Source organism: Lissotriton helveticus, chromosome 9 (assembly GCF_964261635.1).
Source record: "Lissotriton helveticus chromosome 9, aLisHel1.1, whole genome shotgun sequence".
In the NCBI taxonomy this organism is placed as follows: domain Eukaryota; kingdom Metazoa; phylum Chordata; class Amphibia; order Caudata; family Salamandridae; genus Lissotriton; species Lissotriton helveticus.
Genome location: NC_136070.1, coordinates 1066493615 through 1066637793, shown reverse-complemented (window position 1 = coordinate 1066637793; position 144179 = coordinate 1066493615). Strand labels below are relative to the sequence as shown.

General features: G+C 45.3%; 1 protein-coding gene across 1 annotated transcript; it reads right to left on the bottom strand.

The window, feature by feature from the left end:
• Positions 1-32009: 32009 nt before the first annotated feature.
• On the bottom strand, positions 32010-134634 carry LOC144782208 (haloacid dehalogenase-like hydrolase domain-containing 5). The gene is made up of 8 exons (XM_078661432.1): positions 134357-134634; positions 107441-107650; positions 92169-92281; positions 86251-86344; positions 58096-58129; positions 49390-49564; positions 43509-43697; positions 32010-32966 (listed from the first exon to the last, which is right to left on the bottom strand). The coding sequence occupies exons 1-8, from the start codon at positions 134444-134446 to the stop codon at positions 32558-32560; spliced, it is 1314 nt and encodes a 437-aa protein (XP_078517558.1). The 5' UTR covers positions 134447-134634; the 3' UTR covers positions 32010-32557.
• Between the last annotated feature and the right edge of the window lie 9545 nt (positions 134635-144179).

Genomic DNA, 144179 nt, shown 5'->3' with positions numbered 1-144179 from the left:
GGTTCTGGCTGAAAGAGGTGGTGAGCTGCTCGGCGGTGATCTTGCTCCAGCTCCTGTGAGGAACCTGTTGCGGGTGGTGGTGGGTCGTGGTTCTTCTGAAGCTGAAGTGGACGCAGCTGTGGTCGGTCCAGTGGAGTCCGGTGGAGTGGCTGAAGGTGATGTGCTTGCTGGATGAGAAGACGGGGTCAAGCGTGTGGCCGGCGTAGTGGGTGGGGGTGTTGACCAGTTGCTTGAGTCCGAGGTTGGCGAGGTTGTCCAGCAGGGCGGCGGTGTTGCGCTCCTTGTTGTTCTCCAGGTGAAAGTTGAGGTCCCCTAGGAGGATGTAGTCAGCGGAGGGGAGGGCGTGCGGGCTGATGAAGTCCATGATGTCTTCGCTGAATTGTGTGCGTGGTCCCGGGGGTCTGTAGACGAGGGTGCCTCTGAGGGTCGTCTTTGGGTCGGTGTGTATCTGGAAGTGGAGGTGCTTGGCGGCGGAGAAGGTGTCGTCGGAGTCGGTCGTGATGCGGAAGGTGTTCTTGTGTACGATGGCGATGCCTCCTCCAGTTTGGTTGACGCGGTCTCTCCAGGTGATCTTGTATCCGTCTGGGATGGCGATGGCGATGTCGGGTGCAGAGGAGGCCTTCATCCAGGTTTCTGTGAGGAAGGCGACGTCTGGTGAAGTTGAGTCGAGCAGGTTCCAAAGTTTGATGGCGTGTCTGTGGATGGAGCGGGAGTTGAGCATGATGCAATTGAGGTGGCTGTTGTTGGTGCTCGGCTTGGTGGCTGCGGTGCAGGTCCGGAGGCAGGTGAACTTGCAGGCTTGACAGGTGAAGGGTCCGTGGGTGCGTCTCGGGGTGGCTCGGTAGCAGGCTCTGGTTCAGTCGGGTGTGAGCGCGATGAGGGTGGCGGCGTCGTAGGTCCGTCGGGTGGTCTTGCATCGTCGCATTTTTAACTGATGTACTAGTTTTAAATTGTTACACTTCACCGTGCTCTGCTAGATCTTACCCCCCACTTCACAACGCTTCCTGGTATATGCACTTCCGGTCGGTTACCGGTCTAGTGCTGGGAAGTGACAGCCGCTGCTCAGCAGGGCTGATTGGCGGGTGGGTGGTGACTCTGCCTACTTTAGACCCGTGGGAACTAGCGCTCAGATGAGAGAGCCCTGCTCAGGTGTGGTGGGCTGACTGAAACGCTGTCTCACTCGCTGCTTTTTAAAAATTGGAATTGCTGCTATTCTTTGCTTATTTGCACAGTGTATGAACGATTTTTAACTGATGTACTAGTTTTAAACTGTTACACTTCACCGTGCTCTGCTAGATCTTACCCCCACTTCACGACGCTTCCTGGTAGATGCACTTCCGGTCGGTTACCGGTCTAGTGCTGGGAAGTGACAGCCGCTGCTCAGCAGGGCTGATTGGCGGGTGGGTGGTGACTCTGCCTACTTTAGCCACGTGGGAACTAGCGCTCAGATGAGAGAGCCCTGCTCAGGTGTGGTGGGCTGACTGAAACGCTGTCTCACTCGCTGCTTTTTAAAAATTGGAATTGCTGCTATTCTTTGCATATTTGCACAGTGTATGAACGATTTTTAACTGATGTACTAGTTTTAAACTGTTACACTTCACCGTGCTCTGCTAGATCTTACCCCACACTTCACGACGCTTCCTGGTAGATGCACTTCCGGTCGGTTACCGGTCTAGTGCTGGGAAGTGACAGCCGCTGCTCAGCAGGGCTGATTGGCGGGTGGGTGGTGACTCTGCCTATTTCTCTCAAGATGGAACAAGCGCGCAGCGGGCGAGCCGGCGGCACGCCCGTCTGCGCCCGTCCGCGCCCTCCCGGGCCCAGGGGCCAGAACCCCTGCCCGAGGCTTAACATACTCCCGGGCTGATCTTCACCTCCTGAAAAGCCCATCAATCACACTGGATAACAGGGTAGCGTCCTGTCTTAAATCTGAAGGGTTATTGAGGCCTCTGATTCGGAGGGCGCCTGTCAACCCACGGAGAGCCGCTGGCCCCCGAAAACCCCTGACCCTTACCTTTGCGTCACTAAACACCCACTCACTACAAAAACACCATCTGGAGGTATTTACATTATTGCAAGACGAAATAATCGATATGATAGGCATCACGGAGACCTGGCTCGAGGACTCATCTACCCTTGACCTTGTAGCATCTATTCCCCCTAATTAGGCGTCCCTCTATCATAACAGGTCAGGCAGCACACGAGGAGGAGGGGTGGCCATCCTGCACAAAAACTCCCTGAAGGCTGAGACCTTATTTACTGAAAGCTTTGAAGGGGCGGATGTACTAGGGGCTAAACTCCACTCTTCCTCAGCGTGTGTCATCGTCTTGGTTGTGTACCGTCCCCCAAAAACTCCACCCAAATTCATCAAGTGGTTGACGGAACTGGCACACCATCTTTGCACACGTTATCAATGCCTCCTTATACTGGGAGACTTTAACTTCCATTGGGAAGAATCCCCCAGGGAGAGCCAAGCCAACCAGTTAGAGGAGGCTTTGTCCGCCTTGGGACTGTGTCAACAAGTTACTGGCCCAACTCATGCCAAAGGTCATACACTGGACCTAGTGTGGTCCTCACTGCCCCTCACCGGCCCCCCAACTATCAGACCATGCTCCTGGTCCGATCACCTAATCATTTATGGTACCATCCAACCCCCCAAGCCGGGACCCCCACTACCCCCCAGCTGGAGAACAATCAGAAGCTGGAACAAAATTAGGGCAGACGACCTCGTGTCTACCCTCAGAAAATCCCGTCCGCCTGACTACCCAACTGGGGACACTGATGCACACTATAGCGCCCTAACGATTAGATTAAACAGTGCTATCGACATGCTCGCACCCGCTCGCAGGGAAAAGATCAGAGACAAGGGGAAGGGGGCCCCGTGGTTTACTGAAAACCTGCGGTATCTAAAACAACAGCTTCGCCAAGGTGAAAGAGCCTGGCGAAAAACATACGATCCAACTGCCCTCTCAAATTACTTGGAAGTCTTTGCCATCTATAAAAATGCCATTCAAACTGAGAAAGCAGTCTTCTACGAAAATAAAATCTCATCCGCTCATAATACGCAAAAAGAGACATTCAAAGTTCTGAAAGAACTCAGACAGGTCAAAGAGCAGAAGCCCCCTTCTGGCATAAATGACTGCGACAAGTTCCAAACTTTCTTCACCACTAAAGTGGAGGACCTCCTGTCCACGATTGAGAACACCCCTAGGCTTCCATGTCCATTAAATCCACCACCAATCTATCCTTCCGTGGCGCAAGCCCTAACTTCATTCCCCCCCGCTCTCGCACGAAGCCCTGACTCCACTCCTAGGGCGCGTGAAGTCTGGCTCTCCAGCAGACCCCTGTCCACCTGGAACCTATAGGATGGCCCTCCCTGGGATTGAAGACGAGATTTTATCACTCTTGAATTCTTCCCTCAAAGCGGGAGTGGTCCCGAGAGACTTCAAGGAGGCGCGGGTGATCCCCCTCTTGAAAAAACCTGGGGCCGATATTAAAAACCTGAAGAACTTTAGGCCAATATCCCAGCTCCCCTTCCTTTCTAAGGTACTTGAACAGCATGTACTAGCCTCACTTGCACACCATCTAGAGGCCAACCACCTCCTACAATTTAATCAGGCAGGCTTTCGGGCGCACCACAGTACAGAACTAGTGATGCTGGCAGTACTAGATGGACTGAGATTACGGGCCGATGCTAAGGACCCCTGCGCCCTGATCCTTTTAGACTTGTCCGCGGCGTTTGACACCGTAAACCATAAACTGTTTCTGTCGCGGCTGTCTAATTTCGGGGTGCAGGGTACAGCCTTGACATGGCTTACATCATTTCTGAAAGATCGCTCTCAGAGAGTGCAGCTGGGTGATGCGGTGTCTAGGCCGGGCACTCTTCCATGTGGAGTCCCACAGGGATCGGCATTGTCCCCCCTCATGTTTAATGCTTACCTTCAACCCCTGATAGCCGCACTCAACCAGCTTGAGTGCCAAATATTCAACTATGTAGATGACACCCAGATCATCATACAAATCGACAACTCCACATCCGCCCACTATAGAGCGCAGAACATCCTTAAATTCATAATTAACTGGATGTCGGCCAACAGCCTCAAAACAATCCAGACAAGACCGAGATACTGGCCATCTCCACCGTTGCCAGCCCTTGGAATAGCCTTTTTTGGCCACCAGAGTTGGGAAAATACCCCAAGCCTGCCCCGGCAGTTAAAAGCCTGGGCATCAAGATCGATAACAAACTAACTATGGCCCTACAGGTTTCTACAACAGTAGGGGTTTGCTCAAGCATTCTAAGGCAGCTGCGGAAACTGGCCCCTCTACTCTCTTTCGAGACCCTTAAACGAGTGGTAGTTGCACTGATCTTATCCAGATTGGACTACGGAAACTCGCTCTACCTCGGACTCCCAGACTACCAATTGTCTAGACTCCAGATTATCATGAACGACGCGGCCCGCCTAGTGTTCAAGGTCCCGCGCCGCACTCATGTCTCCCCCCTCCTGCGCCAACTTCACTGGCTTCCCATCAGGCAAAGGATCAAATTCAAGGGCCTCTGCATTGCTCATAAAGCCGTGTATGGCAAGGCTCCGGAATACATCAAAAAGGGCTTAACCAACTATGCCCCCATGAGAGCACTCCGCTCTTCGGAAGCCAGGATGTTGGTCTGCCCCCGCTCTCGTCTGGTATCCCTTGGAGGCAGAGCTTTCTCTACCATCATCCCACAGATCTGGAACAAACTCCCTGACAACCTCCGAAAGGAACAGTCCCTGCTTCCCTTTAAGAAAACACTCAAAACCATTCTCTTCAAGGAAGCCTGGGTCACACAGTAACGTAATGTCTCCCTACCAGTAATCTAGAGCAGGTTCTTTTCTCTCAGCGCTTAGAGACCGTTGGTGATAATGCGCTATACAAATGCAAATTACAAATGACAAATCGTCGGGGGCCAGGGGTCCTGGCGCTGGGCACGGTCCAGGCGCGGACGGGCGCAAACGGGCTTGCCTTCGGCGCACAAACGGCGCGCCCGCTGCGTGCCAACGCTGCGCGTATGCATGGGCGTCATAAGAAGGAGCCGGGAGGGATGAGCAGCTGGGTGGCGGGAGCGGGGCGGCGAATGGGCAGGAGGGGGGCGGGCCGCAGGGAGGCAGCGGCGGGAAAGGAGGACAGAGGGCGGCTCATCGGCGGCTGGGTCGCCCGGGAAAAAAGAACGATGAAAAACGAAGGAAAAAAACTGAAGGCAAGATCAGGCTAGCGAGGCAGTAGCAGGGGTGTGTGGGGGCAACCTCGCCTGGTTACAGGCTGGGATGTTGCTGTCCATTCTACCTATTTTGATGTCGAAGTTAGGAGTCTCTTAAAGCATAGAAATATCTTCAACGGAATCCTGCAATAATTGATTGCTTCCCACTTCCTTTTATTGTATATTAAACCATTCACATTCCATGATATTAAACTCATACCTCTAATACTTATATCTAGAAACTTTTACGAAGTCCCGTTATAGTTTGTTTTGAGAAATGTGACTTTTTCACCAATGTGTCAGCACACCCCACAGAAAATGCAAAAAAAAAAAAGAAAACAAAACGTCAACCACTGTCTGGCATCATCTTTATTAAATGGAGGGGACCTCTATGGTATGGTATTCCTGGAGCTCTGTTTTGGGCCTGCCTCAGCTGTTTCCAGGATAGCCATGCCCATTCAGAGGCTATATTGCACAGTCTGTATCTTTGCTATCATGTGAAGTTAATTCAGCCCTTCAGCACAGATATGAGAGTGGAAGTTTATAGGGGGCAGGAGAAATGGTGCAAGTACAGATAAGATAAGGGCAAATAATAGGGCAGTTTACGTGCACCTAACTTCTACTTGTAAGTGACTAACTTGCCTTTATGAGTATTCAGGGAAGAGTAGGAGAGTATGACCTTTGATTATGATGTATGCAAAGGGCTTGGTTCTTTTAGATCCGATCAGTGCTTAATTGGAGCTGGTGCTCGCCACTGGCACTTAATAGTCAACATGGCAGTTATGATAGCATGCTACATGGTGGCGCTGTTTGTGTAAATTTGCGATGAACACATGTTTGTTTATTAATTCAATATTAATTAACAATGAGTAATACCTGCTGCCCATTCCATTCTTATAGTTTTGAGGGGCTGGAATAGTCTGAACTGGCACACTTTTAGGTGGTTCTGTGATTGGTGGTGCTGGCAAGGACAATGGATGGTGCAAGCTACAGTGACCTCCTGACGAGGGATCCGACACTTATATTTATACAAATTAACCACTGGATCAGATGCCGGTTATGATGCAGTGGCTTATTGGTAAGTTGGAGGGGGGGGGGGGGGCTACAACTACAGTCGGTTTCTTTAACCCCTTCGACGCTGATGACGAGCTCAGCTCGTCATGAGGTACGCCTGTCGTACGCTGATGACGAGCTGAGCTCGTCATGTAACACCGGTTTCCGCAAACTGCCGCGCACAGCCGGAAAACCGCTAGCGCGCATGCGGTTAAAGGTTCAGATGTTATTCTAGGTTTGAACTGTTCAAATGGGGTTACTTGGTACAAGGTTGCTAGCGTTGACGCTAGGCAGCACACAGTGCACCGGCGCTTGAAGACAGCAGAAATGCATCATATGTTAATTAATATGGCAAATTTCTGCTCTCAGTCATTCATACATGCAGTGTAGCGACTTTGCTTGTTGCCATGCGCGAAATGTGAATAAATGTACTCCCAAGTCCCTTTGCTTGACTCTTCAGTTGACGCAGCAGTAGAACAATGAGAGTTTTTCCCACAAACAAACTGGCATTGTTCTCGTTTTCCTTATCATTAGCTTTTAGAGAGAACTCTGTTATTTCTATTCTCACACTAAATACCCCTAGAACTACAATGGTGGCCACCTCATGTCTCCTTTAAAATAAAAAAGACCCACTAGTTGTGAAAGTGCCGATTGTTCCTTTGACTGTGATCGTCATATGAAATGATTGATACAGTAAATCTAAAGTCAGATAGTTCACATGGCCTAAAACAAAGCAATAACAAAAACACCTAGGTAAACATAAGTTAATGTTGCTGTTCTACCGCCAAAAGAGCATGCTTTGCCCAGCCTCCTCTAGCCATCGACAGGACGAATGGCCAGCCCTCGGAATGGTAAGGGTGGTGCCTGGCAGGCCTGATTTTTGCTTTGTTGTATAAGCCCAGCCATTTACCTGTAAACCGAGATGGGAGCTAGATCGCTCTCCCCACATCACTGAGGAACGGAGGGACCACAGTCAGGGAGGCAGCAAGGAGACTGAGACCCGCACGGCAGCAGGCACAATCGAAGTTGATCAGATCCCACTCTTTGCATGGTTGTAGAAGGCCCACCACCAGTTAGAAAACAGGGGCTGGAGCTTGTGACCTGGAAACCTGCCGTCTCCTCGGACTTGTGGTCCTCCATCAGCCTTCCAGACAAGGACAGCAATCCCCCGCCGCAGCAGGAGCACTGAGGGACAGAGGAAACCGGCCTTACAGGATGGCCGAAACACGAAGCTACGCGTGGTTAAGATGATCCCCAGTAGTGACCAGGTGCAACAGAGAAGAGCAAGGAAAATGTCATTAATGAGACAAGGAGGGGAGCCGTTTGGCCTCCCCTTGCAAGCAGTAAAGCCACAGTGAAGAGGAGATCCTCCGAAATAAGGCAAAACCAAAGGGGAGGCTGGACGGAGTGTTGAACATTGCAAGCACTCACCCCCAGTCAACTGATCTGGGTTTAATCCATCATCATTCTTTAGCTCACTCCGCCACCCCAGTTCAGGCATGGCCATATGCAAATCAGTCTGACCCTGTGCCTCATGTGAACAGTCCTGCCCGAACTGCCAAGCCATGTCTTCCCTGGATCGGAAACAAGCATCCTGGGAACAGTTTCTGGCTAATCAGCCGTCATCAGCCAGGCTAGCTTGAATCAAGGGGCAAATAAGCCGGTCGGGTCACGTGATGGGGCAGAGGGAGGGTCTAGGTGCAGCCCAACAAGAAGTTAACTACAATCAGTGTGGCCCACAATGGCGATAGAATCAGGCAGTGAAGAGCAAGGGCAAAGGGATGAGAACAGCTGATCCCTTGGCCTCCCACCACAAGCAGCAGAGCTTGTTAAGACAAAAGTAACAGCAGAAAAAATATAATTGGGTTTCTGCTGCACACGTCTATGTTCAAGGTTCTTCTGTGGCTTTTTTTAAAAAAAAAAAAAAAAGAGCGACATTTTAAAACCATGATGCCTCACATTCCGCTTACTGACCACTGTGAGTTAACTTGTAAAACACTTTCTGTAGCAGCAGAAGTAAAATCGGTCACCAATCTCCCCAACTGAGGAAAATAGAAGCATCGTTTCTAGCAGTCAGCAGGCAGAAACAAAATCATTCTTTTACCCTCGCATTGAAATTTGCTTCCAATTGCCTCTCGGCATGGTGTGGTAGAATTTAACATGCACATCCCTACGCTACCTGTTTTTTTGTGTTAGTATGTTGTGTTGTTAGCATGTCATGTGTTTGTGTTAGCAAGGCGGCACACTTTTTCGTTTTTGCTCATTCATGTTTGTTTGATCCAGGCATTTCTTTGACAGTTTTTGAGCATGTTTGTGACTACAATTTTTATGTCAGGTACTTTATTCCCTGCACTTGCCCGGATGCATTGGCCTCTGTATGTGTGTCTGTGATTGTGTGTTTTTTGTATGCGCATCTGCCCATGTGCGTGCACTGATTTGTGTATTTTTACTCTCTCTGTGCGTGTACCTCTGTTCTGTGTAGGGGTATTTGGTCGTGTTTCTTTTTGTGTTCTTGTTTCTTATCGGAGTTTGTCTGCGTGTGTGTGCACCGGTTTGTACTGTGTGCTCCTGGGACCATGTCTGTTTACATTCATGTTTAGGCTTTCCAGCCTGCATTTATTTGCCTTCCTGTTTTTTTTGTTTCTGAACCTTTTTCTTTGTGTAGGAGTTGAGTGTGTTTGTCTGCCTGCGATGGTTTCTGCATTTGCTTTGCGTATTTTTTTCACAGCTGTGTGCAAGTTTAAAGCCAGTTGTATTTGAAACATCTAGCAGGGCAGATATGATTTCAGTTACTTGAGGGTGTACTGTCAAAAGTGCAGGTGCTTCCGTTTTTGTTTTGGGGTGCTCCCGGAGAGTTTGTCTAGTTTCAGCATTGTGTGTTTGTTAGTCAATTGCCCTTTGTGTCTAGGAGAGTGCAAGCTTTTGTGTATGCGAGTGTCTGAGAATTTGCGTTCATCATGCCGGCGCTTCTTTGAGTCCTCTCTGTGTGTGTGAGTGTGTGTATATGTGTGGGAGAGCGTGTGCTCGAGTCTGGAAATGTCACATATTTCTATGCATGGGATTGTTTTTTAACATGTCGGTCATCCTTTGTATATTTATGCATGTTTGTGGCAGAGTATGAGGGGGAGGTATGGGAGACATTTTACATACTCCAGCACTATAAGCAGAGTATGAGGGGGAGGTATGAGAGACACGTTTACATAACCCAGATACACGCTTCTGTAGTACGGTGTGCATTAAAATAATTCATATGCGCTACAGGTGAAACGTTTTCTAAGATTGACTTTTTCATCTTTAATGTTTATTTTATTATAGCGATACTAAGGGCGCAGGTGGCAATCGGCCACCCGTTCCGCAATAGATCAGCAGCACGGACGTTATTATGCATGAACAATGGTTGTGGGCATGTGTCAATGTGTGCATGATTATATTCTTGTTTCAGGCACAAACTTAACCGTTTTGCGAGTCACTGTCTTTGTTAGAAGAGATTCACAATTGCTTTATTAGCCATCCTGCTTTCTCAAATTTGCTTGAAAATGCACCATTTGCCCACTATTTTTTCAAAATTTTCTCAGGGGGAGAACCCCCCCCCCCCGAACCTTCCGAAGGTGGTACGGGCTTGCGCACTGTGCACGCGTTAGCGTGTCACACGATCAAGATTGTCTAAAAGGTGTGTCCCTCACATGAAAAGTTTGGAAAGCTATGCACTAGTGAGATGGAAAAATTGGCACAAGGCCCAGGGGGGGCAATATACAAATGCCCCTTTCCAGCTTCCTTTGGGTGCGACGTTAATTTTAAAAATCAGTAGTTCTAGTTCTGGGGTACAGAGTTCGTCTAAGATAGAGATATCTATTTCCTATTTGTAAACAATCGCTATCCCACCCCCTGTCTTGGTGGGGCGATCTAGCCTGACTATTTTAGACCCAGTCGGAATTCCTAAAGTTATAGCAGGGACCGAGTGGGCTTTCAGCCATGTTTCTGTTAGAAAGCATAGATCAGGTTCAGCAGATGAAATGAGTTCCCATACCTCGGTAGAGTGTTTTGATAGCGATCTAATGTTACAAAGCAGGTTCTTGCTCCCCAGTGATACATTAGCGCCCTCCCCTATTGTTGGTATTTGATGACATCCAGCAAGATCAATGTCATCAAATTGTGTCCGAAACTGAGTCTGGCAATGGCGGCAGGAAAAAGGGCCCTCCAGACTAGTATCCGTCACCCCTTTGCATCCCAACTGAGGGGTATTTCGTAGTCTTAAAAGTACCTGTGAGGTATAAATCACCCGGTTGATGAAACGATATCCTAGGTCCGCAGATGTAAGTGCCATGGCCCCTGGTCCCGTCCGGGCGCAGACGGGCTTCTCTTTGGCTTGTCTTAGGCGCGTCCTCAGGCGCTCCCCTGCGCGCGACCGCTGCACGCTCAAAGCGACGAGAAAGCTAAATAGCCCTTTCCCCTGTAGAGCTAGAGCGCTAACCGCTCGAGTTGTTGGAAGTGTCTGGCTCTTCCTGTCCCGCCCTCCGCTCAACGGTATTGGCTACCGAGTCGGACCGGGGCAGGCAGGATGGAATATCGAGCACAGACTTCCCGGAGTTCAAGTGAGCCCCAAATGCCCCTATTGTCACCGGGAATAAGCGTGAGCAAACAATAGAGTGCGTGCCTTTTAAAATTTGTAATCAATTTGAAAATAACATCAGTTCTTAAAATTTCACGTTGCAGCAATTAAAACAATGCAGTGCAGAGTCTTACGCTCTGAAAGTGCTTACTGGCGCCAAGCGTGTCTGGGGAGACTCTGCCACCGTCCTCCCTTACCGCAATCAGCCGTCCGCTCCTCGCTGCCTAAATAGCCCTTTCCCCTGTAGAGCTAGAGCGCTAACCGCTCGAGTTGTTGGAAGTGTCTGGCTCTTCCTGTCCCGCCCTCCGCTCAACGGTATTGGCTACCGAGTCGGACCGGGGCGGGCAGGCTGGAATATCGAGCACAGACTTCCCGGAGTTCAAGTGAGCCCCAAATGCCCCTAATGTCACCGGGAATAAGCGTGAGCAAACAATAGAGTGCGTGCCTTTTAAAATTTGTAATCAATTTGAAAATAACATCAGTTCCTAAAATTTCACGTTGCAGCAATTAAAACAATGCGGTGCAGAGTCTTACGCTCTGAAAATGCTTACTGGCGCCAAGCGGGTCTAGGGAGACTCTGCCACCGTCCTCCCTTACCGCAATCAGCCGTCCGCTCCACGCTGCCTAAATAGCCCTTTCCCCTGTAGAGCTAGAGCGCTAACCGCTCGAGTTGTTGGAAGTGCCTGGCTCTTCCTGTACCGCCCTCCGCTCAACGGTATTGGCTACCGAGTCGGACCGGGGCGGGCAGGCTGGAATATCGAGCACAGACTTCCCGGAGTTCAAGTGAGCCCCAAATGCCCCTAATGTCACCGGGAATAAGCGTGAGCAAACAATAGAGTGCGTGCCTTTTAAAATTTGTAATCAATTTTAAAATAACATCAGTTCTTAAAATTTCACGTTGCAGCAATTAAAACAATGCAGTGCAGAGTCTTACGCTCTGAAAGTGCTTACTGGCGCCAAGCGGGTCTGGGGAGACTCTGCCACCGTCCTCCCTTACCGCAATCAGCCGTCCGCTCCTCGCTGCCTAAATAGCTCTTTCCCCTGTAGAGCTAGAGCGCTAACCGCCCGAGTTGTTGGAAGTATCTGGCTCTTCCTGTCCCGCCCTCCGCTCAACGGTATTGGCTACCGGGTCGGACCGGGGCGGGCAGGCTGGAATATCGAGCACAGACTTCCCGGAGTTCCAGTGAGCCCCAAATGCCCCTAATGTCACCGGGAATAAGCGTGAGCAAACAATAGAGTGCGTGTCTTAACAATGCAGTGCAGAGTCTTACGCTCTGAAAGTGCTTACTGGCGCCAAGCGGGTCTGGGGAGACTCTGCCACCGTCCTCCCCTCCCTTACTAGTCAATATATTTTTTGGGAGGTTCCAACATTTTTGTTATAGTGAGCAAACAGGCCATTGCTTCTGGACTAAGGAAAAAAACGACCAGCCATTACATCCTCATATTTCCCAATCTCGTCATGCAACTTTCTATTGGATTTCACAAATATCTTATGGCGTTGTGCCAGACTGGTAAAAGTAGTTCCCTGTTATTTGAAACATTTGTTCCAGTTTGTATCTTTTTTCCCCCCATATCTTTCCAAGCCACTGCTTCGCCTAGCCTGATCATTAAATTCTGAGATTTGCTCCTTTTGTGAATTTATTTTTGGCATTGCTCTCTCATATCACCATACTGTGTAGGTTGCTTTTGCAGTTCTCGTTGTTTTTCAAATTCCGTAATGCAGGGTCTTTTTCTTACCGGAGTATGCCAAGTCATAATTTGATTTAACAGTTTTTTTTTGTTTTGCTATTTCCTCGTTCTATTTCCTAGCAGAAACTCCCATAATTCCTCCTAAATATGTTTTGAATGCACCTAGACTGTAAAAATATTAGCTGAATATACATTATTTCAAAAGATTTTATGCGCCATTGTTTAAATATGAGAAAGAAACCCTGGATCTTGCAAGAAAGAGCAAGGACACTATTAGTTGTTTTTTCTTTCCATATGGCTCATTCAGTGATTGTGAGTGTTGGCACTGAATGAACGGACCACCAGGTGCTATCTTTTTTTTCATCGCCCTGATTAAGTCTTAATGTCTTTCCAGAATGCAACTGATTTTAAGGCAGCACCAACATTGAATTCTGAAGGATAGAACCTTGGCTTTCTATACAAGTTAAAGATTCCCCTTTTCCTGCTATCTGTATAATAAGTAGGATTACTTTATGACAACATTAAATGGGTATTGTTTGTTGTTGCTTTTCACAGAAAACAACTCCTGCCACAATCAAGTCGCAACCAGATTACTTCTACATCTGAATCATTTTTTGTTTTGTATAAAATTGATGAGCCTGAATTAAACTATAGAATCCAGTCTCCAGCCCTGAAGAGAAGCCCTTTTAACCGAAAGGGTTTTGAAACGCGTTGGCATCATTTTCATCAACAGGTGAGCAGTTAGCTCGCTAAATCTTATAGCATTGAGGAAAATTGTATGAAGTTTGTTGTTTCTCTCATGCTTAAACAAAAATTACCCCCGTTGGCTGGTACCCTGATTTCTTTTCATACGGTTACCTTACCAAACGTTTGTACTTGACTGGGAGCAGGTTTTATACGTTTGTATGCAAATAGTTTTCCTTGTAAAATCACTGTGAATAGTACTCAATGTTCTTTGCTTTTCACTTCTCTGTGTTTTAATTGTTATATTTTTTGTAAAATGTGAAGTGTTGTTCTTCTCACTCTTGTAAAAAATGGGAACCGAAAGAAATGTTTGTTGAACAAAAATAATGATTAAATTATTTGATCAATTTACTAATGATTTTGGTGATAGGCTGCCAAATTGATGACAGTATATTAAACAGTCAGCTAGGACTTTCTCTTTTCTACATATTTGCCCACCTAGCTGTATGAAATAGGGCGCATTCCCTTTAGTTTATATATCTTTTTTTTCAAGGCACTATCCAGTAAGAAATTGTATACAAAAACAAATCAATTCTAGATTAATATTTATACTGAGCATTATAACTCGTATTTGTGGTACTGGTGGAAGTCCTTTTCCGACTTTTAGTGTTGTTACTGCCCACTTTACCCTAGGATCTCATTTAGTTTGCATTATCTCACTATTGCTACTTTTTGGTATCATAAGAAATACCTTTTATAGTAGTATCTATCAATCAATCAATCAATCATAACATTTGTATAGCGCACTACTCACCCTGAAGGGTCTCAAGGCGCTTGATGGGAGGGGTCCGCTATTGCTCGAACAGCCAGGTCTTGAGTTGTTTCCTTAAGGCGAGATGGTCCTGGGTCAGTCGGAGGTGGATGGGGAGGGAATTCCATGTCTTGGCCACCAGGTAGGAGAAGGATCTACCTCCGGCGGTGGCTCTTCGGATGCGTGGTACGGCGGCGAGGGCGAGGCTTGTAGAACGTAGCTGGCCGGTGGGCGTGTAGAAGGTCAGGCGGTCGTTGAGGTACTTGGGACCCAGGTCGTGGAGAGATTTGTGTGCGTGGGTGAGGAGCCTGAACGTGATCCTCTTGCTGACGGGTAGCCAGTGCAGGTCCCTCAGGTGGCCGGAGATGTGGCTGCGTCGGGGGATGTCCAGGATGAGTCGGGCGGAGGCGTTCTGGATGCGTTGTAATCTTTTCTGTAGCTTGGCTGTGGTTCCGGCGTAGAGGGTGTTCCCGTAGTCCAGCCGGCTGGTGACGAGTGCCTGGGTGACCGTCTTCCTGGTTTCGGTCGGGATCCATCGGAAAATCTTGCGGAGCATGCGTAGGGTGTTGAAGCATGATGAGGAGACGGCGTTGACTTGTCTGGTCATCGAGAGGGAGGAGTCCAGCATGAAGCCCAGGTTGCGTGCATGGTCTGTTGGCTTGGGAGTGGTGCCCAGGGTGGGGGGCCACCAGGAGTCGTCCCAGGCGGAGGGCGATGGTCCCAGGATGAGGACTTCCGTCTTTTCTGAGTTCAGTTTCAGGCGGCTGTTCTTCATCCACTCGGCGACGTCTTTCATCCCTTCGTGTAGGTTTGTTCTGGCGGTGGCGGGGTCTCTGGTGAGGGAGAGGATCAGTTGGGTGTCGTCGGCTTAGGAGATGATGTTGAGGTTGTGTTGGCGTGCGATGGCTACAAGAGGTCTCATGTAGACGTTGAAGAGGGTGGGGCTGAGTGATGATCCTTGCGGTACGCCGCAGATGACTTCGGTGGCCTCGGAACGAAACGGGGGGAGGCGGACTCTCTGTGTTCTTCCGGCGAGGAACGAGATGATCCACTCCAGTGCCTTCTCTTGGATACCGATGTTGCTGAGGCGTTGAACTAGGGTGCGGTGGCAGACAGTGTCGAACGCTGCAGAGAGGTCCAGGAGGATGAGGGTCGCTGTTTCCCCGTTGTCGAGCAGGATTCTGATGTCGTCGGTGGCTGCGATGAGGGCGGTCTCGGTGCTGTGGTTGGCTCGGAAGCCGGACTGCGAGGGGTCGAGGGATCCGTTCGTCTCGAGGAAGGCGGCAAGCTGTCTGTTGACGGTCTTCTCGATGACTTTGGCCGGAAAAGGGAGGAGCGAGATGGGGCGGAAGTTCTTGAGGTCGGTGGGGTCCGCTGTTTGTTTCTTCAGGAGGGCGCTGAGCTCGACATGCTTCCAGCTCTCCGGGAAGGTGGCGGTGTTAAAGGAGGTGTTGATGACGTCCCGGAGTTGGGGTGCGATGATGGAGTCGGCCTTGTTGAAGACGTGGTGGGGGCAGGGGTCTGTTGGAGATCCGGAGTGGATGGTGTTCATCGTGCGGGCTGTGTCTTCGGTGGTCACCGTGGTCCAGGTGCGGAGGGTGGCGATGGGGGGCGTTGGTTCGACGGTTGGGTGCGTGGGTGGTGCGCCGAAGCTGTTGTGGATGTCGGCGATCTTGCGGTGGAAGAACGAGGCGAGAGAGTCGCAGAGATCTTGTGGAGGAGTGATGTCGTTGTTGCCGGTGCTGGGGTTGGAGAACTCCTTGACGATGCTGAAGAGTTCCTTGCTGTCGTGGGCGTTGTTGTCCAGTCGTTCCTTCAGTGATTTCTTCTTGGTGGTGCGGATAAGCTGGTGGTGCTTGCAGGTGGCGTGTTTGAGGGCGGTCATGTTATCTGTGGTCTGGTCAAGGAGCCAGGCTTTCTCGAGGGTGCGGCAGTTCTTCTTGGAGTCCTTGAGTTCGTCGGTGAACCAGGAGGCTTTCTTGCTTCCGGGTCTGCTGGGAGGCTTCTTCAGTGGTGCGAGGTCGTCGGCGCAGGCGGTCAGCCACTGCGTGAAGTTGCGGGCTGCTTCGTTGGGGTTCGTTGTGCTGGTGGGTGGGTTCTGGCTGAAAGAGGTGGTGAGCTGCTCGGCGGTGATCTTGCTCCAGCTCCTGTGAGGAACCTGTTGCGGGTGGTGGTGGGTCGTGGTTCTTCTGAAGCTGAAGTGGACGCAGCTGTGGTCGGTCCAGTGGAGTCCGGTGGAGTGGCTGAAGGTGATGTGCTTGCTGGATGAGAAGACGGGGTCAAGCGTGTGGCCGGCGTAGTGGGTGGGGGTGTTGACCAGTTGCTTGAGTCCGAGGTTGGCGAGGTTGTCCAGCAGGGCAGCGGTGTTGCGCTCCTTGTTGTTCTCCAAGTTGAGGTCCCCTAGGAGGATGTAGTCAGCGGAGGGGAGGGCGTGCGGGCTGATGAAGTCCATGATGTCTTCGCTGAATTGTGTGCGTGGTCCCGGGGGTCTGTAGACGAGGGTGCCTCTGAGGGTCGTCTTTGGGTCGGTGTGTATCTGGAAGTGGAGGTGCTCGGCGGCGGAGAAGGTGTCGTCGGAGTCGGTCGTGATGCGGAAGGTGTTCTTGTGTACGATGGCGATGCCTCCTCCAGTTTGGTTGACGCGGTCTCTCCAGGTGATCTTGTATCCGTCTGGGATGGCGATGGCGATGTCGGGTGCAGAGGAGGCGTTCATCCAGGTTTCTGTGAGGAAGGCGACGTCTGGTGAAGTTGAGTCGAGCAGGTTCCAAAGTTTGATGGCGTGTCTGTGGATGGAGCGGGAGTTGAGCAGGATGCAATTGAGGTGGCTGTTGTTGGTGCTCGGCTTGGTGGCTGCGGTGCAGGTCCGGAGGCAGGTGAACTTGCAGGCTTGACAGGTGAAGGGTCCGTGGGTGCGTCTCGGGGTGGCTCGGTAGCAGGCTCTGGTTCAGTCGGGTTTGAGCGCGATGAGGGTGGCGGCGTCGTAGGTCCGTCGGGTGGTCTTGCATCGTCGCATTTTTAACTGATGTACTAGTTTTAAACTGTTACACTTCACCGTGCTCTGCTAGATCTTACCCCCCACTTCACAACGCTTCCTGGTATATGCACTTCCGGTCGGTTACCGGTCTAGTGCTGGGAAGTGACAGCCGCTGCTCAGCAGGGCTGATTGGCGGGTGGGTGGTGACTCTGCCTACTTTAGACCCGTGGGAACTAGCGCTCAGATGAGAGAGCCCTGCTCAGGTGTGGTGGGCTGACTGAAACGCTGTCTCACTCGCTGCTTTTTAAAAATTGGAATTGCTGCTATTCTTTGCTTATTTGCACAGTGTATGAACGATTTTTAACTGATGTACTAGTTTTAAACTGTTACACTTCACCGTGCTCTGCTAGATCTTACCCCCACTTCACGACGCTTCCTGGTAGATGCACTTCCGGTCGGTTACCGGTCTAGTGCTGGGAAGTGACAGTCGCTGCTCAGCAGGGCTGATTGGCGGGTGGGTGGTGACTCTGCCTATTTTTCTCAAGATGGAACAAGCGCGCAGCGGGCGAGCCGGCGGCACGCCCGTCTGCGCCCTCCCGGGCCCAGGGGCCAGAACCCCTGCCCGAGGCTTAACATACTCCTGGGCTGATCTTCACCTCCTGAAAAGCCCATCAATCACACTGGATAACAGGGTAGCGTCCTGTCTTAAATCTGAAGGGTTATTGAGGCCTCTGATTCGGAGGGCGCCTGTCAACCCACGGAGAGCCGCTGGCCCCCCGAAAACCCCCGACCCTTACCTTTGCGTCACTAAACACCCACTCACTACAAAAACACCATCTGGAGGTATTTACATTATTGCAAGACGAAATAATCGATATGATAGGCATCACGGAGACCTGGCTCGAGGACTCATCTACCCCTGACCTTGTAGCATCTATTCCCCCTAATTAGGCATCCCTCTATCATAACAGGTCAGGCAGCACACGAGGAGGAGGGGCGGCCATCCTGCACAAAAACTCCCTGAAGGCTGAGACCTTATTTACTGAAAGCTTTGAAGGGGCGGATGTACTAGGGGCTAAACTCCACTCTTCCTCAGCGTGTGTCATCGTCTTGGTTGTGTACCGTCCCCCAAAAACTCCACCCAAATTCATCAAGTGGTTGACGGAACTGGCACACCATCTTTGCACACGTTATCAATGCCTCCTTATACTGGGAGACTTTAACTTCCATTGGGAAGAATCCCCCAGGGAGAGCCAAGCCAACCAGTTAGAGGAGGCTTTGTCCGCCTTGGGACTGTGTCAACAAGTTACTGGCCCAACTCATGCCAAAGGTCATACACTGGACCTAGTGTGGTCCTCACTGCCCCTCACCGGCCCCCCAACTATCAGACCATGCTCCTGGTCCGATCACCTAATCATTTATGGTACCATCCAACCCCCCCAAGCCGGGACCCCCACTACCCCCCAGCTTGAGAACAATCAGAAGCTGGAACAAAATTAGGGCAGACGACCTCGTGTCTACCCTCAGAAAATCCCGTCCGCCTGACTACCCAACTGGGGACACTGATGCACACTATAGCGCCCTAACGATTAGATTAAACAGTGCTATCGACATGCTCGCACCCGCTCGCAGGGAAAAGATCAGAGACAAGGGGAAGGGGGCCCCGCGGTTTACTGAAAACCTGCGGTATCTAAAACAACAGCTTCGCCAAGGTGAAAGAGCCTGGCGAAAAACATACGATCCAACTGCCCTCTCAAATTACTTGGAAGTCTTTGCCATCTATAAAAATGCCATTCAAACTGAGAAAGCAGTCTTCTACGAAAATAAAATCTCATCCGCTCATAATACGCAAAAAGAGACATTCAAAGTTCTGAAAGAACTCAGACAGGTCAAAGAGCAGAAGCCCCCTTCTGGCATAAATGACTGCGACAAGTTCCAAACTTTCTTCACCACTAAAGTGGAGGACCTCCTGTCCACGATTGAGAACACCCCTAGGCTTCCATGTCCATTAAATCCACCACCAATCTATCCTTCCGTGGCGCAAGCCCTAACTTCATTCCCCCCCGCTCTCGCACGAAGCCCTGACTCCACTCCTAGGGCGCGTGAAGTCTGGCTCTCCAGCAGACCCCTGTCCACCTGGAACCTATAGGATGGCCCTCCCTGGGATTGAAGACGAGATTTTATCACTCTTGAATTCTTCCCTCAAAGCGGGAGTGGTCCCGAGAGACTTCAAGGAGGCGCGGGTGATCCCCCTCTTGAAAAAACCCGGGGCCGATATTAAAAACCTGAAGAACTTTAGGCCAATATCCCAGCTCCCCTTCCTTTCTAAGGTACTTGAACAGCATGTACTAGCCTCACTTGCACACCATCTAGAGGCCAACCACCTCCTACAATTTAATCAGGCAGGCTTTCGGGCGCACCACAGTACAGAACTAGTGATGCTGGCAGTACTAGATGGACTGAGATTACGGGCCGATGCTAAGGACCCCTGCGCCCTGATCCTTTTAGACTTGTCCGCGGCGTTTGACACCGTAAACCATAAACTGTTTCTGTCGCGGCTGTCTAATTTCGGGGTGCAGGGTACAGCCTTGACATGGCTTACATCATTTCTGAAAGATCGCTCTCAGAGAGTGCAGCTGGGTGATGCGGTGTCTAGGCCGGGCACTCTTCCATGTGGAGTCCCACAGGGATCGGCATTGTCCCCCCTCATGTTTAATGCTTACCTTCAACCCCTGATAGCCGCACTCAACCAGCTTGAGTGCCAAATATTCAACTATGGAGATGACACCCAGATCATCATACAAATGGACAACTCCACATCCGCCCACTATAGAGCGCAGAACATCCTTAAATTCATAATTAACTGGATGTTGGCCAACAGCCTCAAAACAATCCAGACAAGACCGAGATACTGGCCATCTCCACCGTTGCCAGCCCTTGGAATAGCCTTTTTTGGCCACCAGAGTTGGGAAAATACCCCAAGCCTGCCCCGGCAGTTAAAAGCCTGGGCATCAAGATCGATAACAAACTAACTATGGCCCTACAGGTTTCTACAACAGTAGGGGTTTGCTCAAGCATTCTAAGGCAGCTGCGGAAACTGGCCCCTCTACTCTCTTTCGAGACCCTTAAACGAGTGGTAGTTGCCCTGATCTTATCCAGATTGGACTACGGAAACTCGCTCTACCTCGGACTCCCAGACTACCAATTGTCTAGACTCCAGATTATCATGAACGACGCGGCCCGCATAGTGTTCAAGGTCCCGCGCCGCATTCATGTCTCCCCCCTCCTGCGCCAACTTCACTGGCTTCCCATCAGGCAAAGGATCAAATTCAAGGGCCTCTGCATTGCTCATAAAGCCGTGTATGGCAAGGCTCCGGAATACATCAAAAAGGGCTTAACCGACTATGCCCCCATGAGAGCACTCCGCTCTTCGGAAGCCAGGATGTTGGTCTGCCCCCGCTCTCGTCTGGTATCCCTTGGAGGCAGAGCTTTCTCTACCATCATCCCACAGATCTGGAACAAACTCCCTGACAACCTCCGAAAGGAACAGTCCCTGCTTCCCTTTAGGAAAACACTCAAAACCATTCTCTTCAAGGAAGCCTGGGTCACACAGTAACGTAATGTCTCCCTACCAGTAATCTAGAGCAGGTTCTTTTCTCTCAGCGCTTAGAGACCGTTGGTGATAATGCGCTATACAAATGCAAATGACAAATTACAAATCGTCAGGGGCCAGGGGTCCTGGCGCTGGGCACGGTCCAGGCGCGGACGGGCGCAAACGGGCTTGCCTTCGGCGCACAATCGGCGCGCCCGCTGCGTGCCAACGCTGCGCGTATGCATGGGCGTCATAAGAAGGAGCCGGGAGGGATGAGCAGCTGGGTGGCGGGAGCGGGGCGGCGAATGGGCAGGAGGGGGGCGGGGCCGCAGGGAGGCAGCGGCGGGAAAGGAGGACAGAGGGCGGCTCATCGGCGGCTGGGTCGCCCGGGAAAAAAGAACGATGAAAAACGAAGGAAAAAAACTGAAGGCAAGATCAGGCTAGCGAGGCAGTAGCAGGGGTGTGTGGGGGCAACCTCGCCTGGTTACAGGCTGGGATGTTGCTGTCCATTCTACCTATTTTGATGTCGAAGTTAGGAGTCTCTTAAAGCATAGAAATATCTTCAACGGAATCCTGCAATAATTGATTGCTTCCCACTTCCTTTTATTGTATATTAAACCATTCACAGTCCATGATATTAAACTCATACCTCTAATACTTATATCTAGAAACTTTTACGAAGTCCCGTTATAGTTTGTTTTGAGAAATGTGACTTTTTCACCAATGTGTCAGCACACCCCACAGAAAATGCAAAAAAAAAAGAAAACAAAACGTCAACCACTGTCTGGCATCATCTTTATTAAATGGAGGGGACCTCTATGGTATGGTATTCCTGGAGCTCTGTTTTGGGCCTGCCTCAGCTGTTTCCAGGATAGCCATGCCCATTCAGAGGCTATATTGCACAGTCTGTATCTTTGCTATCATGTGAAGTTAATTCAGCCCTTCAGCACAGATATGAGAGTGGAAGTTTATAGGGGGCAGGAGAAATGGTGCAAGTACAGATAAGATAAGGGCAAATAATAGGGCAGTTTACATGCACCTAACTTCTACTTGTAAGGGACTACCTTGCCTTTATGAGTATTCAGGGAAGATTAGGAGAGTATGACCTTTGATTATGATGTATGCAAAGGGCTTGGTTCTTTTAGATCCGATCAGTGCTTAATTGGAGCTGGTGCTCGCCACTGGCACTTAATAGTCAACATGGCAGTTATGATAGCATGCTACATGGTGGCGCTGTTTGTGTAAATTTGCGATGAACACAATGTTTGTTTATTAATTCAATATTAATTAACAATGAGTAATACCTGCTGCCCATTCCATTCTTATAGTTTTGAGGGGCTGGAATAGTCTGAACTGGCACACTTTTAGGTGGTTCTGTGATTGGTGGTGCTGGCAAGGACAATGGATGGTGCAAGCTACAGTGACCTCCTGACGAGGGATCCGACACTTATATTTATACAAATTAACCACTGGATCAGATGCCGGTTATGATGCAGTGGCTTATTGGTAAGTTGGAGGGGGGGAGGCTACAACTACAGTCGGTTTCTTTAACCCCTTCGACGCTGATGACGAGCTCAGCTCGTCATGAGGTACGCCTGTCGTACGCTGATGACGAGCTGAGCTCGTCATGTAACGCGGGTTTCCGCAAACTGCCGCGCACAGCAGGAAAACCGCTAGCGCGCATGCGGTTAAAGGTTCAGATGTTATTCTAGGTTTGAACTGTTCAAATGGGGTTACTTGGTACAAGGGTGCTAGCGTTGACGCTAGGCAGCACACAGTGCACCGGCGCTTGAAGACAGCAGAAATGCATCATATGTTAATTAATATGGCAAATTTCTGCTCTCAGTCATTCATACATGCAGTGTAGCGACTTTGCTTGTTGCCATGCGCGAAATGTGAATAAATGTACTCCCAAGTACCTTTGCTTGACTCTTCAGTTGACGCAGCAGTAGAACAATGAGTTTTTCCCACAAACAAACTGGCATTGTTCTCGTTTTCCTTATCATTAGCTTTTAGAGAGAACTCTGTTATTTCTATTCTCACACTAAATACCCCTAGAACTACAATGGTGGCCACCTCATGTCTCCTTTAAAATAAAAAAGACCCACTAGTGGTGAAAGTGCCGATTGTTCCTTTGACTGTGATCGTCATATGAAATGATTGATACAGTAAATCTAAAGTCAGATAGTTCACATGGCCTAAAACAAAGCAATAACAAAAACACCTAGGTAAACATAAGTTAATGTTGCTGTTCTACCGCCAAAAGAGCATGCTTTGCCCAGCCTCCTCTAGCCATCGACAGGACGAATGGCCAGCCCTCGGAATGGTAAGGGTGGTGCCTGGCAGGCCTGATTTTTGCTTTGTTGTATAAGCCCAGCCATTTACCTGTAAACCGAGATGGGAGCTAGATCGCTCTCCCCACATCACTGAGGAACGGAGGGACCACGGTCAGGGAGGCAGCAAGGAGACTGAGACCCGCACGGCAGCAGGCACAATCGAAGTTGATCAGATCCCACTCTTTGCATGGTTGTAGAAGGCCCACCACCAGTTAGAAAACAGGGGCTGGAGCTTGTGACCTGGAAACCTGCCGTCTCCTCGGACTTGTGGTCCTCCATCAGCCTTCCAGACAAGGACAGCAATCCCCCGCCGCAGCAGGAGCACTGAGGGACAGAGGAAACCGGCCTTACAGGATGGCCGAAACACGAAGCTGCGCGTGGTTAAGATGATCCCCAGTAGTGACCAGGTGCAACAGAGAAGAGCAAGGAAAATGTCATTAATGAGACAAGGAGGGGAGCCGTTTGGCCTCCCCTTGCAAGCAGTAAAGCCACAGTGAAGAGGAGATCCTCCGAAATAAGGCAAAACCAAAGGGGAGGCTTGACGGAGTGTTGAACATTGCAAGCACTCACCCCCAGTCAACTGATCTGGGTTTAATCCATCATCATTCTTTAGCTCACTCCGCCACCCCAGTTCAGGCATGGCCATATGCAAATCAGTCTGACCCTGTGCCTCCTGTGAACAGTCCTGCCCGAACTGCCAAGCCATGTCTTCCCTGGATCGGAAACAAGCATCCTGGGAACAGTTTCTGGCTAATCAGCCGTCATCAGCCAGGCTAGCTTGAATCAAGGGGCAAATAAGCCGGTCGGGTCACGTGATGGGGCAGAGGGAGGGTCTAGGTGCAGCCCAACAAGAAGTTAACTACAATCAGTGTGGCCCACAATGGCGATAGAATCAGGCAGTGAAGAGCAAGGGCAAAGGGATGAGAACAGCTGGTCCCTTGGCCTCCCACCACAAGCAGCAGAGCTTGTTAAGACAAAAGTAACAGCAGAAACAAGCATTGGAAATGCAATAGGTCTCGCAGCATTAGAGTTAGTGCTTTTAGAATTGTTTATGGGTTTTTTTTGTAAATCTTTAGCATTTTTGTTTCCTGTAGCCAATGCTAAAGAATTACAAAAAAACACTCAAACCTAAATCTGATGGTATTTAGTAAGGTTTTGCTTCTATGACCGCTCAAATCTACAACAGAGAATGGTGCGGGAACTAACCCAAAATTCATGAAATATAGGCAACTATACCAGGATATTTTCCTCCTGGGAAAAAATAAAATTAACTAATGCACATTTCAGTAAACGTGCCCTTGTTTATTACTATCAAACCCCAGCTAGAGGGACAAGACTTACAGCTAACCGTCCATCATTATGGAGAACGCTTCTGAATTTAATAAACATGGAGGGCATGGACTGATACAGTGAACTACCAAAAGTACAGACTTTTCAAACCTCTGTGACAACAACGGCCCGATGCTCTACCATCATTCGGACTATTCCTCCGATGCTTCTGGGCCACTGAAGAACACAACACTAACAAGGTGAAAGGAAAATAACAAACACGCATCGAGGCTTTCAAGAGTACTTCCATTCGAGATACCCTCACAACACAATTGCCCAGTAAAATAACTGGATGCCAATTCAGATAAAGTGCAATTCAAAAGACCACTGAGTCATCTATCTACCGATAGATGGAGACGGGGCTGTCAAACGTATTCCACTGGGAATAGGCACAGAACCCAATACACTCTTGATATCCTGCTAAAGGGAAAACATGCGAAACAGATGGCAAGTCGCACTACAAGACCACACTAGTTTATTTCGACCGACAAAGCCTTTGTTATGCAACCTGTTGCCTTTGTAAACAAGGCAGGACGTGTCTATGAGCAGCTTAGAGGAACATTTTCCTGTAACTAGTAACCCTAAAATGATGCTCAAACTGTATGCATATCACATGGATGGATGTGAAACACTTCTGATATTTAAATAGTTATTGTGCAGTAGATTACTTAGCATAAAATATATGGCAGTGTTCATCAACAACCTTCTGAAAATAGATGCAAAATTGCTAGTTTTTGGTGAAACGGGGTACTTAGATCAAACGGGGCTCCCCAGATATGAATATACTTCTCCCAGGACACAAAGGCATAATTCAGGTCTGATTGGTCACATTCAAACTAGGTTATAGCTAAAATCAGTCACCTTTAACAGCCAAGAACGATTATCAATGGACATCCAACTGACATATCAATATAATAAAAGGGACAGGTGCAGTAGGTGTCAAAGCATAACAAATCAAATGATTTTTCCTATTCAATGTAGCCTTTGGTATACATTAATCCAGTGCGTCACTAGTTTAGGAGTCATGTCACAATCACGGTACAAAACTATAATTTTTGTTTTACAAGGTTCATTGGCCAGTACCAATGTAAATGGCCGCGAGTAAATATCGACGCTGCATTGTTTTAGTACAACTAAAAATAAAAGCTAGTAAGCTGATTGTGTCGCCGGTCGCATGAACAAATGCAGTATGGGGGCGGGGGGCATGAAGCTGGATGTGCAGCGCAAGTTGAGTAACGTACGTCAACACCGATCTATCCCTGAACGTGCTTAGATGTCAGAACGGCTATGGCTCCCACTGCCACGTTACCAGAGCACGAGGGGCTGTTACCAATGAAAACACACGAAAATCCGTCAATCATACAGAGAGCGGACGGCCTGAAAGTTTCTTTCCACTGCGGAGCCGAGCAGCGTGCCCCAGGCCCTCTGTTATTACCGTCAATGAATGGGCCGCAGTCAAATTAGAGCTGCCATTTTAGGTTACGGGTTAGAGAGCTTCTGTGTGCAAGGAAACAAACACATACCCTTCTCAGACACAGCAACACAACCGGAATGCGTATTTTACATGTGGCGATTATCTTCCGTTTCACACACATGAACAGAGAGAGAAGCAGATCTGGGAGAACGGGGACGTGGGACTATGCTGACCGGAGCCCCTTGTCTCGAGGCACCCATACTGCGGCCAGGCAGGCATTTCAGCTTTACGAACACACATTTACGGGTTTACCTAACAGAAAAGTAAATAAAGCGCCCTATTTCTAAACTGGAAGTGCTCGTATTAGGCAGGCACTTTAAATAACAACCATCAACTCGTACAGGAATGAGCCCTTAAGGAAAATATGTTGGTTTATTTTTGGAAGAGTCCGGCTGGGAAAAGGTAGAAGCCAAATGCTCCTTCTTTCTGCCTTTGTCCGTGGTTATAAATACTTGCTTTGGGAGAGAGTCTAGAGAAGCAGCTCAAGAAGCAGGGCACCCCACGTGAGATGATTAGCATTTGGGAACCCCTTGGCAAGGTGTTATCCTTCTCATATGGTGGCTGCTGCCCGTAGCTCCTTCTGTCCCTCGACTAGTGCCTGCCCTGAAGGAGCTGCGGATGGACAGGGCAGATCAATCAACGCACGTATGATAGCAACCCCATCCCCCAATCAAAGTCAGGAAGGGTGACTAATGGCCTCAAATCACCTGAATGGTGAACGTGCGCTGACCTCCCACTGTGGATGACGGCCCCCCCACCACCTCAAGACTCGTTAGACAAGACGGAGGGAAGAGAGGGGAGGGGGGAGGAGAAATGCGTCTCGGCCGGAGCAGGGGGCGGAGCAGGGAGAGCGGGCTTTGGAATGTAATTGACACGGCCGGCCGGTCGTGAAACTGAAAGCATGGCCGGCCGGCCGTGAAAGCCTTTGATGCGGCAGGGGAAATGCGAGACGGCGGGAAGGGGAGGGGGCGGAGCGGGTAAACAAAGACGGACGTGCACGCGCTTTTAAGCTCAATGCGCATGCGCATTGAGCTTAAAAGTCACGGGCACTGCAAGGAATCGCCACGATTCCTTGCAGTGTGGATAAAGAGTGGATAAGTCCCAATACTCTCGCTTGCTCGATGCGCATGCGCATCGACAGGCGAGACCTAAAAATATAATTGGGTTTCTGCTGCACACGTCTATGTTCAAGGTTCTTCTGTGGCTTTTTAAAAAAAAAAATAAAGAGCGACATTTTAAAACCATGATGCCTCACATTCCGCTTACTGACCACTGTGAGTTAACTTGTAAAACACTTTCTGTAGCAGCAGAAGTAAAATCGGTCACCAATCTCCCCAACTGAGGAAAATAGAAGCATCGTTTCTAGCAGTCAGCAGGCAGAAACAAAATCATTCTTTTACCCTCAGCATGAAATAAAAACAAGTACCTTACGGACAAACTAGAAGATCCTTAGAAGGATCGCCAAAACAAATATGAAATATACACACACAAAACAAAATAGGTTAAACAACAAACGGATAATGCATCAATCTTTCCATGACTTGACTTGGACGCCCCTGATTTAATTGGCAAAACATATTTTAAAAATAAAAATACAAACGAATATCTAAGCAAGCCTATTTGCTCCAGGCAAGGTTCAGACCTCTCTATAAAAAGCATGTAAGCCGCGTAAGGTTTGCATATTAAAGAAGACAACCACCTTTTGTGACAACAGCTGCCATGGTTTGGTTTATTTGTATGAACGTGAGTTTGTTCTACAAGTGAAAATACAAAAAACAATTCCAATGAAAAAAGGAGGTTTAGGAAGGGTCCAGATTAAAAAATGTTTTAAGAATGCTTGCTTATATACGTCCACACACACACAAACATTTTATGTGTAACAGACAAATAACTTCAAACACTGCTACAATGAAAAACATGCACCATTCAAATCTTAAGTCATACAATTAAAGGCAACAAAAAAAATACACTCTTCAGCACAAAAAAATATAATCGGTTATAGATGAAAATGGTGAGAAGACAAACGAAGCTTCAAGTCAAATCCTGGACAATATTTGCACATATAGCAGTCAACTGCATTCAGATGTCAACAAGTAATATAATTGATCTCAAGATATACGAATAAAATGCTTGTTCACTCGTTCATAACAGTCAATAAGTCATCAAATGCTCATTATGGGATACTGGCGTAAAATTACGAGACTGAAGCTATGTTACACATAAGTCAATATTGAAATACTTACTCACACAAAACACGTTCATAATGCTAGTTTGTCCCATCACACTTCGAAAGCAGGTGGCAACCACAATATCAGATTTCTGGAGTCGATATTGTAATATAAGGGTGGGTGAGATTTGGAGGTTGTGTTATTCTACAGTAGAACTCACTTAAACAGATTGATAACCTGAAAGGGAGGAGTGTTTCAGTGAGCCCGGTGGATTTTGACTCACCTACAATGTTTGTGGTTTTAAAAGAGACCAGAGATATGCCCAAGTGCTACTTACCTGAAGCATTATCAGACGAGCGATATGGTCCAGAGTTTTTTATTAATATTGTTCGACTTGACTAGAGAGATGCCATGCCGTCAATTAATTAATCAGTGAGATGCCCCCTTTTGTGGTATTGCTGTTTCACAGTGTATCTGATCAGTACAAGACACCTTCTAAGTTTCATACCAAAACAACATTGAACAAGTAAACAAGAAAAAGGAAGAACTCAACTGATATCATAGCACAGTGCCACTTGACCTCATCTGATTAACAATCATCTCAAACAAAGCAACGACAATCAAAGTTTCAGCATATGAACCATCCTGGTAGTTCTGGTCATCTACTATGCCAAATCCAAATTATGTGTAGGGAAGATACAAGAGCAGTGTCTTTCCTTTTCAGGACAATAAAGGAACTTTACCAACATTTTTGTGTTGGGCAGGAGGGCCCAAGACAAAAGTTTGGCAAGTCAAGCATATTATCGGAGTTAAGAGAATTACATTTTTTCCCCGCTACCTTTAGATTGAAGTTCCATTTATAATCCCAATGAAAAACAATGGAAATACAATAAATAAAAAATATGTGTCTTGCATTCTTCATTACACTGGCATTCAGAACAAAGTGTTCAACAACCTTTCTTCCTAGTCAACAGGGCCCGAGTTTACGTAATTTTCATGCAATGCAGTGCAGCACAAGAACTTGTTGCACTGCGTTACTTGAAAAGGAGAGAGCAGAAATGCACCATATTTATAAAGGGCATGCACATTTCTGCTGTCTCCTTGTGCTGGCGCACTTGTGGCAGCCTAGTGCCAAAACAGGCACCTTTGTGCCATGACACATGGGTGCCTGCGTTCCTGCACAAAAATTACTGTTGGAGACTTATTTTTCTTTGTATGTGTCTCATGTTACGCTAGCCTTGGATAGGCGTACCATTTTGCTTCACACCGAGGTTTACAGACTTTAGCAAATCTAGGTTTATGTCAAAATCTATGGGCGGATGCATGGGAATGTCCATGTTCCACCCATGGAACGCCACCTCGACATAACTTAGCAAAAGGCAGTGATTTTAACTTATTTGTGGTTGGAAGAAGTTTCTGACTTAAGCTTGATTACCATTTGTTGCACTTCCGTTTCAGTGGCATGGAATTTTATTGGTGACTAACGTTACTTTTTACGTGCATACCGAGGGGCCCAAAAGAGACTCCCCTATGTCCAATGATGCGTCCACAATTATTAAGCAAGAGACCATGTGTTCTCACAAGGTCGATCCCAAAATCCATTGTGAAAAAAAGCCTAGGAAGACTGTGTGACCAAGGACACTAGAGTTGACAGAAAGGAGTCCACTTCAGTGCCATAAACTCAGACAGAAAATTGACGATTTATAGTAATGGATCCTTATCTGGAAGCCCACTGGACATTTTGTGACCTCCAATAGGGATTTATGAAAACAGAATAAGTAAAATCCCAGTCTGTATCTGAACTGTACTTTCAGTACATATGTATAGTAGATCCTATTACACACACACCACAATCGAGTTGCCATAAAAATTGATCCTATAACAAGCTTCACCAACACAGTACACTAGTTTAGCTGCTCATGATCAGATGGCTGGTCTGATTCCTCTGTCGATCCCAAGTACAAGTCCCAGCTACATCGCCTATGCATTCCCATCCCCGCGCCCCCCCTTTAGCGGTAACGTTTCTAAAGAACCATTCACTTTAGGCAGTGAAAAATTTCTACAAGAGTATAAATATTGTATTATCAACGGTACTAGGAGGCTTAAATCCCAAGCCATAGACCTTCCTCCTACAAGGCAGTGTTTCACCTTAGTTGACAACAACTTTTTGGGCATGACATGTACAAGCTTTTAACTTTCATAATAGTATGAGTTACTTTCGGTTTAATGCAAAGGAACACAGTTTAGGCAAGTTACAATACACAAGGTTCAGCACCAATTTCAACCAATATGTGTTTCATTTTAGTTCAAAATGATTCAGCACAAAAACCTTTTTACTTTTTAGCAGTGATGACACACATATTGTGCTAGTCTGCCCATATAACTTAGGCAAATCTTTCCTTTCACGATTAGATCGCAAGTATTTCAGCAACACTAGGAAATACTTACATCTAATCATGAAAGGAAAGATGTGCCTAAAGCCCTGAAGAAGTCTGAGGATGAAACGCACTGGCTACTGTTTTCTAAGAAGAAATGAATAAAGAACATGCTTCGTGCTAAATCTCATCATAGTCTTTGAATTTTTATGTTATACGGGCAGACTGGCACAATATTTGAGTAATCACTGTTAACAAGTAAAAAGGTATCTATGCTGAATCATTTTGAACTAAAAAGAGAAATATTGGTTGAAATTGGTGCTGAACCTAGTGTATTGTAAGTTATTTAAGGAGTTTTTCTCCATCTGAAAGTTGAAAGGGACATTTTTCTGTTTCGGCGCAACAAGCATATATAAAAAATGTTTTTGCCACAGTAAAGTGGTGGGTGCGGTAATTTGTTGCCTCAAGCTCTGATTTTATATAAGTTAGTTACACAGTTTAGGCAAGTGTTTGAAATAACAATTGATCTAATCAGAAATTAACCGGTTCAGTTGATTAACCCATTCAGTCTATGTGAAGCATGTGGCTTACTTAAACAAGATAAGCCTTGTAAGCTAAATACTTTTAAAAAATCAAACACTGTGAAACAAAAATTACAGATAGCTTCATGGCAGCTGAACATTCTAAAAAAGGTAAACATTCGACCTAAGAAGAAAATGTCAAGGGTTTAGACACTACAAAGAAAGCAGCTGAAACGAATACACAGATAAGTGACTGCAACACTTAAAGACCATTCTTTGCATGATGACAGGTATCATTTTGAACTAAAAAGAGAAATATTGGTTGAAATTGGTGCTGAACCTTGTGTATTGTAAGTTATTTAAGGAGTTTTTCTCCATCTGAAAGTTGAAAGGGACATTTTTCTGGTTCGGCGCAACAAGCATATATAAAAAATGTTTTTGCCACAGTAAAGTGGTGGGTGCGGTAATTTGTTGCCTCAAGCTCTGATTTTATATAAGTTAGTTACACAGTTTAGGCAAGTGTTTGAAATAACAATTGATCTAATCAGAAATTAACCGGTTCAGTTGATTAACCCATTCAGTCTATGTGAAGCATGTGGCTTACTTAAACAAGATAAGCCTTGTAAGCTAAATACTTTAAAAAAAATCAAACACTGTGAAACAAAAATTACAGATAGCTTCATGGCAGCTGAACATTCTAAAAAAGGTAAACATTCGACCTAAGAAGAAAATGTCAAGGGTTTAGACACTACAAAGAAAGCAGCTGAAACGAATACACAGATAAGTGACTGCAACACTTAAAGACCATTCTTTGCATGATGACAGGTATCTTTGTGCAGCGTGTTTCAAAACTCTATTGGAAATCTCTTCACACATAGGTTCAATAAAATGTTAGCCAATTTCCCATTTTCTTCTGTAATCCCATGCACTTGCATTGAAATAAATTCTGAAGGTGCGGTCAGACACGGATTCTGGTGCGTTTGATAGGTTGATTTTTCAGATAAAAGGGAAGACATTGGTTTTAGAGTTAGAAAGATGGAATTTCCTGCCTTAACAAATTGTACCACATACTCCAGACTTCCAGGACTTTAGTTCACATAGGAAAGGCCTTAAATATGCAAGCATACCTAATTGTTTGACAACAACTGTCTGAAGTGAGTGTAATGGGCAGGTTTATTTTTATTGGAAAATACCAATACCCCCTGCAGTTTCGTTTAGCATTTAACACAAAACTGTGGTTCTGTTTGAATTCTGCTTTTGAAATGTATATGTTTCCTAATGTGTACTTTATCGTCAACCAAAAACCACCAAACACACACACACACACACACGGCATATCAAGAGGTCATGTAGGTTAGTAAAAAATAAAACAGATCGAACGTAAACATAAAAAAGAAAGCACTGGACTACCAACAAAAAAAGCTTCCACTTACCAGCCACAAAATCATAATGAGTAGACATTAAGACAGTGGTAACTTAAGGACAGCCTAATAATACAGTTAAAAGGGACCACCAGCTATAAAAGAATAATAAAATTGAATATATTCTAGGGATTGTTCAAATAATTTTCCTTAATAAAAAAAGGGAGTTATCTGGCAGTAAAGTGCTGTTAAAAATAAAGGGATTAATAGGGTAGAACCTGTTTGGGGGAGGTTCAAATTCAATTAAATAGATCTAAAATAAGCTATATGTGTGCGGCTTTCCAATTCCTAAGAAGTCCTGTTGTTTTTCTGTGCAAAGTTCTCCAGCTGGAATATCAACTCCACAGCAGCATCAACATCTTGCACAATATGATCAGGTTCCACCAATCCAGGATCGAACCTGAAATCTCTATGTCCATGAAACACGGTCTCGGTGATGCATTCCCTAGTATCGCATGGCACCTCTGTGTGGGGATTGTAGATTCCAGTACACACTAGAACCGAACGACAGCTGGTGGCAGTAGAAGAGGAGAGTTCACCTTCCCAGCCATTGCTGGATTCCACATCTTGAGACACGGTGGAGGCTCTTGTGCCAGCTGCAGCCTGGATGCGCGCCTGGGTTCCTTTTCTGGAGTTCTTCTCTTCAAGGTATCGGTTATACAGGTTTGCACCATAGATGTCAGTCATTAGATTGTCCCTGTGAAGAAAAAAAAAACACCTTCTTTATAAAGAAAATACAGTTCACTGTGTGATGAACAGCAAAGCACAACTTTTAGCAAATAAATAACAAAAGTGGTAAAAAGCATTGACCAGATCTTTAGAAATGGAAGACAGAACTATAGAATAATCTATTGGAGCAATTTTAAGGTTAGATTTATTACAAATCGTTTCAGATTTTGTCCTAATCTAGACAGTTGATGTCTGTTTTGAGGTCATGATGGAGGTGCAGTTTTTTTTTTGTTTTTTTTAAACAAACTCACATGACGGCAGGCTGGTATTATGGTAAAGAACACAGTAGATGGAATGCTGTAGACGATGTGTGTGTATTTAAATATTTGATCGGTTTCTCTTCTTAAGTCCCTCTAAAACCTCTAGCTCTTCTATCAAACACATTTAGAAATGTTTGCCTCATGAATGGTTTGCCACATTTTAAATAAACTACTGTAATAAAAAACAAAACTATTGTTTTCTGTATGCAATACATCGAAGATAATTTCATGTGTGATGTTTCGCTATACTTTTGAGCTATAAAGTACTTGATAGGAGGTGGAAGAATGCATTAACCAGCCAACAGTAGGAGGTGTAAGAAAATATTCCTCTGCAAGGGGCCAAAGCCCAACTAGACATTATTGCTCATTCACAGCTTTATCTAGTAATTTTCCAGGGCTGATTTTACCTTCCAATACAACGCTGCCAAGTGGACAACCCTGGAACGTTTGTAAAAAGTAAAAAACATGCATGTGCTTTTCTCCCTAGTGACCTGACCCGATCCCTGTCTTTGATACAACTCCTGCCAAACTCTTGGAAAATACTAGGACAAACAGAACAGTAGCTGTGAAGACGAGAGAGAAGTTTGCAATTAAAGTGGCAAAGGATTAAGAACACAGAATGTACACGTCCAATATTTCCAAAGGGATTGTTTCAAAGCAGGAAGCAGACAGGAGAAGGCCTACGGTCAGCATAGACCATACAAGCCTTCTGGAGCTCTACATAACCTATGCACCGGCCCTGGATAGTTTGTACGGAAATGTAACACTTGCAGGGTAGCGCATCCCCGATATCTTCCTGGCAGATTCTATGGATGGGTGCATGCTCTGATCATAAAAGCCTTCAAATGGTCTTGCATTAGAAAGCCCCCCTGGGAGAGGGAGAGAGGGAGGGAGAGGGGGAGAGAGGGGGAGAGAGAGAGAGGGAGAGAGAGAGGGAGAGAGGGAGAGAGAGAGAGAGAGAGAGAGGGGGAGAGAAGGGGAGAGGGGGAGAGAGAGGGGGAGAGAGGGGGGGAGAGGGGGAGAGAGGGGGAGAGAGGGGGAGAGAGGGGGAGAAAGGGGGGAGAGGGGGGAGAGGGGGGAGAGTGGGGGGGGAGAGGGGGGGGAGAGGGGGGAGGGGGAGGGAGAGGGAGAGAGAGATATATATATATTATATATATACACACAAAGTTTGACCCTGGTTGGCGCTGGCGCTCCTCATTAGGTGCGGTGCAGTACTTTTTCGGCAGAGCGCAGCCGATATATTTTCATCAAAACATCCAAACCTCAGATTGGAAAAATAGGTACGCACTCACTCGTGTAGTTTAGAAATTTCAGCAACTTTAATTCAGACGCTTGTCTTGCCCAACGCGTTTCGCCTTACCACAAGGCTTGATCACGGGATGCCGAGCAATGACAAACAGACTTCTTTTATTTTCAGCCCACTTTCACTTCCTGTTTTGAAATCAGTGCATTGTGGATATTGTGGTTCGTGACTGTTTTTTTCAATAAAAGCTTTATCGCATTTGTTTCTCTGTGTTGTAAGTGCTCAGTGTGTTAATAGGGAAAACTTAAAATATATATACATGCAATTTTTAACGTTAAATGATATATTTGCACCAATCACAATCTAGCAGTTATCTTCTCTCTAGTGAGCGATATTAAACTGCATAAACCTGCATGTTATTTTATTTACAGTTTCAACATTTTTGTCCATCTGAATTTTTTGTCTCTTTATTTTATTTCTTAGCTCCCATCGTGAGCTTATTTTCAGTTTAACAGGTGGGAGTATTTTTGTCTCCTTGATGTTCTCCTGTGTTTACTCTTCAGTGAGTCACTTCATGATTCAGGGATTTAAACATTCTTCAAAGTGATGGTTAGAGATGGAGATAAAGTTCTTCGTTCTGATTCCGTCCTCTCGGGTCCAGGGTTCTAAAAGTCAGGCTGTGCTTGGATTCTTTTTGTCGCAAGATTTTAATCCGATCTCCTCCTCTTTCCGATACAGGTATTTGTTCCAGTGCACAGTATCTCAGCGTTTCCCAGTTACCTTCGTGGTATTTCTCCATATGTTTCGCAACTGCATTTGTGCGGTCCTTATACACTTAGTGCAGAGAACAAGAAACTCAACAACATAATCAGAAGACATTGTTTGTCATTGCTCGGCATCCCGTGATCAAGCCTTGTGGTAAGGCGAAACGCGCTGGGCGAGACAAGTGTCCGAATTAAAGTCGCTGAAATTTCTAAACTACACAAGTGAGTGCGTACTTATTTTTCCAATCTGAGGATTGGATGTTTTGATATATATATATTACGCTCAAAGAACTTCTCCGTGATGTAAAAGAAGAGAGCAGCACTCAGGAGAATTACTAGCAGCGTGCAGTTTATTTAGCACAGACAAACGTTTCGGCAAAAAGCCTTCGTCGGTGTCACAACCCATAATTCAAAACACACCTTAAATACAATCATGTGGTTAATCATAAACACCAACAAGGGACTAAACCCTCAGCAATACCATATATATATACGCACAAACCTCCTTCCCAAAAAAAAGAGACAGATTCCCAGGAGGAACAGGTAGGAGACGCTTGTTTATTGGTTTATTTGCGAATGCATTTCGGCAGCTCGACTGCCTTCCTCAGCGCCCAAAGCGTACCGTGAGTGAAATGACACGCTGCCTGTAGGTCCCTCATTGATAGGCTTGCTAGTGCAAGATGGCTCCGCCCTTCTGATGAAGTCCTCGCACCTGTGAGCAGTCCCGAGTGTGGCGCAGGACTGCGGGTCCCAGAATGCAACTCAATAGGTGTTTGGAACCTTATATATATATATATATATATATATATATATATATATATATATTATGGTGGTCAAGGTGTAACTTTTCCATATATTTTTAGTCATCTAGTGCAACGTTTCTGCTGGTCTTTTCAAGAGTGTAAATGACAATGTAAATAAAAACCTCACAAGGAACAGGAAGTATGCCAGACTTGGTGGTGTTAAGGTATTACGGTTCATATGGCTGCGCTGACTGCCTACAGGAAATGCCCTTCACAGACTTCCTTCTTTCAGATCCCTGTGATCAAAGATTTTTTGGAAGGCTTGAAGAAAGTGTTCCCTCCTGTCCGGCTTCCTTCGCCTTCATGGGAATTGAATGTGGTGCTGTCCAGACTAATGAAGGAGCCTTTTGAACCCATTCATAAGGCTTCGTTGCAGCACCTGTCCTGGAAGGCGGCGTTCCTCGTGGCCATTACATCGGCCCGCAGGGTGAGTGAAATTCAGGCGTTGTGTTGCCAAGAACCTTATACTGTATTTCATGCTGCTAAGGTTGTTATGCGTACTCACCCTAAATTTCTTCCAAAAGTTATATCTGACTTTCATGTTAACCAGACCATAACTTTACCTACGTTTTTTCAGAATCCTTCCTCTCCAGCGGAACGGTCCCTGCATTCCCTGGATGTTAGGAGGGTGTTGACATTTTATCTGGATAAAACCAAGGATATTCGTAGGTCAGACCAATTGTTTATCAATTATGGATCAGTGAGGACCGGTCTTGCTACCTCTAAACAGTCCATCTCGAGGTGGATTGTGTCCTGTATACAATTGTGTTACCAAAAAGCTAATAAGACCTTAGGGGGTAAACCTAAGGCTCATTCCACCAGGGGCAAAGCTGCCACGACTGCTTTGCTCCGTAATGTTCCAATTGCAGAAATCTGCAAGGCGGCCACTTGGAAGTCGGTCCATACATTTGCTAAGCATTACTGCCTGGACACTGATGCCAGGGCAGACGCTAAGGTTGAACAGGCTTCGCTGCGAAATCTGTTCGCACAGTAGTGGTGTTATTTCTCTTTTCTCCACCGCCGCTTGGTGTGGGGATGGGCTTGCCATTCTATTCACTAGATTATGACTATACACAGAGATCCCCTACAACAGAAGGAGTAGTTTCTGTCCTGTAACTCCAGTTCTGTAGTAGGGGTATCTCTGTTATAGTCATAAGCGCCCACCCTCCTCCCCGGTGGAGAGAGATATTAATGTAAGGAATGCTACAGGTCTGGCATGTTACGCCTTCAAAAAGAACTGAAAGTAAAAGGGACCTGCAGTGCATTCTGGGATACTGTGAAGTTCTGGAAGGTTCTCTTAACGGCACAGTATCCTGTTCTGAGCCACATAATGGCAGCATATGGGGCTTGTCTGTCCATTTCTTCCTCTCTATCATTCCAGAGGGTTTTTGCTGTTAAAGCAAGAGAAATCTGGACAGGCTGTGCCGTTTGTGGATTTTTGGTGGAATTTTTAGTTGAAGTACTGGACAGTGTAGCCTGCGGATATAGGCTGCATTATCTGTCTTTAATTCTCTCTTAAGTGTCAGTGCAGTTCTGCATTTTTCGACACCTTAAGAGATTTTTTTTGATTGCTCCGGGGTCCACGCACATGGGCGGGACTATTCACTAGATTATGACTATACACAGAGATCCCCTACTACAGAACAGCTTTTCCAAAGTTAATACTTCGCAGTTTTTAAAATTGAATTTGAATTGGAAACTGTAACTGCAACAGTGCTCCTACCGGGATATAATCTTTTGTGCAGGGAATAACTTCACTGGGGGCACCAGGGGAAGTGAGGGTTTGGGTGGTGTACGTGCTGCAGTGCTCTAGTATTTTTGTCTGGCCCGCCTCAAAATGGAGGTTGTGGTGCGGACGAGTCGCTGGCCGTCTTGGGTGATCCCATCTGTGTCAGTCTGTGCCCATTGGGGACCAGGGATTCTGCCCCTTTTACTCAAGGTAGGATCCAATACATTTCAAGTGTATTACAAGCACTCCGTAGCCCACCAGTGACCTTCTGCTCGCACTGCCTGGACCCCAGCCGAGGACCGTGGGTGTGTCGGAATTGCGGTTGGTCCCTGTGTTTGGGACTCAATCAGGACCACACTGACAATGCCCCAACTTTGTCAGGGGGCCGGCCTAATTAACTGTTGCTCCCTTGCTTCCCACAAAAATTAGATATCTGAGCCGCTCTCCAACCACTGCCTAGATATTTTTATTCCTCACCGAAACCTGGCGGAGAGGATTCTGGACCCAATGTTGTCCATGCACTACATCCGGACTTCCATATTGAAAGGTTGGATGGGCAGGATAAAAGCAGGAGGTGAACGGGGGCTAGCAATCATTTACAGGGATTCATTGAATTGTCGCACTACACCACTTAAGATTGCTAATTGTGAGAGTATGTTCTCCCTCACTGGAATTCTCGTTTACAGACCCCCATGACCCTAGTCATAGTTATTTCAAGCAAAGCCAGAAGTAGTTTTAGGACTTGCTCTAGATAAAGGGAATTTCACTATATTAGGTGACTTTGACCTACACGTAAATGACACAAACGATAGTGTCTCAAAAGTCCTCTTACAGGATATGGCCTCTCTACATCTTTTACATCTAGTGAACAGCCCCACACATGAAAAGGGCCATACCATTGATCTGGCATTCAGTGACCTGAACACACTTCAGCCTCAGACCCCTTTCCTCGTAATCTGGTCAGACCATTTATTGATCCTTTTTAGGCTCTTGAACCTCTACCCACCTCCATCCACCACTTCGGCCAGGCGACTGGACGTCCCTTGGCACAACCTAAATGAAAGAGGGTGGGAATATGCCTTGGAAGCCCTATCACCAGACCTCTCAGTGGACATCACAAGGGCTGCCATGCAGTTCAATCAATGGATTACTTACTCACTTGATAAAGTTCTCCCAAGTAGTCTGAGGAAAGTTGCAAATCGGACACATAAACCCCCCTGGTTCATCGTTCATTTACTGTTCCTGAAAAAAGAATGCCAACGGATGGAGAGGAAGTGGAGAAAGTCCTTTGACGTTTTAAGTAAAGCAAACTATAGGAAAGCAACTAGGTTATAACAGTCCAAAATTAAAAAGTACATCCCATCTGTGCCGACAAGGGGCTACCGATCATCATTTCCTCAACTCACAAGGGACCTGGTTAGGGAACCGTTAGGTTTGGTAAAATCAGGTTTACCGCTTAGATCCAACCCCACATCGTATCCTTCAAATAGGAGCAGACTGCATCGTCTCTGTGCTGACAAAGCTGTTAAACCTCTCTCTCTTAAGTGGGGAGGTCCCGCAGCCTTGGAAGCATGCCATCGTTAGACAACTCCTGAACAAGCCCGCCCATGACCCCCCTCTTTCTGAACAACTACAGGCCCATTCCTCTGCTCCCAGGAGTCACTAAGGTCCTGGAAAAACAGGTTAACAGAAATCTCTCAGCCTTTCTGAAATCACAGGTTGTACTCCACCCTACCCAGATGGGGTTCCATCCACAACACAGCATGGAATGTGCTCAGTTGGTAGTGGTCGAAGAAAGAAGAAAACTCCTGGATCAGGGTGGCTCTGCAGCCATTATCCACCTTGACTTAAGGGCTGCCTTTGATACCGTTGACCATACAATCCTAATTCAGAGAGTCTCCAATGTAGGTGTCAAGGGCAGAGCACTGGAATGGCTTTCCTCTAACCTAAAGAATTAGACCTTTCAGGTCCTAGGTCAATCATACTATTTGACTAGTATTCCCCTCAGCTCCAGAGTGCCTCAGAGTTCCTTCCTGAGACCCACTGTCTTTAATTTGTATATGCTCCCCTTGCCAATCTGGTGCAATCATTTGGACTGTCTCTGGTGTCCTATGGAATGACATTCAGGTGGTCCTGTCTATTTCACCGGCTCAGAAGGCCAACCACCCATCCCTTACTTTACCTCGTGCTTTCAAGCAGTAGTCAGGTGGATGGCACCTGCAAACTAAAACTCAATGAAGACAAAACAGAAGTCATGGTATTGGACAATAACCCTCTGGGCAGTCTCCGGAGGTCCATTCCATACTGCCTAAGTTGGCTACCGATCCCCACAGGCCTAATAAAGAGCCTGAGAGTATGGCTGGACCTTAAACTTATGAGAGGACACCAGGCCAGATAAACCTCAGCTAGCGGTTATGGCACCTTGAGGTTACTGAGGAAAGTTTTAATCTCCTTCCTTTCTCCAGGAGAATCATGGGTCAGGCCTTGGTACTAGGACGCCTAGACTATGGCAATGCCTCATACCTCGACTCATCATCTTATGTGCTAAAGAGGTTGCAGACTGTGCAGAAAGCAGCGGCTTGACCTCTCACAGACACACCTAGATACCAGCCATCCACCAAAGCTCTCAGGGATCTCCACTGGCGTTCAGTGTGGCGCAGAGTGCAGTTTGAGTCCTTATTCATCACTCAAAGGGGGATAAATAGCAGAGGTCGCTACTACTATGCTTACTGACCTCCCCCATGCACCCAGTAGGCATCTCAGATTACTTTCTGCCCACCTATTAAGGTCCACAGGATTCAGAGGTCATGCTGGGGTCGACGATCCACATCCTTTCTGGCACCCAAGCTCTAGAACTCCCTCCCTCAGCAGCTTCATCAGCTGGAGCAATAACTCCCATTCCTTAAAGCCTTGAATACCTGGCTATTCAAGCAATAATGTCACATCCGTTATTCGGTATCTGCAAGAAGCACTGGGAGGCCTTCGGGTAGCTATGAGCTATACAAAAACTACAGAATAGAATAGATTATAATACCTAAGTGGCAGAAGAAACAATTAAACCTTTGTGCTCTCAAGCTCTTCAATGCTATATCTTTCCAATAAATCAGCACTTTTGAAAGTGCTTTTAGGCACTTCAGTGAAATCTTCGTTTCTGGTGTGCAGTTTTTTTGGAGGTCATTAATTATCAGATTTGTATATGCCACGGCCCTCATTCTTAGTCGTTACATCTCATGTTCCGGCTGTATTGTAGTAACTGTATGTGTTAAAATATATGCCACTACGCATGCCTTTACAACGCAGTCATTACAACGCTTGCGCCTTTACCAAGCATGCCTTTACCACAAAACTTTTTACCATGCGTATGCCTTTACAATGAAAATGTAAGTATTTTACAGGTAAGTATAGACCCTTTTTATATATATATATATATATAAAGGGTTTATACAAACCTGCAAAATACTTACATTTTCGCTTTAAAGGCATATGCATGGTACATATTTTTCAGGCAAGTATAAACCGTATATATCTCAATCCAGACTCAGAAACCTGGCAAGTTGATTTTCGCAAATAAATGATTTTTGTCAAACTACTGTGTGCGTCTTCTCGCCACAGGGCACCTTTGGATTGATTTACATGCGGGAGCCTGGCCGCAGAGAATTGACGCCACCACGAGTATTTTGTGGGGCCCCTGATGGGAAAAGCTTCTAGTCACATGAAGGGCACAGCAGGACAGAAGTTTACTTTCCAGCTTCCCGGGCACGGAGGCCCACTGGGGTGTGAATGAAGCCATTTTTATTGTTGCTGAATGCACGGAACCCACTGGGGTAATACGAACTCTGCCATTAAAGACTACAGGGACCAGCATGCCGTGAAACAAGCCCAGGTGTGGGTAATGAATGCAGCGCATGCGTTTAAATTCCTGAGAGCAGCATGGCCATTCACAGCAACTTTTCCTCTGATGAGGAATGTGTATGACTAGGACAATGGTGGGTGCAAACTGAAATAATCCTGATCTCCTTGAGGTCCTTGTTTTATTAGGACAAGAAGTCCAACTAATCTCACAAGTTGGACTACCAACAATGCACTGATGAACTGGAGAGTGGACAGGTCATAGCATATTGAGATACTAGGGGACTGCAGGGGCTGCAATACCACGTAGATATGCAGGGACTAATTTGCAGAACATTCCCTAGTAGGGGTGAACCCTACTTACAGTCAGTACTCATGACTTAGTGTTGTTTAAGCTCTTTGATAATGATTTCCTACCTCTTATCAAAATTTCAAAGTGCTTTGCAGACCCCCGGCACTGAAAGAAGGGTGTGGGTTATGGTGTCATCTATCCGTGTTGAGTATTAGTGTTGAGCGTGATGCCAAAGAAGTGTGTTCTCAACATGATGCATCTCAAGGTCAGTGCATTTTACACAATTGGTAGAGAGCAAAGAAGTATGTGACCTTTGCTACCAGCGTAGAACAAATCAGACAAATCAAGGTCTGGGTCCCTGGATTTACCCACCAACATCCACAAATGCTGTAATGATGGACCACTGCCATGAACTGCAATCTTTTCACAATTCAAGGAAGAGTCAGTTGCAGAGTTTGTATGGGGAGACAACGCTCAACAGCTGTAGGATAGAGTTTCAGTGACCAATGGCAACCAAACCTTGTACAGGGGTGGGATAACTTATTTTTTGGCCATCTCAAAGTAGCTCACAACTCATCACTCAAAGAGGCCAACCTATCACTGACAAAACCTCTATAGATAGCAGGGTGCCAGAAAGTTTTAAACTTGTCATGAACCTCCCAAATGCACTACATAAGTGCTGTGCATTCCTCAACTTCAGTATTACATGCACTCCTCGGGCGGGGGGGGGGGGGGGGGAAGAGACTAAATCCAGGGCTTGGTGCACTAAAAATGACCAGGTATTTAGGTCTTCTAAGATATCTCTGCAGCCTTCATGTTCTACTTCTGGAAAATCTCTTAGTCTGGGCTTTAGGCATGGAGTGATAAGACATTGAGCACTAGCAGTCACCCCTCCCATCCACGGTTCCCCTGTGAAATTTCACTGAACATTCTTGCTGTCACCATTCTTCTTTATTGTGCATGTGAGGCCCCTGGATGGACTCAGACCATTTGGTTCAAGTGCAAATGTTTGCCAATGAAATCCAGGTGCTGGATTACATTATCGGTTTGCAGCAGTGTGCACTATCATCGGATGCAACCACGTCATGCAGCCAAATGCATTCCAAAAAACTGTTCTCGCCAGTGCACCGGCAAGTTCTCCAAGAATACGTATGCATTGGAAAGAGAGAGAGAGAGAAGGAAGGCAATGCAACGCAACGCTGCAGTTCAAACCATTGTTGCACATTCCACTACTTGTGAGCCTAGACTGCTTTTGGGGGTGAAGCCTATGGCCTTCATGTACCACTGCCAGGGGGCAGCTGCTCCTTGTGGGAGAGGCCCTCCAAGACCCTCTGTGTCCCATCACTGAGTATGAGTAGCATTTTTGCCTATAACAGGTAAAGACTTAGTGAACAGGAAACAAGCAAATGATACTGTGAACAAAAAGGACTAGAAAGTAGTTGAAAGATATGCACTTCATCATCAAATAAACAACATGTGGGTAAATAGCGACTAAAGGAGGTTAGATCAATGCCTGAGGCAGCTTGGGTATTAATGCAAAGTACAGATAGTTTTCTTGTGTAATCCCTACCCAATGGCATAAAGTGTCTGAATTGGCTTCTTCCACTGTCTCTCAGCTGCCAGTGCCCGGACCAAGTACTCTGCATAGTGGTAAGTGAGTTCGCTGGGTTTACCCATTAAGGCTTCGTATTTCAGGTCCTTTCCAGTGATCTTTTTGTAAATGTTTTCGAGACACACCATAAATGTGCCATGGCCAAACCTAGAGAGAAAAAGACACACTTTAAGTCAAGCTATAGCACGTTAGTTTTAGTATAGAAGGAAAATAACAAAACTATACTAGTACTAGCTAATATATTTACAGGATTAATTTTTCATTGGTTTGCACCAGAATCCTTTTAATTCAAAACTTTTTTTGCAGTAGAACAATACATGATCAAGGAACCATAACATTGATCATTACAATAGTTTGTCATGACAGTCATCATACCTGTAGAATTGGCATGTAGAGTAATCAGTACATGAAATGCTAGGAGTACTGGTCCTCAGAAGTAAATATTGTTGCTAGCTGATGAAATTTTGAGTTACTTTGATCAAGGAGACAAAAAAAAAAATGAAGGAGAGGAATGTGAGGAAGAGAAGTCACAAGCATAGGGAGAGAGTAGAGGAACAGTTCAAGCTTTGAAAGGCACAAGCCTACTAGTCTATTTTATAAATCAAAAGGAATAAAGATTGGGTGAGACTGTGATAAGCAAGATGAGCTAGGGTAGCCAGATTCCATTAGTGAAATATTCGCTTTAAGGAGGCTTTGCCTTCTGTACGTAGAAATGGAGCTTAGACCAAAGGCCTTAGCGAAAACTGTGTTGTCTCCACAACTTATAAAGCAAATCCATGCCAACCATGTGTGTCAAAATTCAGAGCTTTTCCTTTCACACAAAATAGACTTTATGCCCAAGGTTAACAGCAGAGAGATAGCTTTAGAATGTTTAAATTTGGTATGCGGTTAAGGCACAAAGAGCTACAATAATAAAATTGGATGATTTTAGATGCGTCTTTGATTCAGGGTTATTCAAAAAATAATCATTCATCAATCATATTTCCGTTCTGTCTGGAGCGAGGCCTCTTTTTAATTCAATGGAGATGCATGTATAATCTGATATAATTATAAATTCTATTCTTGGATTTGCTGTTCTGAGAAAATATGAACTTGTAGGCAGTCTATGCTGTGAAAGGTGTTACAAGGAGGAGAGTACAAAGTATAATTCCTCCCATATGTAATATATGTTAAGTTAACTTATAATGTGCATGAATCACCCCCACGAGGGGTATCTCAGCGCCACAGTCGACCAACAAGCAAGGCAGCATTAGTGTTGGATAAGCTTGGTCTTGAGAAGCTTTCTGAAATGCAAGTGGTATATGCATTTCCGTAGTGAGTAGGTAGTTTATTCCAGTAGCAAGGGGCTAAGTAAGAGAAGGCTCTGCCATATGGAGCGGGTTTTCCTAATTCACGGCTAAGTGAGAAATTATTGGCCATCGATCTTAGAGGTCTGCCTGGCTGGTAAGGAATAAGTTTCTCTCTCTGCCAGGTATTTGGGTCCATTGTCATTTAGTGATTTATGCACTATACAGCAGATCTTGAAAGTTATTCTCTTGCATACTGGAAGCCAATAGAGAGAGTGTAAAAGGGGAGTGGAGCCTGATCTGACCGGCATATTTTGGATAAGGTGGGCCACTGTATTTTGGACTACTTGAAGTTTATCAAGTGGAGAATCATTTCCGGCGGCTAGGAGGGCATTACAATACTCCAGGCAGCTGATCACCAGGGCCTGAACTAAGGTTTTGCGCACTGAAAGTGAGAGTAGAGGAAAAACTATGCGCAGCAGATTTTATTATATGAAAGCAGGTGCGAGTGTTAGCCAATACCTGATCATTCATAGTAAGAGTCAAACCCAAGTGAACGCCCAGATTTTTTCGATAGATTTGGGGGTAGGTGAATGCCAAATCTGTTGGCCACCAATCCGGAAACCAGAGCAGTCGGGCTCTGCCGAAAAGCTTGATCTCAGGTTTGCCAGCATTGAGCTGGAGAAAGTTCTCAGCCATCCACGCCGAGATGGCTTTTGTCCCGTCTGCAAAATGTGCTTTCATAGTGAGGACGTCTCTATCAAAAGAGGTAAGAAGTTGAGTATCATCTGCATATGAAAGAGCTGTAAATCTGTAAGCTCTGATGGTTTTTGCAAGGGAGGCTACATAGATATTAAACAGTGTAGGGCTAAGACATGAACCCTGAGGCACCCCCTTGTGGAGCTCTTTGGTGTGGGATCTGAACGGATACAGATTGATGGTCTGGGTTCGATGTGATAGGAAACTCGTGAACTGCTGCAGAGCTGTGCCACGTATGCCTATCTCCTCCAGTCTTTGGTGAAATCTGGGATGAGATACTGTGTCAAAAGGGCAGAACAACTGTAGTGTTGTTTGAAGTGAGTATGCAATGGAAAATTGTGGTGAATAACCTAATTGTTCCGCCTAAATACTAAAACAGGGTGATGCGAGGTATGAGAGGTTTATTAGGGTTAGGCAGGATTTCCAGATGGATAGATATAAATACAGAGGCATAGAGATAGTCAGAGGGAAAGAGAAAGAAAAGAAGAGTGAGAACAGGAGAAAAAGACTAGATCACTTCTACCCCCAACAATGCACTGAGAGAGACAGTGTAGTCCTCGAGTGGCCAACCAGCAGAGCGAAAAACCTTGCCCGCTGAGGAACAAATTAATACACAATGTGAATTATAGCACGCCAATAATCTAATATACCAATTTCCATACCACAATCAATGTTTTAGAGAACTTACATAGAATTATAGCTAGATAACAGTGAATATTGACTATGTTTTCGCCAAGGGGCTTTGAGTGACATCAAATAGGCAATGAGAACAAATCTTGAGTTGTGTATGATCAGGACCCAGGCATGTAAAAACATCCATGTAACTCACTTTTTACTCGTATAGCAACGTTATCAGTAACATTTCCACCCTCCACAAAGACATAGTTCTTCATTCAATTCGTCTCTTGCCTTCAAAACTACCAAGCCAAGATAGTTTCATAATGCATTAATTGCAGGTTGTGAGACCTGGTATCTTTTGGTGTGTTTCACTGTCTTTTTGCTTTCTGACCTCCTGGTTTAGACTCTGTTTTTGCAGGTTTAGTGTCTCTGTGCACTTTCTCACGGTTGTTCCGTGTTAAAGTGCAAGTGCTCCTATTGTAAATTGTAATATGGATTGGTGTTTCCATGATTATCATATGTGATTTACTGGTACGTCCCTGATAAAGTGCACTGAGAGTGCCAGGACATGTAAATCAAATGCTGCTAGTGGGCTTGCAGCACTGATTTTGCCACCTACAAGAGAAGCCTTTAATAGGGTTTTCAGACCTGCCACTGCAGTGACTGTGTGAGGGTTTCACCCTCTTGTCAAGGCCTAAGCTTCCCTTTTATAACATGCTAGTCACCCCTAACGTAGGCCCAAGGTACCCCTATGGGCAGGGAGCAGTGTATGTGAGAGGCAGGACATGTACTGGGGTGTGTAACATGTCCTAATAGTAAAATACAGTGTTATTTGTTTTTCACTATTGAAAGGCTATCTGTTCCATAGGATAGAATGGGGAATACTTTGTACCATCTTACAAGTAGATCTTCTCATTGAGACAAGAGAGATAAATGGAGTTTCGTAAGCTTGAACTCAGAATGTAGAAATGCATCTTTTAGTAAACATGATTTTTATATTTTAGGTTTGATAATACAACTTTTAGAAAGTAGGCATTATCTTGCTCAGCCATCCTGTGTGCCTCTGCTGGGTTGTGGATTGACTGTCTTGCTTTTGAGTGACAGGGGCTAGGGATGTGCATTCTCTTCAGAGGCCTGGTCTGCCGTGGACAAGGAGGTCTCCATCTTTTGCCAGGAAGCTGGGCAAGAGAGGACCAAACTGGTTTGCACTAAGCACAGAAACTCTCTGCCCCAGAGAACAAAGAGAAATGCAGTATAAATATTGGGGCCCAGACCCCAGAACTTGCTTGAAATCAAGGACCCTGCTAAGAAGAAGAGCTGGAAGTACTACAAGGAGGAGTACTGCCCCGTTGATGTGTTGTTGCTTTGTTGGGTTGGCCTGCAATTTGTACTTCTGCCTTTGGCAGTGAAAGGACTGGACTGAACTTTCTTTACTTGTTGCGGAGTATCTCCAAGGGATTAGAATAGAGCTTGCCTACTGTTCACAAAGTCTCAGGGACAGCAAAGACTTCACCTACCTCAGGGTACCGTCTCTGGAACCGTGGGTTTCAGCTGCCACAGAGGGGGAAGCAGCTGACACTGACGTGGACTCCATATCCTGAAGGCACCTCAGAGGGCATCGGCGCACTTCGCCCCACAAACCTGGTCTCACCGACGACGATGACTTCCGCTGCCACCGAACCGCTGCTTGCACGCAACCTGTGGGCACTGCACTCCGCACCGCCTCGCTTCACTCCTCAGCCCTGGTCTCACCGACGACGACGCTGACTGCGACATCCGTGACCACACTGTGGTTTAGGGGCGCCGCTCTTAAGTTACACAACGCACAGCCCCGTCCCACACCACAGTCAAGGCCGGCCAACGCCAGCTCCCATCAACCGGCATTGTTGCTTGCACCCTGACCTGTCAGCACAGCCACGAGCACTGCCTCACTCCGCACCGTAACCCTTGTCTCACCGATACTGCCGGACGACCGCCACCGAGCCGCTGCCTGCACCACGACATGAAGGCACTGCACGCTGCACCGCTACACTTCATATCGCAACTGCGGCTGTTGTCGCGGTCGGCCCACACCGATGCGGTCGGCGGAACTAAAGGTCCTGCTTACGAGTCTGCTGAAACTAAAGCTGGTCCGCACTGATACGGTTGACCGGAACAGTTGGATAGTGTTTTCAGCACCGCTGTAGCACCGGACAGAGCTACCGACTTAAAAGATCAACATACAGTGATCAAAAATAGGCACTTTCCAAGTATGACTTAAATAAACAGTTCCTTTATCGTTTTGGTTTTGTTTGCACAGATAAATAGTGGTTATTTTTCTAAAGCAGGTGTGGTGTCCTTTTGTAGTGTTTACACTGTATTACTGTTGGTTATGTGCAAATGCTTCACCAAGTCGGAGAGCAGGGGTTATTTTAGGAGTTTATAACCCTTATCCTGACTAGAAGGGAGGGCCCCTATTTGGACATAGGTCCAAACTACTGCCAACTAGAGACCCCCATTTCTAACACAGGTGTAGGCTGCAAATTGTTGTCGTAGCACTGAAACTTCATTCCATCATCCTGGTCAAATTCAAGTAGAGAAACTATTCTTGTTGCACACAAATCTGAATGTTCTTTTATCCTTACTGTGTGAAAATAGATATTGAGTACATCAGTGAGCACAATATGAGCCTATAACAGATTGCTGCTCAAAGAGCATAAGCATGAACCCAAATGTTATAGTTTTAAAACACGTATACATCCTTGTTGCAGAGGCACGGTCACTAACCATTATTGGGGTTGAATCCCCTTTTGTAGCCTGTAAGATTATAAACCCATATGACCCACCGTCAAAGCTTTCTCTTTACAGTTTCTCCTTAATTGAAAAACAGTGTAAAATTCTTATTAAAACCAGATTCTGAAAGAAAACGTCATGGCGAGTTGGCAACCATCTGAAGCCTTTTGGTATACCATCCAAAGTGATAGCTGGAACTGAAATGGTGAACACTAAAATTTCTAATTAATGAAGTTATTAATTTAAAACATGCTTATCAGTGAGCAATATTAGAAGTCTCACTAATTCGGGCAATAGCCCACAAGTCTTTAATCCAGCAAGATGTGCATGCAAATTATCATCTTTTAACATTGCTTCTCAAGCTAACTTGCCTACAGAGCCAATCAGGTCACCATATTACTCACCTTGGGGACTGTGCTTCAGCCATCCACATGAGATCCATGTTACAGGCAAGCAGAGGTATATGTGGGTAACTGAACTGCTGATGAGCATCTCCAGGACGACCACTTGTCAACAGAACATCAATTATTAGCTGAAGATTAGTCTCCCATCGGATCGGCTCACCGAAAAGGATAACGGCTACCACCAGGGAATTAAAGAATAATTAAGTTTGGGAGATCTGTTTCACAGAGATGTACATGTTACACAAGGTGAACTGTCTCTACAGTGACCAGATAGCTCCAGGACACCACTTTTCCATTAGCGTACTTCGTTTGTACATACATTGTTATCAGGTGTGTTGGTTTTTACATATCAATAGAGCCAATTGGACCAAGTCCAGGAATGGAAAAGTGTCCCGGTGATATGGAGCCGTCTGGTCACCTCAACTGCGGCAATAATTTTTTCAAGAAGGTTCAATGTAGCAATGCAGTACAAGCCCAGACATTGAATAAAATACACACAGTATTAATAAGGGTATGTTGAAGTGCACCATGCTTTTGTAGATTCAAAACTGCTAATCAATTCATTTAGCACAAAATGGCATTAAAATAAATAACTTATTAATCAGCAACCAACACATTCACTCACATAACCCCCTCACTGTCACCCAAAACACAAAACCTTCCCAATGCCACAGAAACAATTATTCACAAAACAGCATGGTTTACTGTTGAGCCTCTAACCAGTTCCTCGATACCGGATCCACAAATGACCAGATGGGTAAAACAAGAGTGAAATTTGAGAAGGTACATCACTGATCTGTGACAATACTTCTGGAACTTAATATCTGTTACAAACTGTAATGCTGTGCATATTCCTGCCATAAACTGATGAGTCTGGGCAACTATTTAGAGATGCATCTGCAACGCCAATAGGTTTGGCATTTGCTGCTAACCTTTTGGTTTCCCAACGCTTCTTGCTGTATGCTGTAACGGGCGGAAGAAAAATGTGAAAGACAACAACAGACCAGTGAATGAAGAGGGCTTGTTGAAGACACCCATAAGTAAGTATATTCTGTTTGGGGTTTTACAAATATCAAAATGTCTTAGCTAATGGCAGATCTACAAATGTTCATTAAATATATGATGAGTAGTTGGCAACTGTCTAATGTGCCAATCAATACCTGGAGTGAACCAGCACACCTGGTTTCAAACAGTGGATCAAAAATGGTAGACTAATGACTAAACAAACGTCATCAAATTTTCTCTCAGTACTCAAACAACAAATGGAGGCTACGGAAAACCACAACCTACGTGGAGCACAGCTACGGACAAAATTGTCTCAAAAAATTACACAAACACTTATCTGCTCAAATACACTCTATTTGTAAGAATTAATCAGTGATGTGTTTCATCAGCTGAAATGAAATTAAGAACATGTGAGCTTGTGCACTTGAATTAAACAAAAACAGAATACATTTTTATTATCCAGAATGTCATCTCATTAACAAATGAACACAAGAACACATATGTACAATGCATTAACAGAGACAATCCCAATGCATTTCGGGTTCAGTCGGAACCCTTCATCAAGGGATGAATATTCTCAAAATAAAAGAGGTTTGTGGACTCTGCTGTGTCCTCCTCAGGAATCTACAACAGAATAGTTATAAGCGTATCAAACACAATGTCTTGTCCTGTCAAATATAAGCATCAAAACAGTACAAATAGGTTGATAGAATTTGCATTCAAACGAAAAGAAAAAGGGTGAGCAAGCTGTAGAACCTGTGGCCGTGCTGCCCTGTGTGCAACGTGAAAATGCACGTGAAAGTTGATCTCATACGTTTAGCTAGAAACCTAGTAACAAAAAGTTCAGAGATGCACCCACTTTGAAACACTCCCGTGTGTTAAAAAGCCCCAGTGCCATATCTAAATAAACTGGGTGAGTCCCCGGTGTTAAATTACATGTCAGCAATGGACTCTTACCCTCCGCAAAAAGACGTAATCAGCTTCTCGCTGAAAAACAAAAGACATAAACCACTGTAATTGACTCCAGTCAATCCCAGAAAAATGCAGTGGGTTACAGAATAGAAGAGGACTGCAACTGGTCTTACCCGAATTGCCGCCAACTGATCGTATAATCATGCGGTCCAGTCTCGCGGGTGTGCTCCGTGTGCTAAAAACGCAAGAGAGTTAATAAGGAGTCTTATTGCAAAGACAGTAATTAAACTATTTAGTGGGTGAGCAACGCCGCGGTTCTCACCGTATCTGAAACTGAGTAAAACACAGCCTCTCGCTCCGCGCTCGAAACCGGCGCCTGTAACCGTAGCACGTACACGATACCCGGCATGCTAAGCGTATTTAAAGAAACAGTGTATTTATTACAATGGCCGACTGGGTTCACGTCCCGACGCTGACACGAACGCACAACAAACATTATTGTGCATATGTTCGTGACACAGAGTCTATGAATAACGTGTAACCGCAAAAACAAGTCCTCGTGATCCCCATAAGTAATGTCACAAGGTGAGCAAAAATGGATGAGTAGTATCCAAAGGTATATAAAAGAGTTCACCACTCGCTTGCGGAGAATTTATGAAACTAAGAGACCACCTAATGGGCAGAATAGGGGACTCCAGATCACCAGAAAAACTAAGGTGTAGAAATTAAAAAATGATACATGTTACTCAAATGAAAAAGAGAAAAAGACAAAATAAAGAGCTAAGGAGATGTGAAATGTGTCAGTGTTGTACACTGTAATATATCTTAAATACTTTGATAGTCTGATGAGTGAATAAAACAGAAGAGAGGGGTGAGTGCAAATCCTTTACATAGATCTATAAAATAAAATATAAAAAGTATAAGGTTATAGGAAAAACAATAACTCATAGTGATCATTGAGCCCCCCAGGGATCCCTGTGCCTAACAATTTTATCCAGTGTGTCTCCCTATGTGCTAGGACAGGTTCCTGAACTCAACGTCACTTGTTCAAGGATAGTAAACCTCAATTGTGGAATAGTGTGCGAGGCCTGCAACCAATGGGCAACCAGAGAAGAACTTGTATTTTTATTGCGGATGTTCTATCATGCGTGTTTTAATTTTGCGGCTCGTCCTACCAACATTAACTAATCCGCATGGGCACTTAATAGCATATATTACCCTCTCTGTATTGCAGTCTGATGTGTGGTGCAGTTTCATCTTTCTGCCTGTATGTGGATGCGTAAATACATCCCCTAAAATTACATTGCCACACTGTCCACAGTTGTGGCATTTCCTCAATCCCCTTGTGACTGGTTTTTCAACACTGGCAGTGGATTTCAACAGTTCTCATAAGTTTTTGGGTCTGTTATGCGCAAATAGGGTCTTGGAAAAGATCAACAAAGTTTGGTTCTTGTTCTATGATTTCACAAAGTTTTCTTAGAATGGCTTTGATCTGGGTTCAATTATGTTTCTTTTGGTGCAATCAGCATTAAAACAGCATGAAAACAAAGGTGCCTATTTGCAAAGGTAGATTTACACCCAAGTAAATCTACAAGAGTAAGTGTACTCTTACACTTTTGAATAGACTTACTATTTTGGCTGTTCACATTTTCAGAGTATAAATTTACCCTAAATTGTAGACCTGTCTCCACCCCCTGAAACCAGGGGTTGCAGCCATTTTTACGAGTGTAAAGTTGCTATAGCAATTTTATTTGTAATTAATATTCAGTAATTTTAATAAGCTGTGTTTAATTTAAATTATACTTCAATTTTTAACACAAGTTTAAAAATGCAATCTATTTTTAATAAGTCAACTAATATTATTAAAAGTAATAAAATACGTCATTAATTTAACACTAAGAATATACGTATACACACAATTTAAAATGAAATAATGTAATAAGTTTAATATGAAATACATGGTCAGGCAGGAAGACTATGAAATACATGGTCAGGCAGTATCTGTGACCTAGGCTTGAGGATACTATTTGATAGGTCACAGGTGGGGTGGCACGTAGCCGGCAGACAAACATGTGAACAGGGAACTCGGGTCAATCCCCCAGATAAGCACAGCAACACTACAATGGTCCAGGGAGATTGGCTCCAATAAAGTACACATTGCCAGAGGGGTGCGCGCATTCCCAAAACACCATAATGTCAGCTGTCACATGAAATTAGGAACATACACAGCCAATCAGGGCACAGCACCTACAGTACACCGTGATCATGTGTCCTTTATTCCGGACATGTTACCCACCGTTCCTCAAGGAGTCCACGCAAGGTCGAGGCCCACCTGCATTTGTTATCAGGGGCCTTATTTAAGACTCCACAGAAAAGGTCAGCATTCTTTTACCTGAACAAATGTATAAAACTCTATTCAGACTGATTGTACTTTGAGACAGTCCTCAGACCTGCTTCTGTAGCTGTGCTCCCAGCCAAAGTGTTTAATTAAATCAACTGTTCCTGTTTTGGCAAATGCCTCTAGTTGCGTGAATATGATTTCACCTTGAAAAGACATTATGGCAAGCTAGATAACAGAGATTGGTACCGCGGACCGACTGCAGCCAAAGGAAAGGGACCCCGACCGGATGGATTCACATTTGCCCAGCAAGAAGGCGAGCAGACAGCACAATTGATTGGAAGTTCTGCGGAATCTGCAGTGCAGAGTTCTGTCCTTAAGCCGCCATCAGTGGGTAAGCGACTACATCTGATCCTTAGTCCCAGCATTTGGTGTATGGTAAGCTAGGAAGAACTGTAAAAATGTAAGATCCTTGCCCTGCCACTGACCGAAATGCAAAAAGAACAATTGATGGACAGAATGCAGAACAATGTCATACATTCACCCCAGTACAGAGATCTGGGCATAAATCCATCGTTTTTTTGCTCACCATGCCATTCAGTTTGGACCCAGCCATATGCAAATCAGTCTTGACCCTGCGCCCAATGGAGACAGTCCAGCCCGAACTGCCAGGCCAGGTCCTCCCTGTACTGGAAACAAGCATCTTAGGACCGGTTTCAGGCTTTCAGCCCTCATCAGCCAGGATAGATTTGTCCCAAATAAAGAAAAACAACAGGATTGGAGGTGACCCTGAAGTCCGGTTGGCACAGAGGGAGGCTTTCCTCATTATGAAATTTGACTCAGCCCTGCATGGGCTTAATGAATTGTCTGAGATCACAAAACTGTAATTACAACTTTAGACATTCCCCCTAATTTCATATTTTTGCCGGGTGATTTGCTTTGTTAGGGCTCTAAACATTTCATGTTTCAAGATAAATTTATATCCTGGGCACATACATTACACTTAAATCAGGCTATTTTACCAACAACGTTGGTATTTGAGCTCATGAGTTAATGATCCCTTTCGGATTTTCCAGCTGCCAAAGTGAGTGCTTTACTCATTTGAGAACTACCAGTACCAGAATTCCCAGGGACTCTAACTTCCTGGGGAATCTCTGCCATGTTAAAAGGTAGTGCCTTGCTTCACTCAAATGTTTGCTGAATTGTAGCAGACATAGGGTGTGTGGAGAATTCTCTAAAACAATGTAATCCAGGTAAGCGGCATGAGGCACCGCCTTTATAAATAGGAAAGTACATTTTGGTCAAGCGTTTTAGTAACTTTTACCGTTTCCACTTTAGACTAAGTTTAAAGAAGGGTGGAATTGGGATGGGCGTCCCCTGAGCAGCCTCATGGAGTGAAATTGATTCCCCTGGCAGTGAGGGGCCAATTACTGATTACAGTCAAGCCGTCAGTATAACTTTGTAAAGTCTGTGTCAACCGAGATTTCTAACTAAAGATTTTTCGTCACATCTCCTGGCAAACTGAACCGTCAAGCACTTCGAAGAGGTTTCAACTATTCCTGTACCCACAGGGCGGACGCACATCGCGCCGCTTTTAAGAGATCAACCTTGTCCAAGTCCTGAGGAGAATCTGTGAATTGTGTGGATTCGAAACGCATTGGCTCTTGTGAGCTCGTGGGATTGGGTGTATATATAGTGCCTTAAGGAATGTAGCAATCATTTTTTCCTCTTGTGTAGGTAATATTGTTTTGAAGACAGAACCCCCGGTCTCTTGGCCTAGGCAGGACAATTAACAACGTCTAGTTAAGAATCTAACGTCCGCTTGGTGCCTTATGTAAAAACTAGGACTGGTGTTGTACTTTCAATGTTAATGTTATTTCACACGATTGTCTAAGTTTGTTTCACTTGTCACTTTTGTCTTTGAATTTTTTTCATTTTTAAGTGGAATATAACATTGTGTTTTTGTAAATGTGGTGTTCTGTTTTTCTAAAACATGAAAAAATATTTATTTGCTTCGTTAATCTAAATAATTTAAAATAAGCTAAATAAAGCAATAAGAACCCTAGAATTGATGGTCTAGGGTATTATTTTTAAAGTGTGCAAACTACTCCTTCTGGGCACACTCTTTTCTCTTGAAGGATTTGGACAAAGTCATTATTTATTCTCTGTCAGTTCTTTAGGTCGAGCATTCGAGACCTCTTGTATATATATATATACCTTAGCATATACTTATATGTGTATGTACTTTGTGGGCTCTGGAGATCAGCCCTAGGACTTGTCTGCTTCGGTTAGCGACTTTTTTTCCGCTCAACTGCCTCTATTTAACAGTCTTGATAGAAAACGACCAGTACAGGTCAGTAAAATACCAGAATTGCTTTATACTGAGGGACTATATTTTTTAAAATTTTTCTGGCAACTGCCTCTATTTAACTTTCTTGATAGAAAACAACCAGCAGAGGTCAGTAAAATATCAGAATCTCTTTAGCATTTTCTAGATTCCAGTCCATAGAAATTGTCTTCCATGAGCACCTGTAGACAATAATATTTTTTTTTAAATCTTGTATTTTGAGTGATATGACCACCGAAGGCCTGATTTTATATTAAAAACAGCACTTTGGACATTTCCCGCTGAAAGGCAATATTTCTCTCCATTTGTTCCCATACCTGGTGTGTCGCGCAGTTTGGTGCTTACTTTCCCTCCATGTTAAAGAACAGTAGATGTTTCAGCACCCAGGCTAATGTGCTGCATAGCTAAATACATATAAGATCCCAAAGGCGAGACCGATTGCATTGCAAATGCTTGTTCTTATTATAGTATTGAAATTGACGCAAGGTATATTTGATGTTGCAATGATTTGATGCTGTGGTGCTGGTAAATTAATGCAAATGTATTTTGTCTTGGGTATTGTGCTTTTCGATGTCTCAATGTGCTACTGAAGGCGTTGCTATTTATCACAATCGTTATTTCATATCAAGGTAAACTCTGCTGTTTGCTGCCAAATTCCAGGACGTTATAAAAATTGCACTTTTTTCTAGGTTGTTATCCCTCATATGCATTGCTATTTGTGTTTGTGAAATGTTTATGTTGATGAATCTGTAAATAGCGTTGAGCTCGTAAGTAGTTAGAACCAGCAATCCCCATGTATATATTTCCCCATAACCAAAGTAGAACTTAAAATTCCCTAAACCCAGAAAAACTAGGGTGCATCCGTCACTTAAAAGAGTACCCAACTTATCATGGAGTCGCCAATAAAACACATGCAAACCAGGTTCTCCACAAAGGCTAAAAATAATGTAACAAGTTTTGCCACGAATTACCCTAACACTCTACAGCACACTTGTTTCCCTAGCCAAATGAGGGAACCTTTGACACCAACACAATTGAACACATGAGAACCCACATACAGACCAAATAAGTAGGGCAAAAGAAGGACAGGAGAGAGGCACTATGAGAACTAGGGGCCATCTTTCAGGAGGCCCAGACCGATGATCCTATCCCACAGATAATAGGCAAGGTGTCTGCACCTCCCCTGCCATATGCAGATATGAAGGTGCCCTACCCGATGCCTGCTAGTCCTGCATTAGGATACATCAACCCGCCAGTTGAGGGAGCTGAAGGGTCTCCTACCGCACATCAAACTGTTATGTCCAGGTATTAGATTTTAACTGGCCTGCAGGCCTGGGCAATCCCAGCACCACCCCAGTCCAGTGCTAAAGCGCCCTAAAGTTCGAACCTGTTGCGTTCATCTAATACAACAGCAGCGACACTAAGAACATGGATGCACTCACTCCCACTGGTTCAGGTGAAAACACTTGAGTAATGTGGAGATTCATAGCGGTTCTGGACAGTGATACAACTCACAGGGGGGAATACAGGGGCCCCAGTCCTTCACGGTCCAAGGAGGAGGTGGAAGCCACAAGGTTTGCTCAGGTAGATGAAGAAACAACAAAAAGCGAGTTTGAAATGAAGTTCAGACTAAAATAAACAGCACATAGCTCAGAGCTGGACCAAGTACAGCAGACATTGTCCTACAGATACTTGGCCAAAATTGTTGGCCAAAATTGTTAAGAGAAGTCACAAACGTCAATTGGAAGACTGAATGCAAATTGAGATCTCCCTCTAGAGGCAACAAAGAAAGTAAAGATCCACAACTCGTTTTCAGAAACATGCCCCACGACTTTGGAATGCCTTAATTAATTACAAGTGTGCTGCAAATATCTGAAACTACATCTTTTCACACAATCTCTCCATTTGTTATAAGTCACACTTCATTTCTCAGTTGTGCATGTGAGCGTCTACTGTGCTGGTGGTTTTGAATGTTCTTTACCACACTCCTTCACATCCCCAACAGGATTGAGTACTTCAGTAAATATCCTATAGTTCTGCACATTTAGAGAGATATTAAGTCCACATTGTTTGTAGAAAATAAATTGCATAATACAATACTGACCATCAATCTTTGGCAGTTCCACAGCTGGAGAAGGCTGCAATTAAAAGTAAAAATAGCCATGAGTGCACTTACACTGACAAGTATTGGTACTGGTTTTGGAAAATATCAATGTCCATGGTCTCAAACAAATACACAATTTCAAATAGATCCAGCAAGTAAGCACAATAAAGTACATTTATTAAACTAGTTAGTAACTGATATTCAGGACGGGCATATTAAGATAATGGGTCACTTGTAGAGCAAGACTGCAAGAAGCAGGCCTCCATGGTCTAAACAGAAAAACATCTTGTGTATTGCTGATTTGGGGTATTTGTCTCTCAGTGCAAAAAGCAATTTGTGAAACATAAGTGCATACTTGTTCCCACAGGTTCATCTTCACAGTGACACAGAATGTTCCTCTCTGCAAGTTCTACCTCAGTCACCGCACCAAAGCCTCATTGAGTAAATGTAAGAGATCAGATATAAATCTACAAATTCCACAATCCGAGCATTTGATTCAATGGAGATAAACTGACTTTCTAGAAGGCACCATTCTACAAGTAAACCAGAAGTGGTGCCAGGGTCTCACAAAAATATTTTCCTACATCTTCATATTGCTCCCACTAGTTTTCCAAATGAGTGCCTACACAAGATAGCTATGTACACATTATTAAGGCGGTGGTTGGAACTCTAATGGAGTTAGTGAACAACTACAGTATCTTCATTCATGCAATATTCCTCTTTTATAGGTGAATAAAGCAACTTTCAACTCAAACTGACAGGGGAGAGTGAATGATCAAATGAATAAATCATACTTACCTTTTTAATCGATCAGATGTTTTGTTGTAACACACAGCCATATGTGGGAAGGCCAGATCCTAAACCAATTTATTCAATTGTATAAGGTACAGTTGAAAATGAAGTAATTTTTCCACTGTTACATCATAATTTAAGCACTTGTCTCTCCTGTGTTCCAACTCCTCACCCTGGTCTACAGAGGAGCAAGCAAAGTGTCAGAATGTTGTTTAAACGTGTTCCATCTCTCCAGCCTCTCTTGGTTCTGAGAGAGGCAGGAGAATTCCAAACTCAATCATCTAATGCCAGTACCAGTTTGCTCAGACCCACACTGGCAGAGAAAGCCATAAAGGTAGCCGCTTTCCCTGGGCCGGTCAGTGCGGCAGTGGCTTTCTGCGCATATGGAAAGCAGAGAACAAAGCTTCTGGTGTGGAGGGTGAGGTAAGATTTGTATGGGGGGTGGGACAATGCTTTTTTACATTACGGTACGAGGTATGAAAAGGTGGGGTGGGTGGTTGTCAGGAATAATGGTGTAATTTGTATAGTTGGTTGGGAGGAGGGAAGTTTACAAGGACTTAACTTTGGGCAATCTGTAAAGCATGTATGCAGTACCAAAACAGAAATAAAAAGTGAAAATGCTAAACAAAACTCCCATATCGAATACAATAAAAAATAGTACAATTTAATAAACAAAATGACACCAAAATAACCAAAATCTAATAAGGGGGGGGGGGGCAGTAGATTTTAAAGTTTTAATTAGGAATAGAGCCACGAAGCGCAAAGTACTAATGATAGTCAGTCGCCGCAGTAGACAAAGACCTGGGTGCAATTTGAGTGAGGCTGGCTACTCATGAGCATGGATCAGATACATCAACCGGGATAGCCCTGGTCAAAGATTTTATATTCTGACTTAGAAGTGTTCTGTAGTGGAATGGGACTTAAGACTAAGTTCCCCCCCCCCCCCCCCCCCGGGCCTCAGAGGATGCACTGAGAGCCTCACAGAGTGTCACGCAGAGGCCAACAGATGGGTCCACTGGTCAGTTGCCACTGATCGGTTCCAGAAAAGGCCCCTTGTAGCGTGTTGTATCACTGTAGCTTGAACAGGAGGTCAGTGTTATGACCCTTGCACATAACTTCTTTGTCCTGGGTACAGGTCCAGTCCTCCAGTGCTCCCATCAAGCCACAGTCAGCAGGTCCAGTAGTACTTTATTGTATGATTGCTTAAAATCTTTACATTGCAATCAAAACGCCAAAAACACACACAAAATAAAATACATTAATATAAAATCACAGACCCTGGGGTCTCTAATAAAAGCTGGCAGCATAAAAGGTAAGGGACCATTCGTCTAGAAGCAAATAGAACAATATATCCCAGAGGGTTTAAAACACAGCGGGGGTAAACATTACAGATGTGATTTAGGAAGCAGGCATAATATTCAAAGTGCAAGGTGCCAAGTTATCAAAGCTTATTGAATGGATCAAAACACAGCCCAAAAAAAAACCAGCTGCATGAATCACAAGACTGTAATTGCGCTAAACTTAAGTGCATTAAGACAATGCATCACAATTGATTTTTAAAACACAGCAGGCGCAGACATTTCAGGTACAAGTGCAAGGTGCGCGTAGACAAGGCTTACCCAACAACTCAAAGCAGAGCCTGACTAAGATGAGCAGCATTGGTAAAAAAAAGGTGCATACTCGCTAAAGTGACACAGGCAGATCCAACGATTGTAAACGTACATTTCTTTCAGAGTGCATGGAGTCAAGTTGTCAGACCATTCACTAAAGTGCCATGTGCTAGTTCAAGAACGAGTTGTAAGCATGTATTTCTTTCAAGGTGCTGGGTGCCATATTGGGGGGCCATATCAAGGAACATCATGGATGTGGCCATAAGTCAGCATTTCTTTCAGGGCCAGGTGCCAGACCTGTGGGCCGACCGAAGCATTCATAACATTTAAAGTGCAAAGTCCCACAGTGTCAAGTCTTATCAAGTGATACAATACAGAGCCCGACTAAGGCCAGCTGCTTGAAAGACAGGTGCAATTTCATTAAAGTGAGATGTGAACTGACGTTTCTTATAGATGCAAAGGTGCCAAACACGTCTGGCCGTACCAAATACCACAGAACAGTGGGATCGTTTGCAAGATGCCAGACCTGTGGGCCAGCAAAGTTTGTAAAAAAGAAATATGGCGTATTAATTACAAGGAGAAGATTCGGCAATGTTTGTAAACAGACATTTATTTCAAAGAGAAAAGAGTAAAATTATCAAGCCATATCAGATCAATATAAGTTTTTGAGTTTGTGCTTGAGGATATCAAATGAATGTCCCCAGGGGTGGGCAGGCATCTTGCAACAGCTTTCCAGCTGTGGCAAAGAATTTGCCAATCCGTGCTACTTCAATCTGGAAATCTGATTTATAGATGCAGGTCAATGCCTCTTTTCTTTACATGTTCTAATACAATGTTGCAAGAAAATCGCCCTTAGATAACTCATCTCTACTGCCCCATGACCTGGGGGAATGTTCTTCCAGTGGGACCTATATTCCCATATAGGCAGTGTTAGGAGCCATCGTCAACAGGGTAGAACTGGTCTTCCCAAAGCTACTTTCAGATATGGCCGGCAAGTAGTGGCTTCATATGATGTGTCGAGCCCCACAGCTCCCGGGATGTTTATGATTTCAATAATGTCCTGTTCCCTTGATATGAGCTTGCTGTGCTGTTACGAGTGGGTCAATTCAACACTCGCACGTCAAGTTCAGCGAGTCCCTTGCGCTGCCAAGTTACCTTGACCAGCTGCTCTTTTTATCCTAGATTATCACACATGTGGCACCTTTCATTGAATATGGGTCTGCCCTTGCCACTTGTTGATACTTAATTAAATCCTTTTTGCATTTGATATAAATTTTTTCTATGCCAAAATCTAGGCGGCTCAATGTACTGTTGTTTTGGGGAGGTTGAATATTTTCCTGTATGCAGCTGTGTGACAGCACTCTAATGGCTCTCTGAGCATACTGGGAAATGCGAGGTGCCCATAACTTATGGTGGGTAAAAGCTGCGCCAGTGTTACTCTTCAGATCCCCTCCTCTGAGTGACTTTGTAGATTGTGATATAATTTGGTTAATGCAAACGAGGTTCGGCTGCTTTTTCTACCAGGGCCTTAACATGGAAGATGGATCTACCTGCGTCTGACAACCTGACACCGTGATAATTGTATTTGCAGGTCGTACTTATCTTTAAGGAGCCCAACTGCCATTCCATCTGATGTTTCTTGGCTCTTTGTCCGAAGACCAGGACTTTGGTTTTTGTATCATTTGCATGCGGCGTTCTTAGAATTATATGACAAAGTATGCCCAGATCCCTCTTCATTCCAATTTGTGTTTGATCCAGTAGCACCATGTCATCCACATACTGAATGATAAGTTAAGCCATACCAAATAACCTATGTGGGAAGATATTTCCTTTCAACAGCTCTGCGCCCAAGTCAGCTGTTTATAGAATGAACAAGGTAGGAGCAATGACGCATCCCTGCTTCAGGCCTTTGTTTGTATATATTTTTGCCATAGCACGGGGTTGAGTTATCTTAGTCCGGACCCAGGTGTCAGTGTACAATGATGTGATAGCTGCCAAGGCTTGCCTTGGTATTCCCCACTCCATGAGTTTGGTCCAGAGGATGTTCCAGTCGATTCCATCAAACGTGGTGCTGTATTTGATGTAAAAGGCATAAAGTGGGCGTGGATGTTTCAATGACCTTGGCCCCCAGGTATGAAAGAGCCTATGTCTATGGTAGAGGAGTTCGGCCTGAACCCTGTCTGACAGCATGGGATGATGATGTGGTCATTATTCCAGTCCTCCAGCCGATGTAGGAGCACTTGCCCAAAGGCCTTACCATCTATGTATAGTAGGGCTATTAACCTGCAATTTGCAGGTGAGGTACTGGTCCCTTTTTTATGAATTGGAGGCAGGCTGGTGCTTCCCCATGATTCCAGAATGGCCGACAGCAAAACACATTAGTTGAACAGCCATTTGGACCCGGGGCTCTATCTTTCCGAATGCTCTTCAAGACGCTTAGCATCTCCTTTTTGGAAACTACAATTGGGTTCTCCTCCAAGCCCTATAGGGTCTAGCAAGTGAGCTCTTGATGGTGGCCCTTGTTTTGGCGGGGTCTAGGTAAAGGATTGACACATGAGCAGACCATTTGTGGGCTGGGAAAATGTTCTCCTTACTAGTGGTTGTACGTGCCAAACTGTTGACGTAACCTCAGAATTCCCTGGACTTGCTAGCAGGGAGTATATGTATTTCCACTCGTCGCCTATATGTTTTTAGGTCTCGCCCGATCCAGCGCATGCGCTGGTCTCGGCCGAGACATTTAGTAGCTCTGAGAAATGCTACTTTGCCGGCATTCAGCTTGCTAGAACGCGCACGTCATGTACAGCTGTCGCGGCTTCTTTAAGGCTCATGAATGCTTCCCCCTACCTCCAACTGGCATGCGACTTCTTTGATCTTCGTTTTTTTTTTTTTTTTAGGGGCACCCTTCAACTCCATCCCCATCCCTCACCGCAAGATCGGGTACATGTTTAATTTCAGCCCGCCCCCGCTTTTACTCCCTCTCCCTCCCTCACCACAGAGCGACCCCCCTCGCTCGCCGCAAGATCCGGCTGCAAGACACTGCGGGAGCTAATTATCGCCCCTTTTCCTAGTGACAGATCTGACTCCCCCCTGTGGCCATCAGCCCCAATTTCGCTACCTTCTCCCTGGCAATGCCCAGTTCAGAGTAAGCTCAATGCTCTCCCGTTTCACACGTCTTCCTGTCACTAGTCACTCGCGCCTCCACTGTTGTGCGCCGCACGGCCAATGCTTGTATGTCCATGCTCTTCCTTCCCTTGTCATAAGCCATATGTTCTATTATCTTCCACGCGTGTCTAGCTTTTATTCACACGCATTTTTTTATTGTTCTTTATCCCTTGCTGTTTTCTTTTCTTCCATGCAGTCTTTTATTTGTTGCCCTTGGTTTGATTTTTCCTCTTCCTCTGTACTGTGCCTACTTTGTCCCTCTCTTACCCTGCCCATGCCCCTGGTCTTCTCCTTTTCTCCCTTTATTTATGCACCCCAGACATTACGCAGAGGTGCTAGAGTGCACCAATGGTTGCATGGGTCTGCGTTAGTTCATCAGCAGAGAGGCCTTGGCAGTCTCCGCTCTCATGCTCCAGTACTCCCCCGCGAGAGAGCATCGCCATGGGGGTGGGGGGAATAGCAGTCTGGATCCTCAAGCCCCCTCAAACTTCTGACAGTTCCCATTGGGACCTCACCAATCCAACCAGGCCAGACCTACCCTCCCCGGGCAGAGTCAGCAGCTTCCCCCCCACCTGCTCACCCCTCCCATAGTGAAATGTGACCCAAGCGCACCCATAAACCCGACATGGATCAAGTCATAGATATATGGGAGCAGCAGGGCTCCAACGAAGCGTCACTTTTCAAGTTGTGTTGATGAGGAATATATTAATGTGGAAACAAACTAGTGTATTGGGGAAGAGGCTACAAATGGGGTGCAAAGTATCAAGTGTGCCAATGTCCATGAGTGGGGTGCTCTGTGCTGGATTCTAAATAGAGTTTGTCTCTGATGCCGTGTGCGCCAAGCATTGGTGTGCACAGAGAAGCGCTTGTTCCAACTAGGCGCTATTGTGACAAAAGGTAAAGACGCAGTCAATATACACCGTGTTCTGTTTCCGACACTGCAGGACGTGTGAGGCGATAATACACATCTGACATGGAAAGCAGCTGAGAAATGATTACTCGTTGCACGCTGTTGTTTCCAACCTCTCCTTGGACCGCGTGAGCAGAGAGGTCACAACAGTCCAAGCCAGCCTCCCCCCTCAGATGACATCGGCCGAGAGGCCTTGGTAGCCCAGTCCATCCTGCCATTCTACAGAGAGCATCAACAGAGAGGCCTCAGCAGCTCACCCTCCCCTCCCCCCCTGCCTTCGGGCAGCATCAGCAGAGGGGCCTCAACAGCCCAACCCTCTCCTGCACCCCCCCCCCTCCACTGCCTTCAGATAGCATCAGCAGAGAGTCATAGCTGCCAAGGTTTCAGATTGTTTGTGTGTGACATTTTCATAACTTCACTTTAATTCCGAGTGGCATTCAGTGGTTATGAGTGACACTTTGTCGCAAGCAAAATGAAGAAGAGGGAAACATCAGAAATTACATGTATTTTTCAAAAATAAATGGACTGCTTCAGGTGACATTCGACATCTTCAAATTGTAAATAAAAAAAGGCAAGGCATACGTCATCACACTGGGCCGCCATAGCAATCTTGAGGATTACACTTCATCACGCTGTTATTGTTTTTTTGCTGCTGCTCTACAGTATTGGCAAAGCAACTAGTTTGACAAGACTTTGCCAAAGCTTGTATCCTTCTGAGTAATAGTGGTGGTACATACAACATCTAAAATGGCAAATACTGTGTCTTTAAACACTATGTAGTAATAAATTCATCTTTAACTTAAATTGAATTGTGTGCTGAAACGCTCAGTTTATTGAGAAGGAGCGTCTAGCCTTTTGCAAGTGTCTAAGGCCTTAGTTTTAACAACCGTTGAAATCCTCGACTGTTAGTGTAGGGCCTCTCTGTTTTAATGTCACCTGGGGACAAGCTAATGCTAATGTGGGGTGTGTATGTGTAATGACAGTGAACACGTGGTCAAGTGCTCTTTTTTAGGGGCCTACAGCTGTAATGACAGTGGGTTCACTTCTAGATTGGTTTATTACAGCAGTGTTCCTGGCTGCTAATAGTCAAAGTATGCTTCGCGGGGTCTGAAGCCCGTGGGCAGGGCAGCTCATCCACAAATGGATGCTGAGTATATGGGAGAGCCCCCACCCCCTTCCTGCTCGCCAATAAAACATGGATATTGTTACAGCGCCTCATTAGGGGTAGGAAGTGCTGTATATAAATACAATTACAAGCATTGGCATAGCCAATAGGTCTCGCCTTTGGGACCTTATAAGTGTTTAGCCATGCAACAGTTAATATTGTTGCACCAAGGATATTGTGCTGCATAACTAAATACTTATAAGGTCCCAAAGGCGAGACCTATAGGCTATGCCAATGCTTGTTGTTTTAGAGCTCAGAGAATTTTTTTATGTTTTTTACAATGAGGGATCTGCAAATCCTCAGAGAATACCAGCAATTTGATTGGCTGGCACCAACTGAAAATGAGTGTTGCACTACCAGGCCTTGAGGCCTGTATCCTGAAATAAAAAAGCAAAAGCGATGGTATAAGGTGGCGGGGAACCATCCCGTTACCCCAGAAAGGGGTCAAAGGAGAGTCACCGGAAAAGAGGTACTGCCACATTTTTTTTTTATTGAACCTGTTTTTTCTCAGGGGATTTGACACCTAATGACAAGGCCAGAGTCTGATAATTTGTGAGGAGTCTGAATATTCTTTAAAATGTAATATCAGAGGTAGAGAGGGGGCTTTAGGTTGGGTTCAAGAGCATTCAAAACACATAGCCCTAATGCACTTCTACAAACTGCCTTGTTTGCTCAAGACTTTATTGCCTACGAAGAGATCGGTCCAGGTGGCACTTGCCGCTGTTGGTGATACCAGTCTCAACTCTTGACCTCCTTCACACTGCCCCAATCCACGGTTTTCGCATTAGAGAACTTTTACCAAGAAACAGAAATATATCATTCAATTGAGTCACTTCTCCAAACGGTTGCTGTTCTCTCAAATTATTTGATGAACCATGTGCTCAACTGTCCGCAAGAAAAGTATGATGCTATTTAAAAAAAACAAATTAAATAAACCTTTGTGGAAAATCTCACTCTAAGGGGAAACTGTACTGCCAAAATATAATATTAAAAGTATAAAATATTAAAAGTCTGCAACAGAACATCCATTAAAAAACACATTAATTTTGTAGCACTCCTGTTCTGAAATATCAATTGGATTTTTTTTTTTTTTACACAGGTCACACTTTCGGGTGCCTTTTTAGTGCGTTTTGTAGGTGCGTTTCGATTACTCTGGAAGAGCCTCGGTAGGATTATATCAGAACCAGCAAGAAAAAATCTCGGGAAATGTCAACTAAATTATGCACAGAAGAATACAATGTGCAAATGGAAACACTGTAAAACGAATAAACTGCACACTTCACCTTGTGACCGTCAGTGAGTGACGCCCCTTTTTGCCACTTGGCCGAGTCAGACGTAAATATCCGGGACAGCTGTGTGTAGACGTGCTCTGCACTTCTTCAATGGGCACTGAGCACCAAATGGTATGTGAATGACGTAATCTTCAAATATGTTCATCCCTCTGCGATGTGCACTCCCTCTCCCACAGCAGAGGTCACGGCCTTAGGAAGCGCACAGAAACCCTTCTCTATGCAGTGTTGCTTCAAGCTCCCGGGAGACAAACAGTGAGTGATGTCTACAATTTTTCCTTCTATTAATTTTAGGGTGTGCCCCGCCTCCTCGTAAAGTCGCACATCTGTGCCTCACAATTGACTTTGCCACAGAAACTACCAAGAATCCCATGTCTGTGGCTTTAGGATTAGCCAAGTAGGGTGAGCCTGAGGTAACACCTGCTAACCGCGGTACTTCCCTATGGCGCCATTCGTCATGGCCTTGTGAACCCGGGTGTCAGCGGTCCTGACGGAGCCGCAGAAATAGAAGGTAAACTCACTTTCTGCATTCCCCATTATTTACTCTCCCTCACAGGTCTGTTCCTGTCAAACTGGAAGCATTTGGAGTACGGATTTAGCATAATTTTTTTCCTTCAAGACAGTTACAATATTACACATATTTTCCTTCCTGGGAGATTTGTGCAAACAGACGTTGTTTTGCAGTTACAGTGTGCTGTGTCCTGGAGACATTTTTTCTGCACGACCCAGTGTCTCACGGTTGCGGAGTGTGATTTTGATGCACAAGGTACACTTTTCTGACAAAAGTCACTCAAGATTCCCACAAAATGGACTTCGCTTAATCGACGCTATGAAGTAAAACGTGACACCAGTGACTCGTGAGCTTTTTAGGTCTCGTCCTTTTCCATTGCGAAGCAATGGTAAAGGGGGAGAATTCATGTGCTCCATCGGATAGTCAAACCACCACTTTTGTCCGTGGCGTTTTCTTCGAGTGCACGTACAGGCACGCGCATTTGGCCCATACACTTTCATGGCCATCTGTTCCTGTTCCTAATGGCCCTCCCCCAGCACAGAGCGCGCATCGCGGCCGCACAGCACATCAAAGGGCTTCGCCCAGCGTGTGCTGTGCGGCTTCTCCTCCCCTAATTATGTGGCCGGCCGTACTTGTGTTTCCTGGCCGCTTCCCGGCCGCTCTTGTATTTAATTAGCAGCTTCTTTTGTAAAGCGTCTACACTCCCACCCGTTCATCTCCCTCCTTCCCCTGTGGCCGGCCGGTGGCTGCTGGACACTGCGCTTCATGTTTGTTAGGGTATACTTTACAGATTACTTTACTTTACAGATGCCTCGCACACCACATCACCACATCAAATGCTTCTTCTCCCCCTCACTCACTCCTCATCCCCATATGCTCGCTCCTTCCCTCCCACTCTTTGAAATTGCTTTGCCGCCCCATGCCGTGCCTCTCACGCGCACAACACGCCATGCCCGCTTTCACTTTCTCCTCCCCCCCCCTGCTCTCCACAGCAATGCTAAGAGCTTGTTTTCATTGGGGCTCTTTTCTTAAAGTGCGAACAAAGAGACATTGTCGTGACAGTCCATACCGGTAGCTGCAGTGCGGCAAAAAGCATGTTTGCTTTCCTTTTAATATGAATGTTTTTATTGTTTGGGTCACTCGGTTCTCCCTCGTTCCCACTCCTAAAATCCCATGGCGAAATCTGTTGTCTGATCAACATTTGTATTTCTACAGTACTCGGTGACTAGTTGGACTCACACGTTTTGCGTGTAGAGGAGTCTGTTGTAAGTAATCTATGCATCAACTTTTAACACGTGTTCACAGAAGTTGCACTGTTTGTCAAGTGACTTAACAGCACTGCTGCCTTTTACACCAATATTTTTCATTCGTGAGATGGTAGCTTTGCTTTATTTGTTGAACATACTAGTGAATAACTTCATTGTGCGATTGCCTCTTCATTGATTCACTTAGGTCAAGGCCATGCTGTTTATGGGCACACAGGCGCACTGTCCTTTCCAGCATAACATCACGTTTGAAAACATTTCCTCTTAGCAGACGGAATGCTGCATCTGTTAAACCGTAGGAGTACCGCCTATTACTTTTTACGTCACTGATGGTTACCAGAAGACCCATAGGAGGTGAACATGTCTCTTCCTGTAGGCACTGTTTAGTGTTCCTTAATAATTACTGGATATTTCCTGTTTTATTGATGAACATTCACAAATATTTCTATCCGAGAAGGCTGCAAAAAAAATGCGAGAGGACTGCATCATTTGAGTTGACACCACTTTGGGTGGTGAAGATATTTGTAGATTGTGGATGGAGATGCATACAGCGAATGATATAACAAGCATTGGAAATGCAATATGTCGCGCAATTACGCGAGTCTGAACTATTAGCATTGTAAATGATAATGCCCTTTATTTTTGCGTTCTGGTTTTTAGAACATAAATAAAAGGCTTTGTCATTTACAAGGCCTATAGCTTAAATTTGCGTTAAAACGAGACCTATTGCATTGCAAATGCTTGTTTTATTCAGTCAGATACCAATCTCCAAGACTAAATCCTTCCTACGTCCTTGCCGCCTTTACTCCCTCAACATCTCAGTCACTTCCACATCCCACTAACATTCTAAACGGACACAAGATTGAAGGAGATATGGGAATGTACCAAGGTAGAGGGGGAGAATATAAGGAGAGCGGGACAGGAAAGGGTATATGACACTAAGATAATTAAAGAAGAGTGGAAATGATCATTCAGGATACGGGGTGTTCATTAAATATTGTGTTTGGGAACATTATGCTTACTATGTGAAATAAAAAATGGCAATTTTGCCCACCCCTTGTTCAGAGTGGGACTAGGGATCAAGTCTGTGATTGCCCAGGGGGTATAGTGTACGCCTGGCATTGAAATGGTTAAGCTATCCGTTTTGAAATAAAGCAACTTCAGTCGCCTCGTTTTGGCTTCAGTGCCACTGACTCGACAAATGGTACCTTGTTATCTCACATCAGGTGTTTCAATTACCTAACATCAGGTGTAACTTTAAAAATCAGGAAAACCAAACATTCAGCTTTGCATAAATTTGTACTACCTCATTCATGTCGATGATCTCTAGATGTCGAAATTGCGAAACGTCTTTTACTCCTATTTAACCAAATGTAATTCATTTTAAAAAACATGGACAACTTCAGTATTGGAAAAAAAAAGATGGTAAGTTCTCTGGGATGACAGGGGCCGCTAAAGTGCTGGTATCAAAGATGGCTGCCCGTAAGTGAGGCCAGAGGCCAACATTCATCATTCATCATCATCATCCAAAGAACCACGACAGGACACTCAGGGGTCATTAGTTATGTGAAATGAATAAGAAAACAGCCCCAGGTCTTGGACGAACTGAAATAGCCCACCTTGAGTCCTGTGTAGTAGAAGCAGACGGCTGGACTACCAGCCCGGCACAGATTCAAAATGGCAGCCACCGTGGTGCCGGGTGGGGCCCCTCGCCCCATGCATGGATTGAGTGTGCAGGGATACACTGCGAGGTCTGGAAGGGGCAGCCGGAGGTGAGTGGCTAGTACACCACCCCGGTGTCTCTGCGGTGAAGGACAAGTGCCCAGCGTCCACATCAGTGAAACGGGAGAGAATAAGAGCCAGGCCTGATGTATGCCGGACACTTGGGGGGGGGGGGGGGGGGTGTCAGGCATACAGTCAGGCCGGAGTCAGGCCTCTGGACTTGAATGTAGCACAAATGTTAGTTAGCCCTGGGGAGACATCTTGCTATGTGTAGAAGAAGGACAATGCTGTGAAAGTCCCTGTGAAAAATAAGAGTGTGGCATAGTGGTAGCTATTTGTGCGTGCAGTGGGTGGACTGTGGAAGGTGGTCTGCTTGTGCCACCAACAGAGCTTGGTGAAGGGCAAGCCACCCCACCCTGAAAAAAAAAAACTTAGGGTGCACAACCAAAAAAGAAAAAGAAAATAAAGGGCCACCTCCTAGTTTGATTGATTCAGATGCTCCGTCCATCACCACCCCCTTTTGTACCGCTTTTGGCCGCCATAAGTGTGGCAGGGTATGCTCAGACGTGAGTCCCTTGCTCACTTTGCCACTGGATTCAAGCAAGCCGGGCTGAAGACGGCTGGAATGCCAGAAACCGGTCCTCGGAAGCTTGTTTCCGGTCCAGGGAAGGCATGGCTTGGCAGTTCGGGCTGGACTGTTCCTATGAGGCACAGGGTCAGACTGATTTGCATATAGCCATGTCTGAACTGGGGTGGCAGAGTGGGCTAAAGAACGGTGATGGATTAAACCCAGATCTTTTGACTGGGTGTGAGCGTTTGATTGATTCAGATGCTCCGCCCATCACCACCCCCTTTTGTACCGCCGGCCAACTAGTAGCATTAAATTTACAGGCCCTGGGTGTACCACTTTACAAGGGACTTACAAGTAAATCAAATACGCCAAACAGGTGTAAACCATCATTCAATGTTTAGGGGAGAGAGAGCACATGCACTTTAGCACTGAGTAGCAGTGGTAAAGTGCCCAGAGTCCAAAAGCTAACAAAAAGAAGGTCCGAAAAATAAGCAAAGGAAGGCAGAAAGTTTGGGGCTAACCCTGCAGAAAGGGCCAGGTCTAACACAACCCCCTTCCAGCCTAAAGCCAGGGTAGACTAATCAATACCTTAAAGGGCTTCCCGGCTAAGGGCAATAGAACATGGACCGTGGCCCACTACTGCAGGGGGCACGTGCCAGTTCTAAGCCTTTCTTAACCCAGCTGGATCCCTTGCTCTATACTCTCAGGGCCCACTAAGCTAATCCATGGAGAATCCTTCTCCTCACCTGCAGACCGCCTCTGTGATACGCCTAACTTTAAGCTGTTCACAGTTGCATCCCAGTAAGCAGACAGTACCACCATGGCTAACAAAGGGATGTGGGCTATTTCACCCCTTGGGTCTGACTTCTGTCTCCAACCAAAGGAAATCTCTCAAGAAGGACAGCAACCAACAGAGGCCACCAACAGCTGTTAGTCTCCAGGGCCAGCCCCCAAGTCACCCAGGGGGCTCTGACCTCTGGCTTCTTCGAGAGGGGGTGGTGGCAGTAGCCCCAGGTGCATCTCTTCCTTTTTCCACTCCTCTTCCCACCAGTTCAGGGGTGGTATCCTGAGACTGGTCCTCCAGCCCAGTGTCTGTACTATTAGGCTGGACAGGAGTCGGCGTGAGCATTCCTCCCCTGCCCCTCCTTTTGGAAGAGGTACCCCAGAATCAAGACCTGTCCGGGCGCTTGTCGCAGCCGTCCCGCACAATTCTCCGGCCAGTTCAGTGGTTCTATCCTGCAACAGGTCTTCCAACTCAGTGTCTGTACCCTTAGGCTGAACAGGGGTTAGGGGAGAGTCCTTTCTCCCCCTAGCCCTCCTTCTGGGCTTCCGCACCCTTCTCTGTGGAGTGGTATGGCCAGAAACCAGAACTGGTCGAACTCTGGAGGGGGGTGAGGGGTGGATGACTGATACCAAAGTTCTCCTGACACTATGGGGTACCCCTCAGTGGATGGTATCCCAGTACAGACTAACTTCCCATCCTGGTGCCATTTTGCCCACCCCCATCTCTCCTCTTACTCTGAAAGGTAGTCCCACCAGTGGAGGCTGTCCCCGAATAGCACGGGTGAGGTAGTGAGATGGAAAAATAAATTAAAATAGACTTACCTTGCTGCTGGACCACCGCCTCGTCTCTGAAGCAGGAAGCACAGGCTCCCTCCGCTAAGCCAATCACAACGCTACAATGATGTATGGGGCTTGCCACTTCCATTATCTCCGAACACCGTCATATGGGACAGCAATTCTAATGCTGTGTTTAATTCATAGCTAGACAGATCACATGCAGAACACAGACACATAACATCAGTGGCTGATGCCATGCAGGGAATCCTCACAGATCACACACAACTTGGTAGATATTTGTAGAATGAGACACCCCGTATTAGGAGAGGGTACATATTCCTCCTCTGCACATAAAACTTGGTCTTGATTGAATTACTGGCGGTCATTAGCAATGTGAGCACCTGGACAAGACAGTTTGAGCCTCTTGCCAAAATACTGTCAGATCATTCCCAGTTCTTCTCTAGTTAAAGATTCCAGGCTCACAGAGAAATCAATCCTGGTGGATATTGTCTCCAAGGGTTCTGCTGGATAGATTTAGAGAGAAGATCATGAAATAAACTGTGAAGATCATGAAATAAACTGTGAATTACTTTATTAATAATTTAGGTTAAGTTTGTCGAGATGTCAAAACAAGTGAGTCATTCAAAGAGGGGATACAGGGACAATGCATTGCTAAGCAGCTTGGGGTACTATAAAATCAGTTCTTGGCCAATTGGCCTGCTTGGCGGAGGAGATCAGTCAGATTGTAACAGTCCTATTCTCAAAAGTAGGAACAAAAGCTAGAGAACTGATTTAAATCTAAACTATCAGAAACACATGAATTGGCAGACAGAGAAATCAACTATTTGGGCAAGTATGCAAAAGGTGTGACCTTTAGGTGAAGGTGAACTCCCAGGCAAGTCACTGGCTCATATCATTAAGTAGCCATGGGCAACCAATAACATTATATGCATAGCAGAGGCAGATGACTGCCCCAAGTATGAACCTGTGGAAATATTGGGGAAATGTTTAAACTACTATGAAGCCCTTTACTCATCGCACTGCGCTAACATAGCCACACATATTAACACTTATCTAGAGGGTACAGCTTTAGCGTTGTTCGGTGATGCCGAGAATGTTACTTGCACAGCCCATTAGGCGAGGTCAAGGAGGTAATAAAAGTGCTGCTTATTGGCATAGCCCTGGGTATGGATGGGTTTCCGTCCAAATATTACAAGGAGATTTCAGTGCAGCTGGCCCCACATCAATGGAACAATCTGAAAAAACTCTAACAAAAGGCATCCTTCCCCTCTCGATGAGCTAAGCTCTATCGATCACCCTTCTTAAGCGCCACGCCCAGGGACAAATTGGAATGAGGACATATAGGTTCACTAACTGAGGTTTGAGAATACTGTTGCTTCTAAACTTGTAACTTTTTGCAAATCTGCAGGCTCTCCCTTATTCACTTACGACACCTGCATCGTATATACTTAACCCCGGTTGCCCTGTGTTGGTGGAGCATTAGATAGGACTTGAGCTGCAAAAGATGTCAGGTGGCTTCCTGCATCTAGCGTGGAACTACCCTAGAGTCTCAGCATTCAGGGGGGATGTGTTTGGGTCCTTGTCAAAGATAACAGGCATGCCAACTAGTCTTTCACCTCAGATGGCACTGCTGAGGTGGGTGAAGCCATTCCGCAAATGAAAGACAACTTGTAGCAGTGGCACTACAGTGGCACTACTATTAGTTCAACGACAGGTAGCCCAACATTGTAAAGCAGCAGAGTGTCAACGCTCAAGATGTGGATGTCAGACCTATTTTATTGCAATCAACAGTAAGAAATATATGCAGAGTTGCTCCCTAAAAACATCCTGTTCCAAAGACATATTGGCACCCTCGTGCCAATTCCTCCTGGCAGAGACACAATTAGAGAGGGTAACTGGGCAACAAAATGAATGAGCCCTTTCAGCCCTAGATTGAATATTAATGAAGCGCAACAAACAAAGTTGCCAGGAAAATCTTTGGTCTGTCAATTGTAAAAGGGAGAACACGGAGTGAAATATCTGCTTATTGTTATAGTATATCCTACTATTGTCAATGTGGTGCTCAGCTTGAGGTTACCGTGTGGTAATATCCTTGTATAAAATGGTAATGATTTAACTAGTGACATTTTGTAATGAGCTTGGCTGAAATCTCTGTTATATTCTGTTAAAAAACAAAAACCTAAATAAATAAAAGTTCTACAGAGTGAAAACCCCAGCAAAACCTACGTTTAATGAGCGAAATTAGATGCTAAAAAGGATTTTGTTGGAATATCTCCACAAATTCCTATTTTACTTGTCAAACATGTCTCACAAAATTAGCAGTTTCTTGAAGTGCACTACCATAATGCAAGAGTTCAAATTACACTCACTCCTATGCCGAACCAATCTCCATTCAATGACTGGTGAATTTATTGTGTTTCTTGAGCTTCATTCAGAAGTTAATATCATGCTGATGCGATTTACTGCCATAATCTGCCACTAGTACTCTGCATATCCCATGAGTTACACCCTTTCACATAATTACCATATGCACTCAGCACCTCGAAGACATCACAGGGGTGTTTTTCTTCCACCCCCCCCCTCCCCAAGCCATACTGGCAGGGCTGGTTACTATGGTTGTTTTCCGGCCTACTTTCAGTCTAGTAGCCTACCACTCTAATGCAAACATTTCTCCAGAAAACAGAATAATTCACACTCTGTGGTCTTCTAGACATAGGGTTAGATTTAGAGTTTGGTGGACAAGTACTCCACCACAAACGTGAAAGACGTCCCGTCCACCTTATTACAAGTGCCATGAAATATAATACATTTATAATAAGGCAGACAGGATACCAGTCACATTTGGAACAGTGACCCGGCTGCCAAACTCTAAATATGGCTTTTTGTCTGCTTATGAGTTTCTTCTGCATCATTTTGCCATACTTTCTATACCTCACTTTTTGAAATGCTTTTTGGAAGGAAAAAAGCTGAAGCAAGATTCATTTGCTTGAGATATAGATATATAAGATATATAGTGGCTGTCACCACTCTGTAGTTATGGTTGAATTCCACTTTACACTAAAAGTGCATTTTTGATTGAAATTATATGCATTACACAGGCAGCGACAGCACATCTATAGTCATGGCTAGGTTTAACTTTCCATTGAAAAAACATTTTTGTTTTCTTATTACCTTTAGGTTTAACTCTTTTTATTTGAAATCTGCACCTGGAAGGCAAATCATTCAAGGTAAACAGTACAACCTCAGCAGCAATAATACACATGAAAAGGGTACAGATGGTGCATGGGGAAAGCGTTATGACGGCCCAGTACTCATTAGATCTGTTGCTGCGTTGATCTGTAAGGAAAAAGTGCAACGTGCCAACCAGGTGGAAACACCCTTTCTCCCTCCCCCCAACTTCCCCAAACCCCCTTCCCGTCCCTCCCCGTCCAGTGCTCAAGTCAATCCCCCTCTGTGTCGCCCCATCAGGCCTCAGATCGGAGTCCCGCCCCTTCCCCCCAGTGTTAGTCCTCGCCCTCCGGTTCCGTGAGACGTAACAAGCGGAGATACCGTGGGCATGTGAGTTCTCTGAATTCCGTTATCAGTAGAGTGCGGAATGGTTGCCAAAGCTCAACAAATTGATCTTTGTCTCCGGCTAGTGTAAGGGACATCTTCTCCATCCCCAACACCCCCCATAGCCGGTGAAGCCAACCCGTAGTGGAAGGGATGGTAGTAGTGCGCCAGTGTATCAGGATGTTTTGGATCACCGAGCTCTTGATTTGATGACTTTTCTCCCTATTCCGGTTTTTGTCCTACCCATGAGCATTTCGTTCTCAGTATTACGATTGGATGATTTGTATTCTTCCACTGCATACTTGAGGACCCCATACGTTTCATTGCTTTCTCCCTTCTTATATCCCCATCATGCCTTTTATTAAAAACTGCGCCTCAGCTCTCAGATGCTTCGCCTCAGCTCTCAGATGCTTCGCCTCAGCTCTCAGATGCTTCGCCTCAGCTCTCAGATGCTTCGCCTCAGCTCTCAGATGCTTCGCCTCAGCTCTCAGATGCTTCGCCTCAGCTCTCAGATGCTTCCCACCCCATTCCCGTCTTGTTCCCAATCTGGCAGGGTGTGGTTTATTTGTTTTTAATTGGTTTTTTTGTTCCCCCCCGCTCCTCTGAACCCTGCAAAAGGGCCAAGCAGCTGCCAAGTGTTGCAAGACCGCCCACATTCTTTTTTCCTCTACCCATGCACTTTTAATCTCTTTATTTTACTTTTTAATTTACAGTTCTAACATCGCCATCCGACACGGTAGAACAGTAAATTAAACAAGGCTGTCATAAGTTTAACAACCACAAATCCGCGGGTCTAGAATAATAGTGTTTTGCAAAGTGTAGACCGACAGACAAAAGTGCATAGAACAGGAGTTAAATACAATTGGAAAGAATCTCATTTAGAAGAATAGATTCCCATCAGTCACCTTGGTGATATGTTTCATCATATGGGAAACTCTTCTGCACCTCCTTGCTGTCGTATAGGAGGAGCTCACAGATATATAAAATAGATCTGTGACCAATGAAGCATAATGCAGTATAGTGACTGTGCAGTGTAGTGACAAGTGATTTAATACGGTCTGACTGTATTACAAGTGCGCTCATACATCTATTAAGGGCGCCTTTACACTTTTTTACCCTTTGACACCATAGGATACTGAATAAACATATTTTTCCTTTGGTAATCAATTTTAAATCACTTGTCACTACACTGCACAGTCACTATACTGCATTATGCTTCATTGGTCACAGATCTATTTTATATATCTGTGAGCTCCTCCTATACGACAGCAAGGAGGTGCAGAAGAGTTTCCCGTATGATGAAACATATCACCTCGGTGACTGATGGGCATCTATTCTTCTAAATGAGATTCTTTCCAATTGTATTTACCTCCTGTTCTATTTACTTTTGTCTGTCGGTCTACACTTTGCAAAACACTTTTTTATTCTAGACCCGCGGATTTGTGGTTGTTGCCATATGCGGATAAGGGGATTTATCCGCGCAGGTCTGTAAATATCCCTTGGACCCTCTTTTCTCTATCTGGTATTGTATTGTCATAAGTTTAATGCATACCCCTCACAATGCACGCACATACATGCGTGTAACATGTGCAATCAATCAGAACATTTGTATAGCGCACTACTCACCCGGAGGGTCTCAAGGCGCTGGGGGGGGGGGGGGGACCGCTACTGCTCGAACAGCCAGGTCTTGAGCTGCTTCCTGAAGGCGAGGTGGTCCTGGGTCAGGCGGAGGTGGGTCGGAAGGGAGTTCCAAGTCTTGGCGGCCAGGTAGGAGAAGGCCCTTCCTCCTGTGGTGGCTCTTCGGATGCGGGGGACGGCGGCGAGGGCGTGGCTGGTCGATCGAAGCTGGCGCGTGGGAGCGTAGACGTTGAGGCGGCTGTTGAGGTATCCTGGTCCTTGGTTGTGTAGGGCTTTGTGTGCGTGGGTGAGGAGCCGGAAGGTGATTCTCTTGTTGACCGGGAGCCAGTGCAGGTCTCTCAGGTGTCCGGAGATGTGGCTGCGGCGGGGGATGTCCAGGATGAGTCGTGCTGAGGTGTTCTGGATCCGCTGAAGTCTCTTCTGGAGTTTGGCGGTGGTACCGGCGTAGAGGGAGTTGCCGTAGTCCAGACGGCTGGTGACGAGGGCCTGGGTGACCGTCTTTCTGGTCTCGGTGGGGATCCATCGGAAGATCTTGCGTAGCATTCGCAGGATGTTGAAGCACGACGAGGAGACGGCGTTGACTTGTCTGGTCATGGAGAGGGAGGAGTCCAGGATGAAGCCCAGGTTGCGTGCGTGGTCAGTTGGTTTGGGTGCGCTGCCCAGGGCGGGGGGCCACCAGGAGTCGTCCCAGGCGGAGGGTGAGGATCCCAGGATGAGGACTTCCGTCTTGTCCGAGTTCAGTTTCAGGCGGCTGTTCGACATCCATTTGGCTACGTCTGTCATCCCTTCGTGCAGGTTGGCTCTGGCGGTGGCGGGGTCGTTGGTGAGGGAGAGGATCAGCTGGGTGTCGTCTGCGTAGGAGATGATGTTCAGGTTGTGCTGGCGTGCAATGGCTGCGAGGGGGCTCATGTAGACATTGAAGAGAGTTGGGCTGAGCGAGGAGCCTTGAGGAACGCCGCAGATGACTTCGGTGGCCTCCGATCTGAACGGGGGGAGGCGGACTCTCTGTGTCCTTCCGGCGAGGAAGGAGGTGATCCACTCCAGTGCCTTCTCCTGGATTCCGACGTTGCTGAGGCGCTGTACTAGGGTGCGGTGGCAGACAGTGTCGAAGGCCGCGGAGAGGTCCAGGAGGATGAGGGCCGCTGTTTCTCCGTTGTCGAGCAGGGCTCGGATGTCATCTGTAGTTGCGATCAGGGCGGTCTCGGTGCTGTGGTTGGCCCGGAAGCCAGACTGCGAGAGGTCGAGGGAGCCGTTTGTCTCGAGGAAGGCGGCCAGTTGCTTGTTGACGGTCTTCTCGATGACTTTGGCCGGAAACGGGAGCAGCGAGATGGGGCGGTAGTTCTTGAGGTCGGTAGGGTCTGCTGATGGTTTCTTGAGTAGAGCGCGGAGTTCGGCATGCTTCCAGCTCTCCGGGAAGGTGGCGATGTCGAAGGAGGTGTTGATGTCCCGCAGGTGGGGTGCGATGACAGCGTCGGCCATGTTGAAGACGTGGTGAGGGCAGGGGTCGGTCGGAGATCCGGAGTGGATGGAGTTCATCGTGCGGATGGTGTCTTCGGTGCTGATCGGGGTCCAGGCGCGGAGGGTGGTGGTGGGGGGCGGTGGTTCGGTCGTGGCGTGCGTCGGTTGAGTGCTGAAGCTGTTGTGTATGTCCGCGAACTTGTTGTGGAAGTAGGAGGCGAGGGAGTTGCAGAGGTCTTGCGAAGGGGTGATGTCGTTGTTTCCGGCGTTGGGGTTGGAGAGCTCTATCACGATGTTGAAGAGTTCCTTGCTGTTGTGTGCGTTGTTGTCCAGTCGTTCCTTGAATGCGGTTTTCTTGGTGGCGCGGATCAGCTGGTGGTGTTTTCGGGTGGCGAGCTTGAGGGCAGTCATGTTGTCCGGTGTTGGGTCTCTGCGCCAGGTTCTCGAGTGCTCTGCAGTTCTTCTTGGAGCTCTTGAGTTCGTCGTTAAACCATGGGGCTTTCTTGCTGCCGGGTCTGCTCGGCTGGGTCTTCAGAGGGGCGAGGTCGTCTGCGCAGTCGCTGATCCATACAAATGTATAGTGACATGTGGAGGCCTTGGAATGGTGTGCATCTTGATGAATGCACTTGCATGCCGGTGCCCACAATCATTGGTAAATGTAATTGCTTGGTTAGTTAAAGCGGCCATATTGGCTTTGCTAAAAATGTTTGGCCTACACAATGAATCTACAGGAAACTTTCTGAAACAAAATTATCGCCTGATTTAAGATTGGCAATGCAAGTTCGTGCAGACCCGTCAGCTTTCCTCAGATAAAATGATCCAATTACAAGTGCCCTTCACCACACAGAAATGTGCTAAACCCTTAGCAAAAGGAAAGACATCCGCTATTATGGCCAAAGCAGGAGACCTGAGCAATTGTGTTTGGGAGAGGTTGCAGTTATTCAACTCAGATCATGGCAGACAAGGCACAGCAAGAGATTGCAGAACCATCTGCTGTTGATGATGAAGGGGTGATCTGCACTTGGTAAATAGTGGAACCAGAAAAGACCGCCAAGGACTCCATTGTTTGGGATTAAATTGAGGCAACTCCCAGGGAAAACAAAACACCTGCAAAAGCACAGTGGCAGCCACCAAGAACTATATTCAGTCAGCCCATCGACCATCCATTTGACTCCCTTCAGGTCTAGGCTCGGAGTAGTTGATGTGACATGTTGATTGACGGTTCCGAAATTAGATCAGGTAAATTTAAGAACCCGGATTTTAAGGTATATTGTTATGGGGCCTGGCTTTGCCTTCCTTTTCTTTTTTGCCGTAGGCTCAAATATACTGCTATTCACTAGGGTATCAGGTGCAAAAGCCGTTGAGCCTGAACTTGAGCCCCCTCCTCTGGACCCATGGTAGTAAGGTTGGCTCCTTAATGGTGGTTACGGTAGAAACACTTCCCAGGGGTAATCCTGTGGGATCGTATGGTCGCATTTTGGTTTGTGAAGCAACAAACCTGAGATTTTTCACAAACTCTAGATATAACCATCTTTCTGCCAGCTGTATCTTGTTTGAGCGTGTATCACGTTGACAGCCCGAACCAAGAAGGTGTCAAATGTGATGCCAATATGGGGATTAGAAAAGCCAGCCTCCTTCCCAGATGCCATTTTACGCTTTTGCCATAACCCCAAAGTAGGAGTACTCGCCAACGCGTAGGAAAATGTAAATCCAGGAGTTAAATAAGGTGGCCCAGCCCGACTCGTCCGGCCGAAAAAGGGCCCGGTCTCGAGCCACAGCTCGTCTCGCGCTGCAGGATATCAGCTGCGCTATGGCTGTCTCTTGCCAAGCCTTTCCTCCGCTTACTGTGGTAGTCGCTGGGTTGGGTGTAGTTCCACCACAGTACACAGGGCACACAATCCAGGCAAGAACTGCAGTAAAAGTAACCCACGCTGTGGGCTTCGAGGCGCGCTTTTATCACTATGGCACTGTCTCTTGCTTCACCTTTCTTCTACTCACTGCAGGCATCGCTGGGGGACGCAGTCCCTACCCCAGAACAAAGGACACACAATCCAGGCAAGAACTGTTGTAAAAGTCACCCGCACATCTACATCTCATGTCATCCCACATCATTTCCAAGTTAGTGGAAGTAATGTCTTGGGCACAATAAGCAGTACTGCATTTAGGACGCAGATTTAAGCATCCAGCTGCCTGAAACATTGAGAGTTGGAGATTTCTCAGCTGCTCATTTAAGTTCATACACAGGCAGTACCCATCCAGCACTACTGTTGTTTTAGGGCCATAGGTATTTACATTTTTTGTGATTCAGTATTTTGTTCTCCTATTCTTTTATGATTACATGGCTATTTAGTGTGCCCCTTAGCCCGTTTGGAGACAGTATAGCCCCTCCTTGGTTTGTTCTGGACCCCGCAATCCAATCTTCATTTTTTTCATTAAGTATCCCATGGCCGGCCGCATAACTGAGAAATACTGTGTATAACTATGGAGAATAGTAAATTACATTTGTCAGCAATAGCATATAGGAGGCCCATTCCACAGAAACTGTCATCGTGGCAGTATTGGATACTCTTCGAGAGCATGCTGACAAGGGCTCCCCCCCAGGCATTAGTACTCTTAGATCTATCTGCCGCTTTCGACACGGTCGACCATGTCATCCTGGTCGACCGTGTCGAATGTGCGGGCATTCAGGGCACTGCCGCCTGTTGGCTTTCCTCTTTTTTGGATGATAGGTCTCAGGCGGTCCGCCAAGGGCCCTTCCTGGCTCCCCCTCATAAAATCACATGTGGAGTTCCACAGAGTTCAGCACTGTCCCCCCATTTATTTAATATTTATACTTCCCCTCTGATCCAATCCTTGAAGGAAAGAAACATGACAGTTTTCAATTATGCAGACGACCTACAGCTGGACTTTAAAATAGATGGCTCCGATAGCTCTGTTGTGGACTTCCAGGCTACAATGCTATACATACAACAGTGGATGGACCATAATCACCTTAAACTGAACCCGGGTAAGACAGAGCTTCTTCTGACCGGGGACAGCTATAAGTTCTGGGGCCCACACTACTGGCCTGCTGAGCTGAGTCAACCACCTTCCCCTTCCAGCTCGGCCAAAACATTGGGAGTCTCCCTTAATAATGAACTCACATTAAAGTCCCAGGTAGGCACAGTGATCTCGAAGTGTTTCTTCCAGATGCGCAAGATTAGGAAGATCTATCGTTTTTTTCACCCATGATGCTCTGATCCGGATTATAACTGCCACCGTTATATCCCATCTGGATTATGCTAACTCTGTGTACCTGGGAATGCCTATCTGTTTAAGCGACTGTAGCTGGCTCAAAACCAGGCAGCTCGACTGGTCTCCCGGCAACCAAGATGGCAACTAGTCACACCCGTGCTCAGAAAACTACATTGGCTCCCCATTTTTCAGCGCTGTGCTTTTAAAACAGGCTGCCTTGTGTTCAAAGCCTTACATGGAAAAAGTCCTGCATTTATTAACAGCCTGATATTTAGATATGCTCCAACTCGAAGCCTCCGCTCTGCTCATCTCTCATTTCTTACTATTCCTACCTTCAAGCAAGTTCGTCAAGGGGGCTGCAGATTTGCGGTCCTCGCTCCTAAACTTTGGAACTCCTTTCCTCTGGATATTCGGTCTAGTACTGATATCATGCAATTTCGGAAACTCCTTAAGACCTGGCTGTTTCTGCAAGCATACAATGTGGTATAGCGGTGAGCACTGCTGTCTTCTTAGTTCACTTTTGTAGCATATCATGTTTCGGTCAGTGCCTTGAAGCCACCCGGTGTAAGCGCGCTCTATAAATATTCATTAACATTAACATTAACATATAATCAGTTATTGCTCTTGCATGGTTGTTTGTACATACCCTGCCTGTCCATTATTAAGATGCTCCTATTGAAGAGGCAGCCAATCCCATCTAAGTACTTCCTACTGAAAAAGGGAGTCAATCTTGGAGTGTCATGGTACATTTTACTTACGCTCTCTTGTTCCCTTCCACTTTCTTCTTGGGAGTTACGCGTGACAAGTGGTTTCCTCTTCAGAGCACAGGGTTAAACTTAGGAATAGGTTGGATTAACTACGAACTCCTTCAGGGTTTATACATTCCCGTCAACAATACCTTAATTTCTGGCATATCCTCTGAGTACTTCACTTCAACTGAACACCTCATCAGACAAAAATATAATCAATAATCCAAAAATATAATTTATTTTCTATAAATTGTGTCTGGGTTGTAGACAGCAAAGAGGCTGATTATTTGATGTAGCAGAAAAAGAGCACAGTTATGTGCTGTTAAGGGTGACAAATGGCTCTTCTTGCAATTATATATTAATGGGTTTAGCAAACATTTTTAATGAGCAATTAGTGGAACAAGATGGTATTTGGTTGACAGCTAAACCTAGCTAAATGGTAATCCATTCCAATGATCAAATCCCTTAAACCTGTCCCTAGTGTACACGAGCGAAAGCAGCTTATAAGAACTAACTGCCAAACAAGGCTTATTTCCCAGTGTGGTGTGGTCACTGTTTTAGAAATCCAGCCTTCATCTGCTCAATCAATATAGAATCTTGAGTTTAAATGGTTCAATTAATGACTAAAACCTCAAGCAGGATTGCTACTGGTTTCCACTTTCTTCACACTAGGACCGTCTTTAAAGGATATGAGCAAACACTCGCAACAACTTTCTCTTCCGTGAACACAAGCCAGATTATGTTAGGACCACCAAGACACAGAAAATACCATTTACTCTTATACAGCCTTTGGAAGAATATCCACATGCTGCTGTTATTTTCACGGATCAAGTGCACGTGCAGGGTGCCGACAGGCACTAAAATAGTCAATTTGTTAACTATGCCAACCTTTCCAAGGAAAGTCTGGCAAGAGACTGTAGGTTAGTGTCTCTGCTGCTAAACAACTACCACCAAAGCTACATACAAATGCTCAGGTGTTGCGGTGCAGCTGTACTACCACTATGTGGACGTACAATACTTGGCCTGCCCCATGGCGAAGGGCCTCTAGGCAAAGCTTTAAAGATAGTAGCATGGAGCTTGACCAGTTCACACATTAGAACAAGGACAACACGCATGGGAACCACCTCTTTGTGCAGCATTCATGGTGTATTCCATGGAAAACCATACACAAACAAAACACAAAGGAGAAAACAAGGACTATGACAGCCGTGGTCTGTAGTGGGATGACCTACAGGGCGGTGACGTGGGGAGGGGGAGGGGCAGGGTAGGGGGTAGTAATGTATGGATTTTTACAGGTAAGTAAACCTATAAATAAATAAAACAAACAAATTTCATTGCGTGCACTGCATCACCAAATGCGATGCAGTGCGTGCAACGAAATTAGTTTTATTTATTTATATGTTTACTTACCTGTGAAACTCCATAATCCATACATTACTACCCCCCCCCCCCCCACCCAGCCCCTCCGCCTCCCCACGTCATCGCCCTGCAGGTCATCCCACTACCGACCGCTGCTGGACTATGAGCATGGGCAGCTTAAATTGGTGCAGCAGGTACAGTGACACTGGGGCTCAGAGGCCTGAAGAGGCCCCATGAATCCTTATTATTGCTGTATTGAATAATTCAAACAGCAGCCAGGGCCCCAATTCCTTCCTTGCTGGTTTCCTTACACTAGAGCCCATGACGCACTGGCTTTGCCCATGGGTTATAGCATGCATCAACCGTTAGTCTTTCTACAGCCTGGTAAGCCTGGTACGAGGTGTCAGAACCAAACCATAGTGTACAGCTTGAACAAAATAAAAAAATGTAGGTGTGCGAATGCATCATGCCGTATACATCCGGGTTTGATCAGCAATTTATAAAAAACTATGAAAATGAAAAAGCGCTTTTATCTGTAAAGTGGAAGGGCCAGCAGCAATTTGCTGCCTGGACCTCTAAAAAGAAAAAGAAAAAAAAAAAGAACTGGGCAAAGAGGGTGGGAGTGGGCATCGGAGGAGTGGTTTGGCGCGTCTGTTTGAGGGCATAAGGGAAGAGAAGCACACTGAGGTTGGCAACCAGGATAGCAGAGTGTGATGCAAACGAAGGAGAGAACCACATGTATCAAAGGGAGAAGCACACAGGGAAGAGCAATACAGAAAGCAGGAGGAAGAGAAGCACATGAGGGGAAATAGCTGGTAAACGTGCACTCTCATTTAGGGTCTAAGCAAAAAGAAGTTCCTAAAAGTGAGTAGTGATAGAGCAGAAGTAAAGAGGCTGCGCTCCAGGGAATGGACAAAAACAAGATGGACAAACCGGGACAAAGAAAGCCAGGATTACGAAAATAAAAGTAATCAGCATGTACATACTTAAAAAAAATAGAAATATAATTTACACTTAAAATCGATTAAAAACTACATAAAACAAACACTAAAAAAATAGCAGGAACAATGTAGTTAACAGTGCAAAGGTGAAAATACTTTTGCAATGTGGTCACTCCTGTTATTCCACCTATTTAATAACTCCCCGTATAATGTGGGGGTGTTAATGGGACATACAAACCATCAGGGGTCCATCTATATTTTCTTTTATTTATTTTTTTAATAAAACCTGTGTCAACATCATCAGTCCTGTGCTCTGCCACCCATTTTAGGAAGAGGGGTCCCCAATGTTTTAACAAGCAACTAAAGGTAGCCAGGACAACAGGACGGCAAATTAAATAGCATACATTAAAGATAGCATACATTAAATTGAGAGCACCAAAGTAGTCGGAGGATCTAAAATGTTAATCTTTTCTGAACAAAACAAGTCATTCATTCATTCATTCATTCAGACGGTCTAGCTTTCGCAGGACTAATATCTGCGTTCTTAAGCAAGAAGAGGAGCGAGAGAAAGAACACTATTTCGCATGCATTTCTGCAAAATGTAAACTGTTTAAAAGGTGATCCATCATCTCTAAGAAATACTCACCAGAATTTTAGGTCTTCTGTTGTGGTCAACCATGTCCAGCATGGGGAATGTTTCACGCAGCGCGTCAATAGTGACTGGTTTTGAAAAACCCAGGCTGATGACACAGGTTAAGGATACATAACAGTTAAAACAACTCAAATTGATAACCAAGAATATCACGCATAAGATAAGGCGCATTGTTAGGTTTTGTTGAATGCATATGTTCTTGTTGTAGGTTTGTAATGCAAATATATGCGAAGTGGAGGGGACTGCGATTCCTATTCGTTATATCCTTTTGATGTTGTATATGACTCACATCGCTCGAATATATTGTTTTGATGATGATAAAATCAATAAAAGTTGTTTAACAAAAAAATAATAATAATTGGACGCAAAGTTTTGTGACTCAACAAATAACATAGAAATCTAGGAATCCACACTGTTCAATTGCCTCAAATTGGCTGCAGGTATGGAGATGGGTCTCAAAAAACCAGGAGAGGTTTGCCGTGCAGGAGTAAAACCATACCAATCTCTAGGTAAACGCTTCCAATAACAAATTGCAAATACTTTGAAAATGTTTGTTTTATCACCCTGTAGTTATTTGGTATGTGAATTGGGCTTAGAAATACAGATTGTGGATGTAGAGTGAGTACCACAGTTGAAGTTACTCGAGATCATGCAACAAAGAAGGATAATCACAGGCTATGGCTTCAGCGACAGATATGTAAACGGCTCAGTGCAGCAGCCGCTCACTCACTTAACACCTCCCAAACCAGAGGAGCCTATTTGGGATTCGAGTCATGACTCATGAATGAGACTGTTAAAACAAAGATGCAGGTGTTTAATCCTCATTCCTAATCCCCTTGGTCCTGGAGGCAGTCGCCGCAGGTAGGATAGCGCCCCACAACCCTCCTTTTTCTTGTGATCTCCTTTAATCATCTACAAAGTAATTCTGTAAGAGTGACATTCCATCATCTATGGATTAGAACTGGTTTGAAATATTAGTTTCAGATCTCATTTTCTTTACAATTATAGGTCACCCTGTCTGGCCTTAGACAGCTGACACTAGTGCTCAGTTTAAGAGGCAACCTGGGCACAATTTCAGTTTACAAAGTGGTTTCGCTTTACTATGTTTTTGAATTCTATTAAAAAGTGTTTAAACATTTTACACTAATTGACAAAAAGGTAACGTGCTCTATATTCCTGAAATGGTAAACTTCCTTGTACTTTTCCTATTGTTAGTATCCAACCTTCGCTCCGCACAGCAGGTATTGTGCTTGTGAGGTCTCCATCTTTATCGTGCACTGTGGGAAGAAGCACTCTGGGAGAGAGGAGTGTAGTGATACTGCAAACGCAGTTCTCGGGCAGAGACTCCAGTGTGCCACTAACTCAGATACAACTCATAGATATAAGCAAATGCGTGAATCTCTGAAGTATAGCTGCTTTTGAGATAAATCAACACCCTTCATTTCTGATCTCTAAGTGAAACCAGGAGACATCCTCTTTACCAATTTATAAGAATCAACTTCTCTTGATCAGAGTAAGGCCCGCCATTTTGCTAGTAGAAGGCACATAATGGCGGATCATTGTTAGGATCACAAACTAGCTAACCGCTCCTTTGCCCGACCCCATGAGGAATCTTGATAAAAGTTATCATAATTAGTTGTTTTAATATAGAGCTTCTTAACATAATCTAGAGATAACAAGTTTTAATTGCGATGCAACTATTCTAAACTTGTTTTGTGTCAATTGCCTTTCACAGCTGCAAGGCACGACACAGAAAGGTTTTTAGAAACGTAACCAGCATCAATTTTGGGGACCTTTATTCATGTTTTTTTGTTTTTTGTTCATCCATTGCCGTTTTCTTTTCATCATTTACTTCTACTCTTCTGTGGTTCCACGCCGCCCTCAGAAAAAAAAGCAACGATAAGAAGTAATGAGTGAGAATTCTTTTTTTTTTTTTTTTAAATCAACGAGTGAGAAAATGAGCAAGAACAAGAAGGAGAAACAGGATAAACCAAGAGTAAAAATAAAGCAAAAGTAAAAAAGAGGAAAGTCAACAAAAGTGAAAGGCACAATAAGAAAAGAACTGGAAAGCTAAGAGAAAAGAAAAAAAGACAAGGCAGGAGAAGAGAAATAAAAAAAATAATAATAACAAATTAGCACAAGGGATGGAAAGCCCAGCATAGTCTCTTCAGACAGAACAGGAAATGTGTATGCTTGGAAGCATACCTAAAACGCCTGCTCTGGGGAAGCAGGGGTGCACGAATGTCCTAATGGAAATTCAGCCGAAGGTACAAACGATCTGTTCGATTTCTCTAAATGAGGAGAAGGTTCTTTACCCTTATTTGCTTTATGTAGATTCTGTCATTCTGTGTGCCCTTTAAAAGCTATGAAAACAAGCATTGGCATAGCCAATAGGTCTCGCATTTGGGACCTTAAAAGTGTTTAGCCATGCAACAGTTGGTGTTGTTGCACCAAGGATATTCTGCTGCATAACTAAATACTTATAGGGTCCAAAAAGCGAGACCTATTGGCTATGCCAATGCTTGTTTACTTTTATGTTAGCGAATACAATACCTAACCAAAAGTGTGAACGCACACAGTGCTCCAAAATGATAATCATGTAAAAGCCCAACTGCAAAGCTGGAGTTTGGAACCACAATGTAATTTTTTACTTACTCATTTAAAATAAATAAATCTTGCCCCCTGGGTGACCCTCCGTTAAGTTGTTTGTGTGCTGTGCTAAAACTGGATGATTTAAAATGGCAATCAACGTTTAGTAAATGTGAATGCTCATTAAAGGAGCCAAGGTTTGCAAACAGCAATTTAAAAATATGTTTTGCTGTGCATTTTTGCTCTGTGTCAAATTTGCCGAATTCCACGCCTTTTAGCCACCCACATTTCTGCACAGCTCTGCTAAAGTGACCCTGTGTACTTTGTTTTGGCGGCTGCCCTCTCAGTGAAGGGCAACTATCTGTAATGCTTGTGGACGCAGAGCCATGCCTTTTCTGCAGATGATATAAGTGATATATCTGGGACTGAACACTACACTGAAATGCACACTGGAGCCCTGATACATGAGGGAAGTCTCGAGCAGCGTTTACATGGCAAGTGGGCCTGGGCGTCTCTGGGTGTCTGGAGCTGTGAAGTTCTAAATGTAAAGGTATCCAGACAGGCTGTTAGACCAAATCTTGCCACCGTATCCTTTTTGACATGTTTTCAGCATATAATTCTTCAGGTTGGAGAGTGTTTAATTGCCTCGAACTTTGAAACTTGCCATCAAAGGAATTTTACAGTTTACTTTACTTTGCAGATCTTATAAAACCAAAACCGTTCAGTAGCATTATTAAACAAGCAGCGACATGCGGGTGGCGGGAGAATGGCACAGGAAGATAAAGTGATTTACGGAATATAAATAAACGAGAAAGGAGGAGAGAGGAGAGAAGAAGGGAGGGGAGGCAAAGCGGCGGGTAGAAGAGAGAGGGCATGAAGGGATCGAAGGCAAGGGAAAGAAAGGGAAGATGGACGAGATTAAGAGGAGCCACAGATGGACTTTAGAACAAGGCAGCGCTGGGAGGGGGGCTGGGCACGAAGGAAGGAGAAATGCGACTCATGCCTGGTGGCCGTGAAGTGTGAAGCAGTGGGCGGGGAAGCAGATAGATCCTTTGAAGCTCTCGGAGGCAGGAGCAAATGGTAAGGGGAGGAGAAATGCTGCTGGAAGGCTCGGGCAAGCTCGTGCACGAGGACGTGCACTTCTTGAAAACGCTTTGCTTTTGAGAGCTTAGTTGACTAGAAACATTAATATGATGACGCTCTTCTTTTGATATGTCTTTCAGTTAAATTTTATTGTAAGTAGCTGATACAGCACTGTTTGCAGCTCCTCAGTATATGGTTATCCCGTGACTACAATGTTTTCATCATATTTATTATTCTACAAATGTATTTTTAAATGCACTGATGTGGTGTTTGCATGCTATGCAAGACGGCACATCATGGAATGTTTATAAGGAGCATCGAATAGGATTGTGATATTTGCACCTGGAAGAGTCGGACACGCAGATCCTGAAAAGAAGTAAAGACTCTCTAGCAAGGGGACAGTAAGACAGGGACAGGCATAGATAGGTGGGAAAAGGCAAACAAAAGGAGGAGTGCTGCTACGGGCTGGGGAGGGGGAGGAGAAATGAAAGGAAAGGCTGTGTTTGCGGGGAGAGAGAGGGGAGGTGCTGGTGTGGGAGGGGGGAGTTGCTGGTGAGGGAGGAGTGCTGCTAGGGGAGGAGAAGCCCTGGCCGTGAATGCTCGTGCATGTTGACGTGAACTGCAAGAAAACGCCGGGCTGAAACCCCTTAGTTTGAAGAGGGTTTTGCCGACATGAATTCGATCCTATCCATTCCTTGCGGAATGGGACAGGCTCGACCTAAAAATTACTAAAAGCCTTGCAAAACCAAACAGCCCAAACAATAGTTATTTCTCTTGACCCTAGAAACAAGGCGTAGAACTCGTAGTACATTACCAGGATAGAGGCAAAAAGAGTTTACTTGCTTTGATGTCTAGACATTTAATTCAACTCCATGTTGAGCTAGTCAGTTTAATAGGCGAGGCGACGAATGTTCAAGCCTCGTTTTAATGGTGTTATTTTCTAATTTTAAATTCTTTAAGTGGAAAAACTGTGCAGCTCGGTTTGAATGTTTGTAAAACCAAGCCAGTAGCCACTATCACTTACGCAACTTTACTTTAGTGTACCTTGCAGAAAAATAGTTTGGGGGAAATATAGCAGTGGTTGCTAATTTAGAAAAGTAACGTGACAGAAATTAACTACATTTTTGCCTGAATTACAGTTAGACACAATTTTGTAGGTGTTTTGGGAAATGAGCAGATGTCTTTGTGCAGACTGATTTTTACTGTTTTATTTCCTCAGTTATTTCTGCCATCTGCCTTAGTGGCAAACTATTTAGAATGCGTGGAATAGTACGGACAGGCCAGATCTCTTAAAAAATCCCAGACCTTCGGTGAAGGCTGATAAATGGACTACCAACAATTGCAGCAAGCTCGAAACCAGACGTATCGATGGAGCTGCATAAATCCACGACCTAGGTTTATGTACCTCTCTCTGTACTGCCTTTGATGGCTTAGACAATCGCTATAAATCCCAAACGGTGCCATCGTTAACTTGTGTCAGACTAAACACATTACCTGTAACAACAGACTGATGGAAAGCATTAGTGAGAGTGCAGTATGGCAGCATTCGAAGCAACCGCATTGCACGGATTAAGCTCCCTCTATGAGTGGCAACTCTGCATAGTAAATTGGGATAAAAAAAAAGCTACAGCAACTTCCCAACTGCACTATATAATAAAAAGCCACTCAGTCCATATGTTAGTCACTACTACGTAAAGGCTAAATCCAAAATAGATCTGTAACAAGAGGTAATACAATGGCGGTGCAAGTCAGCTACTCCTCAATTCCTTACACCAAGATTCTAAAAACCAATCTACCCTGGCAAAAGTCCAGGACAATTTACAATTAACCCCTTCCATGCTGGTGACGAACCCCAGCCGTCACGCTCCACGGTGCTCGTGTGCTGATGACGGCTGGGGTTCGTCACGGCCCCGCCCTGTTCGTGCGGTTGCCGCACACGGGGGGGAATCGCGGCCGCACGGAAGGGGTTAAAGAACTACAGCCCACAAAACTAATACTTCTGGTACTTACTTACTCGGGTATATAGAAAATAAAAGAAAATATCTCTGTCCCTCTCTTTCTCAAAATAGGGCATTAAAAAAAAAATCACGTTTTTATTTAAGTGGTTATAGGATTCTGAAAACCTAGGCAAATTCACAAAGTTTACCTCTCTGACAACAGAAACAAGCTGGACAACATACTAATGAGAAAAAGAAAGAAAAAAAGCACAGCTCTTTGCACCATCAAAAATGAAAGGATACTATTTGGCAATATCGAGAAGAGGGCCTTGTCCGGACACCAGAACACATTTGTCGTGGTACCTTCTGAACATCCGCAATGGACTGTGGGACATCATGACTTGGTCCTGAGAGATCTGATTGGAGAAATAAACAGGTTATTTGCATCTAAAGTGACATTCAAAACTCAAATAATTTTCTTTTACCGGAAAATGTATTCCACTGACTATCATTACATTTGCCATTAATATTAGCTGCTTGGGAATGCCAATGTTGATTTGGTGGTACAGTAACTTACAGTTTGCAGTAACAGTCTTTTTAGCCTGGAAACTTTTGCATTTCCTTACCTGTTCCCAAGCCCGTCGTAAATTGCAAACTGTAGAAGCCCTCAAGAGAGAATCCATGGGGTTGAGAATATATCAATTTATGCATTTTTCCAAGGTCTGGTTTTAGCCAAGACCTTTTGCTTTTACTAAGATATGCAGTATAATATACTTATTTTTAGCCAACCCACTCCATCCGTTGGTCTGTTATTGTATCATTCACATTTTTCTTCAGCACACTACACTGTACAGTATGGGGGGGGGGGGGAGGTAATGGGTCATTCCACTTTAGCCACTGGCTAAATTCTCTTTGAGTGATAGCCCTCTTCCCTTTCACAAGGTGCACATCCACACAAAACAAAGTTCCTTTCTTGGTCAGGGACTACTAGGGCAATGTGTGTGTTTTGGGAATAAAACATTTTTGCTTTTATCCATTTTTTTTGTTAGTGTGATGAGGGTCCAGTAGTTTCCCTCAAATTAGAACTTTGCAAACATCCAGGGCAAACTAAAACAAGCATCGAAAAAGCCAAAAGCATGGAATACACGACCAGAACTAGAGGTTTTGTCAATCCATGTTTTTAGGTCTCATCGCAGTTGTGGAATATGTGATTACCGAACTGTGGGTTTAGAGGTCGCCCATTGCTTCTCCTTGGTTGAATTATTATTGCTCTCCTTTGCCGGCTTCTAATTCATCAGCTTTTACCGGCTTTCCTTCTCCTTAGGTATGTGTCTCCCCTGGAGGATGGACACATTACTGTACCCTTCCAGTGCTCACTTTTTCAGTACTGACTTTTTTTAAAAGCATTCTACGAGTGTGCCCGTTTTCCAGCTGTCTCTCTCATGTACATCTCCCCCATTGTGTTCCTCCCCCATTCCACCTGCCTACCTTCGGATGTCTGTATGCTTTACTCAGCTCCTCCCGACCATGCTCCCTTGTGCATGTGCCTGCCACAGGACAGCATGGCTACAAATCTTTGCCAAAGCCAAGAGCTTTCATAGGTGAGACCTACTGGCTTTGCGGATGCTTGTTATATTTTGATGTGCATGCAGATGATGTTGAGATCTGTAAAAGGGAGTATTCAATTTTGGAATTCGCCAGTTCCTTAAATTGGCATAAAAAAAACTTAAAATTCACAGGAAAGGCACACCAAGTAAAAGTGCACACAAACCCACCCCTGCCCCATTCCCCTCCCCCCTACCTTCCTCCCGAAGTGTTCTTTCAACCAGAGGAGTCAACAGCACAAACAAGTCAAATGCTTTGGCCTTTGAGCGAAGCTGCAGTGACTGTGTAAAGCATGAGGACCAGTGCAATGGGCACCGGAGAGCAGACAGGCCTCTGATACATCAACTCCTTTGAACGTGGTCAACCCAACAGCCACCAAAAGGCAATGAGCTTCAGGTGTGAGCTATTGGTTCTAGTCTTAAGCAAGTGGTCTACAGAATGTGACCAACTGCAGGGACATATTTTCACTGTAACCCCTCCATATACATATAGTGCACTCAAAGGGACATCATTTAGATAATCAGTTGCTATGATGAAAACAGGGCCTATGTTGGACTATTCAGGTCTAGACGTTAAAGCCCCTCCAGATTCAGTTAGCAATTCTTTCCTGGTCACTAAGCACTTCAGACAAAATAGTTGTGCTTGTTCCTACAGAATAGGCAGTTCCATCTTATATAAGGGATAAAGTACCTCCTGCCCGTACAAGGATATTGCAAGTCACCGAGGAGTTCCATAACCATATGGAGGCATGAGGTAGAAGGCTGAAGGGAGAGTTTCTTAATAAGGGTATGGAACTCAGAAGTGACTTGCAATATCCTTATTATGTACGGGTTACTTTATCCCATATAATACATGGTCACACCATCGCCTTTCCCACAAACCATTTACAATCTTGGTGCGGAACTCTTTCATATGAAAAAGCAAGCACGTCTCCCAACATAAAGCATAGAAATAAAACCTCTAGTGCTAAACTAAATACATCAAAAACTTGTTGGATATTTGTTGCAAACCGATATAGCTGCGGTAGCTCAGAATGTGTAGAAACATGCAGAAAGATTATATCTTTTCTCCATCTAAGGAGTGCAAAAAATAAAATCTCTCTCCTTGTCAATGTAAGTTATTAAAATAGAGCAGAAGAGGGCTGGTGAAAGTGGGCAGCCTTGTCTTGTACCCCTGCCTAGGTGTAGTATGTCTGATGTGCCTCCGTTGACCACCACCCGCGCTTTGGGGTTGTTGTATAGAGCCATCACCATCCTTCTATAGTTTGGCCCTAACCCGAATTTCCCCATGCATTGGTCTAAAAAGGGCCATGAGACCCTGTCGAACGCTTTCTCAGCGTCCAGGGCTATCATGACAGCTGCATTGCTGCTTCGGGAGGAGTGGCTGATTATGTGGCATAGTAGTCTCGTGTTGTCATGGGACATACGGTTTTTGATGTAGCCCACTTGAGAGTTGTGTATCAGTTTAGGTAGGTACGCATTGAGTCTATTGGCTAGTATTTTTGCGTAGATCTTGCCGTCTACATTTATTAGGGAGATCGGTCTAAAATTCTTCGCCTCATTTGTGTCCTTCCCCTCTTTAGGTATAACAATTATGTTGCTTCAGCCATTGAGGGTGTCATGCGTCCATTCTGGACACATTCCGTGAATACTTGTTTCAGTGTCTGTTAGAATCCATCTGGTACAACCCCAAGTTAAGATACAGGGATAGGGTTCTAGACATGCACAAATGGTACAAACATGGTATCTCCACTGCCCAGGACCTCCAAAAACAGGGCGAGCACACAACATTTGACACCCTCAAGGAAGCTCACAATCTACAAAGCATAGAGCTCTACAACTTCCTGAAAATCAAAGTGGCAATCAGGAAGGCGAACCTTAACAACAGGACACCATCACTCATACAACTTGCAGCCAGTTTCAACACACTGGGACACCAAGTAGCACACCTATACAAAACACTCCGCCCGAAAAAGACAAAACTCAATGATAAGGTTACAAACTTCTGGGGAGCCGCAGCAGGAAGGGAACTAAGTGAGGCCGAGAAATCGGAACTATGGAGATCAACCTCTAGGAAAAAAATAACAGCAACGCTAAACCAGACCAAATACTGGCTAGTACACAAGGCGTACTGGACACCAGCCCCCGCCTGGCCTCCTTGGGGATCCGAGAGAGTGATGCATGCTGGAACTGTGACAGAGAGAAGGGAGACTTAGAACACCTTCTCAGCTGACCTAAGATCAGGGAATTCTGGGACAGAATTGGGACACTTATCAATGAGATCACAGGAGTAGCCATACACATATATTTCCCAAGTCTAGTCCTAGGTTTTGCATCCCCGGCCATCACAACGAAAGAGGATCGTGACCTCATTGACCTACTGCTGACGGCTGCAGTCAAAATAGTCCTAAGTAACTGGAAGGACACCTCAAAGGCTGCGCCCCAGGCATGGCTAAACTGGGTCACGTTCCTAAGGGGGGCAGATAACATCACAGCGAAACACTCGCCGAAAACTCATAGGCAGGCGAACATGTGGGAACCCCTAGACCTCTACCTATCATCGCACAAACCCCCATAGGCGCAACTCTAGACTACCGCTGAGGGGCGCACCCTGCGGATCCAACAAAAGGAAACTAATACGCAAGGCTCCTCCACTCTTTCATTCTCGACTTCTATCCTCCGCTATCCTCTTTCGTCCGGGGCGTGGGTCAAGGACACCAACCGAGCTTCGCGGAGGGGGCGGCAGAAGATGATGACAAGCTGGACTTGGAAAATGACATTCGAACAAAGCCACGGAACGACTGGGCCAACACCCCCCGCCCCCTCCTCCGTCCTACCTCCCCCCCGGCGCCTTTCCCTTTCTCTGGTCTTTTTCTCCTTCCTTTTTCCTCCACTCATGTATATTCCGTGCTCCATGTAAATATATATTTTTTTTACACAATAAAAAAATTACAGAAATAAAAAAAAAAATAGAGCAGAAGAAAGAAAAGCAATGTTCTGTTTGTTGCTTAAAACAGATGCTTCAATTATACTCCGTGACCGGACTTTCACCTCTGCTGCTGGCAGCAGGCATTTTGAGGTCAGAACTCAACTGAAATAATAACTTAGTAGTTGAGTTCTGATGTCTTTTCTTATAATCAGCGACTGGAAAGAAATTAGAGACTGCCGTTTGTACAGGGATTACGGAAGCTCATGCAGTAGCCGCAGTGTTTTATTTTGTCAAAAAGATTTGGGGCCAAACCATTACATGTGTTGGTTAAAGTATACCAAGCAGAAGCAAGAAGAAACTCCCTCGTGACCTTTAAACACTTTGCAACTGGGTATAACCTCTGAAATCACAGGCATACAACAAACCACATATTGACTTTTTTTATTTCTTTATTTATTATATTTTAAAGTCTTTTTCTCATTTCTTTATGTCATTTTTCAGGATGTAAAAAATTATTCAATTTACATCACATACATTTCTTTAAATACATTTCCAAAAATGTAGTTATAAATACATAAAAAGGCATATATCTTAAAAGTGAGACAATTCTAATAAACCAGGTAGAGAACCACATACATACACACTCAATCACACATCCTAGACTTGCACAACTCCAATGCAACCAAAAAACATCCTGTTTTGCATCCGTTGTCCAGCATACAACCAAAAAGGTTTCTATCTAAATAGGAAAATGGCCGACGCGTTTCGGTGGAAAAACAGCAATGGAGACCACCTTCATCAGGACCCGCCAGAGGCTATTCAACTGAGGGTCTCTAAACCTGGACTTTGTGTCTCTATTCTATACTGTAGTTATATCAATACACTAGCTCGTTCCCTCTTCATGGGATCACAGATCAGCTTGCAGCTATGGAATACAGCCTTTTCAGTCTTCACTTCGATGGGTAGAGACAAATATTATGAACCACCCTCAATAATCTTCGTCCAAGAAGAACAGTCCGATAGATTTTTTTCCTTTTCCTAAACTCCTTTTCCTGCAACCTTAGTAGAGTTCCACAAAGTGAACTTGCTCATTCATGCAGAATGAACTCAGTGAGTGCTATTCTCATGTTGCTTTCAGCAGAACCCGGTTTCCTTTTGATCTAAGAAAATGACGAATTTCGTACTACTATTCATAAATCATACAATTCTTGGATTTCAGCTCTTCAATTGCGTCAACTCTGGTATAATTCACTACGTTGTCACCTGATAATGTGCTATGTTTAGGTGATCAGTATTCCTCCCAGGGCACCACCGAGCATCTGGACCGTAATATCCAACCGCAGTGAAACTATACCAAGCGAAATGTATCTACTGCCAGTTATAGGAGTGACATATGGGGTTATAAGGGCGTTCAAAATAAATGTTTAAGGTTGTTGCAGATACCGCAATCCGTAGCTACCTTTATAGCCCATGAAGAGCTGGGGGATGGGATTTCTGTGTCATCGGTCCTTTCCCGTTTGACAATGTGGATCGAGATCTGGTCCACCGCAGAGTTGGGTTTGAACCAGTCAATCATTAAAGATGGTCTTCTCCTGCAGTAGGGCAGTACTATTCCCTGGCTCAAATATATTAAGATCTCAATGGAGAAAATGGGTCGCTCTGACCTATTTGGACATCCAACCAGGAACCTGCCCGCAAATAAGAAGCATTTTCAATGGCAGCATGTGCCGACAGAGAAAACTGAGAGCTCTCTAAACCCTCAGCAAGGGTATATATTCCAGCAGCGGCCCCAATAAACAAAGGGTGGCGGGGCAGCGTTGCTCGCAAGGTGGAAGGGGGGAATATAATATTTTTTTTTTTAAGAAGAAAAAAAAAGAAGTACCTTTTGCTGCTGCAGCTTGCCGCCTCCAGCGTGGAGTTTGCCGCCTCTCCTTTTCCTGGGTCCCAGCAGCCCCTGGGACCCAAACTCTCATCCAATCCCCGTGCAGCAGACCAGTCTGAGCTGGTAGGGAAGACGCCCTGCTCAGACCAGGTCTGTGGGGGTTTCTCCAGCCCAGCTGCTCATTGCAGCTGGGTTGGAGAAACCCTAAATGCGCATGTTTGTTTTAGTCGGCCTGAGACGGCCGGCCAAAACAGAGTGGAGTCCCGTGCCTAAGCCCCGCCACTCCCACCGCCGCTGGCAGAGCCGGCAAATGTAAAATAAGACGATGCAAGAGCATAGTTTTATTTTACATTTGCTGGCCCTGAGCCAGGCAGTGGGGTGACGCTCCTCCGCCATTGCGGAGGAGCCGCCGCTGGTATATTCTTCTAAAATTGTGCCCTGCAGTAGAGCTTCACTTGACGGTGATCACAATACCTCAACACTGCTTTCTTTTAATAAGATTAAGAATAACCCTTTTGCACTGGTTATTTTCGGAGCATCAGGGAAGACCTAGAGTGGAAGACTCGGGCCATGTACCTATGACAATTCTTCACCTCAAGATACATTGCGCTTTGTGATGTTTTGTGCTCACTACGACATTGTTATATACTACCCTTGCTCAAGGGAAAGGGTTTCTCCAAGTAAGAGCAGGCCCGATTTTCCTTCAAAAGCAGTCAAGCCCCTTAATCTGTTTTAATGGTGCTAGTTTTTTTGACGGGCGCTCTAAGATGTATAAAGAGGTGTCTTACGTGCTGAAGGAGCTTTTTAACGGTAATGAACTACTGCATTTTATCTTTTATTGGAAGTATTTTACAAATGCTTTTAATTCTCTCTCATCAAAAATGGATTGTAGAATTCATTCACTAGTAGTGCAAACATTTTTTTTTTAAACAAACCATTAGGTAAATAAAGTCATAATGGGATCCCTTGCTCAAAGGGTGTCTTACGTAGGTAGAAGGGCAAGGCGGCAGCTGGGCCAGATCTATACCAGGTTGCAGGATTGCGTGCAAGATAAATGTACATAAGCCCTTTTCAGATAGTCAGTGGCGTTATTAAAAATCTAGCATGGATCCAGTTCACGCGCTAGCCAATTTCTCCAGGTGAAAGTGAAGATATCTGCAGCAATTCCACCGATCTACTGCCGCCTCCATCAAAATTAAGAGGCCACCATAATGAGGCCCTCAGTGTTCAGGAGATTGTCAAAAACAGAAAGAGCACATCTAGTGCTTCCTAGAAGTGATCCTTTTAAAGCTATCACCGGCGTATTTAACGCATCAGCATAATCATAGTAGCATGGGAGAAAGGAGGTTTGGAGAATGCAGTTTTAATTGAAAAAAAGCCAGAAGTTCAGCATTTTTGGGACTACATCTGCATTTTAATGTTGTGCACAGCGCCAAACAAGAGGAGTAGCTGGGTTTCTTATTTAGCAATTCGAATTAAGCAGTAGCTGCGGCATTAAAATAGCTATGGTCTGAATGTGACTTGCATGTGTTTGCAAAAAATGTTACCTAAAAAAATAACCCTACGCAAAAATAAAAACATGAAATGAAAGCGAAAAAGTGTTAGCCTCTCACTCATGACATTAAAATAAGCTACTTTTTAGGTAGGTAGATGTGCATGTGCCAAACAAAATGCAATCACTCACAGTGAAGAGAGCCTGGGACTTAAGTTGGTCCCCATGCTATAAACGGTGGTACCCGGAAGCAAAAAAATTAACCCCTCAATACACCAATGGATGTAGAGGGGGCTGACTAAAAGCTCATGTAAGTATACAGTGTGAATGCTGAATTAGGATTAAAAATAAATACAAACAAGCGTTAGCAATGCAATAGGTCTTGCATTACTTAAAGTTTGAGCTAATGGCTTTGCTAATAATAATAATGCAACACCAATAGTTCAAACTTTTAGTAACGGGAGACCTAATGAGCTTTAAAAGCTAAAGCGCGGGTGCCTCGGTTATAACAAAAATAAAGAAATAGAATACGAGGCATGCGGCCAGATATTTTTTTCTATTTATTGACTTTGGAAACCCTCATTCTTATCCATGAGGAAGTGGGACAAGCTCCTAATGAGATATGTTTAATAGCATGGATTTGTCTCAGTTAATGACATTTATGCATGTTAAATGAGGAAAGCGGTACAAAAGGGGGTGGTGATGGACGGAGCATCTGAACCAATCAAACACTCACACCCAGTCAACAGATCTGGGTTTAATCCTTCACCGCTCTTTAGCCCACTCTGCGGGAGAGGTGTGGCGCCGCGGCCAGGGCAACTGACGCTGGAATCTGGGGATCAGGGTTCGATCCCCGGCTCCGGCGGCAGGTTAGCCCAGCACCATGTGACTCTGGGCAATAGCTCGCTTAATCTTCCCGACGGCCCCCAGCGCCTAGAGACCCTTACGGGTGATTGTGCGCTTTACAAATGTGGATTATTATTATTATTACTCTGCCACCCCAGTTCAGACATGGCCTTATGCAAATCAGTCTGACCCTGTGCCTCATGGGACCAGTCCAGGCATGGCTTGGCAGTTCGGGCTGGACTGTTCCCATGAGGCACAGGGTCAGACCGATTTGCATATGGCCATGTCTAAACTGGGGTGGCAGAGTGGGCTAAAGAACGGTGATGGATTAAACCCAGATCTGTTGACTGGGTGTGAGTGTTTGATTGGTTCAAATGCTCCGTCCATCACCACCCTCTTTTGTACCGCTTTGTTAAATGAGGAAGGCATTGTATTGCTATCCAAAGAAACAGAACTTCGGAATTCACTGTGTGCTCATACGAAATTAATAACAAGAACTGACAAAGCCAATAGTTTGATACTTGTTGGGAGTGAAAAATGTGTTTTGTGTGACTCCGATGCAGAGCTCTCCCAGTGCCACTGTCACTGTACTGTGCATGAAAAACTATCAGTTTATAGAGGGGAATGAGAATTTGCTTAAAACAAAATGAGTCTGCCATGCATGCACCAAAGTGCAGCATAAGGGACTCTCTGATTGTGGAACAAAAAGTTAAAAATACTATGCAAGTCTGCGTTATGCTCAATTTCTCTAATACCATGCAAAACGCACCCCTAGTGACATTAATGTCCGACTACGCCAACAATAAAAACAACAATTCAGGCAGATGACTTAAGGAAAAGCACTATTAGCCTGTCTTTTATCGCAGTATTTCACTATTTTAGCTGCTGTACAAGGCGATTATGTATTTTTAATAGCATATGGTAATTTGCATTTAGTTCGCTGCTGCTAATAATTGCCCAGTGTGACCTGAGGTGACAAATGCTACAGTTAAAACAGAATTAAGCGGATTATAATGAACATTTATTTCCCGGTCCATTTCTTAATCCTAGGTTTGTTAGTACTGTGCAAAACAACTTTCCTCTGTGTGCTGCTCGTGTTCGAGTAGAATATGGCGAAGCCTTCTCAGCGCCTTGCCAGGAATTTCTATATATCCCTTGTACTCCGAGCTTGGCCATAAACAAGCAGAGATTTTTAATGATAACCAATTAAATGGCCGGGTAATTAAGTCCCATTACAATGGATAATAGTAACAAGTGCTACTCCTAGTGCTTAGAGGCAGCAAAAGTACTATTAAGTTAAAAATGCCAATCTGTACAAATTACAATCCTGACTTTATTAATACAGCTCCAGGCCAGAGGTAGGGCTAGGGTGAGGTAACATTAATTTCCTTGCAGACTTTGACTCGTTCCGTGAACAGTGTTTGCTCCTCCGGTTTAGGTTAAGATCAAAACCTTTGGTCACATTCCGTCCTGCACTTCAAACTGCTTAATCTGAGTGTACCATCCTAAAGTGCAGCTATAAAAGGCCCTTTTGTGTTCCAAACAGATCGTATCGTACCGTACCGTTCTCTGTGCCCAAGAATAGAGCGCCATCTCGGCTCGCCTCACAGATGTACTGAGCTCGAAAGTTTCGGGTGCTAAACTGAAGGGACCCGGCTGAGACCAATGTACACCGTGTTTACACATCATGGCACTTGATAGGGCACCCTGGCCACGTGGTAACAACAATTACGTTCCCTTGTAAACAGATTTTAACCCCTTCCATGCTGATGACGCCCCCGTCCTTCATGCATCACGGTGGGCGTGTGCTGATGACGGCTGGGGGCCGTCATGATCCCACTAACTCTTATAAACGGCCACACAGGCGCAGAATTGCGGCCGTGCCCAAGGGGTTAAAACAAGAAACAAAAGCAGTCAGCCAGGGGTTAAAACAAGAAACAAAAGCAGTCAGCCGTACCCAAAGTAAAAGCATGCTATGCATAAAGAAATAAAAGCGGCCGGTCGGCAGCTATACTAAAGTGAAGGTGCGCCGTGCCACACATTAGTATTAAATTAAAGAAACAAGTAGTCCCTGATGAACACATATGTTTTACACAGTGAAACAACAAACAGCACCGTGAGGGAGTCTCTGGAGGTTGTGCAGCCCGAACGGAGAGCGTGTCAGTGCCGCAAAGGTAAGTTCGAAACCGAGACCATATGTCCTTGGGACGGGCTGAGGGGGGGGGGGGGCGTTGTCTCTGCAAATTGGTCAGTCCTATCCCGGCAATACGCTGCATTACGAAGTCAATATTTTGACAGTAGTATTCACGTTTGCATCCACTGGATGACGCCGAGGATCTTAGCCCGCACAAACAAATAGTTGCAAGCCGTCGACACCCAGTAAGTCTGTCACACTTTGGGTGAATCCCTGCCAGTACAACGTATGCGCGGACAGGCCCAAGCCACATGCAGGAAATCAGCCAACTGAGTTCCACACCTCACACATTTACTGTGGGTAGGCGTAGCCGCGTTTAGACGGAATGGCAGAGTAACGCCGAGGATTGCTCAAAACTAGGGAGCGTTAATCAACTAATCTAACCCCTCCTACCCAAAACCACCCAAAAGAAAGAGCTTTTAGGGTAGAGTGTGCACGAATACGACGTAATTACTATGGTCCTGCGCCGTGTTCGCTGAAGAAAAGTATAATTCGTTCAGTCCTTATTCTGGAGTGTGTGGTCCTGATGAGAACTCCACAATAAGAAGAGTTTGAAACGTGTAGACCTTGTGTTCTTAAAGCCATAAGGAATCAACTAACGAAATGGAATTTTATGGATTACAGATTCGTGTTTAAATTAGAATCTATGGCTATGTGAAAAATGTGTTTTTTGGCTAAAAATTGACTGAAGATTGTAAATAAGAATAGTATGAAAGAAAGTATGGATGAGTATGTTTGAACAGTGATTTGGTATGATACTAAGTGTGCTTGATAGGAGGGGTGTTGATTTTGATTCATTGTACAGAATGTCTTATATGTAATGTTTGTTTCAAGTTTTTTCTTTAGAAATGTGAAAAATTTGATATAAAAAATGGTTAAAGAATTCTAATGAAGTTTAATTAAAACAAAACAAAGGATTGATTCAAGAAACTAAGGTCTCCTCACTTTATGTTTTAGCTCTAAGGTGAGATGCATAAGAGATAACAAATTCAGATAGGCAGCATTGGCGCTTCTTTTGGTTTATAATCGTTAACCACCATGGCACACTTGTGGCAAGGATATCTTCACCTCAGAAGAAGAAATGGACTTGTTTCTGTCACATAACCGCCTGTGTGACCACAGTACCCTCTGGTTGTCTTGTACTATAAGCATTAGAGTGCAGAGCAAGTTAGATGTTGTCTCCAAGATATCGGTTGAAACCTTTAACTTGGCCAGTACACCGTGGATCTAACAAGGCAGATGTAACATTTTTTAAAGAAACTCCCTCATGCATTCCGAAACCATCTGCATCATTGCCAATGACCAAGTGTTACATCTTGTATTATATTCCTTCCCCTTTAATAGCATGAGACCTGTTTGCTCTTTGTTCTAGTTCTGTGTTTTAGGTTTCCCTGAAGCCTTCCTTGCTAAATATTGTCAACAAAAAAATAAAATGCATAGCATTTTCTAATCCAAGTGTCTAACAGACAGAACGTAGAGACTCTCAAACTTTTCCAAATTACAGGTCTTGTACCATCAGGTGGTATACATTTGTTATTTCTGACAGCTAGGTTACCCACTAAACTTGGATATTGTGCTATGTAATAGGAAGAAGATGATTGACAATACAGTGTCTTAGAATGAGGCCATCAATTAGACATGGATTGTTAGACCAGACCGAGTGCATCATCTCTCTTGTCTTCTGAGATACTCCAAATGGATTGGGTTACAGCTTCATAGCTTCATGGATTGTTGACACAATGTCAACTTCTCTGGCATGTTTTCTCACCTGGGCCAGTAGCACAGGCAGACAGGACAGTCAACAGGATTGGTAATCTATCCTGAAACGAATTTCACTTCTAAGAGATATTTAAATACAACTGAGCTATGTAGGAGATAGGCGACAATCCATGAAGTAGTGAACTAATTCCTTAGTAGTATCTCAGAAGAAGGGTGGGTAGCTGTTGGCAGGAGAGATGACAATCTATCTGGTCAGGAAATTCATGTATGATGGATGCCCTCCTGCTAGCTCTTAATGGTCAAGTGTGTTCTGACGGTCATGTGGTCCCAGAAATGACATTTGGAGCAGAGTAACTAATTAGCTGGGGCCAGTGTAATTGGAAAATAGCATTCTTGCCGTCACTTGTAAAAAACTGAGGCCCAAAGAGCAAGTAACTATTATTAGACTATCTTACAACCAGGCATCTTACTGCATCAACTATCTTCAGCCTCGACTCATCTTCTCCACCAACTCACAAGTGGCACACACTAAACATGGACACAAACGTTTTATGCACAGAATGCAATAGAAGCTTCTCCACCAGACAGGGAGAGCATACAGGGTGTGGAAACATTTGGCAGAGGGAAACAGCAATTGAAAAAATATAACAATGCTATAACTCTAGAAAGTGCATAGGTGCAAACATATCCAGTTTCCTTACATGGCCACCAGGTGTTGAGTTTAAAGGGTGGCAGGGGGTGCCACATAGTGCCACTTCATTGCACTTACAGCTAGAAAGGGCATTTTACAGGCAATGGTTTCAAACAGATAAGTAAGTGTTAATGGACTTCCTGAACTACTAATCAGTTACCAGAGCTTAGGCGTTTGGGTTCCATGTGTAGGACCTCACTCGCAGATAGGGTTTTGCATCCATTATCTCATTTTATAACAGGATATACGTTTGCGTTTGGTGAAAAGTGTGGGGGGGCGACGACTTTTCCACTTGAAATTGTTGCATAAAATGATTAATGGTACCCTATATAGGTGAATTTTTGGGTTGGTTCTTTTAGGCCCTTCTTAATGTGGAGGTCCTTTCACCTCTCAGATGGGGGGCGTGGGGGAGGGGTAATAGCACATTAATCAAACGTTTTGTCGTAGATTTCCTCTTCTATTAGAATATTCGTTTGATGCTCAATAGAACTATACTGTTCTCTGCTTTATGTGAGACCACCAACTTTCCCACTGAACCCTAGGGCATAACAGCTTCTCTAAGGTGTTAGATCATTCAACAGTTTGGCTCGGTCATTATGTACCTTACATTCAAGTTAGCATGACAATAGCAATCAATAATAATTCCATCTTTTAACGTGCTTTGTGATTTCCTTTGTACTATGCAACCTGAATTGAATCTACGCATGCATGTTAATTTAGGTAATTTATTTAGTGGCTGTAACATCCAATTAAGAGCACAGGAAGCATACATCCAACACAGCAGTGAAAATACCATCACTATGTAACACAATTTTGGTGGTAGAAAGTGTGTCACAATCAAAGTTCACACAATTCTTGGCATTGCTGCTAAGACTTCAAGCATGACTTTTTAGCTAGTCATTTTGGTTTTGCTACATGGGCACCCGAGCAAAGGGACTAAGCAGATGGATCCTTTCCCTCTGTATCCTACATGGATTTCAGACTTGTTAGCCCAGAAATCACTGCACGGAGATTAAAGCAAATCAAATCAATATAGTCCAGAATCAGATTTCAACCAGAGTGAAAATGTTAAGACTAAGCTAAACTGCAGATCTCTCCAGCCTTGCATGTACTTGTTGTGAAAGGTCGGAAGCCGGATTTCAAATTCCATTGGACCAGCTCCTCATTTAAAAGACTACCTGCGTAACTGGCGTGTCTTGTTGCTTAAGCACAGGCAAACATTTTTTAGTTTGACATATGTTAACAGCTGTTCGGGAAATACTGCATTCCTGTAAGATTTGAGTTTCTGTATTTGCTCAACCAAGCATCTTCCAGAAGTACAAAAATTCCCCATCAGAGGCAATTCTACTGAATATGTGCACTCTACAACAAGCGATAATCATATTAAAACAGCAGTTACAGTAACTGCTGAACTAATGTATCCTCTGCCATCCAAATTCCCAACTCCTTCCCCCTTCGTTTCTCCAATCGCCTCTGAGGCTCTCAACAGATTCATGCTGCACCTTACCACCAACACCAAGAGTCGTAATGCAGACCTCTGTGGCACACTGGGTCCCCCCACAACTCTTCTGGGATCACCCGAAGGTTCAGGAGACCTCTATTCAGCCCAAGGTAATGAATATCTGTGAGATAGGGAAGGCTAAGGGGCCTTCCTTCACATTCTGCAGGGTGTGTGCATCATTGTGCGTTAAGACACCGCCACCACCTCTATTGAGCACTCATCTAACCAATTTATCTTTCTAACAGTCAATTGTTTTCCAACCCGTCAAATAATGCAGCAAGCCTTTAATCTAGGTAGTTCTGCCCACTATTCTGCTCTATTACACACTATACACCAACAGTCATCCAGCAAGCCATGGTCAACTTGCCGCACTGACTCTACCAGACAACTTTCCTCTTTCTGTCGTTACCAACCCATCCTACACCACACCTGGAATCCACCTTCTCTGGCCCCACAAAACCCCATAAATTTTCCCCAACAAAGTCACACTCCACCTGCCTTACATTTTTATGCACCAATTTCACAGCGGTGAAACTGAAAACAAAACTATAAATAGAAAGACTTTTTTTTTTTTTACCAAAACCACAAAAGGCTGCGCTTGCAAATAGAAATGCATACTCCACCATCCAAAAACACGAACTCTCCTGCACTGCCTCACACACGAAACACAATATTTTACAGTGTTAAAGTTATTGTAAACAAGCCCAAATTACTCACCGGCACTCCCAGAATATGAGACAGCTGATCTGCTTTTGACTGGCGGAGACAGTTACCAGCATTGGTCACAAATACAACAGGGACCAGAAAATGTCCCTGGGAATTCACTAACTTCTGAAAGGCCTTCCTTGCTGCTGGTATAGGAGTTTTGCCACGAACTAATACGCCATCAATGTCGAATAGGAGGCCGAAGTTGGGCTCCGCGCTTGGCTACGGGAGGGAAGTATAAAAAAGTATTCATTTTAAAATTGTGTTGAAAAAAAAAAATACAAAATGCAAAATAAACCAAAGAAAGCAGTTATTGCAGCATTTAAATGTGCATGTGAATTCAAATGACCAGCAATCATTTCCCCTAGAACAGAGCGGTTTACAATATTATCATGACCGCTGTTACATCAAAAAAACTACAAATATACCCTTCCACTCCCAGTGGCGCCATTTGTCAGTTTGTTTCCAACACTTGCAAAATGGATTATGGAAATTTACAAAAAAGTAAGTGACGGGCAGGGTGCTTGAGACATGGGAGTATCCGTAAAAAACATGGAACTCTCAGCTGAATAGTAGTGTGCATTTTGATATATATATATATATATAGATATAGATATAGATATATATATATATATATAAAAAGTTAGGATCTGGACAGTTTTGTAGATAAGATACTGAGGCGGTGGTTTTATATGGAAAAAAAAAAAAACGTACGCACATTCTACACTAATAGGATAGTGTCATAAAGTATTACAAAAATAGAAATAAAAGGGACAGGACCTTAAAACCAAGAGCATCTATTCAAAATGCAGTGCTAAAAAGTGCATACTTGGAAATGCAAGACATTTAAAAAAAATTATATATATATCAAGCCATCCTACTGACAAAATAACTACTTGGTAGAGCCCCTGCTCTAGTTTATCAACTTATAATTTTAGGCTTATATTTCCACTACTTTCACAAGTTACTTCATGTGACCTCTATAAGGCGTTTGCTTAAAATAGAGACACCATTATTAAAGAATGAAGCACACAAAAAAAGGAAATAATTACACCTTTTTAACTGAGTACAAGAGAGCCCGGTAAAGGCTTTTGAGCAAGGACAGAACATTGCATAAAAAGAACCAGCAGGTTTGCACAGTAGGGCTTTTTGCAGATTGGATAGAATGGATATCTTGGGTTGTGCTGTATGAAAAGGCGGGGTACAAATGCGGTTCGGGTCCTTTGTTAGTTGTAGAATTACAGAATGAGATTTGCACACAGCAGTTGCTGTATAACACGTGTTTTTTCCCAATATGAAGACTAGGGACTGATTTTAATCAAAGGGAGCGCTGGAAAGAGGATGGCATGATGTGCTTATATCACCAGGTGGATTGCCACCCTCTATTTTACGGTGTCCGGATACAGAACGGTTAACTATTGAAAATATTACAGGTTAGTGAATATTGTTTATGCCCTTACTTCATTACAATAACTTCATTGGGATTGTGCTAATGTTCAGGACGTTTCGGTGTTCACAGCAATTAAGTGAGCAAACAAATATATAGTATTTATTATATCAATTAACCACAATTAATCAGAATGCTGTTTACCATGTTTATTGTGATTGAGTGGCTTTTTATTAGAGGACTTCGATTTTTACTGCAAAGTTTTAAAATATTAAAGTATTGTGCTTTATTGAGTTTACTGTATTCAGACTCCCTAGCGCTGGGCATGGAATACTGGCCAGGTCTACTACCCACATACTCAAGAACACTCACTTTCCTTCACACGAGCACATGGTTCTGGTGAGAGTGGAATGCCAGCATGAATTGATGTGAATGGTTAGAGCACCTACAATCAACTGGTTAGGTTAAGAGTGTAATTGCTGAAGCAAGAAATCAAACTTTCCAAATAAACTAACAACTTTTGTATACGATAAAAAAAAAAAAAACCTCCGATTTTGGAGTGCGGGTTGGAGCCTTCTTCTACATTGCTCATGCTTCTGTTTCAGGAACCAAACTCCTACATTTCATCAAAACTCCCTTGACACCTAATACAATTACTGTCACAGATGACCCTGCCCCCTTCATATATTTCCCCCGAAATTAATTAAAAGTATGTGGTCAACTCTACTGCTTTGTTTTCTGCTCCACCGTTGCATTACATGCGTCTCTTCTACTTTTGTAAAGCACTTCTATACCAGAGAGATGAGATCTGTTCTAATTAAACGGTTAAATATACATGTCTTGAATTATTAGCTTGATGAGGAACCATCGTTCTTAATAGGTGCATCAGCATCATGACGCCTTCCATCAAAGCAACGCAACACAAAAGATTAAGCTTGGATAGACAGCACTGTACAATTAGAGTAATTAGTCCACAGATTATCTCAATTTTTACAAAAATGTCCTGCAATGGAAGAACCGTAGGCAGTTTCCATAGATTCTTTTCTGACTGCACATTTACCAAGCCATTAACCAACGAATAAGATCTACTGAAACTACCAATCAAATAGATGTGTCTTGTCCTTCAATGTCAACTTACCAAAATGGCAGAGTTAGTAGAAGCAACATCACACCCTCTTCCATCCCCAGTGATGTCCCATTAGTGACCCAATGTTCTACCTTCAGCCCCCCCCCCCCCCCATCAGCTCTCAGTTTGCAGATGGATGGCATGGGAATGTGCATGAACAGAACATAAATTTCTCGCAAAGCCGTAGTTACTTTCGGTTTCTCTCATTACCTCCTGACCATGGCAACCAGGTGTCGCAAGAGCAGTGGTACCCAACAAAAGCCAGGGGTCATATGCATTACCTTTGGTTATCTCCAATTGGCTACCTCCAGCTATCTAACTGACGTCCAGTTGCACATAACAGACTTTTAAGTAAGGTAATATATACATAGAAGAGTGAAGCAAAAAACCTCCAAGGCGCTCCCCAAGTTTACAGCTCAAGAAAGATACAGGATTGAGATGATCAGAGAGGGATAGCAGTAAATGAGTAGGTTTCCACGCTATGTCAAACAGCGTGCACCAAATCCGATCAGACAGGAAGAGCAGTACAGTGGACTCCCTCTGCACGCAATCACACACTCTGCAGTGACTGCCAGAAAAAAGAAGCACTTTATGTAACTGTTGTGGAAAAGCATGGGAAGTTTTACAGGCAAATGTACATTCAGGCTTGTAGTCTATTTCTAGCACAATTAATTGGGAAGAAGGCCCCCCTCACCCTTGTTTGCTGCTCTGCTGGTTGCATGGAATGTAGGGGGAGAGAGAGGGAGAGCTCAAGGGAAGAGAGAGATGTAGAAAGACTGCCAAGATGGCACACAGTAGGCTCTGCAGTGTTCACAATCAGTTGGCATGGCTACGCCATTATTGCAGGGGTAAATCCCACCCCAGGCAGCAATTATGTTGCACAGCATATGCGAATGTGTATTTACTAGAAATTAGATAATTTGCTAACTAGATCATTTGCTAACTAGAGCGTACTCAAGGTTCATCTACTCATAATGTCAGCTGTTAACCACCTCCCCTCTAATTCAGAGCTGCCACTGTAAATTCCTACAGAGTCAGATTTTGAATTTAGGTCAATTGCTTTGCTTTACAAGCAGACTATCCTCCCCCTCTCCTCCACACCAAAGACGTCGGCCACCAGGAAATCAGCCACACCCTTTAATGCTATGGCCATCCGTGCCACCTGTGTGCCATCCTCTCAACATCCCCAGTTTCATATTGAGTCAGTCCTGGGGTGAAGGCAATCCGCATAGCTATCTTGCTAGCCACAACGAACTTCCCACACTACCACACACACCTCTACTACCCCCTCCAGAGTTCGTCTGTTCCTAAAAAGGCAAGCAGGCTCCTTGCCATGACTGCATACTAAAACCGCAGGCTGATTATTATTTAAGGAAGATGAGGGCAAACTACCCTTTCAAAAGTCCTGCAATTCTTCAGTGAAAGTCCCAATCTTCAAGCAGGAGTTTAGCTTATTCTCAACTTTATCAATGATACAGTCTCACTTCTTTAAAAATGCCAGCGCATAAGCCTTGCAAGTTCAGCCTTGCACGGCCCACCAACAGTTGCTGTGGCATTTGTTTTTCATGAACTGTCCTGATTTTTAGTGTCACTTTAGACTCGCGACCTCAACGGACCACAATCCTCGGGGTAGCAAAAGTGGTAACATACGATCTGCCACTGAATCCGCAAACGTCATCCAGGATTGACCCCTTGGCACGACTCCAAGCCCCTCAGCATATCTGCTGCAGGAAATGCATAGATGGTAAACATAGAAAGTGGGCAAGTTTCTTAGGGGAAATCTATATTTTCCGTAGAGGACAGTGTCAATTGGGAAGACATGGGAAATATTTCAGGCCCTTATTTAACACACAGCTCCTACCCATGTTCAGTTTTACAGGTAGGGTACTTGTGACGACAACGGAGGCCAACTGAAGACCTCTTCTACACAGAAGGTTCTAAAATTCCCGTCTAATTACTGCAATGACTCTACCCATACTGACCTATTGCGGTTCAGGTGTACAAAAATGATAAAACAAGGCAGCCATGAGAAAGATCATGGTGGCCTCTATCAACCGCCACGTGACTGACATGTTAAAAGGACTAGAACAGATGTGACTCCATCTTCCTACTAAAGATCTACAGAATTTTAGACAACTAATGCTTACCCGATCTACCAAAATGAGAACTGCTATCCTTCCACAGATTTGGTTCCTTGCCATCGATACCCTCATTGCCATATTAATGGCTCTAAAACGATCCGGCAGGCACCCCGAATTTATGAAGACATTTTGGCTGTCCGGTATGAATGTGGGCTATTTTCTACATGGCCTTTGCATGGAGTCTGGGTCTACACAATAAATGTCGCCAACGAAGAAGGCATTGATACTAGTTAACAAGGAGAATGAACTATTTCACTTTGTCAAATGTGTGCAGGCGGAGTGGCAAGGGTGTTGGGGGGGAGCTTGCGAAATGCGATACCAAGAATGCAGGAAACACAGAATGGAACCCCAAAACTGAGATGGGCAGCAACACCTTTAGATCCCACTGCAAATGTAGGGTACTGACAATTACCACTGTTGGGGAACTTGAAATCCAAATATTAAGATAGTGACGATTTAAAAACTGCAGTGTTGGCATTTTATCATATTCATGTTCTTTAAAGTGTAGGATAACCTTGATGACTAAATAAAACAAATAGCAATTTTTTCAAGACACTACATTACAGTATATTATACTACCACAAGTTGGAATCAAAGGCCATGGCCGTGGATGAACAATACTGCAGTTATACAATCCAAACCTACTGCATACTAGTAAAATCAACAAAAGAAGGCTTTTCATACAATTCAATAATGCAGTCTTGAAGCCACCGCATTTTTCAGTGTCAAGCACCTTTCTTTAATTTAAAATTTTGTAAACTATTGTATAGAATAAAAAAAGCATGCGCATGCAAAAACTACACACCAAAAAACAAGAGAAAACGAATAATAAAAACATTTGCCCCGTGCTTACAAGTCGAGCACCAAGTACTGAAATGCGGAGGCAAAGCAAGGGTACAGTGAGCCAATGCATACAGGTAAAATAGGCCCGGCTTCTTGGTAATACAACCATCATTGGATTACCGAAGGCCCCTCATTCATCCCAGGGAACTGGTACCACTGCTCCTACTGCATTATTGATAGTTGGGCCCCGATTGAATTAGGAGGGGTGATGTTGAGGGGTGTACTTTTTGCATTGAAAAAATACTCAAGAGCAATTCTACCTTGTATGCGATCTCTTAGATGCAAACTTAACAGACGCCTTTGGCAGTGGCAGAGAAACATTAGGCTGCCGTAAGATAGAGTTTCAAAATATATCTGAAAACTGACTGATGTGTATGTAGTTCGTTGTCAGAGATAATGTGTATGTGTGTGTGGGGGGGGGGGGGGCGGTCACTGCTCAATGCATTTTGCCCTCCATCATTCCAAGCAGACATCACAATGAGTCCCTTTAGTAGTGGGAGTTAAAAGGAAAGGAAGTGCTCAAAACAGAAATTATTATTTCACCCATTGCCCAGAACACAGAAGGCCAGAACCCTTACCAAATTCCCTATGTAGAGCAATCACGCCACTAAAACTGCTCTTTTTTTCAGCAGTGCCCTAAAACATCCTGCTTGTTTTGTTATTTAGAAATTTAGTATAAAATAAGCACATGACAAGAAGAGAAAGTGCCTGTTCCTTATTATCAGGTGCGGGTGCCTAAGTATTATTTCTACTAAGCTTTGCTTTTAAACCATCTCAAGTTAGAACATTATCCAAATACTCCATTTCTTCCATTTTAAAAGACACACTTTTCACTTCTTAATTTGACGAGTTTCTCCTTCATGGTCAATAAAACACTTTAAATTGTTTGTCATGCTTACTTTCAGCACTAGAATATATTAGAAGGTCACCCTGGAACACTAATGAAATGGTCCCTAACATTTGACATTATTCTTCGGAAAGCAGTCACTGATGACAATAGTCAAAAAATCATTCTGCAGAACTTCCCACCCGATTACCTGCCCCTAAGCGCAATTAGTTAAACCAACTTGCCTGCTCCGTCATGGTTATCAAATGCTCAATCCTTGGTAGAGGGGACCTCTCAACCCAAACTGCACCCTTCAGATTTCCAAGATCTGGTAACAGGTGCAACTGACTAGACTACTTGCATACCAGTACTATTGACAAAATCCACAATGTTGCATCCACAGGATGTATTATCACCAATAAGCATTTATCTCAGAAATTCTTAAAGAAATAAGATTTAAACACTATATGGCAAATTGTGTGCCTTATGTTCTGTTGGTAACCAATAGAGTTTAACCTTTATTGCAGGAGTAAACCCATTAGTCTTGCCTAGTCTTTCCTGGAACACTGAACCGAGTCTTTTCGAAGTATTCCTTTGATTAGCACCAACATTTGCAACGTGTAGCTTTTGTTTGGAGACCTTTCACAGACATAAGTTGTCTAATCCTGGTTTGATTGTTATGTGTATTTGTAAAGGACATTCTCACCCACAAGAGTATCCTGGACCTGCGCAGGTCTGTATTCCTAAACCTGCCCAAGATAGGTTATATAATTCAAAAGCCAGCTTCTTGTAAGAATTCAAGAGAGGAGGAGACTCTGATGTGAAGTGGGAGTTCGGTTCTCATTTTAGGAGTGATGTAAAAAAATGCTTGCCCTCTTAATCTGGTTCAGTGTAAGAATGGGATATGAACGAAAAGTAGGAGTCCTTCGGAACAGAGGTGCATGAGTGGTTAATGGAAGGAGGTGTGACTGTTCAGTTAGGGGAGGCAAATGTTGTGTAGTGCATTAAATGAGTGTATGAGGACTTTGAAATGAGGGTGCATGTATATCCAGAGCCAGTGGAGCTTCCAGAGGTGGGACGTGATGAGAGTTGTGTGTGAAAGGTTAAGATAAGTCTGGCTGCCAAGTTCTGGAGTGGATTGTTGATCCTCAGCTTTCAGGGTGTTCTTAGCCGAGCTTGATGGCGACTACAGCAGGAGTGACTGTTTTTCTATTGGTGCTTGGGAGCCAGTTGAAGATTTTCCTTTGCATCTTCAGGTGTGGAACCAGAATGCAGTAAGATTGTTGACTTGTGCTGTCATGTCCAGTTTGCTGTTGATTATGGTGAGGTTCCCATCATGGTTGCGGGTCAGAGTTCGGCTAGCAACCGGTTGGAGTCCCATGATGAGGTGCTCTTGCCGAAGACCACTACTTCGGCCTTGTTGGTGTTCAGCTTAAGGCAGTTGGCTTTCATTCATTTAGTGAATTTAGTCATGCGGGCGGCAAACTTTTTTCTTGTGGTCAGGGTCTTGTCCAAGAGGGAGAGAATGAGTTGCATGGCATAAGAGAGGATGTTGATGTGTGCGTGGAGGGATCATGTGCCATCTTCAGCATTAAGGGAAGCAGTTAACTCAGATCATTTGGGAGGAGCAGCATTTTCTTTCTCTTCAAGCAGTAAACCTTTCAGGGGAGGGAGAACTTGCTTGTGGACCGTCAGAGTTGACTTTTCCCCATTATCAACCTTAATGGTTCAGCGTTCAAGGAATTTCCAACAATTATTAGACAGATTAGGGACCCCTTGGCTGGATCTCTCTGCCACTAGGAGAATTGTCGGGTACCCAAGTTGTATTGTCTGTTTCCAGGTCCAAGGGTGTAGTCAGTGAATACATTCTCAGTTCAGCAGCCGAGAGAGGGTTCTCTATGTCTTCACACCCATTCCCCAGGAGAATCAGCTATTTAATATCAGATCGAATCAGATTCTGTAGGGGATTTCCGTTCTGGCCCAGATGAAATGGTTTAGCCCTGCTCTTGTAGCTAGCATTGTACTCAATGTTTCCTCTGGAGTCTTCAACTCCGTCAGCACAGATCCTCAAACTGAGCATCTCTGGAGAGACTGCATCTGGGGCATTGGAGCTTAAGAGGTTAAAGCTTTTTCAGAAGAGATTAATGTATCAATCCAGCAGTCTGGACACCCAGCTACCCTTAAGCTTTATGCTAGACATTGGAGATTGTTCTCTACATGGTGTACCTCGAAATCCTCATCACAGAGTGAGGATTCTTGAGTTCATTCAGGATGAATTCACTTTGGGGCTTGCAGTTTCAACATTGTTTAGGCAAAAGGCAGCTATTTAAACCCATAGGAAAACATAAGTTGAGCAGTTACATCCTTTGATATCCAAGTTATTAAAAGGATATTTTCTGAAGTGCCCTGTGATCCATTGTCCAGTTCCTTCTCGAGATCTTCCACTGATTAGAAGTGCCTTTCATCTAGCTTCCTTTGAGTCATTGGAATCAGTGGAACTGAAGTTGCTACCCTATAAAGTTATTTTCCCGGTCGCAATTTGTTTGGGGAGAAGAATTGCAAAGTTCGGTGCATCTTTTGACCCCTTCATTCCTTTTTTGTTTCGCAGACAAGGTTATCTTGAAAGTAAAAATATCCTTTGTGCCCAACTTTCCAATGGACTTCCATGCTTCTCAAGACCAAGTTTTTATTATCCTAACCCATCTACTCAGTCAGAAGTGAACTTGCATTCACCTGATTTGCATAGGGTGTTATCTGTGCATTTGACAAGAATCGCATCTTTTAGAAAAAAGCAGGCACGGCCCGTGCAGGACGTTATACAGGGGCGGTGACGTCAGGCGGGGGAGGGTCAGGGTGGGGGGGGGTTGTAAAAATGCGGGATCTGGAGCATTACAGGTAAGTACCGAAAAAAACAAAAACTAATTTTGTTGCCCGCGCTGCATCACATTTGGAGATGCAGCGCAGGTAACGAAATTTGTTTTGTTTATTTTTTTCGGTACTTACCTGTAATGCTCCATATCCCGCATTTTACAACTCCCCACCCTGACCCTCCCCCGCCTGATGTCACCGCCGCTGTATAGCGCCCTGCACGGGCCATGTCTGGATAAAAGAATCTCTTTTTTGTCAAGTTTGGTTTGTCTGGCTATGGGTTGCAGCGGTCATTGCCTACTCAGAGTAGATGGATAAAGCAAACAATTATCCTGGCATGTGAGAACTGACTCAGTCCAGGGGAGGTCATTGATAGCTGTGGCAGCTTCTTAGGCTCTGTTAAAGGGAGCTTCCATAACATATATTTGCATGCCCCCTATTTTCACTCCCTCCAACACATAATCATTCTGCAGGTATGAGATGAGGTGTCAGCTGTTTCCGATTAAAAGGTAGTGGTAAAAGTTAATCACATGTCTGAATATATTGTTAAAGACAATGCATGCGGTTTCTGTCTGCCTCTTTCTTGGGTACTTTCTCACCCAGTAAGGACTAGGAAGAAGAAGACAGATGAGTGGGGTATGCTTTGGTTAATTCACAGTAATCTTCATTACTCCCAGTTGGGGTCTTCCATGTCACACTCATGCGTTGAGCGTGGGAAGAGGCACTCAGAAGGAGTAGTTTCTGTCCTGTAACTCCAGTTCTGTAGTAGGGGTATCTCTGTTATAGTCATAATCTAGTGAATAGTCCCGCCCATGTGCGTGGACCCCGGAGCAATCAAAAATAATCTTACCGTGTCAAAATGCAGAAAAGCATAGACACTTAAGAGAGAATTTAAAGACAGATAATGCATCCTAAAAAGGCTACACTGTCCAGTACTTCAACTAGAAATTCCACCATAAAATCCACAAAACAGCAAAAGCCTGTACAGATTTCCCTTGCTTTACCAGCAAAATCACTCAGGAATGATAGAGAGAAGAACCTGGACAGACAAGCCCCATAGGCTGCCATTATGTGGCTCAAAACAGGATACTGTGCCTTTAAGAGAATCTTCCAGAACCTTCTCCCAGTAACCCAGAATGCATAGCAGGTCCAACTTAGTTTCAGTTCTTTTTGAAGGCGTAACACGCCAGACCTGTAGCATGCCATAAAGGAATATGTCTCTCTCCACCGGGGAGGAGGGAGGGCGCTTATGACTGTAACAGAGATACCCCTACTACAGAACTGGAGTTACAGGACAGAAACTACTCCTTCTGTAGTAGGGGATCTCGGTGTATAGTCATAATCTAGTGAATAGAATGGCAAGCCCATCCCCACACCAAAGCGGCGGTGGAGAAAAGAGAATTAACGCCACTACTGTGCGAACAGATTTCGCAGCGAAGCCTGCCTAACCTGAGCGTCTGCCCTGGCATCAGTGTCCAGGCAGCAATGCTTAGCAAAGGTATGAACCGACTTCCAAGTGGCCGCCTTGCAGATTTCTGCAATCGGAACATTACGGAGCAATGCTGTCGTGGCAGCCTTGCCCCTGGTGGAATGAGCCTTAGGCTTACCTCCTAAGGTCTTATTAGCTTTTTGGTAACACAGCTGTATGCAGGACACAATCCACCTAGAGATAGACTGCTTAGAGGTCGCAAGACCCGTCCTGACAGATCCATAATTGATGAACATTTGGTCTGACCTACGAATATCCCTGGTTTTATCCAGATAAAATTTCAGCACCCTCCTAACATCCAGGGAATGCAAAGACCTTTCCGCTGGAGATGAAGGATTCTGAAAGAACGTAGGTAAAGATATAGTCTGATTGATATGAAAATCAGAAACAACCTTGGGAAGAAACTTAGGGTGAGTACGCATAACAACCTTAGCAGCATGAAATACAGTATAAGGTTCTTGGCAACACAACGCCTGAATTTCACTCACCCTGCGGGCCGATGTAATGGCCACGAGGAACGCCGCCATCCAGGACAGGTGCTGCAACGAAGCCTTATGAATAGGTTCAAAAGGCTCCTTCATCAATCTGGACAGCACCACATTCAAGTCCCATGAAGGCGAAGGAAGCCTGACAGAAGGGAACACTTTCTTCAAGCCTTCCAAAAAATCTTTGATCACAGGGATCTGAAAGAAGGAAGTCTGTGAAGGGCATTTCCTGTAGGCAGTCAAAGCAGCCAGATGAACCTTAATGGAATGGACATTAAGGCCAGACTGCGCCAGATGTAGCAGATATGGAAGGATGACATCTTCCTTGCATGTCGTAGGGTCATAGTTCTTAGACTTGCACCAGATGCAAAACCTCTTCCACTTGTAAGCATAAGAAGTCCTAGTGGAAGGTCGTTTAGCCTCCTTCAGTATGTCCATACAATCCGCTGGGAGATTCAAATGGCCATATTGCACTATTTCAGGAGCCATGCCGCCAAACTCAAAGACGAGAGGTTGGGGTGCACCATCCGCCCCCCGAACTTCGTGAGAAGGTCCGGCCTGCACGGCAGCTTCATGTGAGGAAGGAGAGACCGGTGAAGCAGGTCCGTGAACCACCACTGTCTGGGCCATTCCGGGGCAATCAGAATCATCTTCGCCCTGGATTGGGAGAGCTTGATGAGAACCGCTGGAATCAGGGGAATGGGTGGAAAAGCGTACAGAAAGCTGTTCGACCAGTTGATCCATAACGCGTTCCCCAGCGTCCCCGGCTGGTAGTACCTGGAGGCGAAGTCTCGGCATTTGCTGTTTTCGGCGGTGGCGAACAGATCTACCTCTGGAGTGCCCCACCGTGCGAAGACTTCTCCTAGTACTTCGTCGTTTATGACCCACTCGTGATTTTCCTGAATCAGTCTGCTCAGCTCGTCTGCCTGAACATTCTGCACACCTGGCAGATGAGTAGCCATTATCGAGAGTCCTCGAGCCAGAAGCCAATGCCAGATCGCCTGCGCCTCCTGAGACAGAGTGCGTGATCTCGAGCCCCCCTGCTTGTTGAGGTAATACATCGTGGTCGTATTGTCCGTCTGTACAAGCAGAGAGTTGGTCCGGAAGGACGGTTGAAAGGCCTTCAGCGCCAAGTGAACAGCCCTGAGTTCCAGGAAATTGATGTGGTACGTGGACTCTGACGGGGACCACGTCCCTTGAATCTGCAGATCTCCGGAGTGCGCTCCCCATCCCAGGAGAGAAGCATCCGTCACGATAGTCTGAGTGGGAATGTCCTTGTGGAAGGGAACCCCTCTGAGGAGATTCTCCGCTGAACACCACCACTTCAGAGACTGAAGAGCATGCAGAGACAGTCGTATCTTGTCGTCCCAAGAGCCTCTCCTCTGGTCTCACTGATCTTCCAAGCACTCCTGCAGCGGTCTCATATGCAGCCGTGCATGTGGCGTCAGGAAGATGCATGAAGCCATCGATCCCAGCAGAGAAGACACCGTCCTCACTGTCGTGGAAGGAGCGGACAGGAGAGCCTGAGCCTTCCGAAGGAGTGATAAACGTCGCTCTTCCGAAGGAGACACGCTTGCCGACAGCGTATCGATGGAGGCTCCCAAGTACTGGATGCACTGGACCGGAGTCGGGACAGACTTGGACATGTTGATGTGCAACCCCAGCTTGTTCAAGAGAACGCACGTCTTCTGGAAGTGTGCTTGAGCTTCCGAGAAGGAGGAGGCCTTGATCAACCAATCGTCCAGGTATGGGTAGACAAACACCTTGTTCTTCCGCAGGTGTGCCGATACCACCGCCATGCACTTCGAGAACGTCCGGGGCGCAGACTTCAGCCCGAACGGAAGTACCGTGTACTGATAGTGATTGGTGCCGACTTGAAATCGCAGGAACTTCCGGTGTTTGTGTGCAATGGGCACATGGAAGTACGCATCCTGCAGGTCTATGGCGCAAAGCCAGTCTCCCCGTTGCAGCTGAGGATAAATCTGATGCAACGACAGCATGCAAAACTTTTCTCTGTGAATCCATTTGTTTGCCTGTCGCAAGTCCAGAATGGGCCTGAACTCGTTCTTGTCCTTTTTTCGGACCAGAAAGAACCGGGAGTACAGACCCCTTCCTCTTTGAGACAGAGGTTCATCTTCTATCGCCCTTTTCCTTAGAAGGATGTCGGCCTCCGCCTGGAGCTCGCGCAGTTGATACTGCGAGCTGACCGGAGGAATCGATGGAGGAGGGCTGATGAACCGAAGACTGTATCCATTGCAAACAATATTCAGCACCCACTTGTCCTGAGTAAATTTTCTCCACTCTGCCAGAAAAAATTGAACGCTTCCCCCCCACCGGAGCGGGTAACGGATGAAGGGGAAGTAACCGCTCAGGGGCGAGATCCAGCCGGGCCCTTGTTCGCGGTAGAGGACTGCTGTCCACCTCTACCCCTCTGACGTTTCTGGAAGGGTCTTCTGTATTGCTGCTGTTGTTGCTGCTGCTGCTGCTGTTGTTGCCCAGAAGACTGTCCCCTTCCTCTACCCTGCGACCCGAACCGCCGTTGGAACTGGCGGTAGGGTTTCTTTTCTTTCGGCTTCTCCAGGCCCACAGCCGTCAGGGTTTCAGCCTCGGCCTTCATCCTGGTCATTTCGTCATCTGCGTGTTTCCCGAAGAGGGTGTCGCCGGAAAACGGCAGATTCGCCACTCGTTGTTGCACTTCAGGCTTGAGCGACGTCAGCCGGAGCCAAGCATGGCGTCTCTGATTGATACCGTGGCAGTATCCATGCGCGGCCAGCAGGGAGATATCCGCCGCGGCACTGATGGCCTGGTTCGAAACCAGCATCCCTTCCTGGACGATCTCCATGAAGTCCTCTTTCCTGTCGCGCGGGACAAGGTCCGCAAACTGTTCCATGGAATCCCACAGTGCACGGTCGTACCGTCCCAACAACGCCGAGTCACTGGAGGCCTTCATCGTCGTGGAAGACGTCCCACACGCCTTCCGTCCAGCTGAGTCAATCCAGCGGCTCTCCTAATCCGGAGGCACAGTGGAGGACAGGGAGGTAGCATGTAGTTTCCGAGCCGCCGTCACAATCACCGAATCAGGCACTGGGTCCTTCCTCAAGAAGGCCGGGTCCGACTCTGGAGCCCTGTACTTCTTGACAAGCCTGGAGGGAGCAGCTTTCACCACCGCCGGCGTAAGGAAGAGCTGTTCAGCCGGCTCAACCAGTCCCGGCACCAAAGGCAGTAGGGGGTGAGACAGGTGCTTCGTGTGCAAAGTCTCGAAGATCACAGAAGTTGTGGGCGTAGGGGCCGTCACCTTGATCCCCAACTTCGCCGCCCCTCTCAGGAGAACCTCCTGGAACGTGCCAATGTCATCTATCGGAGACACCCTCGTCTCCGGTGAATCCGACAAAGTAGGCGAATACGAACGGGTCCCAGAGGCCGAATGGGACCTGGATCGATGCCTCCTATGGCGATGTCTGGATCTCGAGGAGGATCCATGTCCACTCCTAGATCTGTCCCTTCTGCCCGAGCGTGACCTCGATCTCCTGGGTCGGGGACGCTCCGCCGGTTTCCCCGGGTCGGACGTCTTGGGCTTAGGAGGAACCTTCGACTTCGGAGTCTTCTTCGGAGGTGTCGGAAGGTTGGGTGTCGACACCGATCTCGGTGGAACCGGAGGAGGAGCACCCGGCACCGGGGCCTGTGGTCCTGACGGAAGAGCAGGTAGAGGAGGCAACGGAGGAGGCGTCGCAGTCCTCAGAGGAGGCCCTCTAGGCAAAGGAGGGGGAGGAGGCTGTATAACAGTCTTTCTTGGTGTATACACCTCTGAATACGCCGTTCCCGGCGAGCCACCATCCTGTTCTGACTGCGGGGAGCCCCCCCACAGTCCTCGGCCTGTCCTTACGGCCCCCTGACGCGGAAGACCGGTGTTCAGACTTCGACCGTGGTTCCTTCGACGTCGAGCGGCCCTTCGGCGTCGACCGTTTTGCACTCCTCGGCGTCGACCGGCTTCTATGCCTCGACGTCGACCCCGACCAGATGGACGAACCTCTAAACCTCGACGACGGTCGCTGGTGCCTCGACGGCGACCTCGACGACGACCTCTTCGATCGCCTCGACAGCGACCTCTTCGATCGCCTCGACGTCGACTTCTTCAGCACCGGAGACCTCTTCCGTCTCGACGGCGGCCTCGACGACGAGGATCCCCTCGACGACGACGATGTCCTCGCCCTCAACGGCGAACAGCGGTGTCGCCTCGACGGCGAGCGCCGACGCCGGGCCCTCCGATGCCGTCCGCTCGACGCCGACGAGGAGGAAATCGACACCGGGTTCGACGGCGGCCTGTGTAAGTCCCGACGGGCGATGTTTTCTCAACCCAGAGCCCTGGGGAGACCGGGAACTGGCCATGGACCGTCCTCTCGACGTCGTGGTCATGGCAACCGACCCAGACGGAGATCTTGGACGTTTGCTGGACTTCCTGCCCCTGGGGAGCCCCCCAGAGGCCTCAGCATGGGCAGTAGAAGCCCCTCCAGACCCACCTTGAGCCTTCAGTCTTCTTTCTTCAAGTCCCTGAAGTCTGATCTTCCTCCTGTCCTTCAGGGTCCTGCCAGAAAAGCCTCTACAGATCACACACTCCTCTGGGATGTGGGAAGAGGGAAGGCAGAGGATACACACCTCATGGGGGTCTGACTTGGCCTTCTTCCTGGAGCACTCCGGGCATTTGTCAAATAATGCAGGCATTATGGACAATAAAAGAGTGCAGAAAACCAAGAAGAAAGTCACCAAAGTACTTTAAAAGTACACAAAATCGAATTTAGTGAGAAAACACCAACAAAACCCTTGAAAAGGGAGAGCTCAATGCTCCAGGGTCCTGCTTGCAGGAGCCGGAAAAAAGAACTGAAACTAAGTTGGACCTGCTATGCATTCTGGGATACTGGGAGAAGGTTCTGGAAGATTCTCTTAAAGGCACAGTATCCTGTTTTGAGCCACATAATGGCAGCCTATGGGGCTTGTCTGTCCAGGTTCTTCTCTCTATCATTCCTGAGGGATTTTGCTGGTAAAGCAAGGGAAATCTGTACAGGCTTTTGCTGTTTTGTGGATTTTATGGTGGAATTTCTAGTTGAAGTACTGGACAGTGTAGCCTTTTTAGGCTGCATTATCTGTCTTTAAATTCTCTCTTAAGTGTCCATGCTTTTCTGCATTTTTTGACACTGTAAGATTATTTTTGATTGCTCCGGGGTCCACGCACATGGGCGGGACTATTCACTAGATTATGACTATACACAGAGATCCCCTACTACAGAAAGGTTGTTGTGGCATATTTTTGCTTGGTATTTACAGGAAGGTATGGTGGCGACTTCTGCTATTTATGTCAGTAACAGGAAGAGGAAGTTAGCCATTGTGGTTTTTTTCATTACAAAAAGCTATGGTATAACCATTTCAGCCGAGATACGTCTGTCTCACCCAGTAAGGACTTTTACGAGGAAGACTCGAACTTGGAGTAATTAAGATTACTGGCAAGTAAACAAAGCATTCACTAACAGTAGGCACAACTCAAAATTCTGATGGGGTCTTACGAACAGTGGCGGTTTCTTCATGAGTAACAAACAATTGAGTATGCAGTTCCTGAGGGGAGAGTAAAGGTGGAGAAGGGTAAGCGGGATCCTATGGTGGCTAACGAGAGGAAGGACGGGGAATCATTCCTTTCGGAATGAGGGCCCTCACACACCCAGCCCGCTGGGTGCCATGCTTCATCATCGGGCATGTTCCTCGTTGGGTCAGCACTGCAATACCCGACGGCACCCTATGTAGAGGCTCTATGGCGGATATCTTTTGTTCCTTGCAGTATGGTGCAGTGGGTGTAAGGGGCCCTAGAAGTGCAGAAGTGTAGGTTCAAGTAAACCATGTGGGTTACAACAGGGAATTGGAAGAACCAGGAAGACTCATTTTAATGGTCCTGCCTCCCACCTTGATTAGAAAATACAGTGTGGTGACTCTGTGCAATAATGTTGCACTCAAATCACTTTGGTCAAAGTGTTTCTGGCCTGTCCGTCTAGAGGATTGGGAGGCAATTCTTGAGGACCTACTGAAATCTGTGGTAATATGGTGTATAAACCTAGTTTTACTATATCGTTGCACCAGAAGGGTGTAGTATCCGTTAGTGCAGTAGCCAATCTAAAATGTAATCATGACTGGCCCCATCGATTTGTGGCGTGAAATGCACACGTTAAAGTAACGGGTGTCGTTTGTCTTGCGCCCACTCAGCGGAGGACCTACCCCACAATGCCGGATCCGGGTTTCTTCATGAGGACAGGAGAGCGTTGCCCCCCTCCCCCGTCCGCTGAGAGCCGATCGGAATTGTGAACAATAAAATGGAAATGAAAGGATAGCAGCATGAAGGACTGTAGCAGTGGCTGGCGAGACACTCCAAAGTGTGCATGTCAGTTTGGCCAGTGTCTTATTTATTTTAAACATAATATTATATTTTTATACAACACAAAACAAAGAACATTAGTTGCCAGGACTTAGTACCTCAGAAACAGAGAATGGTCCATGCACAGTGGTAGTACTTGACATCAGAAACAGACAATGATCTATGCATAGTAGTACAGAGAAAAACGGGTTAAAAATGTGCACATCTGTCAAACTCGTACAGCCCAAATGTGTATATATATATTTTAAAACATGCCATTTCTCCTCATTAGTCTTACGATGATGGGCAGCCTGACATGTGCACTTTGAAGCTCTCCAAACCAAACTGTCTTAGACAGCTGGGTGGAGAGCAAGCATATGCCTCCAGGGCCTGAAGGAGTGTTCAGTCAGCCTGCTCCATCCAATCCTGGTTCATCTCTCATGCGGGTTAAGAGTATGAGAAAAGAGCCTGGATTGGTTATGGGAGCTCTTCGTGCAACAGACTGCAGAAGAACACCAGGGAGCCTGTGCAGCCCGTGTGAAAGCACAATTTAACCCCTTCCGTGCTCCTGTCGCGAGCACTACCTAGCTGTGAACGGCCAACGCGGACCCACCCACTCCTTAGAACGCCCGCACTGCGCCGAAATAACGGCCGCGGTAAATGAGTTAATGGTATTTATTACAAATGTGTAACGCATTTCAGTGTAGTGATTTAGTTCATGTTTTATTTTGGGCTATTGGAGAAAGGGGTGGTTTAACTTTGTTTCTTTGGGAGGCGGTAGGGTGCTTCGCTCGTCTCACCACTTTCAAATGTTACCAGCCACCCCCGCTTGTGAATGGACTAAATAGCACGGATGGCAAACATTTAACAAGACTACTATTAGAATTAGCATCCAAGAGCGAGACTTGAATGTAGAGGTTAACTCAAGAGTGATACCAAAAAATATTTTTCTCAGTAGAAAAGATGGTTAACGGAATGACTGAACACCACAAGTTTGGGAGGGGAAAAAAAGGAAGAAAAAAAAAGCCAAGAAAGCCACAGACACTGCTGACATAAATCCGAAGTCCATGCAAAGTGGGATGTTAAGGGCAAGAGGGAAATGGCCACTGCAGAGGTCTCTAGATGTGCCGGCTGGGCTTAATTTGCAGACATGTTCAAAGTTTCTACGGCAGACTGCACCCATTATCAGGCTTAATTGGAAGAGACGAGCCAGATGCTCTTTTAATGTGTTTGCTGCCAGAACAGACGTGCTGTGAAAAACTCAAAAATAGCCTGTATGTTTAGCACACAAAAAGTGGTTTGTGCTCATTATTGCTTCGAGCTACAGTTCTTCAATCACTGGGGAAGTGAACCACAACAAACACGTCAACGGAACCAGAGATTGCTTTGAGATTACCATCTAAGCACGTTGCTTCCAAGCAGCACGACGTTTCGACAGCACACCCTGTTCATTGCCATTATAACATTCAGTCTTTTGCTGTGATACCTTGGAAAAATGACGACAACAGGGCATGAGCAAAGCGCAAAAAAAAAAAAAAGTGACCGCAATCAATAGTAATTAAGCAGGGGTGCCGAGGTCATGTATCGCTCACTTCAACTCTGTGGAGGTCAGAATGGGGGCCCACCTCCTGTCAAACGGCGAAGGCGCGCTCCCCCCCCCCCCCCCCCCGTCATCAAAGGCAAAAGTGCCCTCAATGACAGCACCTGCCAGAAAGACACTCGCCTATTGCTGGGGAGGAAGGGGTTAAAAGGATGGGTGGGAATTAAGGGCTTCACGTCTGACACACAGCCCATGCACTACATCCTAAAATCCCCTGCCCTCCCCAGTGCAGAGGCCCGTTTCCACAATATAGCCGCTCCTTCATTAGCATTCGTTCACCTCTGAATGGTGTCTTGGATCTGATGAGTTGGGTTTTTTTTGTTCCCCAGGTCAGCCATGTCATTCTATCGTCCCTAGAAAGATGAGCGGCTGAGTAGGTCCATCACAATTCTAAATCACGAACACATGGCTAAACACAGGCTCCTGCGGTGCTATATTAGTCTGCCAGCCACCAGAAGGATACCCAAAAACTACCAAGGGGGGAAAACGCCAGTTCCCTGGCTAGAATTTAGACAGGAGGCCTTTATATATTTAGAAACAGTAACCACTACACTGGAGGGCAAGCACCCAAGCTTTGATAGATTTGGCTTTTAAAACAGTAGGGCAAGCCATGGGGGCAGCAAGGGCATGAGTCCTGCACATTATTGTACACAAATTACTACATTATAAGGTGGCTCGGGGGAGGGAAAAGAATAATAAAAACATTTTTTTTTTAAACACCACACCCCACACACACACACAGACAGCTAGAAGTGTTCCAGACTGCCAAAAATACTCCGTCTTTGGAGGGCTTGCAAAATACCACCTTCCAGCTCGATCTGCCGTGACGCATGATACTTCATACGAACAACTCTTCCCCACTGACCTGACTAGGGCACAATTTGGATAAAAATGCAAAATCCTTACTTTAAGACACCCTAGGTTCCTTATGTAGCTTACCTTCACAGACCGTAACACTTGCACTCAAAATCTGGACGCAGGCACGCTTTAAAAGCAGTATATTTTACTCCACATCTTCAAATACGCAGATTAAAAACACACCATCCACCCAGTCAACAACTTCCGCCATGACAGTAATAAGACAAGAATCTACTTTGACAACGGTGTTAAATGCCAACAGACCAGTCGACCACACATGCCACCATCACTGCAGTCAACTTCCCACCTTCTGACCAATATCATACTTTTCCCAGCTGTTAAGACGTTTTCAGAAATGCAAATCCTAAAATCAGTCACCACCAGCATCCTCAATAGTAATACAAGTTTTGGAATTCACCTTTTGCTGGTGAAACAGTCTTGCAACACCTCCGAGGAAGTTCAGGTCTTTACAGCAACTGCTAATTCCAAACAAACACACGACCATCCTGTAGGCAAAAATGACTCTTTTTGTCTTTCTTTTCAAAGTATGCCTAACAGCAGAGCTTGACTAGGTTTTTCCTCACAAAATATCCAACCCATGATAATTTACATCTCAAGGTATTCTCAGGAGCACCACAGAAACCCAATCCACAATATGTTGACGCCACAAAGTTCTGATGAATTCAAGAGCAGTATGGATTCGGATAGACAAGACGATACCGGAAAATGAGACAGCAAGAGGGTTTCAGGTAAGCTAGGACTTGATCAGAATAGTAATATTAATATTATTTTATTTAACGGTGACTCAAAGCTTCATAACATTTTTAAAAGCTGTAGATCCGAGTGCCTGGCAAATATTGCACAGTTTCTTGGCCAGCCACACCACTGAGCCTCAATCAATTGTTCATCTTTTTTTCTCCTGTAATGTTCAATTTACTGCAATGACCATTGCCTGCGGTGGCTCTCCCCATTCCTAAGTGTCGAGAGCGAGGAAATGAACCAACTCTTTTGAATTGGGTTCATAATTGATTGGGTGTCGGCATCAGTATCGCCATATCCAAATCTCCACTAACACTTGCTCCTGCAAGAGGTATACATCCACTCGTACAGCTCACACAACTGTCATCACCCCTCAGAGGTGATCTCCCATAGTTCGGCTTGCAACAGCCTTCACACTGCCTCCTTGACAAAGAAGCTCTTAGCTTCAATGGGTCCTGAGCTGCTCGTCCTCGGTTCACTCTGAATAGCTTTGATTGCATCTCACCAAGCTCGGTCCCCCCACTGTCTCCCAATCAAAGAATAATTTTGAATTCAAAAGCCTCATCCACAAAGCTCAGAACTGCTTGGGAAATGTATTCATCTCTTACTTGGATCTCCAAGGTGACACTTAGATTAATGGATTACTGTGCTTTCAGCCATTCTACTATAAGTTAAGAGGTATGACCAGTCATGCGTATGGACCCTCTCTGTGGAACGCCTGCCAAAAGCGGACAGCTGCTTAATTTGTGCCGGTGTTTGATACCAGCAAATAATTGCCAACACCTGCTTATGGTAGTCCACCACCTGGTAGCACGGTCGGTCTAACTTTGAGGGGAGCACATCAAGTATACAAATTTTAAATGCACATTTAAAAATAACTGTAGCACATAAAGGCAATTCTTACTGATTTTGTGACATGGAATTGTCCAAATGGTCACATTTAAAGGAGTGAGATGTTTAATAGCGAGCATTTATAGTGGTATGTGGCAGCAATGGCAGTTCCAGATGGTAGTGCAAGCTCCAGTGGCCCTCTGAAGCCATGCCTTAGGCCCTGGCACTTGTTTAATTACAAATTAGGCACAGAGTGTTCTGGTACCTTCTCGCTACTCTCCTGAGGATCCAGTTTCAGCGAGAGACAATCAATTTCTTGCTGTTTCAGCTAATTATCTGTGCTCTAGATGCGATTCCCATGAGGGTTCAATGAACCTGGCCACAGGGAGCGTCATTATCCAATCCTGTTCAAGCAATTCACACCGTTGCAAAAAGCTACATAGGGGACTGATCGCTAGCTTCAAGCAACTCCCATAGCAAACAAGCAACTATCATGAAAGCCAACAAAAGACACACCTCAGTCTTGCTGTCATCTTAAAGATCAAAGCACTCATCAATTCCACAAGCCCCAATAACAATGCTGTGTCCTTGGTGTTCAAGAGTTCCTCTGTATTTTATGTGCCAAAAGATATAGAGCTTTACTTAGTGTTTGTCAGACAAGATACTTTGTCAGAAATTAGGCGGATGAGTAGACTGGCGTATTATTTTAAAAGTGCATTATAGCCTATGGTACTTCTAATTTGGTGGATGGGACAGTCGCCATGTTGCGACAGAGTATCCCATCCGCCTATCGCTAAATAAGGCCCCCGTATTCGTGAGGAATAGTTCTGCAACAAAATAAAATGTCTCACACCTGGACACTCCCTGCACTCATCCAACCAAAACCTACACCACATCACAGAAGCAGACTTTTGCAGAGGCTAGAGCCAGCTGTGAAATTAGTTTTCTAGGACGACTGGCACAGAGCCCAAAAAGGCCTACTTCAGAAAAAAAAAAAAAAAGAGAGAAACAGAACTAGTCTTTTCCAAATATTTCATGTACCCACTTCACGAGACAGAAAGCACCTGGAGCGGATTTGATTCCGAGCCTTGATTTGCACGTCTTCGTTTAAAACAGCCACCTGGCCACCAGAATCTTGTATACATACAGACGAAACTATATCAAGAAAAGATTATGCAGTATGAAAAAATAAATAAAGGATCCCCGCAGATCAATAAAGCCCATTGCGCCCCAGAATCGAGGTTTTTAATATAGCAATTAAAAAGGACCAATATTAGATTAGAACAGACCGTGACTGGAGTCAATAAAGAGCCCGCATCCTTATCACACGACTGAATCCAGCCAGTTCCCACTCAGTTTTTTTGTTTTTCATTTTGCCTTCCGCTCTAGATGCAGGATTTTGGCAGTAAACTGAAGCCCGAACTCTGTTAACCTCGCCTTTTTTTTTTAACTGCTGTTATGTAACCAAGCAACCTCTTGACGGTAGCCCCCAGCCTCCCAGGCTGTTCTGGGACAGAGCATAAATCACAGCTGATCGGTGCATTCATGCAGCCAAGTGCACGCTTCAAGCAGTACCCGGAATCTGCGGATATGGAATGGGGGGCGGTGGGTTTAACGTGAGAAAACAAGAACAGATTTACCAAAGCAGATTCGCCTTAAACGATTTAAACACCACACAGAATATAACCTTTGGCAAATACTTGTCCAAAAAAAGCCCCTTTTGAGACGCAGAGATCCTAAAAACACACTTTGTATTAATTAGAATGCTAGGTAAACATGTAGGCTTTTTTGCTGCACAGAAAGCTTGCCCTAAAAATAAAATATAATAGGTTAACAGCCCAAATAAATGGAAAATAAAAGCAAGTATACTTGCTTCTTGAAAGGCCTTTCTCATGAGGGCATGCAGCAGGCAGGAGTTACAGGACTAAAAGGGTGGGGTTGAAGCCTTGTAACAACTATCCTGGTTCTGACCTACAATAGCTCTGCAAACTGGGCCCAGAACAACCCTTTCTGCACTGGACTCTCAATGGTAGCGTGGCCGAGCAATCACAGGTTTCTCAGGGAGGTTACTCAGGCTAAAGGAGCAATACCACCCCTACTAGAAGCGCAATTACATCAATGTCTAGCCCAGTGTATCTCTGTGTAGAAAAGACAAGTAGTTTATTACACAGAAAATCTAAAATTCCACTACACAATTAATGATTCATGAATACCAGGTTCCCGGGTGACAGTCTTTGTGCTCCAGGGGCCACTCACTACCAAATAGTCCTCCACCTGCCCCTCGTGGGTCCCTTAGTTTCTGGGCTCCCCCCCACCTCAAGTTGAAGGTAGATCAGTGGGTACAGCTGGTACCTCACTTCATCTCTGATGTACTCTTAGCACTTAGTCTCTCTGGCAGAGGTCCATCAAGTTTTTAGTAGCACCACAGGGTCCCATGGCAGTGGGATCTCGCCAGCAACGGGATCCACAAGGCAGCGTTCCTTTCAGGAGAAGCCCAGTGGCCAGCAGCACAGCACGTCGCTTGGAGGGTTGTGGCAGGAGCAGAGGCTTCCGACATTGTGCCCTTTTCTGAGCAGCACCTGCAGAGTGCGGCTCACTCCGACGATCAGCTGTGTACTTGATCACAATGAAGCTCATTCCAAACAGTAGTTGGAGCTTCTTCTTGAGCGCCACAGCCATACGCCTGCCGCAGCCAATTCTTCCGTGCAGCGGGTATCAGGCACTATCTACAGGATACTGTGTCTGGAAGGGGCAACCTAGAGTTTTCAAGAGGCATCCGAGGGCATAAATCTGGTCATTGAATCTTCCAGACTGGCCCCAAAGTAAGAACACAACTGGCAGTGCCATGGTCAGGCAGTCTACTTGTGGGCCACATGTCAGCAGGCGCTTATTTCTGCTTCACGGGCCGACCACATGCCTGTCACTGGAATTCACTAATACGGTATACTGTACCCACCATGCTACCTGCACGAAACACGCGAGAGAGACGGTTACCTCATCACTAGAAGGGCGTTCTTGGTGTTACCCTCCAGGTTGCACCTATTAATGTTGAAAGACCAGGCCTAGGACAATAGGTGCACACAGGATTAGTGTGTGGGATGATCAAAAAGCAGCTGCGGTTTCTTCATTTGGGCGTTGCCCCTAAGCACTGTGGGCTAAACATGTAAAATAAAATGATTTCATTGCCATTTAATTTTTCACTATGGATCGCCCAAGCCAGGAAAAAAAGGGGGTGTGTCATCTGCTGCCAATTGGCAGCAGAGCAGTGACTGACTGGGAGCTCCAAAGCATGCATGTCAGATTGGCTGGATGTCTTAGGTCGGCCAAACTATCATGCACACTTTTATTTCTCCAACGCAGTTGTGTTGCACAGCTCGGTTGGAGAAAAGTCACAGGCTCCCTGTGTGAGCGAGCGTCAGGCCAATCCAGGCGCTTCTCTCAGGCAAGCATGACAGCAGCGGTTGGATTGGGTGGGGAGCCTGTGATGAAGTCCATGGACTTCCGCGAGGTCGAAGGAGAGCTGGAGAAGAGCAGCGAGGCAGCGTTAGCGCAGGTAAGTCTTTTTTTTTTATTTGGACTCCCCTAAACCCTCTGCCGCCCCTCCACTTTAGGTTAGTGGTGGCTGTCCCCGCCAAAATGCCAGGATCACATATATGATTGGGTACAGAGGGCAGGCGACATGACTGTACATCATGCAGGAGACATTCCCTCCCCATGTCAACATGTAACACTTTATTTTGGCTCTAAGAGTGCACAGCTGCATCTCCCGATCTAAAATGAGTCATGTTCATTAAGAGGTACACAAACTGCTTTTTGGGGTCATTCTGAAAGAGGGGCTCACATCTCATCGCCTACCGCCAGAGTGCTTCAGGAGAAAAACTTGAGTATGGACCCAGCTTGAGCCTTTGGGCGAAAAAAGTATTACTGAAATTACCGGAACAGAGAAACACTTTGAATGACGGGTTGGGAAGCGTGGAAATCAGTAAAACGTCGTTCAAGCCGCCGTTGCTACACAACAGTATTGATAAGGTTGCTGCCAAGAGAGGTGTTCTCCTGACAACCAGGGTATTCCCTGAGCAGGTGGCTGGGGGAGGGGGCGTTGCTTAGTGTAACTGAAAATTACAGTATTCGTTGTGACAACTCTGCAAGTATAACCCTGATCATCAGAACCTTACAAAATTATGATGCTGTGGTTGAAGAGTTCCATAAACACCTCTCCATTGAAACGTATCTGACAGGGTAGATTTTGAGCTGCTAGAAAAGGTAGGAAAGTGCATTCCAGGTTACGTGTTTACCCTCGGAAGGTCGGGGCATAGGTGACGGGTGACTGGCACTACGGGAAGCTCCCAAGACTAGTGAATGGTACACATGGGTTTAGTTTGGATATATTAAGTGGCAAAAACGAAACCGTGTAAATCCAGCCTCGACAACCTGTCTTATTACCGGTGTTCGTGTACTTAAGGAGTCCCTCTCCACCTCCGTCATACTGACGTCGTTTGGCATAAAAAACTAGTTGAACTGGGTTAGTTCGAAGGATGGAAAACTTGACTGCTTTCTTTTTGCCACTCGCCCAGCCTCACTTCCTTGTTGTCTAGCATGAGGTTTCCTACACGCTTTTCTGATGTAATGAAGGTGACGTGTTCAATAATCCAATATCTGGAATTGGACCTATATACACCAACCACAGCCTGAATAAACACCAAACCCGACACCGTTTAGGAGGGACACTGCGTGTTCTCTTAACCCCCCTCCCCAAAAAAATGTTTTACGTTCTCACCGAGTCCGTTTTTCTCCATCCTGAAATTCAAATGCAACCAACGAACAAAAACCACCACCATTATGGCAGAATCCTGGCTCCATGGTTCCAGATGTTTTGATACGGAAATATACGTGATGCACAACTGTCTCTATAGCAATGCTTACGTTGTAAAGCACCGGAAACAATTCCTTCTTTAACGTTTTACAATTTGATTATTTTAAGCTGATTTGTATCAAGAATTATTAAAAGTTGACATGTAATTGATACTACCGTACACAGTTTGGCTGATAGCATCTTTTTCGAGGTTATTGAATGTCAAAATTAAACATGCATAACGTGCTTGTAAAATTTATTATTTCTAAAGTCAAGTCAAGTCAGTCAGTCAAGTCATTATATTTCTAAAACAAAAGTACTTAAGAAAACGATCCCCACACGGCACTGGGTGCCCCTGCAGGGACGTTCGAGCAGTCGAGAGCGAGACCCCTTCCCCCCTCCTTTGTTTTGCTGGTTTGAGGCGATCCTGCCGGCCTGCCCGCCCCCGGAGCTCCCCCGGCCCCCCGCTCACCGTGCCGCCCTGCGCCTGCTCTGCCGCCGTTCCGCAGCCCCGTGCTCCTCTGCACCAGATGCGCCTCAGCGCCGGCCACAAGGCTCTCATGGCAGCGGCCGCGATCGCCGATCCCCGTCCGGGCGCCCGCCGCCCTCCTCTTCCGGATCCGCGCCGTCACCGGGGATGCAGATGTTCCAGGGGGAGGTCCCTTCACTAGTTCGAGCGCCTACACGACCGGGGTGGGCGCTGCGCTCTACCCCAATACGAACCCGTCCGTTGTGGCCGAGGGAAGTCCCACTGAGCTCGGATGGGAGGCTTCCTGCATATATAGCCAGCCCACTTCCTCCAATAAATGAAGGGAGCCGGCGCCGGGCCCCTGCTAGCCCAGCCCACCAGCGCAATGCACAGCGGCAGCAACAGCTGGGTTCTGCATTCCGGGGTTCATGTGCACAGACAGCCCTCTGCACCCGGGAATTAATACCAGGCACATGGGCGACTGAGGGGTCAGCTGATCTCAATATCACAGAATTACTTCACGAAACGGCTGATATGGCGAAGGTATGGCAGAGCACGTGAAAACACGTGCTCTTTTCAAAAACGAGAGACGGCGTCAGGGTTAAGATGCTGCGTTGCTGCCGTCGAATTAAAACCTGCGACTGTCACTTGGTCGCACTGAAGCCGGGAGAGCTTTATCTGCGTCAAAAAAATCACCTCCACGAAGTTTAGGTGCATTCATTTACCACACTTCGGTGCATGAGAAACACACTGGAAAAACTTAACACACGTGACGTAGATGAGGAAGTAACATCGTGTTTTGGAGAAGACCACTTCACGTGCCAGGGTCCTTTCTCATCTGCCATGTCCTGCCCACTGGTTCACTCCACCCTGGCCCTTGCTTCCTTCCCTCCAGTCTTTAGACACAAAATGAAAGTGGGCTGGCCTGTGTATTAATGTAGCGCAAACGAGCTTAATTCAGTTAGTATAGGATGTATAAAAGAAGGACTACAGGGAGGTTACCATAAGAGCAAAAGTCACGAATGTTGCACATGTACAATGGATGGAGATCAGTGGTGCACAGGAAATGAAGCCAGTTTTCAGACTGTGCACCGTAAAAGACTAAGAGAGGGACTGTCGTAGTTTGAGTGGTTCAGCAGGTGGGTGGCGTTTATTGGTGACACAGGTCCTACATTAGGAGATGTACTTTAGGTTCTTGTGGGACTGCAGGAACAAAAGGCTATTATTATGTAGAAAAGTTATTAACCAATTTGGCGCCCTATAGGGAGATGGCTTGCTCCGATTTCTTTTTAGTTGTTCAGAACTAGTCTTCTGGTATGCATTAACTCCCAGTAATGTTACGTTTTTCAGAAAGATCTATGGATGGGTGGGCGACGGTGTTTTTAAGTACTGCCTTGCATGTGTTGCAAAAAGCCTGCAACATGATGCAGGCTTGGGGAGGGACCAAGGTAGGGTTTTCGGAGTGGGCAAAATGTGTCTGAAGTTAACAAAAGTAACAGTAACCCAGCACAGAGTGTTAGTAAATCTGGGCCCAATTGTGACGGTGAATCCCTTGTGGTCAACTGTGTTAAAGACAGCTGAGATGACACGTAGGATGAAAAGAAAGGGCACGCAGCCCGTGAGGAGTAGTCATCATCAACAACTTGGATGGTGGCTGTCTCTGTGCTGCAGTGTAGCCTTAAACTTGATAGTTAGTCATAGAAAAGGTGATTTGCTTACTTTTAGACTTGCAGTCGGATCACTACTGTTTTTTCTATTTTTTGAATGAAACACAGGAATATGATTGGTGTAGACTCTGTGTTGTCTGAGCGCTGTAGCTGCTCTTAATACATTTTAATTGTTCACTGCTCTAAAAGTTATTTATCTGTTGCGGCGATCCTTTTTTATTAATTCATACCTTCCCTTGTCTGCCACGGTTCATGAGGAACCGATTGATGCGGAGGGAAGGTAGACGCTGCCCACTTCCTGGTTGAAAGAGGGAGGACATTTTGAATTTAGCGAAGTAGTAGTTTAAAAGAGATGCTATTTAAGAGACGTGTGCATGGGCGGACGTGCCACTGAGGCGCCAAAGGCAAGCCTGTCTGCACCCGTTTTGCGTCCGAAGTGCGCTCGGCGCCCGGACCGCTGGGCCTGTTGACTGGATATATCCTCTTTCATCAGGTACTCTAGAGATCAACTATTGAAGATACAAGTGGAGAGTAAGCCTGCTTCTCCTGTGCCCTTTTGTTTTGCCGATATGTTTGATCTAAGATCTTGTAGGTGCAGCACCTATAGTTTTAAGGCCTTCTACTAATCTGTTAGTACGCCCCATAAATCTAATAACAGTAGAACAACTGCTTCGACTTCTGATTAAGTTGGAAACCCTGAGATTAAGCTCAAAAGCTCAAATTCTTCCTAATTAACGCAAGGTAAATCGTAAAACATAAAGTGGAATTCACTGACTTCCTGGCTGCTCATGACCTGGACTAGGTATTCATCACGGTATCATGGGCCACAGAAGACTCAGGCTCAGACCTAGTAGATGCGATTCCTCCAGATTGCTCTATTCCTAGATTGGATAGAGTAGATAGGCCAGGAGGAGGACTAGCAGAGTGTTTTTAGAGCCCAGTATCAATGCCACTTAGAATCTTACTTAGGTATCAGCTCCGGTGAAGCTTTTCATTTTAAACTCAAATTATCCTCCATTTGCTCTATTGCCGGTATAATAATCTATAAGCCGCCTGGACCCAGGACTCCTTTCCCGACCAAATTATCGAACCTCATAGAACCTTTCATGGTGAGTAGTGGCTTCACCGTTTTAAGTGATTTTAACTTTCACCTTGAAGACAGAGCTAATAGAGACTCAGTGGCACTGAAAGATATTCTGGCCTGCGGGTGTTGCCTTAGCTGGTTATGGTTCCCACCCATGCTGCTAATTAGCCGCGGATGTCATTTGAGACCATACTTTCCCTCATTTGGTCAGATCATGGAGCAGTCTCTTTTTTACTTACGCTTCCTCCTTCATCTGTGAGAAACACGCTCTCCAATAGGAAAATCTGCAGGAAGAACTGGAAGGAGGTGACTGCAGAATCTCTTGCTACTGCTCTGGGCAGCAAGCCCTTCAAGGTTCAGGAGGATGTGAATAAAGGGACTGAGGATCTCGCAGCTTGGTTCTGTGCGGCCGCTGATGTGTTTGCTCCCCAATGGAAAATCAAGCTGAGAAAGAGTTTTCTTTCGCCCCCTTGGTTCACTGATAGGCTGAGGGCTCTTAGTCAGACTTGTCACCAAGAGTGAGCTTGGAGGAAAAATTAGTAGGAGCATGAAAAATCTGCTCACAAGCTCAGGATCAGGAAATATAAACTGGCCCTGAAGAAGAAAAATCCATATATTGTACCAACACAATTAAAGCAGCCAAATCTTCTATAGAGCTCTTTAAGGTTGTGCAATAGCTACTCTCCCACCCTCTGCAGAACTTGAAGAGTAAGACGTATGCAATTAGTTAGCTGATTTCATCCAAATTAAAATCACCAACATCTATAATGACCGTGAAGCATCAAAATAAAAAATCAATAAGCTGTGGTCTCTAATTAGTGAGCCTTAGTTAGAACTTCTTTATACTCTGGAACTTAAGGAAAAAAATGCAAATCTGCTCATGGTCTTTCCTTAGCTCTAAAACTGTTGAGCAGCACCTCCTCAACACCAAGTCAGGCTTTCCCCTTGAACCATGTGGACCCAATACTCTGCACATGGTGGCCGGTGTAGAGCATCCGCTTTCATCTTTGATGAATAAAGCTATTTCTTCCGGGTGCTACCCGCGGTTTTGGAAGAAAGCAGCAGTGAAGCCACTTCTTAAGAAACCCAACCTCGACTTCAAGGACCTTACAAACTATCATCTGATCTAGTTACTTCCATTACCTGCTAAGATCGTGGAGAGACATCTTAACTGCCATTTGATGGAGTTTGTGGAAGAACAAGGATGGTTGGACATGTCGCAGTTCGGTTTTCAGAAACATTGTGAACGGAAATTGCACTACTGTCGACCACGGACTGTATTGGGCGACTAGTGAACGGAGGGCAGGTCACAGCTCGGATCCAGTTGAATCTGTCCGCATCCTTCTATACCATCTCCCCTTCCCTACTGGTTGATTGCCTACGGGAAATGGGGATCACAGATAAGGCCTTGAAACTACGTCCTTCCTTCCTTATAGCTAGATCCCAGAGGGTGATGCTGAACCAATTGCAGTCAGACTTGTTTTCTTTGCCATGTGGAGTACCGCAGGGCTCATGCTTGAGCCCTCAGTGTTTAATTTTTATGTTTGTCCATTTGCCAGCATTGTCCGCTGCTATGAGCTACAATTTTATAGAGGTGGGTGACCCAATAATGAGCTACAAGCAGTGCCGTATGCCAATGACACCCATATTTTTGTGTTGATTCCCAAGGATACAGCAGCTACAGCAGCCAGTTTCTCCCAATGCATGACAGCTGTAACAGGATGGATGGAAAGAAACTTCCTGAAGCTCAATGGGGAAAAGAACTGAGGTGCTGTTCTTTGGATTACAAGCCTCTATTTGGAACAACAACTGGTGGCCGGACTCCCTAGGCACCTTGTCTGTTCCAACAGAGAAAGCCAAGAATCTTGGGGTGAGCCTCAGCAGTGAGCTCTGTCTGAATGGACAGGCCAATCCTATAGTTGCAACTTGTTTCTGGCTTATAAGACGGTTGAAGAACATCTTCCAGTCTATACCCATCTTGGCTTGGAAAAAGGTGGTCCTGGCGCTAGTTATGTCCAGATTTGATTATTGTAATGCACTTTATCTAACCACTAACAAAAGCACCCAGGCTAAATGGCAGGTAGCACAGAATGTCTTGGCCAGGGTCATCTTGGACATTCCCCAACAGCAGTCGGTCTCTACGGGACTATGCAATCTGCACTGGCTTCCTATAAAAAAAGTGCATCATGTTTAAGGCCCTCTGTATAGTACACAAAGCTCTTCATCAGGCTAGCCCATTGCAAATCAAGGAGATGTTCCATCGGTACATTCCAGGGAGAAATATTCATTCAGCTCATCTTAACTTGGTCACTCTGCAATTCACTGCCTCACTTTCTGACTTCAATTAAAGTGCATTTGCCTTTTAGAAAAGCCCTAAAGACATGGTTGTTTATAGGGAGACTCCTTATACATTTTTTGTAAACTGTGAAAGTCACTTTCAGGCTGAATCAAACTGCCTTGACTAGATCGCCTTTACGCTTTCATGCATTTGTCGCACTATACAAATCTTGGTTAAATCAAATCAAATCAAACCATTGACTAGCTCATCAAGGATGAGGTTTAATTTCTTTATGTAGTGGGAGGATTTGTCCTTTTTGATTGATTTGAGTGCATGATTTTGGTGAGAAGAGGTAGGAATACTTTTCCAGTGGTGGATTTCAGGACAGTTGAAGGGAGGATGGCATGTTTGTAGGTGGTGGCATTGAGGTTGCATGGAGGTTGATGAAGATTGCTATGAGGTAAATGATGTTTCTTGCAGTTTGGATGTCCAGGTAAATGTAGGGCAATAGTTATTCACATATAAGGCATATTTTTAAAAGGCCTTGATGCTATTGACTGGATGTGCCTGCCACAGTGTAGAAAATAGTCTGCAACCTTTCAAAGGAGAAACCAGGAGTAGCACAATCTTTGTAGGCAAAGAGTGTAGGCTTACCATTGACTCAAAGTGGCGGGGATCAAATGCAAAAAACAGCAAGGTGATGGATGGAATGCTTGAACTGATCTCAGCCACTGTCACTCACTCAGTCAATTCGGGCTGGACTGTTCCCATGAGGAACAGGGTCAAGACTGTTTTGCAGATGGCTGGGTCCAAACTGAGGGGGCATGGTGGGCGAAAAATGATGGATTGGAATGTGGCCTGAGTGATTGCACATTGCTTAGATTAATTCAAGCATTCCATCCACCACCTTGTTGTTTTAGCATTTGAAGCCCTACGTGTGCCAAGTATGCCCAGATGAGGGTAGTGTGCTTTATGTGAAGCGTGTTCAGACCCTCCAAAATATGGGAAGTATGAAAATGGAACAACTGCTCCCTTTTTGTTTTTAAAACGTAACAAAGCAATTTGTGTCCCTGATAATAAACACTAGCTCCTTGTCTGAGCATCAAGGCACTGTATTGGTAGGATACATATCCAGCGGTGAATTGGATTAACATTATCAATATCCACTTAGACCACAAAGCATCAGAGCCACTCCGGCCCTTCAGGAGCGATAACGTGACCCAGTCTGCCCAGAGCACCACCAACCAACAGTTCAGGATGACCTAGTGTACAACCCTCGGACTTCTCTTCCCGGAGGTTGTCTCATCCCCATGATCCTTCACATATATAGATCCCACGAGGAGCATCAGAGGAGGGTGCTGCAACTGCACTTGGCAGCTCATCCCTTTGAAACACCATGATCTTCAAATCTTCAACTTGAATCGACTCATCTTTAGCAAATACTTATGTCATCTCCGTATGTACGACATTACAACGCATGCTTTTACCACGCATGCTTTTACATCGCAAGTTTTACAACGCATACCATTACAACGCATAGTGCTTTGGGGCGCTGGATAGTGAATAGTTTAATTTACTATTCCAACTCCAGTCCCCGTGGATAGTAGGGAAGGTGTTGGATAGTACATTAAACCTATTCCCTATCCTAGAGCGCCCCCCAGCGCAATGCGTTGTAATGGTTTGCGTTGTAAAAGTTGCGATGTAAAAGCACTGCGTGGTAAAAGTTGCGTTGTAAGTGATGTTTTCCGTCATCTCCACACATCAAACATGCTGAAGATAGACACCCCCAGGCAGTCTCTTCCAACCTCCTGTTGCAAGACGTAATCCACATTTACGGAGCATCTAGAATGAAAGAGAAAAAGCACAGTTGAACAAAGGGAAGGGTGATGGGGCTGGACGAAGGGATAAAAAGCCAGTGCAGATTGATTTTCCTTTTTTGAGTTTCCTTGCTCAAATTTCTGTTTCTGTACAGAGATTCTGAAAAGTGCCTTGTCATTTAACCAGCGACACAGTCCTTCGACACTTCTCACTCTGCTGTATGGACTCTCTGCAGCCAGGTTCCGGAAATCAGGTGATTCCCCAGCTGAGTTTGCTGGAATTGAGTTTCACGCAGCCTCCCGTGTTCTCTATTTTTGTATCGTTCTGCCTCAGGGTAATGGGTAATAATGGCGTGGCTTCTGTTTTTTATGCCCCTCATGATTTTCTAGCATTGACATTTGGTTTCTAAGATTTTCACTGTGGTCTCTTGCTCATGGACTCAGGAAATACTCTGGTGTCACAACACTCGTATGGTAAGTTTTTCATACGTCCAGCTACAGACTTTATCAGTCTGTCAGCTTTTCGTTACAGTTACAGACTTTAGCTGTGCCCAGAGCAGTTATCTCTCTCACCTCACGCTATTTGCTGTTTAGTGTATCATTCCGCCTCCTATTTAGTGCATGTACTGTAAGGCACGAGAGGGTATTTTAATCTTCAAAAGAGCACTGCACCAGTACACATTTTGTTTAAATTATTTATCCCACGCATGCAATTGCACCATCACCTTCACCACCATCACCTCCACAAACATTACTAATACAAATACTATCAAGACTGATACCACCATCAATACCCACACCATCACCCATGAGCAAGACCAAGATAATACCACCAATAACACTATCACCATTAATATTACCACAACCAATACCGCACACCACTAATGACAGCAGTGATGCCACCAGTGTGGTATCGGGTTTCGTCAGATCTACATACTCTGCAAAAACTCTCGAACACCATAGAATAGAAGTTGGCACGGAAACTGGAAATGCAAAAGACAAGTTTATTAAGACCCCATGGGGTGGTGGTACATTCCTACAGCACCCTTCGGTAATGCAAGAAGTATCACACCGAACATGGGTGTGTGACCTCTTTTATACAGTCTTTACAGCAATAAAAAGGGTAGGCGGTATACTTTTGCACAGTTTGAGTACACATAAGGGCATTTTTGGAACACAGCCAACATGTGGGAGGAGTTTTAATACTACTGGTCAGTTTGAAGAACATTCCTAAGAGGTGACCACTCATTAATCTAAATGTTCGAGTACGCAAGCGTGAGCTTGACCAGTGCTAAAAATAGCCAGTTGCTGGGCAAGTTAGATGGTCAGTGGTACAGAAAAAGGACAAAAGGGCATGCTGACCATGAGGCAGCATGTTCATTGAAGACGGAAGCCAGTAATACAAAATGGCGTCCGCGAACATGGTCAAGCTAAGAGGGAAAAGTTCATGTAGCTGAAGCAAATGCTAACCTGATCGTTGCCAAATTACGACACCAGCACCACCAATACAAGCATTGTCAATAACTCGCCACCAGCAATACCACCACAGCTACCACACCATCAACCATAACACCAGTATCACCAATACCAGCACCACCAGTAATACCATCATCCGCTCACCCATCCAATCCAACCACCATCACTACCACAATGCCAATACCTCCAATACAGAAGCTACTGCCAGCAGCATCAATACTAGAACCAATCACACAACCTTCAAAAGACATCAACATCAATATCACAGCTCCACCAACATCAAACTACCACCAGCACCACACAACTACCAATATCACTAATACTACCATCACCAACACTATCAAAGCAACAATACCACAGCCAGTATCAAACCACCAGCAATAACAATACCAGCGCCACCATTTTTTTGTGGATTTTTATATAGCGCAAACTAGACCCGAAGGTATCAGAGTGCTTTACATGAGCACCAGTTACGTTACAGATGGACACATTCATTTTTGTTAGGCATGGGGAGATTAAGAGATTTGCTCAGAATCACAGAATGCTGAGCGTCCCTGCAGAGGTTCTAATCCGAATCCCCAGCTCCGAGGTCGATCGCCCTAGCCGTTGGCCACATTAGCAAAACCACCAATACCACAACCATCATCACTACTACCATACATTGAAAAATAATGCATTTGTCCATGCTTTTGTTTGCATGTGTAGTTACATTAAAGCCAGGCATGTTGGCTTTTTCAGTACTTGGTTCAATCGGGTTAGGACAAAGACAGTTGTGGGCTGAATCATTGGTTAAATTAAGAAAAAACGGCCTTTTCAGACTAGCAACAATGTTTGTCTAAATATGTGGGCACGTTGATGGTGGAGCATGTGGGATCGTAAGCCCTTGTTTTCTTGTTTCCTGTGGAATGGGTCAGGACTGCCTGCATGGAGGGACCCCTCATCACATTTGCTTTTTGGGGATATTCTTTTTCCCGTTGGCCATATCAAAAGACTCTCCTGGAGACATGCAGTCTTCTATATCTATTCCTCAGTTATTCAGCAACTCGTGGGTTTCATTTGATCTGGGGGTTTTGTGTCAATGCTTCCTTGTTTCTTCGTTACTTCTAGGCACATGTATGCAGTGTTATAAAGACCAAGGTAGGTTGCAGATGAAAGCTTTATTGAAAAAACCCTCCACACAGGGAGTAAAATCCTCCCAGGAACCCATTTGTGCTGCAAAGTTTCACAATTCACGCTATGATGTCACACACTTTCTGACGACTGACTTTGTTGAATGTAGAAAGGGGGTAGGAGTTCTATACCACTAGCATAGGAGGCAGGTGCCACAACTGAATTATCTCTTGCTAGATTGGAAAGGTCTGGCAGCCATGGGGAAACTCTGGACAAGCAAGCCCATGCGAAGGAAAGGATCCCATGTCATCCAAGAAGTAACCCATAGCCCTACCAGGTCAATAAATGGGGATCATGGATAATGCTAATGCCACCATAGACAAGCTGTATAAGA

What these genes read in the sequence shown, in the direction of transcription:
- LOC144782208 (XM_078661432.1), bottom strand. Translation starts at nt 134,446, where the DNA reads ATGAGAGCCTTGTGGCCGGCGCTGAGGCGCATCTGGTGCAGAGGAGCA. An exon ending in CTTCTCGATATTGCCAAATA is followed by an intron (nt 86,345 to 92,168) that starts GTATCCTTTCAT and finishes CTGTGTCATCAG; the next exon opens with CCTGGGTTTTTCAAAACCAG. An exon ending in GCTGAAGCACAGTCCCCAAG is followed by an intron (nt 43,698 to 49,389) that starts GTGAGTAATATG and finishes TTTTCTCTCTAG; the next exon opens with GTTTGGCCATGGCACATTTA.